The following is a 144,179-nucleotide window of genomic DNA, read 5'->3' on the forward strand; positions in this document are numbered from 1 at the left end:
TAGCCAGAAATAACTGGTGAGACAAGGCCATTCATACATCATTTCAAAGGGACTCCAGACTAGCTGTGAAGGGGTGTTTCTAACATGTAGCAGGGCTATGGAGAGAAGGGCAGTCCAGAGGAGGTGAGTCCCCTGAGATAGTTTCCTGAGGTCCCTTTTGATAGTAACATTTATCTTTACTACCTTTCCCAAGGATTATGGTCTCCAGGCACAATGAAGATGGTACTATATACTTAGTCCCTTTGAACACCCCTGGGTGACAGCCACCTTGAATGAGAGACCATTATTGCTCTGGAGGTACTTAGGAAGTCCAAAACAAGGAATAATTTCATTAATTAGTACATTTGTCACCTTAAAGACTTTCTCTGTCCGACATGGAAATGCTTCTACCCAGTTAGTGAAAGTGTCTATCCATACTAGAAAGTATGTATCCATGCAAAACATTTTTACCTGTATTTTTTTCTGCATACTCTTTGATCATATCTTGATTATCACCGGATTTTGTAATAAGTAACATTCACTTTCTAAAGAAAATGAGTTTCTTTTTTCTCTAGCATGTTCAATTCAATTTTTTTTTTTTTTTTTGAGATGGAGTTTCGCTCTTGTTACCCAGGCTGGAGTGCAATGGCACAATCTTGGCTCACCGCAACCTCCGCCTCCTGGGTTCAGGTAATTCTCCTGCCTCAGCCTCCTGGGTAGCTGGGATTACAGGTACATGCCACCGTGCCCAGCTATTTTTTTTTTTTGTATTTTTATTAGAGACGGGGTTTCACCATGTTGACCAGGATGGTCTTGATCTCTTAACCTCGTGATCCACCCGCCTCGGCCTCCCAGAGTGATGGGATTACAGGCGTGAGCCACCGCGTCCAGCCTCAATTCAATTTTTAAAAAATGTTAATGAAAGTCTGGAAGCAAAAATCATGCAAGTTTATACACAAATACAGAGGAACTTCTTATTTGTAGTACTTCTATAGAATTTGTCCTAGAAATACAAGAATTCTAATAAATTCTCATTTGTATAATTTCTATCATAAAAGAAAAAAGTAATACATTTATAGTTATAACTACTGCATAATTAAGAATTTTCCCAATAAAAGAAAACTTTCACTGAGACCAGACATCAGCAAAAACCAACCTGCACTTAAAACTTTGATAATGGAAAGACTCTTCCTCAGACTACCTAATGACTTTATAAATGTCTTTCATTGTTTTTAATGTACACATTATGCATTTTGATGGGTTTTGACCACTGTATACACCCTTATAAACCATCATTAAAAATAAGATATAGAACATTTGCATCACTCAAAAAACTTCCCTTACGCTACTTTCTAGTCAATAAACCCTATAGAAGCAACGTTTCCTTTGATTTTTAATCCCTATAGATTAATTCTTACTGTTCTATAACTTACAAAAGGGATCACACAGTGTGAGATTTTGTGTCAGGCTTCTCTTGCTTTTGAGATTCATCCATGTCTTTCGTGTGTATCATCAGTTTTCTTTCTTCTTACTGTTGAGTAATTTTCCATTGCATAACTATACCATAGTTTATTTCTCATTCTCCTTTTGATGGCCATTTGGGTTTTTCCAGTTTTTGGCCATTATGATTAAAGCATCTATAAGTATTTTGTACAAGTATTTTTCCTGATAGAGATTTTCATTTTTCTTAATTAAATTCCTGGGAGTGGTATTGGTAAAGCATAAGGTGGCTGTATTTTTAAATTTACTAGAATCTGCCAACAGTCCTCCAATGTGGTTGTGCTATTTTCCACTCTCACTAGAAATGTAGCTGATCCAGTTGTTCAACTGGATGTATTTTTACATTTTAGTCATTCCAGTGGGTGTGCTGTCTCTACACACTTCAAAACTTGTTTCTCTTCCACTGCACAAATATATCTGATGCTGGATGTCTGTAGGACCTGTTATCTGTGGTCTTATCTCTTTATGTAATGATTGGTCAAGTCAGCACTTAGAACACTGGGAATATTCCTGAAAGTCACTGCTAAATGAACCTGGCTAGCAATACCTTAACTATATCTGCAAGTAACTGCAAGCAACAAAAATGTATCCAGCTCAACACTAAATTTCTCTTAGTACTAACTGTTTTAACAAGGTTGCCCTAATGACCCTTGGTCACTTCAATGCATTCAACAGAAGAAAAAATATGACAGATGAGAAGGGGAAGTGGAAAGTGATAGATTTATTAAACAACCACAGGTAAAATATATTACTCTGCACACTTTACAAAAACAGATGACCAACTTGACATATGTTGTCCTGTAAATGGGCCTGCAAAAGAAAAGGATACTGAAGTTTAAGATTCTTTAGTGTCACAGTTAGGTTGCCACTGGGAAACTGAGTAAGAAGTTTCAGGGCCGGGCACGGTGGCTCACGCCTGTAATCCCAGCACTTTGGGAGGCCGAGGCAGGTGGATCATGAGGTCAAGAGATCGAGACCATCCTGGTCAACATGGTGAGACCCCATCTCTACTAAAAAAAAAAAAATACAAAAATTTAGCTGGGCATGGTGGTGCGTGCCTGTAATCCCAGCTACTCAGGAGGCTGAGACAGGAGAATTGCCTGAACCCAGGAGGCAGAGGTTGCGGTGAGCCGAGATTGCGCCATTGCACTCCAGCCTGGGTAACAAGAGTGAAACTCTGTCTCAAAAAAAAAAAAAAGGAAGTTTCAAAGAGTGGTTAAACCTGCAGGAAAAAACTCATGAGTTAACTTGGTATTTAAAACATCAGGACTGTCTATGGTCAATTAGGCAATGCTGAAAGCAAAACTTCAGACAAATTAAATTATATAGAATTTAATTGAGCAAAGAATAATTCATGAACAAGTAGTCCCCAGAACCAGAATGGGTTCAGAGTGACTCGGGCTGCCATGTGGTCAGAAAGACATTAAAAATGTTCAGCATGTTAGGTTTCGTAGTTTCACTTCCAAGAATGTCTCCCATAGAAAAACGTATGTACCCAAAGATGTTCCAGGACTTACTTTTTTCATATTGAAGTAGAAAATGATAAAATCAACACTAACCACACAGCAAGAAATAAATAATAAATATAGGGTCATGATGAAGTGACATTCAGCCCTTAAAAATTAATCATGTTTTGTTCTGAACATGATCTATAATTTTTAAATTGAGTTATAACATACAAATGCACAAATCTTAAATACAATATTCACTGTATTGAGTAACAATATTCTACAATTATTAATTATATCTTTTTAAATTATTTATTTATTATTTTTGAGATGTGGTCTTGCTGTGTTGCCCAGGCTGGAGGGTAGTGGCATAATCTTGGCTCACTGCAACCTCTACCTCCGGTTTTAATTGATTCTCATGCCTCAATCTACCAAGTAGCTGGTATTACAGGTGTGCACCACCACACCTGGCTGATATTTTTGTATTGTTAGTAGAGGTGGGGTATTGCCATGTTGGTCAAGCTGGTCTTGAACTCCTGGCCTTATGTGATCCACCTGCCTTAGCCTCCCAAAGTGCTGGGATTCCAGGCATGAGCCAGCATGCCCAGCTGAATTTTACATATTTTGTGCAGACACATCCATGAACCAATACCCCGATAGGACATTTCTAGTATATCAGAACACTCCTTATATCCCATCCCAGTGAATATCTCTCCCCAAAGGTAGCTATTCTAATTTTTATCACCATTGATTCGTTTTGCCTGTCTTTTAACTTTATGTAAATGAAATTGCACAGTAAATACTCTTTTGTGTCTGTCATGTATGTTGGTGTGATTATTATAGTTTATTCATTTTCATTGATGCATAGTAATCAATTTTATAAATATATCAAAATTTATTAATTCATCCCATTGGTGGCTGTTTGGATTGTTTCCAGTTTGGAGCTACTGTAAATAAAGTTTTATACATATAAGGAATGAATAATAAATATAGGGTCATGATGAAGTGACATCCAGCCCAAAAATTAATCATATGTTTTAGCACATCATCTATAATTTTCAAATTATATATATATAAATTTTAAGTTATGTTTTTGAAGGATAATAATATCTTTAAAATGCTAAAAATAAAATGTTAATTCTAAAAACCAGGGTACATAAATCTGATGAAATTTGGTACCAATTTTAAAAAATAACTTGTACAGAAAAAAGATAAGAAAGAAATACATGAAATAATTGACTGTGATGTATTCAGATGGCAGGGTTACAGACAAAATGGTGTGTGAAATGACGATAATGTTGAACTCTATTGCAGTTTTGATAAAATGACCCTAAAGTCTGGGTGTTATAGGTGGATTCAGGTGGGATATCCTCTTCACATTTTGGCTGCAAAACTATTCATGATGAAATGCCTTGGGAGGTTGGAAATAAGCAAGAGGATTTATCTGCAGAGAGGTACCTTGTGCTGCAGTGGATTGAGGAAAGATTTCCCCAAACCTCAAGCTTCATGAGAGATTGATAAATAATACTTGGAAAGCTTCACAAGTGTTACAGTGGTCTAATATCTGACACAAGCAAGCAAGGACATCATCAGAGTTCAACTGTGGTGTGATTTGGTGCTGCTCCTGTCTCATATCCTCCAAGCCTTGGTCCTTCAAAGATTCTGTAAACAAATGAATGCGTTTTAATAAACAGCTTTCCTGCTTAAGGTAAAATAGGCTTTTGTATTTGCAACTAAGAAGTAAGGGTACCTCAAAGTCCCTTCCCTCTTCTTCCCATAGAAATGGATGCATTGGGCTGGGCACAGTGGCTCACATCGGTAATCCCAGCACTTTGGGAGGCAGAGGTGGGTGGGTCATGAGGTCAGGAGATAGAGACCATCTTGGCCAACATGGTGAAACCCCATCTCTACTAAAAATACAAAAATTAGCTGGGCATGGTGGCACATGCTTGTAGCCCCAGCTACTTGGGAGGCTGAGGCAGGAGAATCGCTTGAACCCGGGAGGCAGAGGTTGCAATAAGCCGAGATTGTGCCACTGCACTCCAGCCTGGGTGACAGGGCAAGACTCTGTTTCCAGAAAAAAAAAAAAAGAAAGAAAAGAAAACAAAGAAATGGATGTATTGAAATTACTTGAGCCTGGTACCACCGACACATGTAATGAGCATCCCCTTGCTCAGGAAGCAGCCTCATGATGATCACTGTGTCTACAAGGAGGAAATGCGCAGAAAATGCTGGTGTATTCTAGACACTGAAAGAGTTGTACTTCTTATTCTTAATTCATGAATTATACTTCTAATTAGTGCACAAGTCTTTTGTGAGCTTACATTATTCTGAATTAATCCTAAGAGACAGACATATTTGCTATGTGCTGACAAAATCAAGTTGCTGAACTTAAAAGTTACCATCACAAACTGGGCCATGTCACATTGTTTTGAGTTAGTTGGGCCCTCATAAAGATACAGCTGGGACCACTTTTTGGTGACACTTTGATATTGCCATGAGATTTTCCTTTGAATATATACAGTTCTTACTGTAGGCTCAAGAAGTATTACCCATGTGACCATTTTGGATATGTTGAGTAGATTAATGAAATGTACTTTCTAAAAAAGATAAACTGCTTCGCCTTTAACAAAAATTTTTTTCTATCTAATGCTTTAAAGTTTTAATTTAATCCAGGTAATTGCTTTCTCTAGATTAGCCCATCCAACCTAAATAAAAAGTGAAAAGAATCAGCCTTTTTTAAAGTCAAATTCAGGCTTATAGCTTTACACGTAAAGTGAGGAAGAGAGGCAATGGAGATGACAAGACAGATTTGGACATAGACTAGAAAATCCCTCTCAGATAACAGAATAGATCTTTAATTTGCAGAATTCTTTTTACTGGAATGATTCCCCTTTAATGTTTAAACAATCCTATTGAGTGTGATGAGACTCTGTGAACCTGAGTTGCATACTCTCGTCTGGGCAATTCATTACAATTTCTTCTGTATTCTTCCAAGTAATTGAATCAACTTAAAAATTTGCCTTGGTGACCAAGTAAATAAGAAACTGCTTGTTAAGAAAGAGTGATTTAGATTGGATGATTGTGAGTCAGTTTCAAAAGGCACTTCTATAAGAAGCATAAAGTGAAAGTGTTCAAGTATACTTAAGGGAATTAATAGCAAAATTGAAAATGGCTTAAGAGGGAATAGAAAGTGCCAGAACCTAGAAAAAGCCCTAACAGTCATGTAGGAAGCATTAGAAGTAACGTTAGTGGTCAGAGTGAATGTTACCTTATGGAAGATTTGTTCTACAACAATGTTCAAAACCAGGCATTTTAGTCAATTAGTCTTAATTTAAGTTTTATGCAGCAATGTCAGTTGATTCAGGAATTTACGAATAGTTAGATGTGAATAACATAGCAATCACATTTGGAAAATGATAGGATGGTATCTATTAAAACTAAGTATACACATGACCTATGACCCAGCATATCTACTCCTAGATATATGTCCAAGAGAAATGAGTTCATACTCCCACAAAAATCCATGTGTAACAATGTTCATAGTGTATATATTCACAATAGCCCCAACTGGAAACAATAACCTAAATCTCCATCAGTTGGAATGGAAAAATAAATTGTGAAATATTCTTCTAATGGAACAGGGAAAAAAACAATAAGAAAAACTACAGCTACCCATAATGAAATGGATTAATTTCATAGACATAATATGCGAGTGAAAGAAGTCAGAAACAAAAGAGTACAAACTGTATGGTTATATTTTTATAAAGTTCAAGAGTAGGCAAAGCTACGTTATAGATTTATAAGTCAGAACATAATCACCCGTGAGTGAAGTATTGACTGGAAGGGGACATGTGGTAACTTCCTGGGGTTCTGGGAATGTTCTTCTCTATTTGACAGTGTAGTGGTTGCTCAGGTGTACATGCATGAAAGGTTCCTTGAGTTGTGCTCTTAAAACTAGTGCACTTTATTGCATGGTATACTTCAATAGAGCCAGTTTTAAAAACTCATGACAAAGTCAGCATTCAGAGAGGAAAATCCCATCATCCAATGCATAACAATGTTTTGGTTAATAATGGACCACATGTATAGTGGTCCTGTAAGATGATGGGAGAGCTGAGAGATTTCTATCACGTGGTGACAGAGTAGTGCAACTACTTTATCTTAAAAATAAATTCAGTGTAACCTGAGTGTACAGTGTTTATAATGTCTACAGTAGTGACAGGAACATGCTATGCCTTCATATTCACTCACAACTCACTCATTGACTCACCAGAGAAACTCTGGTCCTACAATATTCATTCATGGTAAGTGCTCCATATAGGCATGCACAATTTAAAAAATTTTTTACACTGTATTTTTCTGTACCGTTTCTAATGATACACAAATACCATTGTATTCCAAATACCTGCAATATTAAGTGCAGCAAATGTTATATAGATTTGCAGCTTCGAAGCAATAGGCTATACCATCTAGCTAGGTGTGTATTAGGTTATACCATCTAGGTTTATGTAAGTACAATATGAATATACTTGATTTCATGCCTCTTTCTTTCCCACTTCTCAGCTAGATACTTTCTGCTTAGTAAATAAATACTTACATTAATAAATGAAGATTATTAAATAGAACCTAAGGCTATGTGGCTGCAACTCAGCTGCTGGAGTATTGCTAGTCATAGTTAGGAATATCTCTTGTAATCCCTACATTTCTTATCCCTTAAAGCTGATGTTGCCTATAACCTTTCACATTATATAATCTGCCTCTCCTAGAATGGTATTTATCAGACTCAAAAACAACAGCAACCCTTTTCTGAAAGAAATCTTCCCATTAGTCTGACTAGCTATCATCATGGTTTCATGAGAATGTCACTCAGGTGCAAGCTCTGTGACTTTGTACATTCAAACAGATTAAAAAAAATATTTTATTGCATTTTAGGTTTTGGGGTACATGTGAAGAACATGTAGGATTGTTGCATAGGTACATACATGGCAATGTGGTTTGCTGCCTTCCTCCCCATCACCTATATCTGGCATTTCTCCCCATGTTATCCCTCCCCAAAACCCAACCCCACACTGTCCCTCCCCTGGTTCCCCCTCTACAGACTTCAGTTTGTGATGTTCCCTTCCCTGTGTCCATGTGCTTTCATTGTTCAACACCCGCCTATAAGTGAGAACATGTGGTGTTTGATTTTCTGTTCTTGTGTCATTTTGCTGAGAATGATGGTTTCCAGGTTCATCCATGTCCCTACAAAGCACACAAACTCATAATTTTTTATGGTTGCGTAGTATTCCATGGCATATATGTGCCACATTTTCCCTGTCCAGTCTATCATGGATTGGTATCTGGGTTGGTTCCAAGTCTTTGCTATTGTAAACAGTGCTGCAGTGAACATTTGTGTGCAGGTGTCCTAATAATAGAATGATTTATAATCCTTTGGATATATATTCAGTAAGGGGATTGCTGAGTCAAATGGAATTTCTATTTCTAGGTCCTTGAGGAATTGCCACACTGTCTTCCACAATGATTGAACTAATTTACACTCCCACCAACAGTGTAAAAGTGTTCCTATTTCTCCACATCCTCTCCAGCATCTGCTGTCTCCAGATTTTTTAATGGTCACCATTCTAACTGGCATGAGATGGTATTTCAATGTAGTTTTGATTTGCATTTCTGTATTAACCAGTGATGATGAGCATTTTTTCATATGATTGTTGGCCTCATAAATGTCTTCTTTTGAAAGTGTCTGTTCATATATCCTTTGCCCACTTTTGAATGGGCTTGTTTTTTTCTTGTAAATCTGTTTTAGTTCTTTGTAGATTCTGGATAAAAGTCCTTTGTCAGATGGGTAGGTAGTAAATTTTTTTCCCATTCTTTTGGTTGCCAGTTCATTCTAATGATTGTTTCTTTTTTCTGTTCAGAAGCTCTGGAGGTTAATTAGTCCCATTTATCTATTTTGGCTTTTGTTGCCAATGCTTTTGGTGTTTTAGTCACGAAGTCCTTGCCTATGCCTATGTCCTGAATGGTTTTGCCCAGATTTTCTTCTAGGGTTTTTATATAGTAGGTCTTATGTTTAAGTCTTTAATCCATCTGGAGTTAATCTGAGTGTAAGGTGTCAGTAAGTGGTCCAGTTTCTGCTTTCTGCACATGGCTAGCCAGTTTTCCCAACACCATTTATTAAACAGGGAATCCTTTCCCCATTGCTTGTTTCTGTCAGGTTTGTCAAAGGTCAGATGGTTGTAGATGTATGGTGTTGCCTCTGAGGCCTCTGTTCTGTTCCATTGGTCTATATCTCTGTTTTGGTACCAGTACCATGCTGTTTTGATTACTATAGTCTTGTACTATAGTTTTAAGTCAGGTAGTGTGATGCCTCCAGCCTTGTTCTTTTTGCTTAGAATTAACTTGGCTATGCAGGCTCTCTTTTAGTACCATATGAAGTTTAAGGTGATTTTTTCCAGATCTGTGAAGAGGTCATTGGTAGCTTGATGGGGATAGCATTGAATCTATAAATTACTTTGGGCAGTATGGCCATTTTCATAATATTGATTCTTCTTAACCATGAGCATGAAATGTTTCTCTACCTGTTTGTGTCCTCTCTTATTTTGTTGAGCACTGCTTTGTAGTTCTCCTTGAAGAGGTCCTTTACATTCTTTGTTAGTTGTATTCTTAGGTATTTTATTCTCTTTGTAGCAATTGTGAATGGTAGTTCCTTCTTGATTCGGCTCTCTTTCTTAATTTTTTTGGAGACAGAGTTTTACTCTTGTTTCCCAGGCTGGAGTGCAATGGCGCAATCTTGGCTCACTGCAACCTCTGCCTACTAGTTCAAGCAATTCTCCTGCCTCAGCCTCCCTAGTAGCTGGGATTACAGGTTACAGGTGCCTGCTGCCACACCCAGCTAATTTTTTGTATTTTTAGTAGAGCTAGGGTTTCACTGTGTTGACCAGACTGGTCTCAAACTCCTGACCTCAGGTGATCCACTTGCCTTAGCCTCCCAAAGTGCTGGGATTACAGGCATGAGCCACCACACCTGACTCAAGCAGATTCTTATTCTTATCTCTACTCAGAACTACTGTGCATTTAACTAACACAATTTAAAACTATTTCCAGTTGCATTAAACATGCAATGACACAGCATGAAGACCCTCACTAAATGCTGGCACCCTGTTCATGGATTTCCCAGCCTCCAGAACCATGAGCCAAATACATTTATTTGCTTTATTAAAAAAAAACAAAGCTGTGTATTTGATTTGAAGAATAAGTCAAGGAAAAAACAAAACCAACCATAGAAAAGCAAAAGATTAATATACGCTTCCAAACTAAATACAAAAGAAATAGTAGGCCAGGTGGGGTGGTTCATACTTAGAATCCCAGTGCTTTGGGGGGCCGGGGCAGGAGGATTGCTTGAGGCTGGGAGTTCTAAATATTGACCAGCCTAGTCAGTATAGTGAGACCCTGTCTTTTTAAAAAATAACAAAAAAAAAATTAGCTGAGTGTGGTGGTACATGCCTGTACTCCTAGTTACTCAGGAGTCTGAGGTGGGAGAATTGCTGGAGCCCAGGAGTTCAAAGCTATAGTGACCTATGATCATGCCACTGCACCCTAGCCTGGGAAACAGAGTGAAACACCATCTCCTTAAAAAAACCCTGAAAATAAACAAACACATTTTTAAAAAAAGTAGTAGCATAGTACCTAAAATGTGTGAATTAATTCAAATAGGCACTTGCCTGACATGTTGCTTTCATCACATGTAAGTCTGGACTCTGATGCTGAGAGATTCCCATCAACTAATTCAGGAACATGTGGAAATAAAACTTAAAGCTAAGACTTTAGTATCATTTCTTAAGGTACATATGCCTTTTGTATTGATGATATTAAGTGGAGTCTTATAATTTGTTAACCTGGGGTACATTTCTGCAAGAAAGAACTAAACTTGCATATGATCCTCAGAAATGCAAAATATGAAATCTGTAACTGGAATGTGATTGCAACTGACTATGGATGTGGTCCTTATTCTGAATGAAATAGAATATCAGTCTCTGGGGCCTGCTTGACCAGTTACTATCTTTATGACTTTGGAAAAATGAGTCTTTATATCAGATAAAAGAAGGGGAAACAGAATTTATAGCTAAATGTTCCAGATTATTAAACACATGCCCTCATTAACTTCTAACCCCCTCTAAGGCCCTCAGTATACATAGGGGATTGATTCCAGGACCCTCTTAGATGCTAGAATTTGAGGATGCTCAATTCCCTTCTATATAATGGTGTAGTATTTGCGTATAACTTATGCACATCCTCCTGTGTACTTAAACCGCCTCTAGGTTACTTATAATACCTAATGCAGTACCTACATGTTGTTTCATTCAAGTGGGTTCCACATAGTACTCAGGGTGTGGCAAATTCAAGTTTTGCATGTTAAATTTTGTAGATTTTCTTGCAAATATTTTTCATCCATAGTTGGTCAAATCCGCTGATGTGGAATCCTTGGGTACAGAGGGCCAACTGTATATATAAATAAATGAACAAAGCATAAACCCCCAAAGACAAATAAAATGTATGAAGCACAGCAGGATCAACGTGAAAGCAAATATCTAGAGAAAGAAAAGCATGTGATTGTGCAGTCTCTGACTGAGCAGTGTGGATGGGGCGCCAACAGGATGCAGGTACATGCTCATCCCACTGGAATTGGAATGATCAATTCCTGGAAGGTAAAGGTGAGTGGTGGTGCTAAGAACAGGGAAATCAGTTCAAAGTTGTATAAGGAGCAAGCAAATCTTTCTAAACCCATCCTACATGTCATGTAGTCAGTTAGCTACTACTCTTCCACCTAGAAGAAGAGGAGCAGCTTCTCTTCTGGAAAAATGTAACTGAGGGACATTCTAAAAATGCTCCATTCCTGGAGCATTAAGAACATTAAAGGGCAGGATCAAAGTGCTCAAAACCAAAGGATTATGTAAAAGTCTAAAACAGTCATCAAGTTTCTTACCAAGCCTCCCCTTCTGTGTTCCCAAGTGCTAGCTACCAAGTTTATAACCTTCAGTTTTTCTAGATTGGTCAAGGAGAAAAGATCAATAAATGTTGCCATTCAGATAGCTTACCCAAAACATACTGATTTCCCCCTAATCCATAAAGAAAGCAATAGTTAAACGTTTAGTGCCCCATTATTAAATATGAATGAAACAATATCCATCCCGGATATTTGAAGAAAGCTTCCAATATGAAAAAAACAAACAGAGAAAAATGAGAAGAACAACTAAAGTCATTTAAAACCCAGTCATAATACTCTTCTGAGAAAGTATTGTCTCCATTAATTGGGAAGAGAAAACTGTAAATTGGTACTGAAAATAGAAAGCTTTTAGAAAATTGAAAACAAAATATGATGGTATAAATTTCAAAGAGATTCATAAAAAAATGAAACACAGAATTTGATAAAGTCTCCTGGAAACTAGGGGTAAAGTACAAAGAGGTGGAAAGCAAGAGAGGGAAAACTGAGAGGGACGAGAAAGAAGGCACCATATCTGCCAAGCAGAATTTCCAAAAATAAGCAATAAATAAAATGGTGGTGGTTGGAGGTGGCTATGAAAGAGATAATATCAAACGTGACTTCAGATCAAAAGGCCCACTGTGTGTCCAGCACAATGAGAAAGAAAGAACTTCCATCATCATGTGATTTCCAAATAAAGCTAAGGAAAGGAAGGGAATCACAAATGATTGTGTGTTCAGAATGTGAATCAGATTAACACTAGACTTTTCGACAATACATTGAAAGCTAGAAAATAGTGAAATAATGTCTTCCAAATGTGGAGGAAAATTCCTTTCCAACCTGGGATTCTATATCTAGATAAGTTAGTGTAAATGTGGAGTAAATTCATTTTCATATAAGGAAGAGCTTCAAAAATTTTACCTCATCTTCACAGATTTTTTCTCCTCAAGCTGACAGAACCATTGCTCAATGAATACATTAATAAAAACAAAAAAACATAATCCATAAACAGAGGATTCTATGCAGGAGAAAGAAAAAAAGCTAATGACTAAAGGAAGTCATTCTAAAGACACCTGGTTATAAGGGAGAGAGAATAGCTGGCTTAGATAGCACATGTTGGATCAGGAGAACAAAGGCTCCAGGAAGAATTTCTAGGAAAAAAAAAATGGATATGTTAGTGTGTCAGTCCATTCGTGTTGCTATAATGGAATATCTGAGGCTTGGTAATTTATAAAGAAAAGAAGTTTATTTGGTTCACGGTTCTGCAGGCTGTACAAGAAGCATGCTGCTATTGCTTCTGATTCTAGTGAGGGACTCAGGTTGATTCTACTTGTGGAGCAAAGAAAAGGGGAGCCAATGTGTACAGAGATCATGTGGCAAGAGAGGAAGCAAGAAAGAGAGGAGGAGGTGCCAGACTCTTTTCAGCAACCAGCTCCCTAGGGAACTGAGAGTGAGAACACACTCACTCCCATAAGAATGGTACTGAGCCATTTGTGAGGGATTCACGCCCATGATCCAAACACCTCCCACCAGGCCCCACCTCCAACAATGTGCATCAAATTTCAACATGAGACTTGGCAGGGCCAAGCAAATCGCATCCAAAACATAGTAGTTAGATTTCCTGATGTGATGATTTTTACAGTTCTGTTGAATATCTGGGAAATAATTCATGATAGAAACACTGAAATTAAGCAAAAAATAAAATTAAAAAGAGAGAGAAGGTACAATCCATAATTTCCAGAAATATAAAACTATGTAAAAGAAAAGTGATGTTGCCATTGTATATTATGTATCTCAGCATAATATACAATATGGAAAATATTTACAAGGTAATAATGATGTAAACACTGAATACTGAGAAGAGGGAGAAAGGGAAATGTGGATGTACAAGTTGAACAAAGAGAGCCATGACAGGTGGTGTTTTTCCAAAGGTGGCCCTATCAATGCTTCCCATCTATATGCATTTTTCTGATGTGACCTCGTTCATCTCTCATCAAGAGATGGAGTCCAATTTTACTTCTGATGAATCTAGATTAAGCTTCTGCCCTAGTTGTTGCTGACGGAATTCAGTGGAAGTGACACGGAGTGACTATTGAGTCTAGGCTAACCAAGTCTTTGCAACATATGTCTGTTTCTCCTGGAACTCCTGCTTTTAGAGCCTCATAGGTCATGGAAGAAATTGGTTTACCCTGAGGCCACAGTGCAGAGAGACCATATATATGCCCACAGGTTTCAGCTGTTTCAGTCCTCAGTCATCTGAGTCACCACAGTCTAGGATTCAATGTGTGAATACAGAAGTCTTGAAAAAGATCCCAGACTCAGCCACTGTTTGACCGCTGTCACGTGAAGAACCCTGAGACAGCTAGACATGTCTAGCTGAACCTAGTCAAACCATACAACTGTGAGAAGTGGTAATAATTGATTGTTGTTTAAGCTTTTATGTTTTGGGGTCAATTTTTATAAAGCAATAGAGGAGCCAAACAAGTGATAATTCCTTATTTTTCATAATTTAAAGTCAAAACAACAGCAAACAAAGTAATCAAGAAATAGAAGAATAAGCACGTTAGTATAGAAACATAGTTGGAAATAATACAAGATATAAGAAAAAAACTCAAATGCTTAAAAGTGGTTGCTCCTAGAGAATAAGATTTCTAGAGTGAGCACAGGTGAGACAGAGGGTCACTGATCTTAGCTGTAACTCTTACAGCACTATTTAGCTTTCAAAGTTAAATACTCATATTTATTTGATAAAAATTAAACACAAAAAAATAGGGCTATCTACACTGGTCTAGGAACCACACATTGTGGGTTCAAGATTTCCCAGTGTTTATGAGCATGAAAGCACTTTGAAAACTCTAAAATACTATCAATATGTGGCATTTTACCTATCATTATTCTTTAATTTCCCATTCTGTTTTCAAGCTTATGCAACAAAAGTCTGAGAAAAATTTAGTTTAATTTATTATGAAAATACAGGTTATTGTACCAGTTTTAAACTACAATGTTCAAGCCCTTCATCCGAGCCTCAGTTTTCTTACTTATTAATAAAGAATTGAGTAGGAGTGGACATGACACTGAAGAAGTCACCTCCAAAATTTTATAATATTTAGCATCTATGGAACTCTACCTTAGAGCTCATTATTGCTAGGTTCTATGTTAGACTTAAAATGGTCTAAGACAAGAATTCTCAAAGTTTGGGTTTCAGGAGACCTATGCACTCTTTAAGTCATTGAGGACCCCAAATAGCTATTGTTTATGTGAGTTACAGCCTTTGATAATTACTTACTAGAAATTAAAAATAGAAAATTTAAAATACTTATTTTAAAACAATAAGCCCATTACATGTTAGAATATTTTTAATAAAGAATAATTGCTTTTCAAAATAAAACAATTTAATGAGAAGAGTGTGAATGTCTTACATTATTGCAAGTTAAAGTTGGCTTAACAGACAAGGGCTATATTATATTCACTTCTGTATTTAATCCATTGCAACATTACGTATTAGGTAACTGCTGAAAACTCCACTGCACATTTGGGACAGAATGAGAGTGAAAAGGGCAAATAATGGCTTACTATTACTATAAAACTGATTTGAATTTCAGGGACCCCATGAAAGGGCTTTCAGAGGACCCCACGTGTAAGACATTAGAACCCCGGGTTTACAACAATGAAATGCACTGACTTTGAAGAAACTGAAAGAGTGAGCTTCTAAAAAGTCAATCAGTCTTTAGAAAGTCAGTAGACATAGATCGGAGATTAACAATCTTTCTTTGTTTTAAAAGTATAGGTGTGAACAGGGTATCAATGAACTTAGGGCAGGAGCAGCCTGTGATGTTTAAGAGCCCTGCCTCTGGAATCAGTCATCAGGGGTTCAAATCCCGCCCCTATTATCAGCTGTGGCAACTAGGTCAAGTTACATAGTTCCTCTGTGCCTCCAGGGTTAGTTTCAAGGTTAAATGAGTAAATATCTTTACATATTTAGAATATTGAATGGTACAAAATTAATACTAACATATATTTGTGAAATAATATAAATTTCTTCCAGAAAAAAAAAAGTCAAATTCAGCTTATTATGTAAATACTGACCACAGACAGGTCCTGAGTTCCCTCCAGGCTTTACCACCAGTGAATCACATGGCCATGGGAATTATTCAAACATCTGGCCCCCAGTTTCTCTGAGCATCCATCCTTTATAAGGTAGGTGTGTGTCTCATCTGAGATGATAATTATGAAAGCTTTTAAGGAAAAGTTGAGTCCTATGTTGCTCTGCGATATTAAAAGGTTATTCTTGTTCATATTCTCACCTGTGTGATGATCGGCTTTCTGTGAATGTATTAAGATTTTTCTTAACTTCAAGTATTCCTGGTCCTCCTGGATTTCCTTTGGCTTCGGAAATCAGAAAGGCAATGCTTAGAATATTCTTTTCTCTGCCTTTTGGCATTTTGATTTCTGCTTTCTGGATAGTGTTCCCTTCCAAAATAACCTCATTAGGAAGCTTTTGGATGTGTGATTTAGTTTTCACATCATGTAACATTTGCTGTTTATCAGTCCCCTGAGGCTTCTGTAGGACAGAAGAGGAGAGAGTGACAAAAAGCTCTTAGAAATACCATTATTATTGTAATGATTCACTAAGGCAAAAGGTGGTTTTATCTTAGATTCAAAGCTTTGCTGGGAGGAGGGAAGAGAGAGGAGCACATTGGCCAGAGATGCTCTAACCATATTGGAAGGACAAGAGGTCACAGGAAATCTGGTCCCATTCCATCAACTTAGATCTGAGGGAGATGAAGTAGACATGGAAACCGAGCATTCAATCTAATAGAGCCAATGTCAGGCCCTCAAACTAGGCTAGTCATGGATTCAGCTTGAGCTGCAACCAGGAGCATAGATTCTTTCAGGACTCAGAGGCCTATAAAGTACAGTGCAAAACTTTTTACATAACAAAATCTGCCACACTTCCTACACCTCTATTCCCATCATGGAACTCTGTGGAGTTTCCAGAATCTGCTGTGCTCTCTGGCCACTTTTCCTTTGCTCATGCTGGGGCTTCTGTCTGATGTGTCAGCTTTTAGGCTTGGCAAACACTTATTTTTCTTTGAAGACTCAGGTCAGTTGCTAGCTTCTTTGGGACTCCCTAGGAAAACTTGGTACTTCTTTTTGGTCTACTAATAGCATCTCAACTTAACTTAAAGGTCCTAGGGAATTTATTCATAAATGTTTGGTTGACATAACTATTTCTACAATAGATATTGAAACAGGAGGGTTCCCTGACTCCCTTGTGAGATGTGCGACAGGAGTGTGGCATATTTATTTGGCCTCCATGTGCTCAAACCCCTATGGGAGGGGAGCATTCAGGGAAGCAAGTGCAGGAGCCAAGATGAGCACTTTTGGGCTCTGGCCCCTTGGCAGTGCCTAGAGGTGTTACAATGCTCTTTTAGCCCTGCTGTCTGGGGATGACTTAAGTGTTAAACAGCTCAGTGAAGAGTCAGTGTGATGGCCTTTTTGAGTTCCCTCACCTACTGAGTCCTGAATTCTTGTCTGGTGTTCAGGAAGAATTAGGTCACACAGACTTGAAGGACAGTGAATGTGGGAATTTTACTGAGCAATGGAGGTAGCTCTCAGTGAGATGGGGAGCTGGAGAGGGTATAGAGGGGAAAGATGATCTTCCCCTGGAGTTCAGCCATCCTGCCGCCAATCTCCTCTCTGACCATCCCCAGCTGAACTCCACTTGACGTTCAGATGCATCCTTTCTCTCATTCTCTGCCATTCCCTTCTGTTGCTCTGCCACTCTGTTACTCTTCTCATGGAGCCTGGGATTTGGAGTTTATGCAGGCACAAGACTCAGGGGGTGTGGTAGGCCAAAAGGCAAGATTTAGACATGAAAACAGGAATGCCCGTTCTCATTTAGGGCCACAGGTTTCCAGGCTCAAGGGTGGAATCTTTGCTGGGGAGCTGCCAGGTTCTACCTACTATTTCCCTTCTCCTATCCATATCAGTATTAAGATTTTTGTGGATAAGGACTCTCAGTGAAGTCTGCACATCTCTAAAAACTTAAGAGCATTCATAGTTCATGTAGGAATATTAATAAATATTTACAGAATGAATGCATAACAAACGCCAAGAATGCTACATGTCTGGAGTCTTAACTGTAGGGGAAAAATGTTGAATTACTGCGGGAAACTTCCCTCCTTGGATCCTGGTAACCAGGCTGCAGTGTGGCTAATAGCAGGAACACAGACAGGGAGATGGTGACGATGTGGGGGCTGTGTTGGTGAGGGTGAAGTTCAGTTCCTGCCGAGACTGCTGCGTAAGAGTGGGGGGTGGTACAAGGGGCTAGGCAGGGAATATTACAATTCAAAGCCTCCATCTACCCACTGTTTAGATTATTATTGTTAAAATATACCCCAGCTGACAGACCAAATGGACATCCTGTGGCTAAAATGAGACACACCAGAAATGAAATCAAATGGCCATAGCTAGGAGAAGGATCGGTCAGGTACCCCTATATTACCAGCTGCTATAAGGTCTTCTTTCCTGTAAGTGAACAAAAACTAGCTCTTAAAACAGCTACAATTGAGAGTTTCCCAACTGACCTGGGTGGACCACCCAACTCCAACCAACTAAATTGCCCCCACCCTGCCTTGTGGCCCCACTAGCAACTCCGAGTGGAGGGGAGACTGACCTTACAAACATTCTTGCCTGATAAACAGCCGCAGACTTCAACCCAGTTTCAGCTAGCTTATGGAGCATGTGCAAATGTCTTCATGCCCTATAATTCACCTTTTGACATAGAATTTCACCTTATTTTAATGTTAAAACTCTACCTAAAAATAAGCACATTTTTGTTATATATATGTTTGCCTAATGCCACAGGGCTTGACTTCCCTGGTAAATATTCATAGACATCCTCCAAACATGCTGAATACACATGCTAGATGGCCCCTGAAAGACATAAATTCTGGTTCTTCCTCTCCCCTCTGCAGAGTGCACTTCCATTTTATACCAAAGGTTGTGTCTTCCCAATCCTTAGATTTTTTTTTAAATAGAAAATAAAGCTCTCCCTTTTTCCTTCACAGATCTCATGGTCTTTTGTTAACATTATAAACATGTTGATTTCAGTCAGAATCCAAGCGGTAAGAAGGCGCTGTAGATGGAACTTGGCCTTTGGGCATCAAAGCCCACCGCTAAATGGGAGTCCAGTTTTGGACAATTTATGTAACTACATCTATTCTCAGCCTGCTAGTTTTAAAACAGACTGAAACTTTAAGTTAGTGAGGAATTTTAAAAATTAAAGAGGATAGATTTTGCAGAGCTCCATATACAAACTTCAGCTCAGGCACTGACTGAAGTCCTGGGACAGAATCAGTTTTCCCCTCTTTACACAGGAACAAAAATACTTTCTGGATGGTTATAAGCATTAAACCACTGAAAGCACAGAAAATGCTTTCTATAACGCCTGACATAAGAGCTTAAGAAGTGTAAGCTGGAATTTTTATTAAAAATTATGTAAAGGACTCAGCACACAGCAAAAACTCATCACATGTTAACTCCTTTACCCCTCAATATGTTGGACTCTGACCTAGAGGTCAATTGAGCTCATAAAGGTTGGATAAATGTAATGTATGGAAATGTGAGCTTCCTTCCTCCTTCTCTCCCTCCTTCCTTCCCTCTCTGCCTTCTTGGCTGATTAAAAGCATTTGAAACTGCACAGGATTTGGCCCTCCTAGAACACCTGTTGGGCTTTGCACAATCCGGGCAAATCACGTTCCTCTGGTGATAGATTTCCTGTGCAGCCTGAGGATAAAAATGCCAAGGGGAAGGCCTGCTTCCTCTATGTTAAATGAACGTGTATTTTCTTCCCAGAAAAACACATTCAAATCTTGTGATGAAGAAAGTGCGCTTGGGAAACTCATGTTCCTGCTCTCCTGTGACTCTGATGATAAATCACAAGCACCTCCACACTGATGTCTGGGAGAAAACCACATTGAAGCTGACAAAATACAGTTTAACTAAAAATAGAATCACAAGCTTTTAATCTATATTTTAAAAGTGTGTGACAGGAATGGTAGGGCCCTGGAGGAGGGAAGGAAAAGAAAAGAGGCAATATTACCAGTTGAGCTAGAGCTTCTGCTCCTTTTCTAAGGAGCACTTAAATGCTGAGCTGCTGACTGTGCCCTTGGCTGGGGACAGCCTTTTGTGGTGTTGGGGTTCAGGTGGATCCCTAGGCTTTCTAGACCTAAATGAACTCTTTTTCCCCTGGAGCCAGCAGGAAGCCAGAAAAGGACCTCACTTCTGTAGTGTGGGAGGGCTGCAGGGTTCAGGGGATTAGCAAGTGGAGCTGAAGCTGCTTCAGTGGGTTGGATCCAGGCAAGACAGTTAGAAATATCTCAGGGATGCCTGTCAGCTGTTCAGTGGCTTATGAGAATTGAGTGTGGGTAGCTGCTAAGTTCCTTTGGACACATTTTTTATAAGCCTACAAAAAGTCTACTTTTGGTTCTTGGCTATGCTATAGTTTCTTATGTGTTTACTCCAAAGTCCTAAAAACAATGATAGGGAATAATTGTCTAAATGTAAACAATTATAGCTATATTAAGATCTGTATTCATAAACACATTTTTATTTTGACAGTCTTATCCAATTTATCAGAAATGGGGCCATTACAAATGTTAAGATAGCCTCTGATACTGATAAACAATATTAAAGTATAAAGGCACAGATCTTTGCTCAGATGTAAACTGGTTGGGTGGTTTTACTAGTTCATTAAACATTGACTGCCGTCAAAGGCGTAGTTGCATTATCTGTTGAAAGTATTTATGTTGATAGTATTTATCATAGCAGGAAAAGACCTCTGCATTTAGGCAGAGTCATAAGTGTTTGTGCGGATAGGTATATGCTTCTAACAGGATAGTCCACCAATGCTTTGGAGAGTAAATACCCATAACTAGAGCAAATTAAGGATAAAGTACAATGCTGGCTTCTCCAGTGAGCAGGAGCTCTTCAGTGGGACTTTTCTTTTCATTTGCAGAGTAACTTTTAAATAATTTCTTTTATAGTTTGTCCAAAACAATTCTTATCTAAGATACTCTTGAAGTCACGGTCTGAGTCATAAAATTCCACCTTAACAATTTTAGATTCCCCTGGGTTCTTGAATCAGTTCTGTTGCTACCAGTGTAATCCTGTGCAGTCTCTTCCTCTCTTTGCATTTAGCTTCTTCAGTGTGAAAATAGGGTTGGATCCGGGCTGAGCTAGATGATTAATCAATTTCCTTTCAGCTCTAAAAATAAAAAAAAAATTATTTGTAAACAAGTTCATGCCACACTGAAGAGAATTTACCCCCCTAAATAATCCACAGACACCAGGAAAAAGTGATCTACTCATTCTATCCAATGTATGTATTCTCAAACTATTTTTGATTAAAGTAGACAATAGGGTGTTTTGTTGAATTTATATAAATCAGAATCACAGTCTCAATAGGAAATAGCTGGCATATTCAAATGGACACATTTAGAAGAACTTAGGTGGAATAACCATTTACATAGGTAGAATTGAAGAATATCAACTAGGTATGGTAAACATCCAAATAAACAATATTAGGAACTGTCACTTACCCTGGGACTGAGGTTAAGAGGACAGAGTGGATACCAGGACACAAAGGAAGACCCATAACATTAGCATAAGAAAGGGCCACTGGACAGGTGCCATGGCCTTGCGCAGGAGGGATGCAGTCATTGCTAACCCATGGCCCCACAGGAAGGGGCCATCTCCTTCCTCTCTCTGAGCTCCTTTCTGCATCTAAAGTCAGAGGAAAGAGAGCCTTTGAATATCGTCTGTATTATTCAGGATTCTTTAGAGAAACTGAGCCAATAGGGTGTGTGTGTGTGTGTGTGTGCATATATATATGTGCATGTATGTATGTATATGATTGTATATGTATGTATATATACTTATATATGCACATTTATATATATATATATGCACACACACACACACACACACACACACACCCAGAGAGAGAGAGAGAGTGAGAGATTCCAAGGAATAGCCTCACGTGATTGTGGGGACTGGCAAGTCTAAAGTCTGTAGGCTGTCAATCTGGAAATCCAAGGAAGAGTTGATGTTGCAGTCTTGAGTCTAAAGATAGTCTTAAGGCAGAATTCCTTCCTTCCTTCCTTCTTGGGATATAAAGATAGTCTTAAGGCAGAATTCCTTCCTTCTTGGGATATTCTGGTCTTTTCCCCTAAATCTTCACCTAATTGGATGAAGCCACCCACATTATGGAAGGTAATCTGTTTTGCTCAAAGTGTGCTATTTGAAATGTTAATCACATCTAAAAAACTACTCTCACCAATCGCAACATCCAGGTGGTATTTGAGGAAGCAACTGGCAACCATTCTTATCTGAGTTGATGCCTAAAATTAACCATGGCAATATTCATCCAGGTCAGCATTCAGGGGTAAGGAGGGTTGGAAAAGGTAGAGCGAGGATCAGAGGGAAGGGACACAAATAAAATATTCAGCAAACTCTGTATAGCAATTCCGTCAGAGTTTCTATTCTTTTTTGCTGTGCTTCCTGAGAAAAGGAAGTAGGAATATTTTGCACACCATTGGCTTCCAAGTGGCTAGTCCAATACCTGGCACATACTACAGTCGTTTCCTCCAAAGTAAGGGTTGAATTGACTTGAATATTTTAGAAGCAAGTTCTGAGAAATGAGTGTTTAGTGAATTTTCCCTGGAAAGTAGCAATATCTCAAGAGCAATTTGCAAGAAAAAGGTAAATGCCATCACAATTTTCTATCATCTTTTGAGCATAGTATGAAGCACCACATCAGATTAATCAGATGTGATCATCATATCTGCTAAGGCTTAAGACCAGATGACATTTCCAAGCTTCACTCTTTGCCTTATTAATATAATAAATTTAGTCATTGAACTGGATGATCTCCTATGCTAGCAAAGACTTTAAATTGCTCCCTCTGTAACCATGCAATTTTATAAAGGGCTGGTTATATTGCTAGGGTATGATGGAAGTCATTTATCAGGTACATAATCTTGAAAACAATCTAGTCTTAATGGTCCACACCTGCTAGGAATATGACATCAGATTTACTCCCAACAAAGAAATGGGCTGGGAATCAAAATGCATCTTATGTGCCTCGTGACAGTAAAGAAAGAATGAAAACAGACAAAGTTGAAAAGACTTGAATAAAGTGCGCCCTAGATTATTTGACACATTATTTTTGAGGTCTCTGACTGGTTGTGCAAGAAGCTACTGAAACATTGTCCCTTGAGAAGTTATGTTTTTGGGCCAGCTTATTTGGGCCATCCTGAAACCAAGAGCAGGGAAGGGTGAAAAGGAACAAAGGCAGTCACAGGTCATCTGATGGAGGAAGGGCATCTCCAGGGCCATCATGTCATTGAGGAGCATGGCAGCTAGTGATCAAAAGGCCAGTTTGGCTTTGTGCATCAGTTGGTCCTGATAAGCATCTGTTTCTTGTTTCTGTTGCTTTCCTGGTTTGCTCTCTAATGACCAAGTCCTTTATGTGGAAAATTAACAATTGGTTATCTGAGAAAAAAATGAAAAGAAATATGTAAATACTTCATGCAGACACATGAGGCTTGGGTGGTACTGCTTCTCCTGTGTTATGAAAAGAAATTGTCTTACGGGGACAGCCTGAGGCTAAATGTGTGAAGTGGCTAAAAGTTGTCACATTCTCTTTCTGCACCTGCCTCTGTTCCTCTTCAAAAGTCCTTGTCATCTCCCCAACATCCTCCCAACACAGGCACATCCACCCTCCCCCATCCCCCACTCCTGTAGCTGTCCTGGGTGTTATTCCTACAGAGTCTGGTGAAGCTATTTCTCCACCAAGCTGGGGCTGTTGAATTTGTCTCTGTGTCCCCAGGGCTTAGCCAAGCACCTGAAATCATGAAAGTGCTCAATAAATCTTTCATGAGTGAAGGAAGCTTCAATAAGATGTTAGATAAAAGCGGCTCACTCACTTCTGGAGGGAAAGGTCTTTATGATTCAATAAGACATTCTTAAAGCTCGAGTCTCTAACAGAATTTCTGGCAACAGGGTGGGTGGTGCATTGCATCAGGAACAGGAGCAACTGCCTTTATCTGATAATGAGGTAGTCATGTCCTATACTGCCTATTGTTTCTAAGCAGAAGGCAGTTCCTAGGGCTCTAAGTTCTATCTCAATCGGCGGCATCTAAGACACAGAAGGCTGCCACAGTTGGCACATGCTCTTCTCTGCTCCAGAGTAAACCAGGGGCAGACAGGGGGTGCCCCTCTTTCCAGTCCCATGAGGAAAGCATGTGCTAAGATGCTCAGCAGCAATCTGGCTCCTTGCTGATACCACCATGTGTGTCTAATCACCCTTCTTCTCCAGAGTAATTGGAACAGTGAAAAGGAGGCCTAGCATGACTAACTCTATTTCGCTCCTACCCGCCTCCCTCCAGCCTCCTGTGGTGGTCTCTTTTAGATTAGTTGCTTTTGCTGATTTCTGCATGTAGGCCAAGCTAACTATGGGAGGAATTTAGTTTGTAGTTTAAAGTTAGGGTAATAATAGTCCCTTCCCCAAGCTTGTTCCCAAGGAGATAAGGAAGATGTATACGCAAGTAACAACGTTACATTAAATGCTCTTTAGGAGCAATGTGACCTGATGGACAAGTTTCACAATGCCCCTGGCCCCTCACTGCTGCCCAGGTGCCTTTGGTCATTGGTCACCTCTTAACCTCAACCCTCTCCCTTATTCTACTTCCCCTAACCTAAAAGGAGCCTAAAGTTTATGTTAACTTAAGACAGTTCTTTAAGACACTCATCTGCCATCTTCTTGGTTTGCCGGCTCTTGAATAAAGTCACTTACCTAGCCTCAACACCTTGTCTCTTGACTTACTGGCTATGGTGTGGTGAGTGGTCTGAGCTTGGACACAGCTACGCAATCTGCTCTACCGGCTTGACTCCAGATCCATGATTAGACCGATACCTTTATTTCCCATCAGAACCTAGCAGTGTATCTTGCAGATAAAAGTTGTTAAATAAAAAGAATTTTTTTTTTTTACCTGACCAATGTCAATTTCCTGCTTAGAACTGTATACCTTTAAACCTCTGGTTTCCCTAAGGAGTTACTTTTGTATTTTCCAATGCTTTTTAAATTCTGGTTAAAACATTACATATGTAAATTCTTGATTAAAATATTCTCCAGCGGCTTCTTATTTTATCAGAGAGTTCTTTGCCAACCAATGTGCTAACGGCGGATGGCCAGTGTACTGAAATGCTGACCCTCGCCCCAGCCCCAGGCCCTACGGATAGGGCTCTAGGTAGTTCAAGTCCTTGGTCTAGTTGCCTCTGACCAGCAACAGAATCTCTGTTTAACTCAACTTGCTGTTCAAATGTTATGCCATGATGTGGGAGAAAAAAGCAGTTGGAAAGTATTGCTCTTCAGCAGGGGTTGGCATTTGTTTTTTCTGTAGAAAGCCAGATAGTAAAGATTTAGGTTTTGTGGGCCATATGGTCTCTGCCTCAACTAACCTCTGCCATTGTAGCATGAAAGTAGCAAAACACAATACCGGACTAATGGGCATGCTGTGTTCCAACAAAGCCATTTACAAAGATAGGTTGCAGAATGTGGATTTGGCCTGAAGGCCTTCGTTTGCTGACCTCTGCTTCACAGGATGAAATTCATTTCTTTGGTACAATTGATCTCCCCACGTTCTTGTTCGGGTCCCGAGTTCAGCCTCGTCTTTTCTACAGGCTCAAACGTCCCATGACCTGGGAAGCTGTCTCCCTTGTCTCCAGGTATGTGTCCTGTTTCTCTGCACTCACAGCATCACATTCACACATTTTCTCACTTTCATGTAATAACATGTTGGAGTGCCTGTCATCTCCGTCAGACTGCAGCGTCCTGGATGACTGGGGGACTGTATCGTGGTTATATCTGTGTCTATTAGACACAGCACAGTATCTGTCATATCACTGGTTCTCACTGTTGCATGAAGAAGAAGGCAGGAAGGATAGATAGAAGGAAGGAAGAGGGAAGGGAAGGAGGAACAGAGGAAGGAAATTAAGAAGCATTCTCTTTCTGGTTGAACATTGTATGTTTCGTTCTCTCTAAGGAATATGCGCGTCAGAGGAAGGTGTTGGGGACAAAGAAAGGCAAGTAAAGGTGGTAAAGAAAATGAGCAGGTGGTAGATTTAAGAAGGAGGTGGGGCCAATGACAGGAGGAAGTTGTCTGGATTCTGCAAAGTTCACTTGGTGCTGTTGAGCCTGCATTATGTCAGAATGACTTGATGTTATCCAAGACAAACCAGCATCGTAAAACATATGCCTTAAGCAGAGAAATAAAAGGTTACTGTGGCAAGAACCAATTCAGCAATGCATCTGCAGTACCTCTGGGACTCTAGAATTTATGAAAAGCAAATGAACCAGAAATAAATGAATCAAAAGCCATAATAAGCAAAGACTGCAAACTACAGTTCAGTTAATAATATACCTCAATTATGAAGCAAATCTAGAAACCTTATGAATTAATTTCTTCTTCTTTTTTTTTCTCTCTCCCCACTTTCCCTCTCAAATTATTTCCACACTTCCCTTGTGGTATAAATAATCATATAATGATATTTTCTGTATACCACAAGCTGGAGTGAAAATTTTCTCATCTTAAAGAAAAGTACAAAGTTTCAGGAGCTAACTATAAGTGTATCACCCTAAGTCATATTTCTTTAATCACCAGGCTTACCCTTCAAATATTTTTAGTAATGGGTAATACATAGTGAAATTTAAGGCATAGAATGTATAAATGTCAAAAATTATAATGTTATTCTTCTATTCATGCCATGATTTGTAACATAAACAATGTACTTCCACATGCATCATTTCAATTTGTCCTTAAGATCTGAATATTATATAGATACTGTGAACCCAGCAAATGAGTTATATTTATTAAGTAGTAATAATGACAGCTGACAAGCTGTCATACTACTCTAAGAATGTATTAGTTTTTCTTTCTGTGATGCCTGAGACTTTGAGAAAATCTGACTCAAATGTCTCAGTTTTGTATCAGCTGTATCATTAGGCACACAAGGGCAGGTCTGAAGAGATGCTTCTGCTAAATATTTGAAAAAGCATCAGGATCTCTGAGACCAGTGTGGAGGCAGCAGTGGGAAATAGTGAGAGCTTTCTAAGCATAGATGGGGCTTAGGACACAGTTGGGTCTCTCTAGTCCAGTGACCAACATCCATGCACAGATTGTTCTTTAGGTTCCAAATGTGATTCATAATAAAAAGAGCAATGGCTGCTTGGGCCAGGAGTAAAGTTTCCAAATTCATATCGTCTATTCCATGGGCTCCACATAGGAGTGAAGCAATTTGTACCAAATCTACACAAAGGTTGAAACAACATACTGGTCTATAACACAGCTTCTGGTCATTTTCAGCTTACGGTAATACTGCTTCTAATAATACTGAGCATATAACTGACAACACATAGGAGCAATAGTTTAAATTGTATTATGAGCAGATTAGTTTTTCTTCTCAGCTTCACTTGATTCCTCTAATATTTATTGTTACTCAAAACCATCCCAGTGTGCAATAATTTTTATAATTCCTAAATGCATACTATATTTATGGAAGTGAAACTGATTTAGTACATGAAAACAAAAAGAAACCCATTGTTCTAAAATCAGTTAACCCAGGACACTTCCATCATTGCCAAAGAAGATACAATTTCCCGCTGTCACTCATGCTTGAGGACAGCCTGTCATACCCACAATAAAACTTTTCCTCATGCTTTCCCCAAAGTGGGAGACTCGTTAAATAATTTATTACCAGGTAGAGCTTACATTAAGCTCAGCTTCTGCCAGAATGTTTGTTTGTTTCTGCTGTCGTTTATGCCCCTAGGATACGTTGGATTTGAGCAGAAGCATCATTTGGGGGCAGTTGGGTAGTAAATCTTCCTGGAGTTCTTTGAGAAAGCAGTATTTCACTGGCCAAGTGAGATTTGCCTTATTTAACCAGCAACACAATAAAAGCAAATGTTTTCAGCATCAGCATTTCCCTTGCCCTAATATATGTTTTCATGTTCTATAAACTTAAATGATTTTAATGGCCTTATGTTCAGTAAACAAAGCACATAAACAAAATGTGGAGGAAATTTTCCTTCAGTGTTTTGCTTTTCAATGCCTTGTTTGGGGAGAAAGAAATACAATTCCTCTATCTTGAAGAAAATATTCAATCCCCTCAAGTTATCCTTGGAAGACATCAAGGGATATTTTTGATTCATTATTAGTATCTAAGAACTAATACGTATTTAGCATTTACAATGTGATAAGATTTGTTTAAAATGTTTTGAATGTTTAAAAATGTTCTGAATTCTTAGGTAAAAGGCTCTATAAAGGAGGAGTTTTATTACTACTATCCCCATTTTATAGATGAAGAAATGTGGTAAAAAGAGGTTAAATAACTTGTTCAAGGCTCTACTATCATTTAGTAGCAGAGGAAGCTCAAACTTGGACTTTCTCTAGAACTTGTCCTCTTAACCACTAGGCTACCTTGCACTCTATCATCTACTGGGTAATGACAGGTGGCAGACTAGGCTACCCCAACTATGCCACTTCCAGATAGTGATTACTCTGAGCTGAGGATAAGTGAGAAGAATCAGTTGCAAGAAAAGCTCTCTGCCCTCCCTCATTTGCCTAAGAGCAGGACATACATTTGTAAAGATGTCCCCACTCTCCTCTCTATCAGGAAGGACAGAAGTGAATCACCAGAGACAAACTCTCAACCCTTATCAGATTAGAGGAATTTACTTGAAAGACTTTACTAATCAGCTTTACTAATCTTCTATTGGCTACTCTTATATATTTACCTTTCCATAATTTTGTACCCTAAACACTCAAAGTCCTTTACTTGTGTCTTGTCACTTCTCTGAAGTGTATTGTTCTTTTGCTAACGTGCTATGTAAGCCCAGGTTGTAACCGTCCCTTCAAGTTACTCATCATTGAGATCTCTCATGTGTACATGCAATGCACATGTTACACTCCATTTGTTTTTCTCTTATTCATCTGTATTTTGTCGATTTAATTGCATGGGGCCCTAGTGAATGACCTGAGATGTGTAGAGAATAAGAGGATATTTTTCCTCCCCCACTGTACTATGTACAGATGCTTTGTATGCAATTTTGCTAATATCTATCATGGCAATGAAGTAGGTATTATCATCTTCCATTTTATAGATGAGGGTTGTGAGGCTGATCATGACCAGAGAGCTTGCCAGAACTCACATAACTCATAAGTAGTAGATTTAGATTTGGAATGCGAATTCTGTTTTTATGATATTATAAGCATCATTAAACTCTGACTCAATTTAGTGCTACTAAAATGTTTAGTTTTCACTGTGCATGCTAAGATCTACTTTGGAAGGAGGAACAGTTTAAGAACTAATTCGAGAGCTTCCAAAGAAACTTCTCAAGGGGCTTTGTATTTCACAGCGGAAATTACTAATTAAATTTAGGAGTAGACTCCCAGGGTACCTGTAATAGTAAATTGTAACTCAAAGGCAAGCCCTGGGTTGCGGTCAGCCTGGACTGGATTGGTTTTCCCAAAAGGCCCCTGGGAATGTAAAAATGGATGGTGAAGCATTAGGAAAGTACGCAGAATCAGGTAGGGCCTGATGGAGGCCCGTTAACAGTTTTAGGAAATCAACTGAAAATGGGTCAGAAGCCATAAAGGCAACTAGGTAAAACTTGTCCAAGTAGATTCAACTGCATCTGATTTTGGGGTTAGACTTTAGGATGGTGAGTTATAAACAACAGCTAGTTTGTTCAATTGCAGCTGCCATACAAATCAAATGTGTTATGTTACTCTTGAAACATTCTTCTTTTCTAAAAAAGAAAAATAATCTTCTTTTCTAGAACCAGCAGAGCAAAACTTTTAAACTACCTTGGGGAACATGATGACGATGTGAGTGAAAATCAGGGGTTGTTGTATAAAAGCTGACAGTTATTCTATTCAGAGGTTATCATTTATTCAGATATTTTCACAGTGTTCTGCTTTAAGGCACAAGTAAAAGGGATAAAAAGACAAATGTTTAAAATGTCTAGTAGTGATGCTAAAAACAGCATGAAAATGCCTCACAATTAGTTAACTAAAGTTAAAAAAAATAGCTGAAACTTCCTATCCCAGCAGCATACCTCAGCTGATGATGACATTGCCCTCTGAGTGGCAGAAAGGGAGATGGGCTGAATGAGACTGGCAGAATGTTAACAAGCCTCTGAAGGTTCAGGCTTTCTATTTACTATGGTGACTCACCTTTGGTTCTGCAGAGGGGCAGAAATCCTCCAACTTGAAGGGCAGGGCTAGCCTTAGGCAAAATTGTGTAGTAGATGAAGCTGATGTTGGGTGTTCACCTTCTCTTGTTCACATTTCCCTCTCGCTCTCTAGGAGGCTCCTCCAGACATCTCTTTCCTTATAGAGTTAACTGTCTAATAAGATCTTTCACACTGAGTCAACAGTGACTTGAGTGTAATTCACCCTGGAACCTTTTTTAAAAGGCAGGATTGAAGGTGGAGGTGTGAACAATGGGAGAAGAAAGGACCACAAAACAGAGCCCATTTGCTGTAGTTTTTGAAGTGCTGATCATAATTAAGTAGTGGGCAAAGTATTGTTTCACAAAGCTTCTACTTTAGGTGTTACTGTTATGTATGTGTTTGTGTGTGTGTGTGTGTGTATGTGTGGGTGGGTGTGTGTATGTGTGTGTGTATGTGTATGTGTGTGTGTATGTGTGTGTAGGCGTGTGTGTATGTGTGTGCGTGTGTATGTGTGTGCGTGTGTATGTGTGTGTGTGGGGGTGTGTGTGTATGTGTGTGTATGTGTGGGTGTGTGTGGGTGTATGTGTGTGTGTGGGTGTGTGTATGTGTGGGTGTGTGTGGGTGTGTGTGTATGTGTGTGTATGTGTATATGTGTGTGTATGTGTGTGCGTGTATGTTTGTGTGTATGTGTGTGTGTGTGTGTGTGTGTGTATACTAAGTGGCAATGAGAAGTGTATCTCAAACTGTAGTTAAAGAACATTTGCAGTTTAAGTCTGTGTGGTTAACGATCTAAATTTGTTAGCCAGCATGCAATAGCTAAAACCCAGCTACGCAACTAACTTTTGTGACTTTAGGCAAGGTTTTTAAAAACCCATTTGTGACTTAATCTCCTAATCTTAAATAGATATAATTCAGGGCCTTTCTCATTCCATTTGCGATGCTATAAAAAATGCCATAGACTGGGAGGTTTATCAACAACAGAAATTAATTTCTCATGGTTCTGGACGCTGGGAAATCCAAAAAATCAAGGCACCAGCAGATTCAATGTCTGATGGGGGCCTGCTTTGTGGTAACAGAAAGACTCTCCCTCCAGGATTCTCTAATCCAGCAGGACCAAGACATTTCTGTCCTTTCCAGGTGAAAAGGTGAGAACCTGGGCTCAGAAATGCCTGTATCTATACCCCTCTACCCCATATGGAAAAACTACTCTGAGAAAAACAAGCTGAGCACAGAGAGACATAAATAACAGAAACTGGAAGACAGTTCTGAAACCAGTGTCACTCCTGTTCTTTTCAGTTTGGTTTCATACTCTCTCTTCTTTTTTTAAACGTGTTAGTTTGAATTGGTTTTCTGTCTCTTGTTAATGGGATATTTGTTTTAGACATCTTAGAACGAATGATTTTGCTGACCCTCCTCTTTCCCTCAAATGCAATCTATTGGCAAATTCTGATTCTGTTAGCTCTTCAGTGAGTATCCAGGATTCTACCACTTCCCACTATTTCGAGAATGACCACCATATTTCTAGTTACTATCACTTTCCCCTGGATTTTGCCTCTTACCTGATCTTGTGCTCACACCTCTGCCCTGCTGTAGCCTTCGGCCAACAGCTAGAACTCCCAACACTTCTAGAAACGGAAACAAATCTAGAACAGCTAGATCCTTTTACAGCAGTCACTTCTCCAGTTGAAACGCTCCGGTAACTTTTTGTCACACTTCGAATAAAATCCAGTGTCTCTATCATGGACTCAAAGGCCCTCTGTGATCTGACCCCTCTTGATCCCTCTGACCAATCTCAATGACTCTGTCCCTTTCCCACTGCATATTATCCATTCTGGCCTGTTGGATATTCTTGGAGCACACCACACACCCATGCATCTTAGGCCCTGAGCTTCCTTTGCAAGGAAGACTCCTCTCCCAGTCAGTTGCATTCCACCACCTACCTTCTTCAATAAGGTCTCTGCTCAAGCATCACCTTATCAGAGATGCCTGTGCTGTCCCAACTAAAACAGCTCCTGCCCCCATTTCAATCTCTATTTTCCTTACTCTGTCTCATTTTCTGATAACCCTTACCAATATCTGTCATATTTAAAATGTACTTTATTGTCTCTCCCATTAAGAAATTCCTAAGGGCAGGAATCTCAGCCATTGTGCTATATCATCAGCAGCTGGAACAGCTCCTGATACCTAGGAGGACTCTGAATATTTTCAGCATAATGCATGTATGCATGGGTGAGCAAATCACTGCGCTCTCTCCAGAGAGATATCAAGTTAAATGTACGTGGCTATGAAAGCAAGCAGGTGTAAACAGACATTGATCAGTTATTGTATATAGTACCTCAGATAAGCATTGGGAAACCAAGCCATTTGAGAACCGCATAAGCATTGCTGGTCTCAGTAAACACTTTCGCAGTCTCTCCTGTGAGGACAGTGGGCAGGACATCAGCCAGCCAGCCTAAGTGATGCTAATAACAGTGGTAACGACAATCATAAGTTCACATCCTTCAGTGAGCACTCACTCTACAGCCAGACACTGTTCTAAGTGCTTTGCATTTGTTATCTGATTCAACAACCACAGCAGCCCCATGAGAGTAGTCTTCTGGAGTTGGAATGCTTGTATCCCTGCAAAATCCTTATGTTGAAACGTAATCTCCAATGTGGTGGTATTAGGGGATGGGGCTTTTGGGAGGTGATTAAATCAAAAGGGTAGAGACCTCATGAATAGAATTGCGCCTTTATAAAGGAGGCCCTCTCCCATCCATTCTGCCATGTGAGGTTACAGCAAAAACATAGTCATTTTATGAACCAGGAAGCAGGCCCCTATCAGACCTCGAATCTGCTTATGCTTTGATCCTAGACTTCCCTGCCTCCAGAACTGTGAGAAATAAGTATTTGTTGTTTATAAACCTCCCAGTCTATGGTATTTTGTTAAAGCATTCCAAATAAAATAAGAAAGGCTCTGATTATATCTATTAAAGATTAGGAAATTAAGTCACAAATGGGCTTTAAAAAAAACTTTCCCCAAATCACAAAACTTGGTTGCATACCTGGGTTTTAACTATTACATGTTGGCTCTTACTGAGTGCATTCTAAGACAGCTCATCTCTGTCCATGGCCTCACTTTAGCCCTTGAAGTAAGAACACAGACCGGTTAAGAACCTGGAAACCATCACTCTCAGCAAACTGACACAAGAACAGAAAATCCAACACCACATGTTCTCACTCACAGGTGGGTGTTGAACAACGAGAACACATGGACTCAGGGAGGGGAGCATCACACACTGGGGTCCGTTGGGGGGGAAATAGGGGAGGGACAGCAAGGGGTGGGGAGTTGGGGAGAGAGAGTGTGGGAAGAAATGCCAGATATAGGTGATGAGAAGGAAGGCAGCAAATCAAACTGTCATGTGTGTACCTATGCAACAATCTTGCATGTTCTTCACATGTACCCCAAAACCTAAAATGCAATTTAAAAAAAGAAGCTACAGACTTGCTGCCTGACACTGTGTGAATTTGGGGGAATTTCTGCTATTTGGACTGGTTAAGAATGCAGACACTGATCTCTGGAGTGAGCTCAGTGATTTGCAGCAGTGGGCACTAGCTTTCCTTTTTAGTACTATAAATAGTCCAGGACAGGAAAAGAAATGAAAGTTTGCATTGAGAGGACTTGACAATCAGCAATTGAGGCTTCACAACTTAAACCATCCTCCCTGAGATTGGTAAGGACTTCTCTTGTTTTCGAAACCCTTTCATAGTTCACTTGTTGTCTACAATAGTCTCTGAAAACAAGTAAGGCAGGAAACTGGCTGCCACCTGCCTCCTCTCCCCTCACCAGTCCTAAATGTTTGGAGTGAAGGAAAAGAAGATTCAGAGAGAGTAAGTTATCAATCAAAGCCAGAAAGATATGAGATGCAAGAGCTTCAGGCTTGAGCTCCTCATTCTTCTTACCTGGATGCAGTGCTCTTCCAAATTGCATAGAAAAACAAATGTGACTATCTATATATTCTGTAAAGTAAAAATGTTGATAATTCAGTGATTTTTCTTCCTTAAGCAGCTTACCAGAATGTGAGATTTCTTTCTTTGACAAAAACAAACAAACAAAAAACAACCAAGCACCAGGCGAAGAAAAAGATATCAGACAACTCTCAGGCTGAGAAATGCAAATTGCTGCAAAAAAGTATTATAGAAATTATTTTAAGATACCCTGGACAACAGCATCAGCACCATAATTAATAAGGTTACCAGGAGAACTAAAGGCTCTGTAAAAAACCAAACCAAACCAACCAACGAATGAACCAAACAATAACAACAACAAGGACACCCCAAAGAACTCTATAATGAATGGAAAGGACAGGCATTTATTCCCTGATCTGAGCAGCCCCCTCTACAGAGCATGATGCCCGCAGCATTGCCTTTGGATGTCAAGGGCAGTGATCTGACCTGGTGAGACAGGTTAGTCATACAAACCAAATTTTTCATGAATGTTTTTGAAAATCTCATTCAATTTTGCTCAAGGCAATTTCTGAACTGACAGCAATGATAGACACGGCTTCTGGAGCTTTGTTTTTCTCCAGTCTAGACAAAATATATGCATTTTAAAAAATAGTACCATGCACAATTAATCTTCCTGTTGCAAATGGCTGTACAGTCCACAGACTGAGAATCTGATTCTTTATGAGTAAAGAAGCTCTGAAATTTGTCGATGTGAGCCATTTTCCTCAAGCCGTCATATTTCCTATCAGTTTGGCATTTGTTTCTTAATTCATTCATCCTTTCACTCCTCTCTCAGTTTAATTCACTAAACCATTTTGTGAGTGCCTCCTATGTACAAGGCTTAGGCTAGATTGGACAGGATTTCTGTCCTTGGGAAGTTCATAGTCTCATGGAGTATGACTATTGTTGGTGGGTGAATTCTGTGGCCAATGTTACTCATGTGGCAAGCCACTAAAATAAAACCTTTGCTATCAGCTTGGGTTGTAAACAACATACAAAATATGTTGTTAAGCAAATCAGTGTCAGCCTACCTCTAAAATCCAGCCTTCTCCTTTCTACCGTTTTCTTTTTTTTTTTTTGTAGTTCTCATTTCCTCTCCAATTATGAGAACAATTAGCTTGAAGTAGACATTTATCTATTGCAGGCAATTCCAAATAGACTTTGGGCTGATCTTTCATCTGCTGCTGACAAAGTCGGCCATTCAGGTGTGGATGCATTTGATGTAGATTTTACAGTCTCGTATTTATTTCTTTGGGTGAGGTGATAATTGTTCCCAAAGATTCATTTTAGAAGAATAAGGACTTCATTTCTATCTTGCCTTTTTTGCTTTCCCAAGGCTTTCAGACTAATTTTCTAATTTCATTGCAAGTTCTTAAAACCCATAAAACAATATTCACTGTTTGGAAGCTCTTTTTCAAAAAGAGGAAGGGCAGAAGTAATGGGAAATTTTTTTTATCTTAGATATTATGACTTCAAAAGTAAGCAAGAAAACTTAGGTGATGATATTCTACGGTTCTTTCTTAATTAGTGTCCATCTGACTTACAGAGTTTTCTCTTTGGAATTTTAAGAGTAGTCAGTATTCAACTACTGTGACATCTATGTAAACTGGAAAAGCCACATAATTTTTTGGCTGATTTGAAATAGTTCTGAGCCCAAAACCAACATTGTTTTTTTCTTCCTGAAGTGTAACTGGTGCATGAGCTAAAAGTTCGAAGTTTACATGGCATCTTTTATCATTTTCCTGCCTGGTTACCTTCATCCATACCATCAGCATTTATATCTTACCTACATAATTCAAGAAGTATAAAAAATTTTCACAAACTTCATATTTAAGATCAAGGATTGATTCTTTTGTCTTAAAAATAAGTAAATTGCCTGGAATTGCCATCACTCTTTTGACCCAGAAAGGATACCCATTGCTGCTACTTCATCAAAATGGTGTTTGCCATTAGGATAATTTCTCATTTCATATTTGGAACATGAATAATAACTGAAAAGTATCACATCCTTGAGGTTATATATCGTGGTAGTTTAGTGTTATGACTCTGTGGCCCCATTTGCCCATGTTGCAGGCATAACACTGGTCAGGATAGAATGTGTTTTTCTGATATATTGTCTCACTTGACATATTTAAGCAACCTCTCAATTTCAGCCTTATAATAAGCACATACTTTTTGTTACACCCTCAATTCCACTTTAAACTCCTTCTGCCATTGTTTCTTTCCCTTCCCCAGTTATAATTTGTGTTCACCTCCTCTGTAAATGTTGCTCTGTGACTCTGCTCCAACTGTGAACTCTAAGGGAAAATGGTGTCTACTGAAAAGCCCTGGGGTTCAAAAAAGAGAAACTTGGAACTAGTACATACAGTGATCCACTCTGTCAGTCTGTCAAGTAGAATGCCTTCACACAAGATAAGTGAATTTGAATTTAGAACTTAGGTAGATGTGCCTGGCTTTTCATATCAGATGTGGATGTGGGAACCAGAGACCCTGTGTTGTTTTACCTGGTAACAAGATAAATGGAATCTGAGTAACCTGGACAGTGGGCTTGTCCTCTCACAGATGAATGGCATCCATGAAGCTGCTGAAACACATTCACTGTATGTTGGTGGACACATCGACATTTAGGAATTGCTTTGAAGAACTTCGGGAAAAGTGTTCTTTTTCTCAGAGCTGTGGCTCTCAAGCACACTTCAAGATTCATATCTAAATGTGGAATATCTGTCAACAATTACCAACAACATACATTGTGATGCCAGGCAGAGCTGCATTTCCCTTGGTAATTCTCTACTGTTGTCTGTGACTGCGTCAATCTCACAAGGTTACATGGCACCATATTTCTGAGAAGCATTGAGGGCTATGTGTTTGAGATCCCTTTGAACCTGATTTATCCTCTATTATTATTCATGTTCCATACAAGGTGACAAATTCTACATAATATTTTGAAACTGAGGTTTGTTTATTGGGAGGAAATGTTTATTTGAAGCACATGGTAATAACACACATTTTAGGTATACTCAGGTGTAATATGTGTAATGTTTTCCTAGGAAAAATATTAAACATTATTTTTTCTTATGTACAGAATATCAAATGAAGAGTTTTAAGAATGCAGTGAGGTCTAAGACAAAACCTCATAAAGAGAGGGAAATATAATTGTGTGTGCATACCTAGATAAATTAGCTGCTGACGAGTTTAACTTCTCAGTTAAAAAAAAAAATGAGTTTTCTTTACCTTTTCTCTTCCATCTTTTCCCCAAATACAAGGGAAAAATCTTTAATATCTGTTTTTAAAAATGTTCCTCTGACAGTCTAGTTTGAAAAAAAAGTCAAACCTACAAAGACTTTGCAAAAATAGTACAATCAACACCCATATGTCATTTACTTAGATTTATCACTTGCTAACAATTTGCCACATTTGCTTTCTCTCTGTCTCTCTGATGACTTGATGAAACCTTTTAATGTTAGTTGCAGATAATCATGAAACTGTAGCCCTTAATATTTCAATAAATATCCTCTAAGAACAATAACTTTCTCCTACATATATTTAACATTATCAATATTGTTTAATTTATAGCCCATATTAACATTTATACATCAATCTCAATAATATTCAGAACAGTTTCTTTTTAATCCAAGATCCTATGAAACATCATACATTGCATTTAGTTGTCCTGTTCAATATGCTAGCTAAGGCATTAGAAGAAATAGCCTTTAAAAATACTTCTATTTGGTGGTGGCTTTATAAACAAATCTGCCAAGGAACCTCAATCCTTTCTAATAAAAAAATGATCACCAGGTCTGCACCAGTGCCCCTTTCTGTGCTGCTTGTTCTGTCTAGACCCTTCTGGTAGCTCTCTATCTCACTGCCAAGCAAATTAATCTTGCCATTAAGAAAAGGTACTTACTCCTGTGTTTTATTTGTATAGGACTATTATTTCTTCTGAGATGAGAAACATCGTATGTAAATCTAGACCAAAGTTTGGCAGACATTTTCTGTAAGGAATTAGAGAGTAAGCTAATTATAAGTGTAATTAAGGAATTATCCTGCTTGGAAAACTTAATTTTATGTTTTTATGTTAGCTGCAGCATTCTGGAGACAATCCTAATCCAGGTAAAAGTTTTTTCAGAATCTTGGAGAATATGTAGCTTGACTTAAATATGTTCACAAACACAAGTTTGAGAAATTATTAAGAAAGTCTCTGCAAAAATAAACCAGTCTTTATAATGACAGACTATTCAAAGATTTTTATCCACATACAAGAAACAACAAAATTGGAAAATTCAATTGGAATCTCAGACTGATATTGTAAAACTGCTATTTTGACCTACTGGTATTTATTTCAGGGATTGTAGCAAGTTATTGGAAAGTAGGCTTTACCAGGGTGGGCAGGGGTTTTCAGGAAACCCTAATGGTGCCAAAATACTGCCACATACTCTACACTGGAGACTGGTCTAGCTGGCCTGCCTGGATGCTCTCTCTCCACTTGTTCAAATATACAACGGAATAAAATGTGCAGATGGGGCTGACAGGTAACCCAGGGTTACCTTCTGATAAAGAAGAGCTATTTCAGTGCTTTCAAAAGCTGAATCTCATCCTTCTGTCCAATCTGCTTCTCTCATCCTTCTGTCCTAAACTTCTGCATTTGTGTATACTACCAAACAAACAAATAATATCACATTACTTCTAAGTACAATTCTTAAAACAAAATTTAGCATCCATATAGAAAACAAGTACAAATTATAAGTCGCACTTATCTCAGTTAATTCTTCCTAAGTAAACATACCTATGTAAGCACTACTGAGATCAGCAGATAAAGCATTACAAACACCCAGTAGCTTACTTCATCATCCATCCCAGTCAACCCTTCCACCAGAGGAGACCACTATGGTGACTTCTTTTCCATAGGTTACTTCTGCCTGTTTGTGAACTTAGATAGTTGTAATTATGTAGTGTTTATTTTTCGGTGTCTGGCCTCTTTATCTTGTGAGATTAAAACATTGCATAGCAGTAATTTATTGATCATTGCCATAGAATATTATCTTACATGCATATTTCACATTTCACTTATTTATTCTCTGTTGATGGAAATAGAGTTGTTTCTAGATGTTGGCTTACACAGTCAATGCTGCTGTGAAGTGCTCACTCATGTCTGTTGGTCTTTTGGAGCACATAGTACACCAGAAGTGGAATTGCTGAGTCGCAGGTTCTCTGTATATTCAGCTTTAATATATACTACCAGTTTTCCAAAGTAATTACACCAATTTATAACCCTCACCAGATGTATGAGAGTTCCAGTAGTCTTCTTGAAATTAGGCTATTTTTTTCTTATTGGCCTCTAGAAAGCCTTCTATATTTCAGAAACAAAATTTTAGGGTGTATATATTGCAAATACCTTCTCCCATTCTATGACTTGCCATTAGTACTCTGGTTAGGACCTCTAGTTCAACATTTAAAGGAACTGGAGATGGGGCATCTTCATCTCATTTCTGATCATTCAGGTGGAAAGATTTTAATATTTCATTATTAACCATGATGTTTGAAGAGAATTTTTATTAATTACCTTTATTGGGATGAAATAAAATTTCTTTTATTTCTAGTCTACTGAGAGTTTTTTTTAATTAAAAAAATGATCAATGTTAAATTTTAAAAGTTTGATAGTGTTTCTTTGCTTACATTGTTACATGGATAAATTATATAGTGAATTCTGAGATTTTAATGCACTGGTCACCTGAATAGAGTACTTTGTACCTAAACTGCAGACTTCTTTTATCCCTAGGCCTCAGTCATCCCCCATTTCTGAGTTTCTTAAATCCATTATAGCACTCTGTATGCCTTTGCCTACTTACCGCTTAGCTCTCACTTGTAAGTGAGACCATACAGTTCTGATTTTCCACTCCTGTGTGACTTCACTTAGAATAACTTACTAAATGTTTTTCCTGAAAGTATTGAGATGACCGTATGGTCTTTCTGCTCTATTCAATAAATTAAGGAGTTGAGTAACTGATTTTTAAATGTTGAAGCAACCTTGTATTCTTGTGAAAACATGAATTTTGTCATAACGTATTATATATTTTATGTATCACTGGATCCAATTAGCTAATATTACATTTAGAAATTTTGCATCTATATTAATATGAAAGACTGGCTTTATATTTTTATTTCTTGTAATGTCTTTACCAGGATTTTGTATCAAGGTTATGCTGGCCTCATAAAATTGGTTTTGAAGTATTTTCTCTTTTGTTCTACTCTGCAAGAGTTTCTTCTGTAAGATGCTGTGACTTCTCTCTTAAATGTCATAAATAATTTACTTTGGATGTCATCTGAGTCTGGAACATTATGTTGCAAGATTTTAAATAAAGAATTTTATGTGCATATGACACACACATATATAAGTATATATTTCTTGTGTCAGTTTTAATACTTGTAGTTTTTAAGACATTTTGTATACATTTTCAAATGTATTGTTATAATATTTATAGTACAATCTCCTTATATTTTTAATGTCCATAAGCTTTGTAATTACATGCCATTTCTATTACTAGTATTTATAATTTGTTTCTACTCTCTTTTTTCTTTATCCTGCGAGGATTTACCTATTTTATGATTCTTTCCAGGGACAAACTTTAAGTTTTGTTAATTGCTTTCTATCATACATTTGTTTCTCTTTTAGTTATTTCTACTCTTATCATTATTATTTTCTTCTACTTTCTTTAGATTTGCCATTTTTTAAATTGTTTGAGATAGATATTTATGTAACTTTCAGATTTTCTTCTTTTATAATATACGTATTTAAGGTTATACGTTTTCCTCTAAATATGGCTTTAGCTGCATCACATGAACTACGTTGTGTCATGATTTTCATTATTATTTAGGTAAAATATTATCTAATTTCCATTGTTACCATCTGCAACTCAAAAATAAGCTAATGTTTGGAGGGAAAATGTAGTGCCAAATGTAGGCTCACTTCCTTCGAGTTTATGTTTTCTCTTTTTTTTTGAGATGAAGAATCACTCGGTCACCCGGATTGGGGTGCAGTGGCATGATTTTGGCTCTCTGTAACCTCCACCTCCCAAGTTCAAATGATTCTCCTGCCTCCTGAGTAGCTGAGATTTCAGGTACACACCACCACACTCAGCTAATTTCTGTATTTTTAGTAGAGATGGGGTTTCACCAAGTTGGCCAGGCTGGTCTTGAACTCCTGACCCCAGATGTTTCACCCATCTGGGCCTCACAAAGTGCTGGGATTATAGGTGTGAGCCACCATGCCTGGCCTGTGGTTATATTTTCTTAAGGATCTTGGCTGCTCAAGTACTGAATACTTTTGTATTCTTAAACTTTCGACTTCCAAAAGCTAAAACCACCAGTTTCTTCTCAGCTTCTGACTATTGCACTGCATATAGAATCATCAAATACCCAGAAAGAAAAGTGTTGGGGCAAATTAGGCAACTCCATTGTAGTACTCTATATGCAACTCATATGTGTCTCCCTTCTTTCTAGGATCTGTCACTCTCAAATGTTGGCTACCTTAGTTGCTCTCCCATTTTTAAAACACTGATCATTTTTAAATATGCTATTCAATTTTTATAGATGTTCTTATTGGGAATGCTAATCTGACTCAGATATTCTGTCACACCAGAAGCACAAGTCACCTTCTCAAATAATTTATGAGCTGGGGAAAATTAATATTTCACCATTGGTGAAATGCTACAAATTACTTAGTGACAGAGAACTAGAATCTGTAATTCTTGATTCCTTATAAACCAAAATGTGTGTGGAAATGTGGTTCCAGGATTATAGACATGGCAATTGGGACTCATTCTTCTCCAGTCTTGGCCTTAGGGGCAATCATTTTCTAATCCTGTAACATCCCCCAAATGCTTCCACTCTGTGAATCAAAATTATAATACAAGAAAAAAATACATCCTCCTACTGTACTCCCAAACTGTCAACCTACAGATATTTTATGAAGCATATGCCACATATTAGGAAGTGTGCTAGTACTGCAGCTACAAAGATGAAAAGCACGAATTTTTTTTTCTCATGCAGCTAACAATAAAAAATGGGAAAGAGAAGTGCAAACAAACAACAAGAAATTGACTTTCATGAGTATACAGACAACATGCAATGAGTGCACTGCTGAAGGAGCAATGGACGGCCTGGGGAGTTGAGAAAGGCTTTCCTAAAAGGCAGGACTGAAATACAATTCCATGGTCAACAAATAAGAGAATGCAATTTTAGGAAAAGAAAACAGTATGTCCAAAGGAATAGAAATATAAAAGAGTATAATATGTTTTGGGAAATCCATAAGGCTTCTTTCTTCTCTTTTTGCTAAACTTTAAAGTGCAAGGTTGATAAAGAGACTAGCAGGTAGTTAGAGGCAAAGTCATGTAACAAATGGGTCAAATGATAGGAGATGATTTGGAGAATGGGTCTCAGACCCAGCAGTGGGAGAGTTTGGTTGACTGTGTCAATTTCTCCTTTAGAGTCCACTGAGCTAATAACTATAATGAGTTCAACGTGAAAGTTATTAATATCTTTAGCAAGGGGAATTGGGAAGAATTAGTTTCAATGCAAAAATCAAGTCTAAAGCCAAACTGCAATGGATTGAGATAGGTAGAAAGAGAAGATATGGAAATATTCAGCATAACTCTTTTTTTGCTTGGCTGTTAAAAAAGGAGTAGCTTTTAAATAAAAATACAACTAAGAAGGTCAATGTAAAACTAATTTAAATTCCATAAATAATATACATTCACATTCTACCCTGGATTTTCATAATTTAATATCATGTGAAAATTGAATTAGGCCTAATGATCCCTGAAAGAAATATCAAAAGTCACTTGTTAGAAATGGTTTGCGTATAAGGCAGTCTCCCTGAATGAGCCTCACTCTCTCACCTCCTCAGGTACTCCACACATATATTCATGAACAAGGAGGCGCTCTTCATTCTTTAAACATGATACAAGCATATGTTGAAGGTCAGGCCTCATGCCTGGTGCTGGGGATACAATGGGGACAAAACAGACCCAGATCATGTCCTCCTCCTATTTCTCTCACAGAATCACAATAATATTATTCTAAGGGCTGTAGGGAAAAGGCACAGAGTGCCATAAAGATAACAGAGATGCGAATTTATCTGAGGGGTGGGGAGAGTGGGTAGGAAAGACATTCCCAAGGATATATAGAGTATGACAATGATATGATTTGGCTCTGTGTCTTCACCCAAATCTCATCTTGTAGCTTTCATGATTCTCACATGTTGTGGGAGGGATCTGGTGGGAGATGATTGAATTATGGGGGCAGGTCTTTCCTGTGCTGTTCTCATGATAGAGAATGGGTCTCATGAGATCTGATGATTTTAAAATGGGAGTTGCCCTGCGCAACTGGTTGCCACCATGCACATAAGATGTGATTTACTTCTTGACTTCCACCATGACTGTGAGGCCTTCCCAGTCATGTGGAATTGTTAGTCCACTAAACCTCTTTCTTTTAAATTGCCCAGTCTTTGGTGTGTCTTTATCAGCAGTGTGAAAACAGACTAATACAGTAAATTGGTACCAGGAGTAGAGTGTTGCTGAAAAGATACCCAAAAATGTGGAAGCAACTTTGGAACTAGGTAACAGGCAAAGGTTAGAATAGTTTGGAGGCCTCAGAAGAAGAGAGGAAAATATGGGACACATAATTTCCATGTGTCATGGGAGAAATTAGTAAGAGGTGATTAAATTATGGGGGTGGGTCTTTCCTGTGCTGTTCTTATGATCTTGAATAGGTCTCAGGAGATCTGATGGTTTTAAAAATGGGAGTTTTCCTACACAAGCTCTCTTTTGCCTGCTGCCATCCTTGTAAGATGTGACTTGCTTTTCCTTCCCTTCCACCATGATTGTGAGGCCTCCCTGGTCATGTGGAACTATAAGTCCATTTAAACTTCTTTCTTTTGTAACTTCCCAGAGACTTCATAGTATATGAACAATAAGGTCCAGACTAAGGTGGTCTCAGATGGAGATGAGAAACTTGTTGGGAATTGGAGCAAAGGTGACGCTTGTTATGTTTTAGCAGAGAGACTGGCATTACTTTCCCCTGTCCTAGAGATTTGTGGAACTTTGAACTTGAGAGAGATGATTTAGAGTGTCTAGAAGAAGAAATTTCTACGCAACAAACATTCAAGGAGTGACTTGGGTGTGGCTAAAGGCATTCAGTTTTAAAAGGGAAGCAGAGCATTAAAGTTCTGAAAATTTGCAGCCTGACTATGTGATAAAAAAGAAAATCCCATTTTCTGAGGAGAAATTCAAGCTGGCTGAAAATATTGCATGAATAAGGAGGAGCTGAATGTTAATGCCCAAGGCAATGGTGAAAATGTCTCCAGGGTATGTCAGAGGTTTTCATGGCAGCCCCTCCCATTACAGGCCTGGAGATCTAGGAGGAAAAGATGGTATCATAGGACAGAGCCAAGGCACCCCTGCTCTGTGCAGCCTAGGGACTTTGTACCCTGAATTCCAGCCACTCCAACCATGGCTGAAAGGGGCCAAGGTTCAGCTTGTCCTGTTCAGAGGATGAACATGCTAAGCTTTGGCAGCTTCCCTGTGTTGTTGAGCTTGCAAGTGCACAGAAGTTGAGAATCAAGGCTTGGGAAACTCTACCTAGATTTCAGAAGATGTATGAAAATGCCTGGATGCCCAGGCAGAAGTTTACTGCAGGGGTGGGACCCTCATGGAGAACCGCTGCTAAGGCAGTGCAGAAGGGAAGTGTGGGGTCAGAGACCCCCACACAAAGTCCCTGCTCGGGTACTGCCTAGTGGAGCTGTGAGAAGAGAGCCACCATCTTCCAGACCACAGAATGGTATATCCACTGACAACTTGTACCATGTGCCTGGAAAAGGAAAGCATACTCAAATGCCAGAAAGGAAAGCAGATGTGAAGGAGGCTATACCCTGCAAAGCCACAGGGGTGAAGCTGCCCAAGACCACGGGAACCCACCTCTTGCATCAGCATGACCTGGATTTGAGACATGGAGTCAAAGGAAATCATTTTGGAGCTTTAAGATTTGACTGCCCTGCTGGATTTTGAACTTGCATGGGGTCTGTAGCCCCTTTGTTTTGGCCAATTTCTCCCTTTTGGAATGGTTGTATTTACTCAATGCCTGTACCTTCATTGTATTTAGAAAGTAACTAAATTGCTTTTGATTTTACAGGCTCGTAGGCAGAAGGGACTTGCCTTGTCTCAGGTGGACTTTGGACTGTGGACTTTGGAGTTAATGTAGAAATGAGTTGAGAGTTTGGAGGACTGTTGGGAAGGGATGATTGGTTTTGAACTATGAAAATATAAAATTTGGGAGAGGCCAGGGCAGAATAATATGGTTTGTCTCTGTCCCCACCCAAATCTCATTGTATAGCTCCCATAATTCCCATATTATAGCAGGGGTGGGGATCTGGTGGAAGATAATTGAATTATGGGGGTGGATCTTTCCTGTGCTGTTCTCATGATAGAGAATAGATCTTATGAGATCTGATGGTTTTAAATATGGGAATAGCCCTGCACAAGCTCTTTTTGTGTGCTGCCATCCACATAGGATATGATTTGCTCCTCCTTGCTTCTTGACTTCTACCATGATTGTAAGGCCTCCCCAGCCATTTGGAGTTATAAATCTAATAAACTTTCTTTTGTAAATTGCCAAGTCTCAGATGTCTTTATCAGCAGTGTGAAACCAGACTAATACAGACATGAAATCCAAAGGAAGAGTGGAAGTTAAGAAGGGAAAAGGGAAAAGTGTATTTGGGGCTGGAGGAGAAAGCATTCTAGCATAGATGGTGTCTGTGGTAGGAGTATTGAAGTTGACGACTGAGTTACCCAGACAGTAGTGAGAGCAAGAGTCTTGTGGCTTGTTTTCATGGCTTTGAAAAAACCATAGAAAGGGTTTCAGAAGAGGGATGGCATAACCAGATTATAACTTTAAAATATTCTAGCTGAAAGAAGGAAAGATTGGAGATGTGTGGTGGTGGTAGAGGAAGAAGAAAACAGTAAAGAAAATTTTAAAAATTGAGTGAAATAAACAAGATTGTGATAGATTAGTGAAGAAAAGGCATTAAGGATTGTAGTATATAATAAGCATAGAAGTCAAGAACATTAGAAATGTTTGAGAGAAACAAAATGAGCCACCAAGGATGTATTTACTAAATTTTTAGAATTGTGTTTCCATCCATTTATATTTCATAGGATAATGATGTTAAATCTAGCATAGTTACCTGATTGGGCATTTGGCTCAAAAGCAACCCCACAAAGTTAAGTGTGCAGGGTTCAGGTTGGAAATTCTGAAAAGGGTAAGGTCACCTCTAGAAAACAACACTCTAGGCTTTTTGTCCTCACCAGGATGGCTGGCCAGAATCAACAGAAGATGCTTCTTTTATGCTTTTCCTGCAAATGAGCTGGGTGCTACCTGCAGCTGATTTAGAGTAATATATTTAATTGGCCCAAGAATGTTAGGGCAGACAGATGTTCTCCCCCTTGCTAATTGTGAGTACTCATTCTCTAAGACTTTATTTGTAGGCCAAGTTTTGAACTTGTCTCCCTTATCATTTTAGATACATATTTCAAACAAATGATCTGTTTCACTTGGTTGAATCAGGTACTATAGAGAAATCTATACCTGCAATGGCAAGATATGTTTATTCTTATAGGCTGGTGTAGCACCAATTAGCACATTTGAGTAGTTATTGGTCAATTCATTTCTGTTCTATCAACACTGATTGAGCATCTAATGTACCAGGTACTGGGTTATGCCCTAGAGATTTATAAAGATCCATAATAGTCATTGTCTTCAAGGAATTTATAATATAGCAAGGCACAAAATATGAATAGGTAATTTTGTTCAAGTCACTCTCTTTATAGAGGACTTACTGTATCTGCTGCTCTCTTACTATGATGGTACTCAATAAGCCACTGACTTATGAGCTTAATCACACTAGAATGTGCATCTTCCTCTAGGATGCTTCATCAGAATACAGATAAGAGAATTGAGTTGATACTATGAAATTTTTTAATCAGTCCTATGATGACAGGAGTTCCAGATAGAGTTATTGAGGCTGCCACTAAAATGGTAGCCTTTAATTTTAGGCCTCACCTCCATTTTTTTCCTCTATTTTTAACTTTTTTAAAAAATTGTACTTTAGATTCTAGGGTACATGTGCAGATCATGCAAGATTGTTGCATAGGTACAGTCCTGGCAAGGTGGTTTGGTGCCACCATGCCCCCATCACCTATACCTGACATTTCTCCCAACATTCTCTTTCCTGCACCCTCCCTTCCACTATTCTTCCCATAGCCCCTGCAACAGATCCCAGTGTGTGATGCTCCCCTCTTTGTGTCCAAGTTTTCTCATTGTTCAACACCCACCTATGAGTGAGAACATGTGGTGTTTGATTTTCTGTTCTTGTGTTAGTTTGCTGAGAATGATGGTTTCCAGATTCATTCATGTCCCTACAAAGGACACAAACTCATTGCTTTTTATGGCTGCATAGTATTCCATGGTATATATGTGCCACATTTTCTTTGTCCAGTCTATCATTGATGGGCATTTGGGTTGGTTCCACATCTTTGCTATTGTAAACACTGCCACAATTAACATGTGTGTGCATGTGTCTTTATAATAGAATGATTTATAGTACTTTGGGTATATACCCAGTAATGGGATTGCTGGATCAAATGGAATTTCTATTTCTAGATCCTTGAGAAATCACTACACTGTCTTCCACAATGGTTGAACTAATTTACGCTCCCACCAGCAGTGTAAAAGTAATCCTATTTATCCACATTGTCTCCAGCATCTGTTGTCTCCAAATTTTTTAATGATTGCCATTCTAACTGGCATGAGATGGCATCTCAATGTGGTTTTAATTTGCATTTCTCTAATGACCAGTGATGATGAGCATTTTTTTCATATGTTTGTTGGCCTCATATATGTCTTCTTTTGAAAAGCGCCTGTTCATATTCTTCACCCACTTCTGAATGAGTTTTTTTTTCTTGTAAATCTGCTTTAGTTCTTTGTAGATTCTGAATATTAGCCCTTTGTCAGATAGGTAGATTCCAAAAATTTTTTCCCATTCTCTTAGTTGCCAATTTGCTCTGATGATTGTCTCTATTGCTGTACAGAAGCTCTGAAGTTTAATTAGATACCATTTGTCTATTTTGGCTTTTGTTGCCATTGCTTTTTGTGTTTTAGTCATGTAGTCCTTGCCTATCCCTATGTCCTGAATGGTTTTGCCTAGGTTTTCTTCTAGGGTTTTTATGATATTAGGTCTTATGTTTAAGTCCTTAATCCATCTGGAGTTAATTTTATTGTAAGGTGTCAGTTTCTGCTTTCTGCACATTGGTAACCAATTTTCCCAACACCATTTATTAAACAAGGGATCCTTTTCCCATTGCTTGTTTTAGTCAGATTTGTCAAAGATCAGTTGGTTGCAGATGTGTAGTGTTGCTCTAGAGGCTTCTGTTCTGTTCCACTGGTCTGTGTCTCTGTTTTGATACCAGTACCATGCTGTTTTGATTACTGTTGCCTTGTAGTATACCTAGAAGTCCGGCAGTGTGACACTGCCAGCTTTGTTCTTTTTGCTTAGGATTGTCTTGGCTATGTGGGATCTTTTTTGGTTCCATATGATGTTTAAAGTGTTTTCTTCCAGTTCTGTGAAGAAGGTCACTGGTAGTTGATGGGAAAACATTAAATCTATAAATTACTTTGGGCAGTATGACCATTTTCACAATATTGGTTCTTCCTAACCATGAGGATGAAATGCTTTTCCATCTGTTTGTGTCTTCTCTTATTTTCTTGAGCAGTGATTTGTAGTTCTCCTTGATGAGGTCCTTTACCTCCTTTGTTAGTTGTATTCCTAGGTATTTTATTCTGCTTGTAGCAATTGTGAAAGTGAGTTCACTCTTGATTTGGCTCTCTGTCTGTTACTGGTGTATAGAAATAGTTGTGATTTCTGCACATTGATATTGTATCCTGAGACTTTGCTAAAGTTGCTTATAAGCTTAAGGAGAGTTTGGGCCGAGATGAATGGGTCTTCTAAATATACAATCATGTTGTCTGCAAATAGAGACAATTTGACTTCCTCCTTTCCTAATTGAATACTCTTTATTTCTTTTTCTTGCCTGATTGCTCTGGCCAAAACTTCCCATACTATATTGAATAAGAGTGGAGAGAGAGGGCATCCTTCTCTAGTGCCAGAATTCAAAGGGAATGCTTCCAGTTTTCACCCATTCAATATTATATTGGCTGTGGGTTTGTCATAAACAGTTTTAATTACTTCGTGAAACAATCCATCAGTACCTAGTTTATTGAGAGTTTTTAGCATAAAGTGCTGTTGAATTTTGTTGAAGGCCTTCTTTGCATCTATTGAAATAATCATGTGGTTTTTGACTTTGGTTCTATTTACGTGGTGGATTACGTTTATGGACTTGCATATGTGGAACTAGACTTGCCTCCTGGGATGAAGCCTACTTGTTCATGATGGATAAGCTTTTTGATGTACTGTTGCAATCGGTTTGCCAGTATTTTATTGAAGATTTTTGTATCTATGTTCATCACGGATATTGGCCTGATGTTTTCTTTTTTTGTCCAGTGTCTGCTGGGTTTTGGTGTCAGGATGGTGTTGGTCTCATAAAATGAGTTGGGGAGGATTCCCTCTTTTTGGATTGTTTGGAATAGTTTCAGAAGGATTGGTCCCAGCTCCTCTTTGTACATCTGGTAAAATTCAACTGTGAACCCGTCTGGACCTGGACTTTTTTTAGTTGGTAGGCTGTTAATTGCTGCCTCAACCTCGGCCCTTGTTATTAGTCTATTCAGGGTTTCAACTTCTCCCTTGTTTATTTTTTGGGAGGGTGCAAGTGTCCATAAATTTATCCATTTCTTCCAGGCTTACTAATTTATGTGCATAGAATTGTTTGTAATGATCTCTGATGGTAGTTAGTATTTCTGTGGGATCAGTGGTGATATCCCCTTTATCATTTTTTGTTGCATCTATTTGATTCTTCTCTTTTCTTTTTTATTAGTCTGGTTAGTGGTCTATTTTGTTGATCTTTTTGAAAAACCAGCTCCTGGATTTACTAATTTTTTGAAGGGTTTTTGTGTCTCTACCTCCTTCAGTTCTACTCTGATCTTAGTTATTTCTTGTCTTCTGCTAGCTTTTGCGTTTTTTTGGTCTTGCTCCTCTAGCTCTTTCAATTTTGATGATAGGGTGTCAATTTTAGATCTTTCCTCATTTCTCATGTGGCATTTATTGCTGTAAATTTCCCTCTAGACACTGTTTTAAATGTGTCCCAGAGATTCTGGGACATTGTGTACTTGTTCTCATTGGTTCCAAAGAACATCTTTATTTCTGCCTTTATTTCATTGTTTATCCAGTCAATATTCAGGAGCCAGTTTCAGTTTCCATGAAGTTGTGTGGTTTTGAGTTACTTTCTTAATCCTGATATCTAATTTGATTGCACTGTGGTTTGAGAGACTGTTATGATTTCCATTCTTTTGCATTTGCTGAGGAGTGATTTATTTCCATTTATGTAGTCAATTTTAGAGTAAGTGTGATGTGCTGCTGAGAAGAATGTATATTCTGTAGTTGTGGGGTGGAGAGTTCTGTAAGTGTCTATTAGGTCTGCTTGTTCCAGTTCTGTGTTCAAGTCCTGGATATCCTTGTTGAGCCTCTTTGATCTGTTTAATATTAACAGTGGAGGGTTAAAGTCTCCCACTATTATTGTGCAGGAGTCTAAGTCTCTTTGTAGGTCATTAAGAGCTTGCTTTATGTATCTGGCTGCTCCTGTATTGGGAGCATATATATTTAGGATAGTTAGCTCTTCTTGTTTTACTGATTCTTTCACTATTATGTAGTGTCCTTCATTGTCTCTTTTGATCTTTGTTGGTTTAAAGTTGATTTTATCAGAGACTAAAATTGCAGCCCTTGTTATTTTTTTTTTTTTGCTTTCTGTTTGCTTGGTAGATCTTCTTCCATCCCTTTATTTTGAGTCTATATGTGTCTTTGCATGTGAGATGTGTCTCCTGAATACAGCACACCAATGGGTTTTGACTTTTTACCCAGTTTGCCAGTCTGTGTCTTTTGATTGGGGCATTTAGACCATTTACATTTAATGTTAGTATTGTTATGTGTGAATTTGATCCTGCCATTTTGTTACTGGTTGTTCGTTTTGCCCATCGGTCGATGCAGTTTCCTCATTGCACCATTGGTCTTTACCATTTGGTTCATTTTTGCAGTGGCTGGTACTAGATGTTTTCTTCTGTGTGTAGTGCTTCCTTCAGGAGCTCTTGTAGGGCAGGTCTGCTTGCAACAAAATATCTCAGTAATTGCTTGTCTGTAAAGGATTTTATTTTTCCTTCACTTATGAAACTTGGTTTGGCTGGAAATGAGATTATGGGTTGAAAGTTTTTTTCTTTAAGGATGTTGATATTGGCCCTCACTCTCTTCTGGCTTGTAGGGTTTCTGCCAAGAAATCCACTGTCAGTCTGATGGGCTTTCCTTTGTGGGTGACCCGATCTTTCTCTCTGGCTGCCCTTAGCAATTTTTCCTTCATTTCAACCCTAGTGAATCTGACGATTATGTGCCTTGGGGTTGCTCTTCTTGAGGAGTATCTCTGTAGTGTTCTTTGTGTTTTCTGTATTGGAATGTTGGCCTCCTTTGCTAGGTTGGGAAGTTTTCCTGGATAATATTTTGAAGAATGTTTTCTACCTTGGATTCATTTTTCCTGTCCTCTTCAAGTACACCCATCAGGCATAGATTAGGTCTTTTCACGTAATCCCATATTTCTTGGAGGCTTTGTTCATTTCTTTTCACTTGTTTTTCTCTTTTCTTGCCTTCTCTTTTATTTTGTTGAGTTGACCTTCGATCTCTGATATCCTTTCTTATGCTTTATCGATTTGGCTATTGAGACTTGTGTATGCTTCAAACATTTCTTGTGCTGTGTTTTTCAACTCCATCAAGTCATTTATGTTCTTCTCTAGCCTGGTTATTCTAGTTAGCATCTAATCTTTTTTCAAGGTTCTTAGTTTCTTTGCATTGAGTTAAAACATGTTCTTTTAGCTCAGGGAAGTTTGTTATTACCTATCTTCTGAAGCCTGCTTCTGTCAGTTCATCAAAATCATTTTCTGACCCGTTTTGTTTCCATGCTGGTGAATCTTTGTGATCTCTCTGGGGAGGAGAGGCATTCTGGACTTTACTGTTTTTGTCCTTTTTGCACTGGTTTCTTCCCATCTTCTCTGAATGGACGTCCTTTCTGTTAAAGTTGGGGTTATTTCTCCTGTATGAGGCTTTTTTCTTTTTAAACGCAGGTGTCAGTGTGGCACGTAAGAGAGTGTGTCCATTGTCTGCCTGTGGAAGCACTCCTGGGCTGCCTCTGTCTCAGCCAGGCTGCTGCTTATTCTTTGCCTGGTTTCTGTACTGTGGGGTTAGCCCTGCTTTTCCAATGGCAGGCTCTTTCCCTCTGCCAAGCCTGCTACTCCCAGATGGAGGATGTGTTAACTGTGAAACACTCCCAGGAGAGGGACTCTGGTTGCTGGATCTTGTGGGGGAGGGGCCTGCCTCGTTGTATCCCCCGCCCCCACTTTCAACATTCTCTTCTGTGGGATTAGCAGTTCCGTTTCACAAACTTTCTTGATATTAGTCCAAATTTTTGCTCTGGTCTGCACTGACAAGGCATTGGTCTGGCTGGGGCTGCCAGTCTGAACTGTCACCCGGGTCTGCAACCCCGGGCACTTCTCAGCAAGGCGGCGTTTTCCTGCTCTGTGTGCTGCTAAAGTCTCAGAGGGAATTGCTGTATCTGATTCAGAGAACCGAAGAGGTTATATACCCATCTTCCATGCGTGATACACTTTCCAGGTGGGGCAGTGCCCCACCTTGCCTCGGCTGGACTCTTTGGACTGCTTTCACTGCCTTTTTTGGGGGTTAATCCCACTGTTCAACCAGTCCCTTTAAAACAAAACTGGTACTTCGCTTAGAGACGTGGATTTTGTTCTAGTTCTGTGTCTCACTTGGTTGTAGTTGCACTCTGGAGAAGCTTCCTTTTGGCCATCTTCCCCACTTCCCTATCTTTAACTTTAAAAAATTTTTATAATATTTTACTTAAAAATATATAAAATATGCAATAGGTGAATATTTTATGAAATTCCTGAGATATTTTAGTACAGGAATGCAATAATCACCTCATGAAAAATGGAATATCCATCCCTTAAGATATTTATTCTTAGTTATTTAAAAATGTACAATTAAATTATTATTGACTATAGTTACCCCATTGTGCTATCAAATACTAGGCCTTATTCATTTATTCAGTTTTTTATACCAATCCCCATTCCCCCTCACCAACCACCCCCACCTTCCCAGACCTTCATTACCATCCTTCTACTCTCTACGGCCATGAGTTCAATTGTTTTGATTTTTAGATTCCACAAACAAGTGAGAACATGCAATATTTATCTTCTTGTGCCTGGCTTATTTCACTTAACATAATGATGTCTAGTTCCATCATGTTGCAGATTATGGGATTTTTTTTTTTTTTTTTTGAGACAGAGTTTTACTCTTGTTTCCCAGGCCAGAGTGCAATGGTGAGATCTTGGCTTACTGCACATTTTACCTCCCAGGTTCAAGTGAATCTCCTGGCTCAGCCTCCCAAGTAGCTGGGATTACAGGCATGTGCCACCATGCCTGGCTAATTTGTATTTTAAGTAGAGATGGGGTTTCTCCATGTTGCTCAAGCTGATCTCAAACTCCTGACCTCAGGGAATCCACCTGCCTCAGCCTCCCCAAGTGCTGGGATTATAGGTGTGAGCCTCATTCTTTTTTTACAGCTGAATAGTACTCCAATGCATATATGTCCACATTTTCTTTATCCATTCATCTGTTGATGGACTAGGGTGCTTTCAAATCTTAGCTAGTGTGAGATACTCCTAATACTCCTATTATTGCTGCAACAAACATAGGAGTGCAGATTTCTATTTACTATACTGACTTCCTTTCTTTTGGGTATATACCCAGCAGTGGAATTGCTAGATGGTATGATAGTTATAGTTTTAGTTTTCTGAGGAACATCCAAGCTATTCTCCATAGTGGTCGTACTACTTTACATTCCCACCAACAGTGTACAAGGGATCCCTTTTCTCCACATTCTTGCTAGCATTTGTTTTTTGCCTGTCTTTTGGATATAAGCCATTTTCACTGGGATAAGTTGATATCTCATTGTATTTTTGATTTGCATTTCTCTTATGATCAATGATGCTGAGTACCTTTTCATATGTTTCTTTGCCATTTTTATGTTTTCTTTTGAGAAATGTTCATTCTAATACTTTGCCCATTTTTAAGTCAGTTTATCAGATTTTTTACTATAGGGTTGTCTGAGTTCCTTATGTATTCTAGTCTTTAATCCCTTGTTATATGAATAGATTGCAAATATTTCCTCCCATTCTGTTGGTTGTCTCTTCACTTTGTTGATTGTTTTATTTGCTGTTAAGAAACTTTTTAACTCGAGGTGGTCCCATTTGTTCATTTTTACTTTGGTTTCCTATGCTTGTGGGGGAAGGGATTTCAAATATTTCCTGTTCAGTATGATACTCTCTGTGGGTCTGTCATACATATCTTTTATTGTGTTAAAGTATTTTCCTTTTATAACCAGTTTTTTGAAGGTATTTCATTATGAAGAATGTTAAATTTTTCAAATGCTTTTTCAGCATCAGTTGAAATGGCTGTATAAATTTTGTCTTTCATACTCTTGATATGATGTATTCTACCAATTTATTTTTGTATGTTAAACCATCTTTGCATCCCAGGAATAAATCCCACTTGATCTTGATGAATGATATATTTAATGCATTGTTGAATTCTATTTGCTAATATTTTATTGAAGATTTTCACATCAATATTCATCAAGGGTATTGACCTGTAGTTTTCGTTTTTGGATGTGTCTTTGTCTGGTTTAGGTATCAGGGTACTACTGGTCTCATAGAATGACTTTGGAAGTATTCCCTTCTTCTCTATTTCTTGAAATTATTTGTGTAGAATTGGTATTAATTCTTCTTTAAATGTTTGGTAGAATTCAGTAGTGAAGCCATCAGGTCCCAGGCATTACTTTACTGGAAGAATTTTTATTATAGTTTATTTGTTACTAATATGTTCAGGTTTTGGATTTCTTCCTGGTTTAATCTTGGTAGGTTGTATGTGTCTATGAATTTGTACATTTCTTCTAGATTTTCAAATTTGTTGGCATAGTAGTCACTAATGATCCTTTGAATTTTTACATTATCAGTTGTAATACCTCCTTTTTCTTTTTCTTTTCTTTTTGTATTATACTTTAAGTTTTGTGATACATATGCAGAACTTGCATGTTTGTTACATAGGTATACATGTACCTTGGTGGTTTGCTGCACTCATCAACTCATCATCAACGTTAGGCATTTCTCCTGATGCTATCTGTTCCCTAACCCCCACCCCAAGACAGGCCCTGGGGTGTGATGTTCCCTTCTCGGTGTCCATGTGTTTTCATTGTTCAACTCCCACTTATGAGTGAGAACATGGGTGTCTGTGTTTTCTGTTCCTGTGTTAGTTTGTTGAGAATGATGGCTTCCAGCTTCACCCATGTCCCTGCAAAGGACATGAACTCATCCTTTTTCATGGCCTGTATAGCATTTTATGGTGTTTGTGTGCCACATTTTCTTTATCATTAATGGGCATTTGGGTTGGTTCCAAGGCTTTACTACTGTGAACAATGCCACAACAAATATACATGTGCATGTGTCTTTATAGTAGAATGATTTATAATCCTTTGGGTATATACCCAGTAATGGGATTGCTGGGTGAGATTATATTTCTGGTTCTAAATCCTTGCAACATCACCACATTGTCTTCCACAATGGTTGAACTAATTTACATTCCCACCAACAGAGTAAAAGCATTCCTATTTCTCCACATTCTCTCCAGTATCTGTTGTTTCCTGACATTTTAATGATTGCCATTCTAACTGGCATGAGATGGTATCTCATTGTGGTTTTGATTTGCATTTCTCTAATATCAGTGATGATCAGCTTTTTTTCATATGTTTGTTGGCCGCATAAATGTCTTCTTGTAAGAAGTGTCTGTTCATATCCTTTGCCCACTTTTTGATGAGACTGTTTGTTTTTTTTCTTGTAAATTTGTTTGTTCTTTGTAGATTCTGGATATTAGCCCTTTGTCAGATGGAGAGATTGCAATGATTTTCTCCCATTCTGTAGATTGCCTGTTCATGCTGATGAAGTTTCTTTTGCTGTGCAGAAGCTCTTTAGTTTAATTAGATCCCATTTGTTAATTTTTGCTGTTGTTGCCATTGCTTTTCGTGTTTTAATCATGAAGTCTTTGCCCATGCTAGTTTTTCATCTCCAATTTTACATATTTGAATCTTCTGTCTTTTTTTTTTGTTGTTGTTCCAGCTAAAAGTTTGTTCATGTTTTTTAACTTTTAAAACAACCAACTTTGTGTTTCATTGGTCTTTTTATTGTTTCCTGTATTTTAATTTCACTTATTTCTGCTCTTATCTTTATTATTTTTTTTCTACTAATTTTGAGTTTGGTTGGCTCTTGCTTTTCCTATTCCTTTATATGCATTGTTAGGCTGTTTAGTTAAAGGATTTTTTTTTCATTTTTTGATGTGGGCACTTATAGGTATGCACTTCCCTCTTAGTACTACTTTCATTCTGTCCCATAGGCTTTTGGTATGTCATGTTTTTATTATAATTTGTTTCAAAAATTTTTTTTAACTTTCTTCTTAATTTCTTCATTGACTGACTATAATTCAATACCATATTGTTTAATTTCCATATATTTATATAGTTTCAAAAGTTCCTCTTTTTGATTTCTAAATTTTTTTCATTGTGGTCAGAGAATGCTTTACATTGTTTAATTTTTTTGAGTGGTAGGAGTTGTTTTGTGACCTAACATGTGGTCTAGCCTTGAGAATGATCCATGTGCTTAGAGAAAGAATGAGTTTTCAGTAGCCATTGAATGAAATGTTCTCTAAATCTTTACTAGATCCATTTGTACTCTAATACAGATTATGTGTAATGTTTCTTTGTTGATTTTTCTGTCTAGAAGAGCTGTCCAATGCTGAAAATGTGATGTTGAAATCTCCAGCCATTATTGTATTGAAGTCTGTATCTCCCTTTAGTTCTAATAATATTTGCTTTATATATTTGGGTGCTCCAGTGTTGGGTGCATATATATATATAGATATAGATATATAATATCCTCTTTCTAAATTGACTCTTTTTCATATATAGTGACCTTCTCTGTCTCTTCTTATGGTTCTTGTCTTGAAATCTATTTTGTCTGATATAAGCATAGCTACTCCTTCTTCTTTGGGTTTCCATTGTTGTGGAATATCTTTTCTCATCCTTTTATTTTCAGTCTATGTGTGTCTTTATAGGTGAAGTGTAGTGTGCTTCTTGTAAGCAATAGATTAATACTTTTTTTTTTTAAAGATACAGTCTTGTTCTGTTGTCAAGGCTGGAGTGCAGTGACACAATCTCAGCTCACTACAACCTCTGCCTCCCAGGTTCAAGTGAGTCTCCTACCTTAGCCTTCTGAGTAGCTGAGATTACAGGTGCCTGTCACCATGCCCAGCTAATTATTGTATTTTTAGTAGAGATAGGGTTTCACCATGTTGGCCAGACTTGTCTTGAACTCCTGACTTCAAGTGATCTGCCCACCTAGGCATGAGCCACTGTACTAAGCCCACTCTCTGTCTTTTGATTGGAGAGTTTATTTCTTTAAAATTAAATGTTATTATTGACAAGTAAGGACTTCCTCCTGCCATTTTCTTATTTTTTTTTTTCCTGGTTGTTTTATAGTTTTGTCTTCTTTCTTTCTTTTCATTCCTGTCTTTCTTTCAGTGAAGGTGGTTTTCTCTGGAGATATAATTTTTCCTGCTTTGTCTGTGCGTGTATATCTATTGCATGTTTTGTGGTTTGAGGTTACCCTGAGGTTTGTAAATACTATCTTGTAACCCTTTATTTTATGCAGATAACAACTTAAAACTGTTGGCACAAGCAAACAAACAAACAAGTAAGAAGAAAACTGATGAAGATTCTACACCTTCACTTCAATCTTCTGCTTTTTAACTCTTTGTTGTGACTATTTACATCTTGTTGTACCGTCTTGAAAAGTTGTTGTAGTTATTTTTAACTGGTTTATAGTTTAGTCTTTCTACTTAAGAATACTTTATATATGGCTATTACAACATTATAATATTCTGTGGTTTTCTGTGTACTTACTATTCCCAGTGAGTTTTGTACTTTCAGGTGATGATTTATTTCTCATTAACATCCTTTTCTTTCTGATTGCAGTACTTCCTTTAGCATTTCCTATAGGACAGGTCTGGTATTGATGAAATCCATAGGCTTTTGATTGTCTGGGATGGTCTTTGTTTCTCCTTAATGTTTGAATGATAGTTTCACTGAATATACTATTTTATGGTAAAAATTATTTTTTCCTTTAGTACTTTAAGTGGCCACTTCTTTCTTGCCTGTAAGATTTCCACTAAACAGTCTGCTGCCAAGCATATTGGAGCTCCATTGTATGGTATTTATTCCTTTTCTCTTGCTGGTTTTAAGATCCTTTTTTAAATTTTCACCTTTGGGAGTTTGATTATTAAATGCCTTGAGGAAGATTTTTTTTGTGGAGGGTAAGTCTGCTTGATGTTCTTTAACCTTCTTGTGTTTCGATGTTAATATCTTTCTCTAGGTTTGACAAGTTCTTTGTTGTTTTATTATCTTTCCTTTGAATAAACTTTCTACCCCAGTCTTATTTTCTACCTCCTCTTAAAGTTCAGTCACTCTTATTTGCCTTTTTGAGGCTATTTTCTAGATCCTTTAGGGGTACTCCATTGTTTTTGATCCTGTTTGCTTTTATCTTCTCTGACTGTATTTTTTTTAAATAGCCTGTCTTTAAGCTCACTAATTCTTTCTTCTGCCTAATTAATACTGCTATTAAAGAGTCTAATGCATTCTTCAGTATGCCAATTGCATTTTTCATCACTAGAATTTCCATTTGATTATTTTTAATTATTTCGATCTCTTTGTTAAATTGGTCTAATAGAATTCTGATTTTCTTTCCTGCGTTATCTTGAATTTTTTTGTGTTTCTTCAAAACATCTATTTTGAATTCTCTGTCTGAAAGGTCACATATATGTTTTTCCAGGATTGGTCCATTGTGCCTTATGCAGTTCATTTGGTGAGGTAATATTTTCTTGGATCATCTTGATATTTGTAGTCACTCGTCTATGTCTGGGTATTGAAGAGTTAGGTATTTATTGTAGTCTTCATAGTCTGGGCTTGTTTGTACCCATTCTTCTTCAGAAGGGTTTCCTGATATTTGAAAGGACTTGGATCTTGTGATCCAAGCTGTATCTGCTTTGGGGTCCCCAAGCCCATTAACACTGTGGTTCTTACAGACTGATAGAGGTACCACCTTGATGGCCCTAGGTAAGCTCCAGAAGACTCTCTGGATTACCAGGAAGAGACTCTTGTTCTTTTCCCTTGCTTTTCCCCAAACAAATGGAGTCTCTCTCTCTCTCCCTCTGTTCTGAGTCAGCTGGAACTGTGGATGGGGTAACACACGCACCCCTGTGGCCACCACCCTATGACTGCACTGGGTCAGATCTGAGGCCAGCATAGCACTGAGTCCTTAGACTAAATTTAAGGTTTATTTGTGGTCCCAGAACTTTTAATCTATGGTGGTGAGACTTGTGGGAAATCAAGTTCTCACTTCTGGGATTGTAAATTGTCTTCTGGTTAGGGCTGGTTTAAATGCTCACTCTCTGGGGAGACATCAGCTTAATTCGGCTTGGTTTTTCTTTTGCTATAACGGGTCAGCATTGAGTTCAATGACTCACAGTTGCTGTGCTCTCCCTCTCCCCACACAGAGAATTGCTCTCTGCACCATGACACTGCTGCCAAATGTTGGGGGAGGGGTGGCATTAGTGATTCAAGACTGTTTTTCCCACCTCTTCAGTGCCTCTCTCAGTGATATGAAGTTAAAACCAGGTAGCATGAGTGCTCATCTAATTTTTGGTTCTTATGAAGTTGCTTTTTTTATGTAGATAGTTGTTAAGTCTGTGTTCTTGTAGTGGGGGACAGCCAGTAAAGCTTTCTGTTCCGCCATCTTGCTCCACCCCTCTCCTTACTCCTATCTTTTACATGAAAAGTTTTGTCTTCATCTGCCAACAGGAAAAATACCTACAACCTCATTCTTTTTCATGGGATAGGAAAGAAAAGACTGTTCACAGAGGAACATCATAAACAAGGACATATGGGAAAAACAACACTTAAGTTTCTGCCATTCCAATGACAAATGAAGGGAGGGTCTTGCTTATGTTCATTGATACTTGCATGCTTTGATAACCATGTGATCAAGACATCATTTGGGCATGACTCTTGGGTGGGTATCAGAGATTCCAGCACTCTGAATCTATAATGACACTTGCTGCTGCTCCCTCACCCAAATACTTCTTCTGTTAGGTTTTCCCATAGCTTTCAGATAGTCTTAAAAATGTGTATTAGCTGAGAGGTGCCACAATGTAGTGATTTCTCATTAACATGGGATGTTTTTTGAAAAATGGCAGTTGGTCATGTGTTTTGTATACTTTTAAACTGCTGCTGGTTCCATGAGGATAAATTCCAAAATAATTTAGTCATTAATTATCTAGCTTTTGTTAACCTCACCAGCATCACCTTCCACCTCTTCTCTCCATACACTTTAGGTTCCTGAAACTTTCTGAACTTTGAATCTCTGAACTTTGAATCTCTGAACACATCAGGCCATGTCATATCTTTGTGCTTTTACACGGGTTTGTTTTGTCTGCCGAAAGTATTTTTCCCCCATAATCACTTTAGAAAGTAATTATGCTTCTTACCAATATTTTTGATTCCTTTGCCTTTCCAGGCATATACAAGACTGTACTTCCCTATTCCCTTAAACTTAGGTATGGCCATGTGACTTGGCCAATATAGTGTGAGAAGTTCACTGTTCCCTTCTGCTTAGAAACAGGTAAGAGCCTGTGTATGACTCTATATGTGCTTTTTTTCACCTTGCTGAATCAACTGAAGAGGCCGTGTGTTCAAGATGATGGAGCTACTGAGAGGTAAATCTTCCCTCAGCCATGGACCAGTGTGTCATCATAAAGGGAACAGTTGCCCAGGTGGGTGACCAGACCACACTACAGTAGAATTTGCATAAGTGAGAAATAAATCTCTGTTCTGTTAAGACCATAGGAGTTCGGAACATTTGTTGCCATAGCACAATCTACCCCATCTTGACTGATAACACATACCTAACTCCTCCAGGAAGATGTACCTGCTAACGCAGTATTCACACAGCATTTTACTAAATAAACATAAGCGTAAACATCTGTTTTGTGAATACCATGTTATTATTAAATTCTTTGTACATCAGTTTTCATAAGTAGCCTGTGAATTCCTCAACAATGAGGGCCATGTCTTATTAATTTCCATATCCCCCAAACTAAGCACAGTTTCTGGAATATAGATGCTCAATACATATTCATTGGGACTGAAGTTCTCACCCTGGCTCTGTTGAGAAATTCATTTGATATTTATATGCTTTTAGCTCCCTCTTGTGAAAATGTAGATGAGAATGACCAGATGCTCCCTCAAGGTCAAATAAGTTAGTAAGAGTGAGAACACATTGAAAAGTAAAAGGATATAAAACAATACATTATTTTTATGAGCTAGGGCCAGAATTGCTTGGGAAGGCAGCAGAACTGGAAGCTGTCTGCAAGATATTTTGGGAGAATGACTTTGCATTTCTCTTATTTACATGCAATTGTCAATGTTTTTCTTTCTTTTGTGGGACAGAGTTTTACATTCATTGTAGAAGACAAGAAGGTTAACAATTTCCAAATCCCCCAATCCTTTGACGGAATACCTACTCTTCCTTTTCTGTACTATCCAATCAGTGGCCTGCAAAAAATGATTTCTCCCAACCAGGAGTTGGACCCAGCCTGTTGTGGAGATGCTACTGTTCCTGGCCCATCTCTCCCTTGTGTTCATGTGTCTATGCTCAAGCACAACCTCTTACTGTGGCACCTCTGACTTTCTACTGCAGGAGTGTACTCAGTCTATATGAAATTCAGGTCCAAATTTCCTTGGTGCTAATATCCCTGGAGGCATCCCTCCACTGAGAGTAACATAGATGATGGTGGGTAAGTACCCCAGCTTCCTTGATTTTTAGATAGAAGAATGTTAAGCCATGTTTTGCAAAATGGCTTAGAGGATTCCTTGCAGTCAGAACCCTGGCTGCCCATAGTGGTGCCTGCTCTTTAACCCATTCATATTGGGATCTTTCCTAGCTCAGTTTTCTTTCCTGATTCTCTGCCAGTGATTCCTAGAATTACCCTGCAAATAAACTATTTCCACTCAAATCCTTGTCTCTGACTCTGCCTATGGAGAACTCAAATGTAAAATAATCCACTTTTCCCCAAAGTGTTTCTTATGTTTTAATACATAAATACATTAACACTCTTTAGAAGTCCAAGACAGAAGGATTTCTGGCTAATATAGCAACACCCAGTCTCCGTAAAAATATATATAATAAATATATATATATAATATAAATATATATATATATTAGTAAGCATACAATAAATATAATGAACACATAATTCAAAACATATCACCATAAAACAAATAAAATTAAATAATATGAAATAAAAGCTACTACTGATTGCTGCATGAATGGACATTCCTTGGATTTATAAAGATTATTTAGTGTAATATTTTATCAAAAGTACCAGTACATTAAACACTCTGTTCCAAGTACTATTCACCACTGGAAAATTGTTGCAAAAGTATTCTTCCCCTGCTTCCAATGAGGCCCTGCAGTCATTAGGGAAATCCTTGAGAGGGTGTGGGTTGGTGGAGGCCCTGGCTTTGATCTTCAAGAGGGTGCCAATTCGTCACACTTAAGTATGAGATTTATCACAAACGACACAGGTACCTTTGTCCTGAGCACTGAAGCCTCAGTCTATCTCTTTGTTAGAGTTTCCTTTCAGTCACTGGGGAAACAAAGTAGAGGATCAGCCCCTTGTCTTCTTCCTTCTTCTGACTTTGAAAGGGCTGATTATGAAGAGAGGCTGCCTTTTATCAGCATTCTGACAGCTGTGGCAGAATTGTTCTTCAAACCTTATTACCTTTTGATTTCTGGCTTCTTCCGCAATATTGTTTTCTACATTTCAGAGAATAAATTAGATACCATTTTCACTGTGGCTTGTGGATGTCAGAGTTAAAACTTGCCTGCTTACGAGTAAAGGAGGCCCAAGAGAAATAAGACATTACAGAAATGAGTTAGCTCCAGAACTATGGAAAGGAGAGGAAAAAAAATGCCATGGAGAATATATTCAAAATTCAAAATATTGCACTTACTTTAGCAAGCGGAATAAGTTCTTTCACATGAAATATCTCGGATTATAATAAAGGCTAATTAATAACAAAGAAGTTTTGAGAGGTACATTGAGAGGGAAAATATATGCGAACTTAGGTCAAGCATGTGTGTGTGTGTGTCCTGGCCATTTCGGCCACTTTCCCAATCAGCACTGATGGCAGAGTAATTCACATTGATTGCTAAACTGCTGAAGTGATTAAGTCTCTTGCTGTGCAGCAGTCCAGGCATTTGGGGTGAGAGTGCACTTGCTGTGTACAATGACCATTGGCAGGCTTTCAGAAACTCTGGCTAAATCTGAAAATGGGTTTGGGAACAATATCAATTTATGCCAAGCCAATTCAGTAATTGGTGGAAAAACTAGAAAGGAGCCTATTTTGGAAATAGAACATTTCCAAATTAGAGGGTTGACTTTCTCATATCATCCTCATTCTGGGATTCTTCTCCATTTGTGAATTGTTTATCTTATTGCATGATGCTGCACAATTAGTAGAGTCGTGGTAAATTTCTATTCAGACATTTCACATTTCATATGTCCGTTCATTTATTCTGTAACTCTTTATTAAGGACTTTCTACTTTTAAAGGTAGTATCTAAAGTTTGCCTAAGTAAAATTATTGAGGACGTGGACTACGTCATGCATAAAGTTACAACAAGCAATGGGCTGAACTGAATAAGGCTGGCAGGATCTGGGAAGCCGGGTGCATACCACATGTGCTGTGTGCTCTCTCTCTCCTTCACATACAAATATACATAAACACACACAGACACGCTTTCAGGATCCTGAGTGTTCAAGGTCAACGTGAAAGTAGCAAAACTGTAACAGTGGAAAAATGCTGCCATGATTTCCGCAAGTTAGGAGACCCAGGGGGCTAAGCCTGATTCTGCCAGTGACTATCAATTTGACCTTCAGAAAATAAATTCACCTCTCTCCACCTCAATATCCTAGGAAGGCAAGGACTTTCTCTGTTAGTTTTACTACTTTACCCTCAGCTCCTAGAATACAGCCCAGCACTGGTAGAGCTCAATAAATATCTCTTGAGAGAACAAATAAAATAGTTGGATCTCAAATGGCTAGGGTCTGGGCTAGGCCACAAATGAACTGCAAAGATACGTTGATAGCCTCAGCTTCCAGCAAACACTAAAAACAGCGTAGGGACATCCTTGCCCCTTCACCTTAGGCTCTACAGCTAATCGGATAGTCAAGCCTCTAGTCACTCTGTGATGAGGACTGGTGAGCATAAGGGTGAAAAAGAAGAGGCAGGAGGAGAATCTACCCCGATGCTTAGCACAGCACTGGTCTGCATGTAGGGTTCAGGAAGGGTGAAGTCAGGTGGGAACAGTGAGATGATTTTGGTGGTAGACAGATATACAGATATGAGTCCAAATTGTTTGTCAGGGTGTCACAGAATAAAAAAGAAGCACCAAATCAAAAATCCAATGATCTTTTCTAATTACTTTGGGCAATCTGAAGCGTTAATTTCTCTGTGATTCCATTGCCTCTCATACACACCTCTTTTATTGCCAAAGATGTAGTTCATTGTCAGTATTTGCTCGTGTATTACTCACAAGGTTCTGTGTTCACGGGGACTAGGATGCTCAGCACACAGCAGATGCTCAATAAATGTTTGTTTGAAGGATACACTGCCTTTCCTGGGCATGAACACTCACAGACACTGAGTTCTTGCTTCACTTCATGAACATTTGAAAAATTTAGTTTTATTTTTAATAACGTTTCTTGCCTGTCAGGAAATATTTTAATGCAACTTACTCTACAAAGTGGTGGGAGGGAAGATACTTTCCATAGCCCTCCTCTGAGGCCTGTCTCAATTTCATTTCTTCCCCAGAAATAATTAATCATTTCTCCTCTACCTTCCAGCAATTGATTCTTTAGGTCATCCACAAAATACACGTCATGACCTTTTGAAAACCTTGATGTAAACTTGCCACAAGGACTTTCTTTCTCTCTTCCCAAAAGGAAATTGGATAGTGTTCTTTTCCACTGTGACAGTATGCCATTTGCAATAAATAAAATCAGAATAAGGAAAGAAAACATTGTCTTTATTACAAAGACAATTTCTACATCGTCAGGAAGTAGTTATGATAATGGTTCATCAGAAAGTGTCACTGAACAACTTTTTTATGGGCAAGGAAACAAATCTGTCAAGCGCTGTCGCAACTGTCCACCTATCTGCCGGTCATCACAGAAATGGCCTTTTCATCCAGTACTTAAATTCACTGTAGACTGAGCTTTATTTAAATACATTTAAATATGCTATTTGGCATTATAAACAGGGAAGGGATCCCCAAGAACAGCCTGTTTGTTCATTCATTTGGCAGTGCACACTGTTGCTAGGTGATAATCAGCTCTAGTGTTACTGGAATATTTGATGCAGTAGGTTAAAATTTGATTTTTTTGCACAGATTCGATTTGGTGGGGAAGCATGGACCTAGGTGAAAATGCAGAGGCTCTCTGCTTCCTTGACAAAGGGATAAGTCTCCTAACTCTGCCTGGTTTATTTCAGCTCACTGAAGAGTCTCTAAATTAATTTTTTTACCTTAGTTCTCTTGACTCATTCAGTTGGGAAGTGCTGACTCCCCGAGTTTCACTCGTGGCATCACCAAGGGCAGCTCAGTAGGACTTCTCTTGTTAGTGGGCAGTGACCGGGGCTGACAGGATACAGGGAGTCTTGAGTCCTAGGGCTTTGAACTTGATTAAAATAACAATAAAAGAATTTTCCTTTAGGCTGGACAAATTTTAGACCAAGCATGAATATCTTGTTTTACCTCTTTATGTTAATGGGATTCATCAATTTAATGTAAACGGTCAAAGGTAGAATTAATGAACTTAGATATTTAGAAATCTGATGAGAGACAGAAGTGATTTTTCTGTTTCTTGTAATTCTATTTTCGTAAAGTTAGTAAAGGGGTAGTAATTAAAATGCTGGTAAAACGTTTGACTTATTCAACAAATTTGTATTGAAAGCCTAATATGAGCTAGATTCTGTGCTAGGCTCTTTCAATGCAAAGACTCTGTCCTGGGAGAACTCACAATCTATTGTAGGAAATATCAGCCAAAAAATACAGTACAGAGTAAGAAGTACAGTAGGGTGGGAGCATGAAAAGGGACCAACTCACTATCACCTGAGTTTCTAACCTGTGTCATGCTTTCCTGGATAGTTTACATATATCATCTCATTGCTGAAAGATCCTAACATAACCAAGAAATCATTGAGAATAACAATAACTATTTTTAAAATAATTAACACCTAATAAAGACATTGTCTTGCACTCACAAGAAATATGCATAAATAATTTAGTAATGGATGACTCAAGAATATATACTTGTTTTTGATCCAAGTGGATAAAGAATAACCAAATGAGAAGGTGAGTAGAGTAATACAGAGAGCTGGAGGCAAAGAACTTGAGAAAGTGGCTACTAAAAACTCAGATTAATGTAAGAGTAACAGCATTTCTATGTATCCATTTGTTCACTGGCCATGCGTGTGTGGAGTCCCTATATGATATCACTCATTTAAAAAGAAAGAGACTAAGCCAAAAGGAGAGTGGTTAGGAATTGCTTATTTTATATAAACATTTGGGAAGTTAGAATGAAGGAACCAGGTAAATTTGGGAGAACAACCTGTTTCAATGCTTACTGCCACAATCTACCATTTATTAGGCACCACATCTGTGAGAGACACTACAGCTAGATGTATCAAGTACACTAACACCCCTCCCAGCCAGGCACTGTTAATTCTTCTCAAAAATAAGTGTGCTGGGCCTCCCAGCATTCAATGATTTGTTTAGATTGACCTTTGGTGGCAGAGCTCGAATACAAACCCGGGTCTATCTGATTTCTCTAATTGTAGGTTCCCCCTAATTTAGCATTAGACAGTGGATGTAAAAGAATTTTCTAAAGCTGGGAATATATGGGCTAACACTTAAAGATGCCCTGAAGCGAATCAGAACAATATACTCAGCTGCATAAGTGAGGAGCTGAACAGTCAGGCCCAAGTTGCTCGTGTCTGCCGGTTTGCCTTCGCCTGCTCATTTACGGGTACAGAACGTACAGAATGGCGGGTTCTGCAACTGCAGATTCAACAAACCATAGATGGGAAATCTTTAAAAAAATTGCTTTGGCACTAAACATGTGCAGACCTTTTTCTTATTATTCCCTAAACAATTCATTATAACAACTACTTCATAGACTTTATATCAGTTATTAGTAGTAATATAAAGATGATTTAAAGTATATGGGAGAATGTATGCAGGTTATATGTGAAAACTATTCATGTATAAATATATATTTACATCAGAGACTTGAGCAGCTGAGGATTTTTATATCCACAGAAGGTCTTAAAGTTCTCCAGGGATACCAAGGGATGACTATATATATTTGATAATATAAAAACTATTCGTACTATAATATAGAGTTAATGAGAATGAAATTGCAAAGTCTATAAACAATTAGTTTTGTTTAAAAATAATATGTTAAAATACATAAGAAATAAAACAAAGTGGCAAATGCCTAAACCTAGCTTTTATACTAAGCAAAAGAAATGTATGTAATGTTCGACTGATAATAGCCAATGTGTCCTTTATCAATAATTGTGTAAATTTTTAAAATGCCATTTTTTTCTTCCCTTTCTTATCTTACAATGATTTTATAATCTCTTGAGTTGCTAGTTTGTCTAATCAGCTGGTGAAATAATTAGTAAACTTAGACACACAGTGAAACCCTTTAAAATTAAGAACTCTTGTCTCTTAGCAATGATGCTATGCAGTTCAGTCTTACACATTTTTCAAAATTGTTGGCATAGTAATAGTGTTTTTTGTAATCTTTATCAATAAAAGAACTATTGGCTAATTTTAAAAAAATATTTGATGTCCTTGAAGACCAATTATTTGCTCTGTGGGATATTTGTGAGACCCCTGCATGGTGTATAATTTCTGCTTTGTGTTATATATTCTTTCATTTTTCATTTGAAATTAATTTTCTTACAGACAGTCAAAAGTCTTGATCTTCAAGATTGTAGTATAACTTAAGGGTATCGTTTGACTCACTGTGGTGATGCAGTATCTGAGGAGGAAAACAGAAGAATAGAGATTTGCCTTCCTGTTTCAGAATTGGGACTTTTCAAACCTCAGGAAAATCCTTTTACTAGTTTGCTAAAATAGATAACTGGGCTTATTTTTTCAGATACCCTTGCCTTCAGATAATATGAATTATCAAAAAGACGGTTAGGATGGAGTCTTGCTGCCTAAATCAAATCTCTTTCTCCCTTTTTGGTCGGATTTATTTCAAAATGTCTTTCTCCCAGGATTCACTGTGTATATGATTTGCTAGGTACAGACCATTGAGAGATTGCTTGGCATTCAGCTTAAATTGAGATAGGCCTTGTGCTGTAACAACTGCTCTCTGAAAGGCTTAGAAAAGAATGTTAATGGCCATTTAATAAATACATGGGGAGATTAAGGGAAAGCAAGACTTTTGTTCAACCTCTGAACAAAGTAGGTAGAGAGGTTGGGGGATGGAACACCCGACATCACCCCACTCCTTGGAAAAAGGATACTGGCTCTGGAGTGGCAGTTGAGATACAGTGAATGTCTGACCTTATCTATGGCCAGAAGAGCATTCCAGCCCCTACAGGGCCCTGTGATGTGGGCAAATAGTTGGCATGTCCTGAGGTGAACTGCAAGGTCACTGAGGTGGTTGAATAGTGAATATTCGGGGCATCTTTCTGACATGAGCATTTCTTGAGCCATTAACTGAGTGCAAGACCATCAGATGGCACCCTTCTGTTCAGGTAGATGCTTTGTTGCCAAGAAGTGCTCTCTGAGAATAGCTCATGGGCTATACTGCTGTGTAAACTTCCAGAGACTCCAGTGGAGGTCATCATGGCATCCATTGCCACAGCTGTGAAGAAAACACCCAGGATGCATAAATTCTGCATTCAAGGATGGAAAGGTAATTCATTAAGGAATTTGGAATTCTGTAGAAATTCAGAGTTTTTATATGTATTAGAGATGAATGAGACACAGATTCACTCTCAAGATATCGGAACCTTAAAAAAAATTCTAACCACTTGCTTTTATAACATAAAACATAGGGACTGAGTAAAAAAATGGTAGTAGATATGTCACCAAAGAACCCAGCCGAAGACCAGTATCAAGAAGAGCAGGAGATGCCAATGAAGGCCACACTTAGCTCTGATTCCCCTGGGAATCAGGGATGGAGAAACTGGGTGTAGTAACTCTATGTCAACCAGAAGAGTAGAGACAGTAAGAGAGGAAGCGTAACAGTGTATTAAATATGAGCATCTTTCCAACACTTAATTCTGCAGTGGCATAGTAACCTAAGCAGCTTTAATTTCCACACATGGCCGTACAAGACATGAGGAAAACAATTTTTGAGATGCTCAAATTGGTGGGAACAGAGAGATTAAGAGTCATCTTGCTGAAAGCAGGGGACAGATTATATTTCCCTTATCTAATTTCTAGCCACTTGACTTTGCAATATTGATAAAAACAATCAACACCTGTTTAATGGCATAGTGGTAAAATGAATTGTATTCTGATTAATCAAATATGATGTCAATTAGAGACTGTATATTTAACAATCAGAGCTTATGATTTCTATACAAATATTTGTCAATGAATTATATGGACTATACCAACACAAACTGTATTTTATATATTTGGAAAATAGGTGTGTGTGTGTGTGCCTGTGTGTGTGCATGTGTATTTATTTGTATGTATGTGTCTTTTTTGATATGAATCTTGGAAGATAAATAACTGAGTTTTTCAAAAGGCAGGTAGGAATAGATGAGAAAAAGAAAGATGGAATGGTATAGCACTGTGAACCAGACTACTTTAACTTTTGATGCTAGTAAATATATTTGAAATATCTGGGAAACCCGCCAGATGAGAAATATTGAATACATTTTCAAGCTTTTTTTAAAGGTTAGATTGAGGCATATAACAAAACATCCTGATAGAATGGGAAAAATCAATCAATCCTATGTGTGTGGCACTTTCAGGATGCAAAGCATCTAGCTAAGATTGAATGACCAATTTCCACACTTCTTATCCTAACATTTTACCCAATATTTAGAATCGTACAGATACAGCTGAACTGATCAGCTTTGTAGGATTTAAACATAAATAAATGAAAGAAGAGATAATGTTTGTGAAAACATACTGTGAATTGCAAATGACCATATGGACATAAATTACTGTTTTTAATTAATGACTGTTAACAGCATTAACTATTAAGTCATAGGATAGAAGACAAATGGCAGTTTTCTTGGGAATTTTCTAATAAATTAGATTCCTTTCTTCTGTTCTTACCTGCTGGGCCCAGGCAAGTAGGGATGAGATGAGAAAGGACACTGAAAATAAGATTCTGAGGCTATTTCTTTCCTTGGTGATCTCTGCATTTCTTCAATTGTATTTTTGGCTACAATATTTCCTTTGTGATAAGTTTATTGAATAAATTTGAGCATAATAATTAAAAGCATAATTCAAGAGAATAAAATTTATTTATTTTGATGAGAAGTGAGATCTTGGGCAAGGTGTGTAATCCCTCTAAGCCTTATTTCCTCACCTGTCAAATGTGGGATAACAGTAGTTATTATAGTTTATTTTCTGTAGGGTATATGCTAGTACTTTCTTACACTAATGCTTACTCTTCAGTATTTATTTTAAGCAGTATTCTATAACAGCCTTAGCATCTAGTCAGCATATAGAGTCCCTTTATCCATATAATAATGATTGCATTAAAAAGTTGAAATCAATAATTATATTCAGTACATTTGCTGTTCCTTAAAATACAGCAAGTCATGCAATATATAATCAATATATTTTTGTTCTACTTTCACGCTCATCTTTTCAATCTGTTAGATTGAACCACAGTATCATAAAAGAAGCATTAAGTAAAGTGAGCAAAATCCATATGTCTAGTCCCTGCAGAGTGCCCACATGCAAGACAGCAAGACCTCAGTGTCTGGGAACTCTCTATATCTGTCATTCTGACCACATGCCACCTCTGCTGGCTGTCCTTGCATTCCTCAGTGCTCAGCCTCTTCACTTACACTGTTTCCATCCCATCTGCTTTCTCACCTCCTGCAGACTAGCTAGCTGCAGCTTGAAAATCACATCTCCCTCAACTATGCTTATTCTCTCTAAAAGAGGCCTTACATGACATCAGAAATACTTAATGATATAGTCTGAGTCATACACGTTTGGATTACTGTACCCTTGTTTTAGCCTCCCCAACAATACTTAATGAATATTCTCTTCATAATTATAACACTACGAGTGATTCTGGGCCCCTTCTAAAGAAAGAAGTCACGCTCTAACATGACTTGCCATCATAAATCTGCATCTAAGCTTTGCCATCACTTTTAATGCAAGTGTTTCGAGAAGGATGACAGGTAGATAAGTAGGCAGACAGAGAGATAGCTATAGACCCAGATCTGGACCTGTGCAGGCATAGATATATGGTACACATCCTAAATATAGTCCTGGTTAAAGATGGAGCTCTAGAGTATCTTCTGCCTCACCAGTCCCTGGCTACCAGTGGGGAAGAAGGCTGCTACATAAACCAAAGAAGGGCTGCAGGGGTGTTCCCTTTAACATGGCCCAGCAGTAGTAGTCTTCTGAACATAGGCACAGAAACTTATTTCCATCAGCTTAGACAGTTCTTTAGACTCAAGGAACTGAGTTTATTGTTAAGAATGCCAACTTATTGGTCTAATTGCAGCTAAACCTAGGAATGAGGGTGGAACAACCACGTGCAGAGGGCACATGAATGATCATAATACAAGTTCATGGTAAGAAAAACACACAGAGAATATTTGCCATAAAAATACTTGCACCAAATCAATATAGCCTGGGGTAATTTCCCTTTGTACTTTAAGGATAGTTATATCTAAAGGATATTTTGGTTCAACATGGGACAATTCTCATGGGTCATTGTAGCCGCAGGGCACCCAATGCGGTCAGACAAGGTTGTCAATGCACCTGCATCACAGCTCAAGATCTTCTCCTGCTCCACCTGGCTCTCCCATGAATGACAGCTTGCCCTTGTGTATTACATTTGCATTTCCTGTATACCTATCTTGGCTGCTTTTTTCACCACCTATTTATACCTATGCATTTTTTTCTTTTTTTTTTCCTGAAATTTTGTTCATTTGAAGACTGTTATTAAAATAAAGAATATCCAAATTCATCACTTAAAAAATCAATCTTTCTTCAGGTTTCATCATGGAATTTTGAAATCTATTCTGATTGCACTAGTTATCCTTTAGTGAAACTATTTTTGTTTCACAGACTTTGAGTCTCTCGAACTTGGTATGCAAATCTGGGCAAAAGCATTTGAATGTGTATTTTTCATTTTGATTCAGAAATGAGAGCACTTTGAAAATACATCCATGATACTGGCTACCCATAAAGAAAATGAACTAAATGTCAGTGGAACAGACAGAGAATCGGAAAACAAAAGAAAGTCAAGAGATTCATCCAAGGTCAGTGAGCACATTTGTTGTAGAGCTGAGAATAGATGTCACCTACTTCCTGGCCTGTGTCCTATCCAATAGATCCCTCTGGTCAATATTTCTTATCGTGTCATGAAGGGCAGTAGACAAACCTCTTTAGTATAACAAATGTGAGTCCTGGTGCCTTGGCTTTTTACTTGAATTTACTTCTATCCTTAAAATCTTCTATTCAACTCATTCTCAGGAGTACTGTAGTTTTAAGTTGTTTTTTTTTTTCTTCTATTTAAACGTTATATACACGTTTATTTAACTAGATTTATTTAAACATTATATATGTTTAAACATATTTAAACACTACATATATAAATATATAGTTTAAGAAAACTGAGACAGATAGATATAATTTTACAGATTCGTTACATGTATTAATATCAAAATTCATGCAATTTCTATCTTATCTCCAAGGTACATTCAAATACGGAACAATTTTTGGCATTCTTACTCCAACATACCAAAATTAATTATTCTGTCTCCTATAATCCCATATTTGTTATTATATTTATTTTAATTATCTGTGCCTTTATCTGGTTTCTTTGAATGCAGGTAATTTTTCTTATCTGTATTTGAATCTCTCATCCTTAGCAGTCTCTGGCATGTAGTATGATTTTAATAAATGCTAAGAGAAAATATGTTTATGTACACCTTCAGTGATTTTTTACCCCTAATTTCCATTGTACTTTCAAGAAGCATCATAGCAGATATGATAGAGACCCAACAATGTAACCCATAATAAATACCACACTGAGGGCTTTTCCAATGTTCACTTTATATGGCATTTTGGTCTTGTAATTGTGTAGTAAGGAAATAAAAAATCCCCTGGCTCTGTCATTGGTAGGGTAGGGCGAGTCAGGGAGCAGGCAGAGTGGGAGAAGCCTCTTCACCTTGACTGTTTCCTTATAATACATGGGTAGCATTACTGATTCATTTGCACTTCATTGTTACTGCTAAGAATGCAAGAAATCTGGTGGGGTTCAGAAAACAATATGGGAATGGATGGAGTAGAAAAGGTTCAGGTGACTATTAAAATTTCAGGATTAACATTTTCTAGAAGGAACAAAATGTGTTCAGGTTACTTCCAAGATTTGCAAGGTAAAGTCGAACCATGAGAATAATGTCGAGGGGTTCCTGGTGCTTCTGCAGATCTGAGAGCACTGCTAAACAGAGATAAATTGTGATTCATGCGTGATGACGGAGCTGATCAGTGGTCGGTGACTAGAATCTGATCTGAGAGCTGAATATAGGACTGAGAAAGGAAGAAAATAAACAGGTCAAAACCAGATTGACAGCCCTGCTCATGTGGATGAGAATAATTTAGAACTTAAGAGTGTGAACATGAACAAAGCTGGCTGCCTAATGTGTGTTGATGTGTGGATCTGTGTGGGTGTGGGCACACTTCATCAGGCTTAACATACATATGGGTGTATATGTTAGGAAGTTAACTACTGCAAGAGTAGACATTTGCACTCTGAAAAGCATGTTGTTTTATGCGTTTTGTGTTTTCTTTACACATTTAATTTGTTTGGGACTCCTTTACTTTTTAAAATAAAATTCCTCTGTAAAAATTCTTCTATTAATTATGCTAAGGGGAACACAGACATAAAATTTTGACTTGGAGAGTTTCAAGCTGGTGTTGTTGATTGATTGATCACTTGATATGTTGCTGGGTCCCACAGATTTGAAAAGGGAAACAGCAAAGTCTGATAAAGTTAATCACTGTTGAGCTACTGAGGAGGTAGGGTTGCAGATGGCCACATGTCTTCCCAAAGTGAAATTTCATTCCAGCTTGACCAGCCCTCAGATTCCCCACCTTTTACTGAAAACACAGGCTGGTCCCCTTGCAGGGATGAAATGTCAGTTTCATCAGTCTACTCTGTTCTGAATTCTTAAAAGGTTTTTGGAAAATTTCCAGAGTCATGGATCACAGTACATCTTCAGAGTGCTTGAACCCATCAGCCAACATTGTCTAGGCTGTGTGTCCTGACAACTGGCTAAGTCAAGTCACCCTGAATCACTAGTGCAGCACAGAGAGCCCATGCTCTGAGGCTTCCTCCTTTCTCCCACTCTCACTCACAGTGCCCCATCTCAGGACACCCTCTCAGGGTTTCATTCTTTAGGGGACATCAGTCTCAATTGATGAGATACCCTTTCCTGTTCAGGGCTTCTTTCACATCTCTGGAATCTCCCCATTTGAAAACAGGGTAGGACAGCTAGGAGCAGGGTTTTAAAGGAGGGTAGTGTGCTCTCCTAGGTCCTGGCTTGAGGGTGGAAGAGGAAATATCAGAGAAACCCCCAGCGAGACTCGCTAGGAGCTTGCCCCTCTGCCGGAGATATTCCTCTTATAGCCCTTCTTCACTAGAACTTTAAAAGGTATTCCATTTGTTTGTTTGATTGCTTTAACATGGAATGCTTTCCCCTCATAAAATTCTATTTTATAGAAATTAAAAGCTACCTTAGATGAAAAACAATTGCCTTGGACTTTATGCTTTCATTAAAATTCACCAAACATTTGGCCACGTCTGGCTTGAAAATGATGATGAAGTTGGAATTTTCCTCTTCTTGTCTTGGAAATCACACAAATAATATAAGGAGGATATGAAACAAAAGCACAAATTCCAAATGAAACCTGGAACTACAAAGTAAGTAAAGAGACTGCCAAAACAAGTGGAAATGGAGCAGGGAATGTGTGGGGAGGGAAACGGAGAGAGGGCTTCTATCTTAGAAAGTGCTGGTTCATTACATCTCTCTGAGGGAAAGAACACAGAGCAAACGCCAGGTCTGCAACAGCAGGAACAGACAGTCTGCGGTGGGAGCTCCCCTAAGGAGAAGAGGTATTTTCATGAGCAGAAGCCCTGTAGCTGTGGAGGAGAAGAGAGATATAAACACATTCCCACAGCAGTGTATCTTCATTAATTCCTAAACAATTTTACCTACAAACCCTGGGTGTTGAAGGGGTCTCCACGGCTTCTCCTTGACTTGATCCAGAACACTCTCTTCCGTGCATCTCCTATTGATCCTGCCCTCCCAAATTTATCAAATAGCTAATTTTTATTGCATTTGAAGGCTCTTCTTCCTTTTATTGTTTTTAAATGTTTAAACGAGATTAGATAGGATGGTGTCTAGCCTCCCCTTCTTTACTTTTGTCTTTCCCTGTAGTCTCCCTCTTTCAAAATGATTCAATTCCTTAGAGGCTACCCATTGGTTTTATTGTCTCCTGTTGCCACTTAATTTAATCTAATTTGGCTTAATTTTTGCTCAACCATAGGAGTTTCTGGCCTTAAAAATCAGTCTTGCACTTTGTTTGGCTGAAGTGGGTAGATTGCTTGAGCCTGTGAGTTCGAGACCACCCTGGGCAACATGATGAAATTCTGTCTCTACAAAAAAATACAGAAATTAGCCGGGTGTGGTGGTGCACACCTGTAGTCCCAGCTACTTGGGAGGCTGATGTGGGAACCTCAACCCTGATTGATTGAGCCCAAAAGGGTCAAGGCCACAGTGAGCTATGACTGTCATTGCACTCTAGCCTGGGTGACAGAGTGAGATCCTATCTCAAAAAAAAATCAGTCTTACATCTCAACCAAAAGCAGATCAATTCCTTAAAAACAATTCCTGAACCATCCACTGGTTGAATGACAACTGTTTGAATATACAAAAATAACTTTATATAACATTTTAAAAGAGAACAATTTTCTTAAATGTATATAATGGATAGGAATATATCCTTATGAATGTGTTAATGAATATATTTTATTGAATATATTCAATGAGAATATTATAGAAATACATTATACTTAGCAAAATTTTAAGGAATTTTTAATTTGTTAAAAGCTAAGGGTAGTTTAGCCTTATATATATATTCTTCCTTTAAATATATTCATGAAGCTATTTTTGAATATGTTAAACATATTCAAAAGAAATATCCCAAATTTTAGCTTGGGATGTCAAACATTGCCAAGCAAACATTTCCAAATTTGTTTTGAAGTTTTCAGTTTCAATCTATTCTTTTTTAAAATTCTTTTGAAATCACTTTTTGTCTTGTAAGTACTTTGTCATTTTTAGGGTTCAGGTTTTGGTGTGTGTGTAATGATCAAATTTATCAAATTAATAAAAAATAGTTTTTTTTAACTCTTTAAAAAGTACATAATTAGTATGACATGCAATATTTGTAATATTTTTCATGAATTTCTATATTTTTATTGCATATTGAAGTATAACATGATCACAGCGAAATGCACAAATGCTAAGGATATACTCTATGGATTTTAACGTATATATGTATGCCTGTTGAACCAGATCAAGATCTAGAATATTTTCAGCATCTGAAGACCCCCTCCCTTTCCAATCCTTAACTATCTCAGACCTCTATCTGACCTCGTCTTTCTAGAGTAGTTTGGTCTGCTCATAACAACTTTTTAAAGAATGTTCAATTTGCATCTGTTCAGACTCCCTGCTGCCTCAGTTATTGGAAACTGGGCAAAGCAAAGAAACTTCCTGCTGGTGAAAAGATGGAAGCTGCCTGTTGCAGAAAAGGAGGAGCCTTAGGGTAGAGGAGGGCTGTGGCAGAGAGACAGCCTGAGGGCTCTAAAACCCTGGAGCCATGGCTTCCCACAATTCTCCTAGACCCTGCCAGTAAAATTAATATTAAATATTCTAAGCAGTATAAATAATTAAAATGGCCAGTTGCAGTGACTCATGCCTGTAATTCCAGCACTTTGGGAGGCTGAGGAGGGTGGATCACCTGAGGTCAGGAGTTTGATACCAGCCTGGCCAACATGGTGAAACTCTTTCTCTACTAAAAATACAAAAAATTGGCCAGGCGTGTGGCAGATGCCTGTAATCCCAGCTACTCAGGAGGCTGAGGCAGGAGAATTGCTTGAACCCAGATGGTGAAGGTTGCAGTGAGCCAAGGTCATGCCATTGCACTCCAGCCTGGGCAACAAGAGTAAAACTCTGTCTCAAAAATAATAATAATAATCTATTGATTAGTAAATGTGGAAGATTGATTTTTTTTTTTTTTTGATAAACTGATCTTTGACTGCATTGCAGCTCAGTGAATTATTTACTAGATGCAGATTTGGGGTGAGACACTGTAGCCTCTCTTTCTTAAAACAGCCAAACTATCATACTGACTAAAGACTAATTTGAGAATTAGGAAGGAAGGAATGAATTAAATGAACAGGCTTGGAGGACTACAAGTTCGTACAGTTCTCAGTTGAGTTTCTTCATCCCTCCAGAGAGAATGGTAGCAGAAACAGACTCAGGCTCTTCAATGGAGAGAGAAACCTGTTAACTCCTGACCTACAAGGAAGTTGGGCAGGACTTCCCTGATAGACCCTGTCCTAAAACCTGTCCCAAGACAGTAACGTGAGGATGACCTCACATGACTCCAGGTAAAAAGTTACAGTCTGGCATCCGAATCCAGTTGTCACAATGACCCTTATTGTTGTCCCTGGGTAGAATTGACCAGACCTAATCATAGATTGCTTCTATGTGAGTGAGGGTGGGAGGGTGGGAACCAAGGTGAGGAGGAGAGCAAGAACAACACTGAGTTTTCAGGCTCAATCAACTGGGTGCGAGATAGTGTCATTTGCTAATTGGGAAGAGTAAAGATTTGCCGGCAAAATGGAGACCTCAGTTTTTATGAGATCACATTTTATTTTCTTACAACGTGGCAAACAGGCAGTTGGATTTACAAGCCTGGAGCCGAGAGGAGAGAGAAATTTAGGAATCTTCAGCCCATAGACGTTATTTAAAGTCACAAGAAAACAGTGTTTTTATAATTGTGAGTCACAATCCATTAGTGATATTACATCATTTTAGTGAGTTAAGACTAAAATTTTTCAAAAGTGTGTAGAAGTGAATATAGTACAGTGGAATAGAAAATATCAAAAAGAATTATATAGACACATAAACTATTACTGTGTGAAGCTGCTAATTTCAGTATATGTGTTTATACTATGTGAATTTCACACTGAATATGTGATATTCAGTATACACATATACTGAAATTAGCAACTTCATACAATAATAGTTGATGAGTCTATATAATTCTTTTTGATATTTTATATTCTACTATATGTATATATTTATAATTTCAGTATATGTTTATATGAGATATATGTGTATATACACATATACTGAAATATGTATGTGTATACATATACTAAAAGTTCATTATATATAATGTAAGCTATATGTTTCCAAGCATGTATATGTGTTTACATGTATTCACATGTATACATATACATATACATCTGTCATACACATGTTAGGGAGAGAGTGAATAAGAGGGCCCAGGACAATGAAAGAAAAGTAAAAACTTGAAATGCCAGTTCACTATGCCAAAAGAAAAACATTAAGCTGAAAGCTGAGTCATACAAGAAGTTGCCTTCCTTTTGTTCCTAGCTACAGATTAAAGGTGAATTATCTCCACTAAGTTCACCTTATCTTATGTTAAGTGCTGATTTACTGAGCATGAGATGAATACATAATTGTCTATTCCCTTACCTGCTCCTTTTCTCTTGCAACATGTGGGTTACCATTCCCTCCCTCTTTCCCTTCTACTGAAGCCGTCATAATTAGCTTTGGAGAAAGGCACACACTAAAGACTGTTTCTGTGACTCTGCATTTATTTCTTCTGGGTAACTTTGGCAAAATAAACTTTTAAAGTGATTGAGACCTGTCTCAGATACTTTTTGGTTTGTAGAACTAAGCTCTGAGTGATACTAACACCCATATATGAGGAACTGGTAACTTGAGTTGGAGTAGCTGGAGTGGTGTGATGTCTAAATCTATGTGTCAACTTAACTGGGCCACAGGGTACCAAGATAGTTGGTTAAACATTATTTTGGGTGTGTCTGTGTGGGTGTTTCTGGGTGAGATTAAATTTAAACCAGTACACTTAATAACACAGATTGTCATCTCCAGTGTAGGTGGGCCTCATCCAATTTGTTGGAGCCCTGAATAGAACAAAAGGCTGAGCAAGAGACAAGTCATTCTCTCTGCCTGGCTGTCTTGAAGTGAACACATTTGTCTTATCCTGCCTTTGAACTTAGACTACAATTTATATCACTGTCTCCCCTGATTCTCAGGCTCTCAGACACAGACTAGAATTATACCATGGGCTCTCCTCAGTTTCCTGCTTGCAGATCTTGAGACTTCTCAGTCTCCATAATCATGTGAACCAATTTCTAATAATTAATCCCTGTGACTCTCAATGTGTGTATATAAATCCTACTGGTTCTCTTTCTCTGTAGAACTCCGACTAATACACTTGGTATAAGGAAACCTGGAAACAGATGTGTCACAGAAGTCAAAAGAAACTGTTTCAAGTAGTAGAGAATGGTCCACTCTGTCTAGTAATGCAGGGAGGTAGGAGAGATGAGGCCAGAATTCTGTCTATTGGATTTGGTTTCCTGGAGATTATTGGTGGACCTTGCCAAAAATCCACTGTGTGGTTTAGTGGAGAAGAAGCTTGATTGGTGTGGGTTGATGAGAGAATGGGAGGGAACAAAGTGGAGACAGGTTGTATGTATATGTTTCTTACAAGAAGTTTGACTCTGGAGGGGTTAAAACTGAAGCGGGCAGGATAGTGCAAGTTGGTTATATTTTAAGTAGAATAATAATTTAGATAAAATTATTTTTATGAATGAGAGAATGTGGAATATATTTGTGCATCTACTCCGTTACTTGTAGATCTGATGTTGGTTTATTGGCTTGGATCAAGGATGGCAGCCTAGGTTGACTGGGAGTGATTGCCTGGATACCTGTGCTGAGAAGGATCGTGAGGCTGTGTTTGGTAGCAAAATTAGTTACCTTATCTTAGATGGAAGCATTGGAAAACCGGTAAATAAAAAAGTGATTTTAAAATAATAGTATTTAGTGGTTAGATTTTGCCCAACTAACTTTAAAAAAGAAAAGTTACATTCACTGAGCAAAAATATGTTGAATAACTGTATGTCAGAGAAAATAGTAGGCACTGTAAGAAGCAAAATAAAAGATGATATTATGTTATCAAGAAACTTATAATGCAGTTAGAAAGTTAAGGCATATACGCACAACCAAATAATAATTTAATGACTAACTGACTGGTATAGGATAGCTACAAACTAAATATGTATGACCCCCTCCAAATTCTTCTGCACAATGTGATGGTGTTCAAAGGTGAGGCCTTTGGGAAATGATTAGGTCAGGAGGGTGGAGATCTCATGAATGGAATTAGTGCCCTTATAAAAGAAATCCAAGGGAGCTTACTCACTCTTTCACCTTGTGAGAATACCGTGAGAAGATGGCCATCTATGAACTAGGAAGAGGGTCTACCTCAGACCTCAAATCTACCATCACCTTGATCTCGAACTTCTCATACTCCAGAACTGTGAGAAATTAATTTCTGTTGTTTTTAAGTGACCCAGACTACAGTATTCCATTATAGAAGTTGAAGTGGACTAAGATAAAACAAATATGGAGCATTGGTCATCACAAAGTATATTGGACAGATCTATATAATGCTTCCTTGCGAAGAACCTTCTTTTGAGATACTAGGTGAGCATGCATGCCTTTCATACTCAGAGGTATTTTTAACTGTAAATCTGATAAAAATTATTTTATGTTCACTAGAAAAGCCCATATAATCTCAAATCATTCTGTCATCAGCTTATCACATTCCTACAATTACTTTTCATTGCTTGGGCTTAAGCCCTTAATATAGCTAGATAAATTCCAAATACTCAAAAGAGGAATGAGAAAACTATCATAAAGGTATATTAAATGTTATTTTTTAGACAAGTAAAAAATGAAAGAGTATGACTCTTTTGAGAGAAGTGTCTGATATGATTTGGCTATGTTCCCACCCAAATGTCATCTTGAATTGTAGTTCCCACAATCCCCATGAGTCATGGGAGGACCTGGTGGGAGGTAACTGAATCATGGGGGTGGTTACCTCTATGCTGTTCTCGTGATAGTGAGTGAGTTCTTACAAAATCTGATGATTTCATAACGGGCTTTTCCTCCTTCTGCCCATTGTTCTCCTTGCTGCTGCCATGTGAAGAAGGACATGTTTGCTTCCCTTTCCACCATGACTGTAAGTTTCCTAAGGTCTTCCCAGCCATGTGAACTGTGAAACAATTAGACATCTCTCCTTTATAAATTACCCAGTCTCAGGTATGTCACTACTAGCAGCATGAGAATGAACTAATATAGTAAATTGGTATCAGAAGTGGGGTGCTACTGTAGATACCCGAAAATATGGAGCTGACTTTGAAACTGGGTAACAGGCAGAGGTTAGAAGAGTTTAGAGGGATCATAAGTCAGAAAATGTGAGAAAGTTTGGAAATTCCTAGAGTCTTGTTGAATGGCCTTGACAAAAATGCTCATAGTGATACAGATGATAAAGTCCAGGCTGAGGTGCTCTCAAATGGAGATGGGGAACTTTTTGGGAACTAGAGTAAAGGTCACTCTTGGTATGCAAAGGGACTGGCACCATTTTGCCCCTGTCCTAGAGATCTGTGGAACTTTGAACTTCAAAGAGATGATTTAGGGATCTGGCAGAAGAAAATTCTAAGTGGAAAAATATTCAAGAGGTGACAGAGTATAAAAGCTTGGATAATTTGCAGCCTTACAATGAAGTAGCAAAACAAAACTCATTTTCTGAGGAAAAATCCAAGCTGGCTGCAGAAATTTTCATAAGTAATGATGAGCCAAGTGTTACTCTCCAAGGCAATGGGGAAAATGTTGCTTGGACATATCAGAGACCTTCACAGCAGGTTTTCCCATGACAGGCCCAGAGGCCCAAGATGGAAAAATGGTTTAATTGGCCAGTTACAGGCCCCCCCGCTGCTGTGTGCAGCCTTGGAACCTGGTGCCCTGCATCTGAACAACTCCAGCGATGGCTAAAAGTGTCCAAGGTACAGCTTCAAAGTGTGCAAGCCCCAAGCCTTGGCAACTTCCATGTGGTGTTGGTTCTGTGGATGCACAGAAGACAAGAATTAAGGTTTGGGAATCTCTGTCTAGATTTCAGAGGATGTATGAAAATGACTGGATGTCTAAACATAGGTGTGCTGCAGGTGGGCATCATGGAGAACCTCTGCTAGGGCAGTGTTGAAGGGAAATGTGAAGTCAGAGTCCCCACACAGAGTCCCCACTGGAGAATTGCTTAGTGGAGCTGTGAGAATAGGGCATTGTCTTCCAGACCTCAGAATGGTAGCTCCACTGACAGCTTGCACTGTGCTACTGGAAAAGCCACAGGCACTCAATGCCAGCCCACAAAGGCAGCCAGGAGCAAGGCTGCACCCTGCAAAGCCATCTTGGCAGAGCTACCTGAGGCCATATGAGCTCATCTATTCCATCAGCATTACCTGAATGTGAGACACGGAGTCAAAGTAGATCATTTCAGAGCTTCAAGATTTGCCTGCCCTGCTGGATTTCAGACTTGCATGGGGCCTGTAGCCCCTTTGTTTTGGACAATTTATCACATTTGGAGCTAGTGTATTTACCCAAAGCTTATACCCCTATTGTATCTAGGAAGTAACCTAATAATCACCAAATAATTTTACAAGCTCATAGGCAGAAAATACTTGCTTTGTCTCAGATGAGACTTTGGACTTGGACATTTCAGTTAATACTGGACTGAGTTAAGACTTTGGGGGACTGTTGGGAAGGTATGATCGTGTTTTGAAATGTGAGAACATGAAATTTGGGAGGAGCTGGGAGCAGGCTGATATGGTTTAGCTGTTTCCCCACCTAAATCTCATCTTGAATTGTAGGTCCCATTATCCTCACAAGTCATAGAAGGGACCTGGTAGGAGACAATTGGATCATGGGGTCAGTTACCTCCATGCTGTTCTTATGATAGTGAGTGAGTTTTCCTGAGATATGATGGTTTTATAAGGAGCTTTCCACACTTTTGTTTATTCTTCTTCTTGATGCCATCATGTGAAGCAGTATGTGTTCGTTTCCTCTTCCACCATGATTATAAGTTTCCTGAGGCCTCCCCACCCATGCTGAACTATGAGTCAATTAAACCTCTTTCCCTTATAAATTACCAAGTCTTGGCTATGTCTTTATTAACAGTGTGAGAATGGACTAATACAGCCTCCTAAGAACCAACTTAAAGCATCTGTCAGAAGTAGATAGAGTTAATAAAATATGAAATGTAATTAAACAAAATTGTTTTCAAATTAGTTTGCAATTCTGTAGAAAGAAAATGGGACAACAAAACAGCCTACATCTTGGAAGGAAAATGAATGGTTCCAAAACCTCCATTTCTGATCAATAAATGGTTTAGAATAGAGGAAAGTGTTTATATACATTCATTCATTTAATCCTGTGAGGCAGTTTGTTGTTGTTTGTTTTTATTTTACAGCAGAGGAATGGGTGTATGAAGGGGTTCACTATAATTTGTTCAACATCATGTAGCTAGTAAACACTTTTGACTAATTACAATGTTCTTCTTATGTGCTTTAGCCACTTCTCTATGGAAACACAGGCATCTCAGGCATTTACTGGTTGAATGATGAACTGGATCAATCAATTGAATTTTGATTAATAAGCTATTATGGTTTACGGGTATTATCTTTTTACCATAGCTTGAAGGTGAGTGGCACTCAAATTTTGGTGTATGATCAACACTTGAGCAAAGTGGTAAAATTCAAGCATTTTATCCTATTAGTCTTGTCTGAATTTTACCAAATTAGTCCTATGTAAAATCTACTGTGGAACAGCTATCAGATTGTATTTGTTATTATCACCTAACAAGGCATAGTTCATATTTAGGAATTCCGCCATCTTTGCAGGCTGACCTCCTCCTACCCCACCAAATACCTTCAATCTCAAACCACCAAACATACTTCAAAATATAGAAAAACCGCATCCTTGGGGTACCAGAAATTTGGGCCGCTTGGTGGCATATTAAAACACCCTCACACTGCATAGCACCACAGGGAATGTGAGCAAAGCTGAGAACTAATGAAGCTGACCTGTATGCCAACTTTGGGTTTCTTTTTTTTTTTTTTAGATTTTTCAGGCAACATGATTTCACATTCTTAATGAGTTAGATTGCTGCCAGAAAAATATTTCGCTTCATTTTATATGGGAATACACTTCAGCTCATATGTAGATGATGTCATCTCACATGAGAGTTCTCTAATTATTAATACATATGTTCTCCCCATTTGTAAGCACTAATGGTGTGATAGTAAAAATCCTGCCAAAATTTTATTATGGCCGTGAGTAACTTTCCTTCCCAGATGTATTATGCATGGCAATATATTGGGAATTAATATTTCTAGTAGGTTTCAGCAATAAGAAGCCTGGATTTCATTCCTGGGAGGTTGGGAAAAGAACACTGTACAACTGGAATGTGTTACAGGTAATGTTTCCTGGATCTAAAAAAGACTGGATGAGGCAAGGAGGAGAAACTTTTTTTTCTTTAAAAAAATTATTTATACAATCCTATATCTTTAGTACCTATACCTAGGAGTTACCCAAAGTCAAAATCTTCTGTGAATTGGAAAAAAGACATTGAATATTTTATGCAGTTAGACTCAGAATTAGGGAGCATAGTGGGTGTTAGTTGTAGATTTCATAGTAGTGTATGATGCGAAATAGTGTTTTCTCAGTGCAGGATGTTACATTCTCATCAAGATATTTTTAAACCATCAACCATTCCTCTTCTGGCAGATTTTGTAGTTTACGTGTTTGCTTACCAGTGATAAAAATGCCATTAAAGGGATTTCTGTGTCAATGATATGGCCTTTCTTGTCATGTCAAATGAAACTAGTTTCTTCTCAATGTTTATGCCCATACATCAGTGTCTGGGAAGTTGCTCATTTATTGGTTCCAGGCAGAGAAAAAAAACTGAAAAGTGTTCTGATGACATAGAATAATTCTCCCCTGGGACCACCAATCTCAGGAGATACTTTTGATTCCTACTGATTGAGAGATTTGAGATTCTCTAACTTAAGCTTCTTTGCTTCTCATCCCAGTCGACTTGAAATGCCCAGTTTTAACAGTGACAACCATTCTTTCTTTTCTCCTTCTCAAGTTAGGCTTGTTTCCTTTTCTCTAAGGGTCTGTAATACACCTTCCTCTTGGCTGGGTCTCTCTCACTCCCTAATCTCTCTAGGTCATTTTCTTCTAACACATATCCATGCAGCATTTCTCTGCAGCTTTCTCTTTGACCCTCTTCTCTCTTTTCTTGCCCTTTCTAAGGATCTCTTATCTCTTGGTTTATCTCTTTACCTCACTTATGTTCAGGTGGCTTCCATAGGTATTGCTTTTGTTCAAGATATTCCTCTACATTTCCTCAAATAAAACCTGCTTAATAGAAAATTTCATATATATATATAAAGAATAATACCATGAATCTTCACATTCCTATCACCTAGCTTGTCAATATTTTGCCAGTTTTTTTACATATGCAAGATCCAAGTTCAACTATATTAAGAATGAATATATCTGTATTGAACACTACCTGTAGGGTAGTGCTGTGTATTTTCTAATGAGTCACATAATTAGGCACATAATAACTTGTGGTGTTATGTTATTAATGCTAATATTGATCGTTGGGTTCTGTTTACAACAATTTGATTTATTCATTGTCAAGTTCACCATCAACCTAATGATTTTGGCACTCTGATAATCTTTATTTAAATCCACTATTTCATTAGGGGTTAAAAACCCTTATTATATTATTTCATCTTTATGTATTTGGAATTTTATAAAAATTTTCCTTGATCAACCATTTAGTTACCATAAAATACAGTTGATACAAAAAAGACAGTATATATATTTGATTTGTTTCCTTTATTTTTGAATCTTCAGAATAATTAGTTGATGCCATAGCAAACTTTGATAGTAATGAGCGAAATTTTTAATTTTGTTTTATTTTCTGAAGGTGTCCAATTCACTACATTCTCATAATTCTTAAAAAATACAGCCATAAAAAACGATGAGTTTCTGTCCTTTGAAGAGACATGGATGAATCTGGAAACCATCATTCTCAGCAAATTGACACAAGAACAGAAAACCAAACACCGCATGTTTTCACTCATAGGTGGGTGATGAACAATGAGAACACTTGGGCACAGGAAAGAGAACAACACTCACTGGACTACGTGGTGTCAGTGGGGGCGGGGAGAGGAGGGACAGGGATGGAAGGGTGAGAAGGATGGGGAAGGATAACACCAGGAGAAATGCCTGATGTAGGCGACGGGGGTGATGGGGAATGGAGACAGCAAATCACCATGGCATGTGTGTACCTATGCAACAATCCTGCAGGATGCAGGATGTGCACATATACCCCAGAGCCGAAAGTATAAAAAAAAAAAAACCTCAAAAGAAATATATATCTGATATCCTTGATTTCTTTGCAGTCATTCTCACATTATGATCTCTAAATACCAATATCAACAGCATAAAGATTGATATTGTTGCAGATTAGACTGTGGGAGCCGCTAAAAATGGGCTTTTGTGCACCTTTGACATGATCCCATCTGTTTTTGCCAGCTTTCTAGCATGACGATATATGCTGAAAAAATCCTGTATATTTCCTCATCATACATGAAAGAAGAACTTATCAAGGAGTCCTGGTTTCTTTGAGTGAGAATTGGTATTTAGAGATCATAATGTGAGCTTTAGGAGTGATTCTTTCTACTGGGTCATTATTTATGACTTTTCAATGGAAAGAACTAGAAAATATCCTCCTTTTTTAAAAAAAGAATAAAATATAAGTTATGCTCTTTCCAATTTAAATATAAGATTACATGATTGCTACCCAATTTTTGGATTTTATGCTTTAATCTCTTATTCTAAAAATCCTGAATCCTAATAAAATAAATATCATTATTTTCTTTATCATGGAAAGTATCCATAATGATTTGAAAATAATTTCAAAATTTTGTTAACAAGTCTATAAAATCTTTCAAATTCTGCTGCAGTTCTTTGGTTCTTGGAATATATTCTTTAGAGATTTGCTGTTAAGGTACTATGTTTTAAAAACTCATAGAGTTATTTATTTATTCATTCATTTATTTATTTATTCATTTATTTGAGACAGAGTCTCACTCTGTTGCCCAGGCTGGAGTGCAGTGGTGGCGTGATCTCTGCTCACTGCAGCCTCTGTTTCCCAGGTTCAAGCAATTCTGCCTCAGCCTCCCTACTAGCCGGGACTACAGAGGCATGTGCCATGCTTGGCTAATTTTTGTGTGTGTAATTTTAGTAGAGACGAGGTTTTACCTTGTTGGCCTGGATGGTCTTGAGCTCCTGACCTCATAATCTACCTGCCTTGGCCTCCCAAAGTGCTAAAACCTGTAACGGTGTGAGCTACCATGCCCAACTGAAGTAATATATTTCTCTGTTTGATTGTGCTGCTAAGGTCATATGCACTAGGTTCATTTTCTTTGGTTTGGTTTTGATTTTTAAACATCACTTTTAAATTATTATTTAAATTGCATAAATTAAAAATATATATGGCTCCAAAGTCAGAATTATGTGTATAAATTCAGAAAAGTTTGCTTTAATTTTGTCTTATCCTCCTTTCATTCGTAAACATATCTTAGGCTTATTCTTTCATTAAATCATTGTAAAAATATTAAAAATTATGTACGAAAATTTGATTCTCTCTTTTTTTATACAAAAGTTAGCAAACCATTAATATTGTTCTTCACTTGCATTTTTCAATTAACAACATATTCTAGAAATTACCAGCATATAGATATCTTCCTTATTCCTTTTTACAGTTGCATAATACTCCCTTGAGTGAATGTAAGTAACATAGTTAATTTAACAAGATTGCTGTAAGACTGCTATTGCTGGACATCTGGCTCTTTCTCATCTTTTCCTATGAAGAACAATGCTTTTATGCATAGGTTACATATATAACATTTTCCCCCACTTAGTCTTTGAGATAGAGACCTAGAAGAGGGAATACTAGGTCAATGGAAAATAAATACACATGTAACCTGGCTATATTTGCTCAAATTTTCCTCTACCTGTGTTACATAATTTTGCATTTTTTATCAACAATACATGGCAATACTTGTTAATCCAGTCTTATCAATAAAAACTATGGAGTTTTTGCTAATTTGATCAGTGGAAAGTAGTTTCTTAGTGAGTCAACATTGTATCTGTCTTACCATGACTGAGGCTAAATATTTTTCCTATGTTTAAAAGCCAGTTGAATTAATTTTTCTGTAAATTGTCCATTTATATTTTACATCATGCTTCTAGTGTTGCTTTTTAAAAAGAAGTTATCAGTTTTTAAAAGTTCTGCATGTATTCAATGATACTAATCTTTTATCTGTAAGTTGCCAAAATATTATATTCAATCTTCCATTTGTCACGAGACTTCGTTTATGGTGTTTCTTGTCATTCAAAAGTCTTCATGTTTAGGTTGTCAGATTTATTATTATTTTAAGTTGCTCCTGGATTTTTAATTAACTATATTCCTTACCAGTATTGGTTTCATTTTGTTTTACATTGAGATCTCTGATTTCTTTCATTTCTGCATTTCTAATTCAAAATCAATATGCCAAAAATATAATTTCTTCTTTCCCTTCTCTGTAGACTTACTTTCTTCTTTTTGCTTTCTTATTTTTATTAATGTTTCCACCTGATCTTGTCATGTGGGTCTAAGATCTCCAAGTCATTATTGGTTTCTAGCATGCCCTTTTCATTCTCAAACAAATTTCTTAAAATCCTGTTTGTGATTGTCTCATCAGGTAGAGGAGAATTCCATTCAACATTGTTAAAATTATAGAAAAAAAAGCATAAAATGCAGACTGAATTGGCATTAGATACTGAGTCTATTTTGGCTTAAAACTACAACAAATCAAATACAGTAATTATTACTTAGTGATACCAGAAATATAATCTGGAAGAACATTTTGATTTTTCTTAAGTTTTATAAATTAATTGAACCAATAATTATTATTCTTCAACTTCTCTGAGTGGGTCTTAGAAAAAAATAAATCAATGGGAAATAACTGTCTTTTTAAAAACCAGCTTTAAGTAAGATGGACAACTCATGACTATGCCTGCTTCCAATGAGCAGTTAACTCCCAATGGGGCAACTGAGCAGTTATGTCTTGTTTGCGATAAGGCCAAACATCCCTGAGAAAAATGATTCAACAGTTACCAAATCACAGTTCAGAGAAGTCATCAGCATGAAATTGCTTAATAGATACATTATTTTGCAGAAGAACACCACTATCTTACACCAAGAATAAGTGAACAGAGGCTTGCTGATTGGCGCTGCTTCTTTATTTTCTCAGTGTCACCCAATAGATAGCCTTATTTAAAAAATTTGTTTGATGTTTTGAAGTCCAATGCGGGAGGCCTATGGCCCATTCACTATGCTATTGCTTAATTTGTAAATGAAATCTGGCTGTTCAATGTCATTTGGTAACTTTAATTTTCAAGGCAAAATAAAGCTTGCCGAGAACAGATATTAGGATGCTGTTAGTGGTTCCTGTATATGATAAAATTTGTTGTCAACAAGACCAGAATTTCCCTTTCATGAGTATTCAAGGTAATTCACACAGTTCTAGGGTTACTGATGCACTAATAATTATGAACAGACTTACCAGTGGGTTATCAAGGGAGTGTTAATTTTTTTTTTCATTTTGAAAGAGCAACTGAAAAAGAGTTTTAAATTTTAGTTTAGCATCTTCACATTTAAAAGAAATCCTTTAACAGTTGTCAGCAGTGGCTGAAAGTGAAGGTGGGTTTAAATAATGTAAAAACAAAATAAAAAAAAGAATAGTACTGATAAGACCAGATGGCAAACTGCTTGATCAGTGATGTGTAGAAATAAAGTTAAAAATTTTTAGATTAAAAAACTTTGTAATTTAAACTGGCCATTGATTCAGAAAACTTATAAAATAAAAAGATTATTCGTGCAATTTCATAAATAATATTAAAAAATAAATACCCCAAAATACAGGGACATAATGTTTTGTTTTGTTATTTTCCAGCTGTACTTTAAGTTCTTGGACACATGTGCAGAACGTGCAGGTTTGTTACACAGGTATACATGTGCCATGGTGGTTTGCTGTGCCCGTCAACCTGTCATCTACATTAGGTATTTCTCCTAATTCTATCCCTCCCCTAGCTCCCCACCCTCTGACAGACCCCAGTGTGTGATAATCCCCTCTTTGTGTCCATGTGTTCTCATTTTTCAACTCCCACTTATGAGTGAGGACATGCCATTTTTGGTTTTCGTTTCCCGTGTTTGTTTACTGAGAATGATGGTTTCCAGCGTCATCCATATCCCTGCAAAAGAAATGAACTCATCCTTTCTTGTGGCTGCACAATATTACATGGTGTATATGTGCCATGTTTTCTTTATCCAGTCTATCATTGATGGGCATTTGGGTTGGTTCCAAGTGTTTGCTATTGTGAACAGTGCTGCAATCAACATATGTGTGCATGTGTCTTTAGAGTAGAATGATTTACAATCCTTTGGATATATTCTCAGTAATGTGATTGTTGGATCAAATGGTATTTCTGGTTCTAGATCTTTGAGACATCACCACAATGTCTTCCACAATGGGGAACTATTTACACTCTCATCAACAGTGTAAAAGTGTACCTATTTCTTCACATCCTCTCCAGCATCTGTTGTTTCCTGACTTTTTAATGATCGTCATTCTAACTGGATTGAGATGGTATCTCAATGTGGTCTTCATTTGCATTTCTCTAATGACCAGTGATGATGAACTTTTTTCATGTTTTTGTTGGCTGCATAACTATCTTCTTTTGGGAAGTGTCTGTTCATATCCTTTGCCAACTTTTTGATGGGGTTGTTTGTTTTTTGCTTGTAAATTTGTTTAAGTTCTACCAGGACACAAAGTTAACCAAATTATATAAGCACACTATTGATAGCATCTGCCTAGCATTGCTTAACTCTCAATTTCTATCCAATAATTTTTGGCCAGTCAGTGCTGTAGTAATTTTCACATAATTTGGGGTTGCCAAACAGGTGATGTCCATAGAATCAATGTTAGACCTGGTACTACACGTGACTGATGAAGAATCAGGGATGCAGTTTTTTTCAGTTAGATACAGGGCTTTTTTTTAGTTGGCTATATTTTTCACTTTGTGTGTTATCGTCTATCAGACATCAGTTATACACATTATGCAATACAAATATAACCAGAGTAGGACATTCATGAGTTATATTATTCGAACTTACATAACAAAGCTTGTGAAACTTTTCCAATGAAGGAAAAACAGTCTGAAAATAAAACTAAAGTGTTTTTGTTCTCAGAAATTTCTTTTTCCATCAGTATAGCAAATTAGATACCTTGATGACTCTCCTGACTAAAACAAGTGAAATTCTGGATAAAATATGTTTTGAAAAGCTTTTTAAGCATACTGATGAAAAGGAAGAAATATGGAGAGGCAAAAACAGTTAAACGGAAATTCTGGGGGCCAAGCAAATGTTAATGCTGGCATTTACTCTGGGGTTACCTGCATTAAGACCTTGAACTTTCCTTTTGATGGCTGTACAAGCATGGGGATGGATATGAAGCCTCAAAAGTATGTATGGTGGAGAATCTAATAGCAAACTCATTTGAAGCTGATACCCTAGAGAATTACAGTCTTCACCTTCTTAGAAGGGGAAAGCAAAAAGACTTAACTATTTTTACTCTGATGTGAGCTGGAGGAAAAAATAATTTCACCTGAGAATTTATAACTAAATTTAGATTTCATGAAATTCACTATCTTGATTCATTCTATCTAAGTAGTCTAAAAAACTTCAAGCAGCAAATTTAGTGTGGTCCATGTTTGAAAGTGACCCAAAGGTAGGGACACGAGGAAATATAAGACCCCTCTGGAGAAACTTAAATTCAACCCAGGCCTCAAAGTGTTTTCACAGAAAGAATTCAAAATAAAATGAAGAGGCTTATGCTAGAAAATCACAAAGTACACAAGGTCCTGTGAGAATAGGTGAAACAATACACTAAAACAGCCTGCAAGTACTTCTGGTATCATCAGAAATGGAATTATAAATGAAACATGAAATGTGGAACTATAGAATATGCCTAAATAAACTGAAAATCAGCTTGCACATTTGGGCAAACAAGAGATAATAAAAAATAACCTAACAAGTTGGAAAAAATAATCAAATAGAACATTCAAAAATATACAAACAAAATTTAAAATTTTATGGATGAATTAAATAGCAGATTGTATATACTGAGGAGAACCGGAATATAGGTCTGAAAAAAATTAGTATACAGATCAAAAAAGGCAAGATGAAAGAAGTGAAGGCAGATTACCTCCTATGTTTATGGAGGATAGGAGTGGCTCATATATTCTATATATGAATCTATGTAAAATACATAAATCTATATGTAGCTATCATCTATCTATCTATCTATCTATCTATCTATCTATCTATCTATCTATCATCTGTCTATCATCCAGAAGTAATTACAAGAAATAAAATGGAGGAGGCAATATGTAGGAGATAGTGGATGATAATTTACCACAATTGTTGAAAAGTACAAAGGTACAATTCTCCAAATGCAGGGAACCCAACGAATTACTAACAGAAACAAGAAATCAACACATAGACACACCATCATGAAATAGCTGAATATAAAAAAAAATATATCTTTAAGGCAGGCAGAGAAAACTACAGACCTCCTACAGAGGAACAAAAATTACACTGATTTCTGACTTCTCAAAGGAAACAATGGAAGCCAGAAGAAAGCAGAATAACATCTTCAACAGGACAAGAGAAAAATCACCGCCAATTTAGTATTATATCCCCAGGAAAGCTTGCTTTCATTAATGAGGATAAAATAAGGACTTTTCAGAGCCAAACAAAGGCTGGTGAATTTGCCATCAGAGGAAATTCTCAAGGATGACTTCAACAAGAAGGAAGATATTTCTAGGTTGAGTGTTTAAAATAAATGTATGAAAGATGAATAAATATATTAATGCATATGTGGGTAGGCATAAACCAACATGAAATAAAATGTATTATAGCAATGATAATATTGATATTTAATAGGTAAAATACTGGGCCATAATAACATAAGTTCTTTGTATATCTAACATTATTTTAAATAACAATCTTATTTAAAACAATAACTAGGAGATGTATAGCAAGACAGTCAAATAGAACTCTCTGGTGATCATCCCCCACCCATAGAAACACCAAATTTAACAACTATCCACACAAGAAAGCATCTTCATAGGAAGCCAGAATCAGGTGAGCAATCACAGTACCTGGTTTTAAGCTTATGTCAAGGGATGAGGAACTGATGAGGGTAGGAAACACTGTCCTGAATTGCTGACACCACCCCTCCCTCATCCCCTGGCAATGCAATATGGCATAGAGAGAGAATCTGTGTGCTTGGAGAAGGGAAAGCAAAGTTACTGTGAGACTTTGCAGTGGAACTCAGTGCTGCTCTGTCACAGCGCAAAGCAACACAGGGCCAAATTTGGCCTGTGCCCATGGAGGAAGCATTTAGACCAGTCCTAACCAGAGGGGAGTCATTCATCCCTGTGGTTGGAACCTAAATTCTGGCTAGCCTCATTACTAAGGGCTAAAGCACTGTAAAGTCCTAAATTACATGCAATGACAGTCCAGCCACAAGTTCTGAAATTCTTAAACAAGTCCTGGTGCTGTGTGTATTCAAAGCCAGTGGACTTGGAGTACATGCAAGCCAGTGAGACACTTGCTGGGGTGGCCACCCCTCCCCCAGCTCCAGACAGCACAGCTCTGGGGCGAGAGGGAAGGGTAAACAGGACTTTGTCTTGATGGGTAAAAAGGACTTTGGTGGATACCAGCTCAGCCACCATAAAATAAAGTACCAAGCAGAGTCTTGAAGCCCCTTCCAGGTCAGAGCTTCCAGATGATATTTCTAGACCCACTCTTGGCCAGACGGGAACCCACTGCACTGAAGGGAAGAACCTAGTCCCTGACAGAATTCACCAACTGCTGACGAAAGAGTGCTTGGGCCTTGAATAAACATCAGCAGAACCCAAGTAGCAGTGGCCATGGGCAGTTGTGTAAGACTCAGTACCATGCTGGCTTCAGGTGTGATCCAGCACATTCCCAGCTGTGATGGCCATGGGGAGAGACTCTTTCTGCTTGAAGAAAGAAGAAAAAGAAAAGAGGAGTTTATCGTGCAACCTGGATACCATCTTAGTTCCAGTAAAATAAAGCAGCAAGTAGATTCCTAAAGCCCACAGTGCCAGGCCCTAGCTCCTGGGTGGCATTTCTAGACACACCCTGGACCAGAAGGGAACCTGCCGCAATGAAGGGAAAGACCAGTCCTGGCAGGATTCATCACCTGCTGACTAAGAAGCTTTTGGGCCTTGAATTAGCATTATCAATAGCAAGGAAACAGTTGCCACTGGCCTTGGGTGAGAACCAATACTGAGCTGGCTTCAGATGTGACCCAGTACATGCCAGCAGTGATAGCCATGGGAGTGATTGTGTATCTTTCCACCAACTCCAGGCAGCTCAGCACAGAAAGACAGATTTCAGTCAGGTGCAGTAACCCACACCTGTAATCCCAGAACTTCAGGAGGCAGAGGCAGGCAGATCACCTGAGGTCCGGAGTTCGAAACCAGCATGACCAACATGGAATCAAAAATTACCTGGGCATGGTGGCACATGCCTGTAATCCCAGCTACTTGGGAGGCTGAGGCAGGAGAATCGCTTGAACCTGGGAGGCAGAGATTGTGGTGAACCGAGATTACACCATTGCACTCCAGCCTGGACAACAAGAGGGAAAATCCATCTCAAAAAAAAAGAAGAAGAGAAAGAAAAGAGATAAAGATCCCATTTGATCGGGGGAAACCTGAGGAAAGCGAACAAGAGACCCTGACTGACAATCCAGGGAATTTCCCCGGATCTTACCCAAGACCACCAAGGCAGTACCTCTATGAGTGTGCAAGAGCCGCAGTGTTGCTGGGCTTGGGGTGATCCCTAATACAGGTAAGACTTCAGTGACCAAAAACTCAGACCACACAACACTCAATTCCTTTTGAATACTTGGAAAGGCTTCTCAAGATGGGTGGGTACAAACAAACCCAGACTGCAAAGATTAGAATAAATAACTCTTCAACGACCAGACATAGATGAGCATCCATATGCATCAGTATCATCCAAGAAACTTGACCTCAAAGCACAAACTGAATAAGGCATCATGACCATCTCTGAAGTGACAGAACTATGTGGCCTTTCAGACAAATAATTCAAAAATAGCTGTTTTGAGGAAGTGCAGCAAAATCCAAGATAACACAGAGAAGAGCTTCAAAATCCTAAGAGATAAATTTAACAAAGAGATTAAAATAATTTTCAAAAATCAAGCAGAAATTTTGGAGCTGAAAAATTTGATTGGCAAACTGAAGAATGAATGCATCAGAGTCTCTCAACAGCAGAACTTGTGATCAAGCAGAAGAAAGAACTAATGAGCTTCAAGACAGGCTATTTAAAAATATACAGTCCCAGCCAGGCGTGATGACTCACGCGTGTAATCCCAGCACTTTGGGAGGCTGAGGGGGGCAGATCACCTGAGGTCAGGAGTTGGAAACCAGCCTGACCAACATGGAGAAACACCATCTCTACTAAAAATACAAAAAATTAGCTGGGCATGGTGGCACATCCCTGTAAATCCCTGTAATCCCAGCTACTCGGGAGGCTGAGGGAGGAGGTTGCAGTGAGCCAAGATCGTGCCGCACTCCAGCCTGGGCAACAAGAGTAAAACTCCATGTCAAAGAAATATATATATATATATATATATATATATATATGTATATGCAGTCTTAAGAATCAAAAGAAAAAAAATAAAATAATGAAGAATAAAAAATAATGAATCATGCAAGATCCAGAAAATAGCTTCAAAGTGGCAAATCTAAGAGTTATTGGTCTTTAAGTTGAGGTAGAGAAAAAGATTGAGGTAGAAAGTTTATTAAAAGGGATAAAACAGGGAACTTTCCAAACCTAGAGGAAAATGTCAATATTTAAGCACAAGCAGATTTAACCCAGTTAAGACTACCTGCAGACATGTAGTAATCAAACTCCCAAAGATGGAGGATGAAGAAAAGATCCTAAAAGCAGCAAGATAAAATAAACAAATAACATACAATGAAGCTCAACACAATTGGCAGCAGACTTCTCAGTGGAAACCTTATATGCTAGGAGAGAGTGACTTGACATATTTAAAGTGCTGAAGGAAAAAAAGGTATACCCGAGAATAGCATATCTGGTGAAAATACCCTTTAAACATGAAGGAGAAATAAAGACTTCTCAGACAAACAAAAGCTGAGGGTTGTCACCAATACCAGACTTGACCTATGAGAAATACTAATGGAAGTCCTTCAGTCTAAAAAAAAAAAATAAATCCCAATGAGCAATGAGAAATTATCTGAAGATACAAAATTCACTGGTAACAGTAAGTGCACAGGCAAATACAGATGTAATAACACTGAAATTGTGGTGTGTAAACTACTCATATCTTGACTAGGAAGACTAAAAGACAAATTTATCAAAAATAAAAACTATAACAACTTTTTAAGACATGGACAGTATACTAAGATATAAATAGAAACGACAAAAAGGTTAAAAGCAGGGATGGAGATGATGTTACATTATAGAGTTTTTATAAGCTTTGTCTTTCCTTGTTCTGCATGCAGAATTATGTAAGTTGTCATGAGTTTCAAAAAAATGAGTTATGTTATTTGCAAGCCTCATGATATTCTCTAACAAAGAAAAAAACCTGTAACAGATACACAAAAATATAAAGCAAGAAATTAAAACATACCACCAGAGAAAGTCACTTTCAGAAAAAGGAAGAGAGGAAGAGAAAGAAAGAAAGAAAGAAAGAAAGAAAGAAAGAAAGAAAGAAAGAAAGAAAGAAGGAAAGAAAGAGAGAGAAAGAAAGAAAAAAGAAAGAAGAAAGAAAGAAAGAAAGAAAGAAAAAAAGAAAGAAAGAAAGAGAAGACTACAAAACAACCAGAGAAAATTGGAAACAAAACGGCAGGAGTTAAGTCCTTACTTATTAATAACAACATTGAATGCAAGTGGATTAAACTTTCCAATCAGAAGACATTGCTGAATGGATTTAAGAAACTGGACTCAATTATCTGATGCCTACAAAAAACACACTTCACTTATAAAAAACACACATAGAATGAAAATAAAGGAATTGAAAAGAGCATTTTATGCAAACAGAAATGAAAAATGAGCAGTAGTAATGTATATACCTCATAGAACAGATTTTAAGACAAAAATAATGAGACAAAGAATTTCACTATATAATGATAAAGTGATCAATTTAGCAAGAAGATGTAAAAATTGTAAATATATATGCACCCAACACTGGAGTCCCCAGACATATAAAGCAAATATTATTAGCACTAAAGAGAGAGATAAGACCCCAATACAAATATACTTGGGGATGTCAGCACTTCGTTTTCAGCATTGAACAGATTATCCAGACAGAACACTAACAAAGAAGTATTGGACCTAATATGTACTATAGTTGAAATGGACCTAATAAATAGTTACAGAACATTTCATCCAATGGCTACAGAATACATATTCTTCTCTTCAACAGGAGAATAACGGATCATTCTCAAGGACAGACTATATGTTAGGCCTTAAAAGAGATATTAAAAATCTCAAAACAATTGAAATAATATTAGGTATCCTCTCCGACCACAATGGAATAAAACTAGAAATCAATAACAATAATAATTTCAGAAACTATACAAACATATGGAAATTAAACAATATGCTCCTAAATGACCAGTAGGCCAATGAATAAATTAAAAAGGAAATTTAAATATTTCTTGAAATAAATGAAAATGGAAATACAACATGCCCAAACATATGGGAATCAGCAAAAGCAGTTATAAGAGGAAAGTTCATACCAATAAGTGCCTACATCAAAAACATAGAGAATGTCACCTAATGATACATTTTAAAGAACTAGAAAAACACTATTAGGTCAGTGAAGAAATTAAGAAGGCAATTGGAAAATTTCTTCAAACAAATGGTAATGCAAACACAATATACCAAAACTTATGAGATACAGCAAAACCAGTACTAAGGAAGAATTTCATAGCTATAAGTACCTACATCCAAAAAAAAAAGAAAAAACTAAATAAACAATCTAAAGATCCTTCCTTCCTTCCTTCCTTCCTTCCTTCCTTCCTTCCTTCCTTCCTTCCTTCCTTCTTCCTTTCTTTCTTTTTGATGACCTGGAGTGCAATGGCATGATCTTGACTCATCACAAACTCTGCCTCCTGGAATCAAGTGATTCTCTTACCTCAGCCTCCCGAGTAGCTGGGATTACAGGCATGTGCCACCATGCCCAGCTAATTTGTATTTTTAGTAGACATGGTGTTTCTCCATGTTGGTTAGGCTGATGTCAAACTCTCAACCTTAGGGGATCCTCCTGCCTCTGCCTCCCAAAGTGCTGGGATTACAGGCATGAACCACCAAGCCTGGCCAGATGCTTCTTAAAAAAAACTAGAAAACAGCAAACCAAATCCAAAATTAGTAGAGTAAATAAATAAAATTCAACATCCCTTCACAATAAAAACTGAGGATAGAAAAAATATGCCTCAATAAAAGCTATATAAGACAGACCCACAGCTGGTATCACACTGAACAAGGAAAAACTTATAGTCTTTCCCCTGAGATCTGGAACATAACAAGAATGCTGGCTTTCCACACTGTTACTCAATATAGTACTGGAAATCCTAGCTAGAACAACCAGACAAGAGAAAAATATAAAGGGCATTCAAAGTGGAAAGGAAGAAATAAAATTATTCTTGTTTTCAGATGATGTAGTCCCCTATTTGGAAAATCCTAAAGACTCTATAAAAAAGCTATTATAACTAATAAGCAAATTTAGTCAAGGTGCAGGATACACAATGAACATATAAAAATCAGTAGCATTTCTGCATGCCAACAGTGAGCAATTTGAGAAAGACATTTAAAAAGTAATCCCGTTTGCAATAGTTACATATAAAATTAAATACCTAGGAATTAACTTAGCCAAAGAAGTGAAATATTTCTCTAATAAATATGAAAAAACACTGAAAAGGACACAAATAAATGAAAATAACTTATGTTCACAGATTGGAACAATCAATATTGTTAAAATGTCTGTTCTACCCAGAGCAATCTACAGATTCAATGCAAGCCCTATCAAAATATCAATGACATTCTTCACAGAAATAGAATAAACACTTTTAAAATTTATATGTAACCACAAAAGGCAAAGAATATCCAGAGGTATACTAGCCCAAAAACAGACACATAGACCAATAGAACAGAACAGAGAACCCAGAAACAAATACACACACTTACATTGAACTCATTTTTGATGAAGGTGCCAAGGACATACACTGAGGAAAAAATGGTCTCTTCAATAAATGGTGTTGGGAAAATTAAGTATCCACATGCAGAAGAATGAAACTAGACCCCTATCTCTCACCATGTACAAAAATCAAATTAAAATGGATTAAAGGCTTAAATCTAAGACCTCAAACTATCAAACTACTACAAGAAAACATTGAGGAAATTCTCTAGGACATTGCCCTGGGCACAAATTTTTTGAGCAATACCCCACAAGCACAGATAATCAAAGCAAAAACAGACAAATGGGATTATATCAAGTTAAAAAGCTTCTGAACAGCAAAGGAAACAGTTGACAAAGTGAAGAGACAACCCATGAAATGGCAGAAAATACTTGCAAACTACCTCTCTGACAAACAATTCATAATCAGAATATATAAGGAACTCAAACAACTTTAAAGGAAAAACTAATAATCCAATTATAAACTGGGCAAAAAATTTAAACAGATATTTCTCAAAAGAAGACATACAATTAAATGACAGTCATATGAAAAATGCTTGACATCTCTGATAATCAGAGAAATGCAAATCAAAACTATAATGAAATATCATCTCACTCTGGTTAAAATGGCTCATATCCAAAGATAGACAATAACAAATGCTGACAAGGATATGGAGAAAGGGAATCCTTGTACACTGTAGGTGGGAATGTAAGTTAGTACAACCACTGTAGAGAACAGTTTGGAGGTTCCTCATAAAACTAAAATTAGAGCTACCATAAGATCCAGCAATTTCACTGATGGGCATATACCCCAAAGAGTGAAAATCAGTGTATCAAAAAGATAGCTGCACTCTTATGTTTGTTGCACCACTGCTCACAGTAACTATGATTTGGAAACACCCTACAAGACCATGAACAGATGAATGGATAAAGAAAATGTGGGGAGAGGACTCAAGATGGCGCTGTGAGAACAACCCAGGATTGGAGTTCTCGTGTCGGCGGAGAGGTGAGTCTGAGCTGCATTTCCAGACTGATCTTTGTTGCCCACGGAACGGGGAAATTCCCAAGTGAAGAGGAGACGCGGGACGCCAGGCAGATATTCCGCCTGGCAAAGCCGGCAGCCGGGGTGGCGGCGGCCGGCCCTACCCAGCGCTCCCCACAGGGCACGCTTGTCCGGGTGCCCCATTGAACCGGCAACCGGAGACGTAAGAGGGCTGGACTTGAGACTGAGCTAGACTAGGACAGTGGGCCAGCCCAGGGGATTGCAGGAACAGAGCGTTAGGATTGGCCCAGTGGGACGAACAAAACCCCGATTTCAAACAAGCCCCGGGAAGACTGCCCGAGACGCTCTGAGGGGGAGGGGCGGCCACCATTACCGAGGCAACCCGCCCCAACTGAGATACACGCCCATTGCTGACGCAGCCAGCCGTTGCCGAGGCAACCCGTCCCTATTGAGATACACGCCCACTGCTGACGCAGCCTGCCATTGCCGAGGCAACCTGTCCCTACTGAGATACACGCCCACTGCTGACGCAGCCTGCCATTGCCGAAGCAACCCGCTACAACAGAGAGACTCCGCCACAGGGCGTGGCGGAGAACAGCAGAACAGCTGAGCCAGGGTGAGCCTCACAACAGCAGGGCGGAGCCTCGGCAGGCAAACAGTGGCTAGTCTGCATCCTAGCTGGGCAGGACCTCAACGGACATCCAAAAATAAAGCCCAAACCCCTCAACACAGAGCATTTGAGAAAAAAAAGGGTTTTTTTTAATGAGCTCTGTTGCAGCAGAATCAAACATAGCAGCCTAACAGCCCTGAATGAACAACACAGCTCACAGCTCAGCAATTAAACCCCTATAAAGTACAAACTGTCTCCTCAAGCAGCTCCCTGACCCCTCTATATCCAAAAGACTGACATTAGGCAGGCACCATCCTGGGACAAAGAGAGCAGAAAAAGAAACTGGTAGCATCCCTCGCTGTGCCACAGCTGCTAGAGGTGCACCCCAGACAAGCAGGGTCTGGAGTGGACCTCAGCACTCGTACAGCGAAGGGGCTAGACCGGTAGAAGGAAAAACAAGCAACAGAAATACTTCATCATCAACATTCAGGGTGTCCACTCAGAGACCCAATCGAAAAGTCAGCAACTACGCAGACGACCAGCGGACAAATCCACAAAGATGGGAAGAAATCAGTGCAAAAAGGAGGAAAACACCCGAAACCAGAACACCTCGCCTCCTAGAAAGGACCAAAACTCCTCACCAGCAAGGGAACAAAGCTGGACGGAGAATGACTGCGACGAAATGACGGAATTAGACTTCAGAAGATGGATAATGAGAAACTTTGGTGAGCTAAAAGATCATGTATTAAATCAATGCAAAGAAACTAAGAACCTTGAGAAAAGATTTGAAAAAAGATTTGAGGAAATGATAACAAGAATGGATACCTTAGAGAGGAATATGAATGAATTAAAGGAGCTGAGAAACACAATACGAGAACTTCGCGAAGCATGCACAAGTTTCAATAGCCGAATTGACCAAGCAGAAGAAAGAATATCTGAAGTCGAAGACCAACTCAATGAAATAAAACGAGAAACCAAGATTAGAGAAAAAAGCGCAAAAAGGAATGAACAAAGTCTCCAAGAAATGTGGGACTATGTGAAGAGACCTAACCTACGTTTGATAGGTGTACCAGAAGGGGACGAAGAGAATGAATCCAAGCTGGAAAATACTCTTCAGGACATCATCCAGGAAAATTTCCCCAACCTAGCAAGACAGGCCAACACTCAATTGCAGGAAATTCAGAGAACACCACAAAGATATTCCGCAAGAAGAGCAACCCCAAGGCACATAACCGTCAGATTCAATAGGGTTGAAATAAAGGAGAGAATACTAAGGGCAGCCAGAGAGAAAGGTCGGGTCACCCACAAAGGGAAGCCCATCAGACTCACAGCAGATCTCTCGGCAGAAACACTACAAGCCAGAAGAGAGTGGGGGCCAATATTCAACATTCTTAAAGAAAAGAACTTTCAACCCAGAATTTCATATCCAGCCAAACTGAGCTTCAGAAGTGGAGGAAAAATAAAATCCTTTGCGAACAAGCAAGTACTCAGAGATTTTGTCACCACCAGGCCTGCTTTACAAGAGCTCCTAAAAGAGGCACTAGACATAGAAAGGATCAATCAGTACCAGCCATTCCAAAATCACACTGAATGCTAAAAAGCATCAACATAATGAAGAATCTACAACAACTAACAGGCAAAACAGCCACTTAGCATCAAAATGGCAGTATCAAATTCACACATAACAATATTAACCCTAAATGTAAATGGACTAAATGCACCAATCAAAAGACACAGACTGGAAAATTGGATAAAAAGCCAAAACCCATCAGTGTGCTGTATCCAGGAAACCCATCTCACATGCAAGGATACACAAAGGCTCAAAATAAAGGGATGGAGGAAGATTTACCAAGCTAATGAAAAGCAAAAAAAAGCAGGAGTTGCAATTCTCATCTCCGATAAAATAGACTTTAAAGCAACAAAGACCAAAAGAGACAAAGAAGGCCATTACATAATGGTAAAAGGATCGATACAACAAGAAGAGCTAACGATCCTAAACATATATGGACCCAATGCAGGAGCACCCAGATACACAAGGCAAGTTCTTAAGGACTTACAAAAGGACTTAGACTCCCACACAATAATAGTGGGAGACTTTAACACTCCACTGTCAATACTAGACAGATCTACCAGACAAAAAATCAACAAGGATATCCAGGGCTTGAACTCAGACCTGGAGCAAGCAAACCTGATAGACATTTACAGAACTCTCCACCCCAAATCCACAGAATACACATTCTTCTCAGCACCACATCACACCTACTCTAAAATTGACCACATAATTGGAAGTAAAGCACTGCTCAACAAATGCAAAACAACTGAAATCATAACAAACAGCCTCTCAGACCATAGTGCAATCAAGTTAGAACTCAGAATTCAGAAACCGACCCAGAACTGCACAGCTTCATGGAAACTGAACAACTTTCTCTTGAATGTTGACTGGGTAAACAACGAAATGAAGGCAGAAATAAAGAAGTTCTTCGAAACCAATGAGAACGAAGACACAACGTGCCAGAACCTCTGGGACACATTTAAAGCAGTCTCTAGAGGAAAGTATATAGCAATAAGTGCCCATATGAGGAGAATGGAGAGATCCAAAATTGACACCCTATCGTCAAAATTGAAAGAGCTAGAGGAGCAAGATCAAAAAAACTCAAAACCCAGCAGAAGACAAGAAATAACTAAGATCAGAGCTGAGCTGAAGGAGATTGAGACACGAAAAACCCTTCAAAAAATCAATAAATCCAAGAGCTGGTTTTTTGAAAAGATCAACAAAATAGACAGACCACTAGCCAGATTGATTAAAAAGAAAAGAGAGAACAACCAAATAGATGGAATAAAAAATGATAAAGGGGAAATCACCACAGATTCCACAGAAATTCAAACCACCATCAGAAAATATTACAAACAACTCTATGCGCATAAACTAGTAAACCTGGAAGAAATGGACAAATTCCTGGATTCCTGTGTCCTCCCAAGCCTAAACCAGGAGGAAGCTGAAACTATGAATAGACCAATAACAAGGTCTGAAGTTGAGGCAGCAATTAAGAGCCTACCACACAAAAAAAGCCCAGGTCCAGACGGGCTCACAGCCGAATTCTACCAGACACACAAGGAAGAGCTGGCACCATTTCTTCTAAAACTATTTCAAACAATCCAAAAAGAGGGAATCCTTCCCAAATCATTTTATGAGACCAACATCATCCTGATACCAAAACCCGGCAGAGACCCAACGAGAAAAGAAAACTTCAGGCCAATATCCATGATGAACATAGATGCAAAAATCTTCAATAAAATATTGGCAAGCCGATTGCAACAGCAAATCAAAAAACTTATTCATCATGGTCAAGTAGGATTCATCCCGGGGATGCAAGGCTGGTTCAACATACACAAGTCTAGCAACGTAATTCACCACATAAACAGAACCAAAAACAAAAACCACATGATTATCTCAATTGACGCAGAGAAGGCATTTGACAAAATTCAACAGCCCTTTATGCTAAAAACCCTCAATAAACTCGGTATCGATGGAACGTATCTCAAAGTAATAAAAGCTATTTATGACAAACCAACAGCCAATATCATACTGAATGGGCAAAAACTGGAAGCATTCCCTTTGAAATCTGGCACTAGACAAGGATGCCCTCTTTCACCACTCCTATTCAATATAGTACTGGAAGTTCTAGCCAGAGCAATCAGGCAAGAAAAAGAAATAAAGGGTATTCAAATAGGAAAGGTGGAAGCCAAATTGTCTCTATTTGCAGACGACATGATAGTATACCTAGAAGACCCCATTGCCTCAGCCAAAAAACTCCTGAAACTGATAAGCAACTTCAGCAAAGTCTCAGGATATAAAATCAATGTGCAAAAATCACAAGCATTCGTCTACACCAATAACAGACTTAAAGAAAGCCAAATCAAGAGCGAACTGCCATTCGCAATTGCTACAAAAAGAATAAAATACCTTGGAATACAACTCACAAGGAACGTAAGGGACCTCTTCAAGGAGAACTACAAACCACTGCTCAACAAAATCAGAGAGGACACAAACAGATGGAGAAACATTCCATGTTCATGGTTAGGAAGAATTAATATCGTGAAAATGGCTATACTGCCCAAAGTAATTTACAGAATCAACGCTATCCCCATCAAGCTACCATCGACTTTCTTCACAGAACTGGAAAAAACCACCATGAACTTCATATGGAACCAAAAGAGAGCCCGCATAGCCAAGTCAATTTTAAGCAAAAAGAACACAGCGGGGGGCATCACACTACCGGATTTCAAACTATACTACAAGGCTACAGTAATCAAAACAGCATGGTACTGGTACCAAAACAGAGATATAGACCAATGGAACAAAACAGAGGCACCGGAGGCAACACAACATACATACAACTATACAATCTTTGATAAACCTGACAAAAACAAGCAATGGGGAAAGGATTCCATGTTTACCAAATGGTGTTGGGAAAACTGGCTAGCCATGTGCAGAAAGCAGAAACTGGACCCCTTCCTGACACCTTACACTAAAATTAACTCCAGATGGATTAAAGACTTAAACATAAGACCTGGCACCATAAAAACCCTAGAAGAAAATCTAGGCAAAACTATCCAGGACATAGGAGTAGGCAAGGACTTCATGAACAAAACACCAAAAGCATTGGCAACAAAAGCCAAAATAGACAAATGGGACCTAATCAAACTCCACAGCTTCTGCACGGCAAAAGAAACAGTCACTAGAGTGGATCGGCAACCAACAGAATGGGAAAAAATTTTCGCAGTCTACCCATCTGACAAAGGGCTGATATCCAGAATTTACAAAGAACTCAAACAGATTTACAGGAAAAAAACAAGCCCATTCAAAAGTGGGCAAAGGATATGAACAGATGCTTTACGAAAGAAGACATATATGAGGCCAACAATCATATGAAAAAATGCTCATCGTCACTGGTCATCAGAGAGATGCAAATCAAAACCACATTGAGATACCATCTCACGCCAGTTAGAATGGCGATCATTAAAAAATCTGGAGACAACAGATGCTGGAGAGGATGTGGAGAAAAAGGAACACTTTTACACTGTTGGTGGGAGTGTAAATTAGTTCAACCATTGTGGAAGACAGTGTGGCGATTCCTCAAGGCCTTAGAAATAGAAATTCCATTTGACCCAGCAATCCCATTACTGGGTATATATCCAAAAGACTATAAATCGTTCTACTATAAGGACACATGTACACGAATGTTCATTGCAGCACTGTTTACAATAGCAAAGACCTGGAATCAACCCAAATGCCCATTGATAATAGACTGGATTGGAAAAATGTGGCACATATACACCATGGAATATTATGCAGCAATCAGAAATGATGAGTTTGTGTCGTTTGTAGGGACATGGATGAATCTGGAGAACATCATCCTCAGCAAACTGACACAAGAACAGAAAATGAAACACCGCATATTCTCACTCATAGGTGGGTGATGAAAAATGAGAACACATGGACACAGAAAGGGGAGTACTAAACACTGGGGTCTATTGGGGGGAAAAGGGGAGGGCCAGTGGGAGGGGGAGGTGGGGAGGGATAGCCTGGGGAGAAATGCCAAATGTGGATGAAGGGGAGAAGAAAAGAAAGCACACTGCCATGTGTGTACCTATGCAACTGTCTTGCATGCTCTGCTCATGTACCCCAAAACCTATAATCCAATAAAAAATTAAAAAAAAAAAAAAGAAAATGTGGTACACATATTTAGTGTGCTACTATTCAGCCATGGAAAAGAATGAGATTCTTTCATTTGCAAAAGCATGAATAGAACTAGAGATCATTATATTAAGTGAAATAAGCCAGGCACAGAAAAAACAAACATCACATAGTCTCATTTATTTATGGACACTAAAAATCAAAACAAGTGAACTCATAAAAATAGAAGTATAGGGACCAGAGCTGAGTAGGATAGTGGGAGATGGGGATAGTTAATGGGTATAAAAAAGTAGTTAGCGAGGAGTGGCTGGCAAGATGGCTGAATAGGAAAAATTTCAATCTGCAGCTCTCAGCAAGATCAACACAGAATGTGGGTGATTTTTGCATTTCCAACTAAGGTAGACAGCTCATCTCTCTTGGACTGTTTAGACAGTAGGTGCAGCCCACAGAAGGTGAGTTGAAGCAGTGTGGGGCATCCCCTCACCCAGGAAGCACAAAGGGTTAGGAAACTCCCTCCCTTAGCCAAAGGAAGATGTGAGGGACTGTGCCATGAGGAACAGTGCATTCTGACCCAGATACTATGCTTTTCCCATGGTCTTCGCAACCCACAGACCAAGAGATTCTCTTGGGGGCTTATACCACCATGGCCCTGGGTTCCAAGCAGAAAACTGGGGGGCCATTTGGGCAGACACCAAGCTAACTGCATTTTTTTTTCATACTCCAGTGGCACCTGGAATGCCAGTGAAACAGAACCCTTCACTCCATGGAAAGGAAGCTGAAGCCAGGGAGGCAAGTGGTCTAGCTCAGCAGATCCCACCCCCATGAGGCCCATCAAGTTAAGATCCACTGGATTGAAATTCTTGCTGCCAGCACAGCAGTCTGAAGTTGACCTGGGATGCTTGTGCTTGGTGGGGGAAAGGGCGTCCAGCATTACTGAAGCTTCATTTGGCAGTTTTCTCCCCACAGTGTAAACAAAGCCACCAGGAAGTTTGAACTGGGCAGAGCCCACTGCAGCTTGGCAAAGCTACTGTAGCCAGACTGCATCTCTAGATTCCGCCTCTCTGGGGAGGGCATCTCTGAAAGCAAGGCAGCAGCCCCAGTCAGGGGCTTATAGATAAAACTCCCATCTCCCTAGGACAGAGGACATGGGGGAATGGGTGGCTGTGGGTACAGCTTCAGCAGACTTGAATGTTCCTGCCTGCCAGCTCTGAAGAGAACAGCAGATCTCCCAGCACAGCACATAATACAGAGCAGCCAGATACATAAACCAAGCTAAGAGCTAAGTCTACAAAGAGACTTAAGACTCCCACACAATATAGTGGAAGACTTTAACACCCCACTGTCAATATTAGACAGATCAATGAGACAGAAAGTTAACAAGGATATTCAGGACTTGAACTCAGCTCTGGACCAAGAAGACCGAAGAGACATCTACAGAACTCTCCACCCAAAAATCTATCATTTCAGTCCAAAATCTCCTTAAGCTGATAAGCAACTTCAGCAAAGTCTCAGGATACAAAATCAATGTGCAAAAATTACAAGCATTCCTATACAACAATAAAAGACAAACAGAGAGCCAAATCATGAGTGAACTCCCATTCACTATTACTACAAACAGAATAAAATACCTGGGAATAAAAATTACAAGGGCTGTGAAGGACCTCTTCCAGGAGAACAACAAACCAGTGCTCAAGGATATAAGACACAAACAAATGGAAAAACATTCCATGCTATGGATAGGAATAATGAAAATGGCCTTACTGCCAAAAATAATTTATAGATTCAATGCTATCCCCATCAAGCAACCATTGACTTTCTTCACAGAATTAGAAAAAGTACTTCAAATTTCATATAGAACCAAAAAAGAGCCTGTATAGCAAAGACAAATATTAAGCAAAAAGAACAAAGCTGGAAGCATCATGCTACCTGACTTCAAATTATACTACAAGGCTGCAATAACCAAAAGAGCATAGCATTGATACCAAAACAGATATATAGACCCATGGAAGCCTCAGAAATATCACCACACATCTACAACCATCTGATCTTTGATAAATCCGACAAAATCAAGCAATAGGGAAAGGATTCCCTATTTAATAAACGGTGTTGGGAAAACTGGCTAGCCATATGCAGAAAACTAAAACTGGACCTTTTCCTTACACTTTATACAAAAGTTAACTCAAGATGGACTAAAGACTTAAATGTAAAACCTAATCCCATAAAAACCCTAGGAGAAAACCTAAGCAATACCATTAAGGAGATAGGCATGGGCAAAGACTTCATGACTAAAACACCAAAAGCAATGGCAATAAAAGCTAAAATAGGCAAATGGGATCTAATTAAACTAAAGAGCTTCTGCACAGCAAAAGAAACTATCATCAGAGTGAACAGGCCACCAAGAAAATGTGAGAAAATTTTTGCAATCTATCCATCTGACAAAGGAATAATTTCCAGAATCTGCAAGAAACTTAAACAAATTTACAAGAAAAAAAAAACAAACAACTCCATCAAAAAGTGGGTGAAGGATATGAAGTGACACTTTTCAAAAGAAGACATTTATGACCCCAACAAATATATGACAAAAAGTTCATTATCACTGCCCGTTTGAGAAATGCAAAACAAAACCACATTGAGATACCATCTCATGTCAGTTAGAATGGCAATCATTAAAAAGTTAGAAAACAATGAATGCTGGAGAGGATATGGAGAAATAGGAATGCTTGTACACTGTTGGTGGGAGTGTAAATTAGTTCAACCATTGTGGAAGACGATGTGGCAATTTCTCAAGGATCTAGAACCAGAAATATAATTTCACCCAGCAATCCCATTACTTGGTATATACTGAAAGGATTATAAATCATTGTACTATAAAGACACATGCACATGTATGTTTATTGCAGCACTGTTCACAATAGCAGTGACTTGGAACTAACCCAGATGCCTATCAATGATAGACTGGATAAAGAAAATGTGACACATATACACCATGGAATTCTATGCAGCCATAAAAAAGAATGAGTTCATGTCCTTTGCAGGGACATGGATGAAGCTGGAAACATTCTCAGGAAACTAACACAGGAGCAGAAAACGAAACACCTCATGTTCTCACTTATAAGTGGGAGTTGAACAATGAGAACACATGGACACAGAGAGGGGAACATCACACAATGGAGCCTGTCTGGAGGTGGGGGCTAAGGAATGGATAGCATTAGGAGAAACACCTAATGTAAATGATGGGTTGATGAGTGCAGCAAACCACTGTGGCATGTGTATACCTATGTAACAAACCTGCATGTTCTGCAGATGTATCCCAAAACATAAAGTATATTAAAAAGAAAGACCATTAGAAAGAATGAATAAGACCTACTATTTGATAAAACAACAGGGTGACTCTAGTCAATAATAACTTAATTGTATATTATGAAATAACTCAAAGAGTGTAATTGGTTTGTTTGTATCATGAAGGATAAATTTTTAAGGGGATGGATACCCCATTCTCCATGATGTGATCATTTCACATAGCATGCCTGCATTAAAACATTTCATGTAACCCATAAATATATACACCTACTATATGCTAAAAATTTTTTTAAAAACTAGAAAAGAGCAAACTAAACACAAAGTTAGTAGAAGGAAAGAAATAATAAAGGTCAGAGCATAAATACATAAAATTGAAATGAAAAAATATACCAAATATCAACAAAACAGAAGTTGGCTTTTTGAAAAGATAAACAAGTAAAAAAACCTTTAGTCAGATTAAGAAAAAAGAGAGACATCTCAAGTAAATAAAAATCCCAGATGAAAAAGGAGATATTACAACTGATACCATCAAAATTCAAGGAATCATTAGAGACTAACATGAGTAGTATGCCAACAAATAGAAACACTTAGAGAAATGGATATATCCTACACACCTACAACCTACAAAGATTGAACTATGGAAAAATTTAATATCTGAGTAGACCAATGACCAGTAATGAGATTGAAGCTGTAATAAAAAATGCTTCCAGCAAACAAAAGCCTAAGACCCAATGTCTTTACTGTTGAATTCTATCAAACATTTAAATAACTAATACCAATCTGACTTAATATGCTTCCAAACTCATTCTACAAGGTCAGTATTGCCCTGATACTAAAACCAGACAAGGACACATTAAACAAAGAAAACTACAGGCCAAACATTGATGCAAAAAACTGTCGACAAAATACTAGCAAACTGAATTTAACTGAATATTCAAAAGCTCATTCACTGTAACCAAGTGGGATTCATTCCAGATATGCAAGGACAGTTCAACAAATGCAAATCAATCAATTTGATACATCATATCAAGAGAATGTAGGACAAAAGTCATATGATCATTTCAATTGATGCTGAAAAAACATTTGATAAAATGTAATATCCCTTCATAAAAATCCTTAAAACATAAATAGGGATGAAACATATCTCAACTCAGTAAAAGCTATATGTGACAGACACACAGCTAGTATCATACTGAACAGGGAAAAACTGAAAGCTTTTCTTTTAAGATGTAGAAGAAGGCAAGGATGCCCACTTTTACCACTGTTATTTGACATAGTACTAGAAATCCTAGCTAGAACAACCAGACAAATGAAAGATATAAAGGGTATCCACACTGGAAAGGAATAAGTCCAATTATTCCTGTTTGCAGGTGATATAATCTTATATTTAGAGAGACTTAAAGACTGCACAAAAAAACTGTTTGAACTGATAAACCATTTCAGTTAACTTGCAGGATACAAAATAAACATACAAAATAAGGAGCATTTCTATATGCCAATAGCAAACAATCTGAAAAAGAAACTAAAAAAGTAATTCCATTTACAATAGCTACAAATAAAATTAAGTACCTAGGAAATAACTCAATAAAAGAAGTGAAAGATCTCTACAATTAAAGTTATGAATCATGAATGAAAGATATTAAAGAGGACACAAAAAAATGAAAAGATATTCCACATTAATGGATTGGAAATCAATACTGTTAAAATCCCTCTTCTATCCAAAGCAATCTAAAGATTCAATGTAATTCCTATCAAAATACCAATGACATTCTTCACATAAATAGAAAAAAATTAATCTAAAATTTATATGGAACTGCAAAAGAACAAGAATATCCAAAACCACCCTGAGAAAAACTGGAGCAATCACATTATTGGATTTCAAATTATACTACAGAGTTATAATAACCAAAACAACATGGTCTTAGCATTAAACACAAATGCATAGAACAGCAGAACAAAACAAAGAAGTCAGATATAAATCTATGCATCTAATATGAATGCATTTTTGACAAATGTACCAAGAACATTCATTGGAGGAAATGTCTCTTCAATGAATGGTGCTAGGAAAACTGGATATCCATATGCCTAAGAATGAAACTAGACTGCCATCTCTCGTTATGTATAAAAATAAAATGAAAATGGATTAAATACTTAAATCTAAGATCACAAACTACAAAACTACTAAAAGAAAACATTAGGAAAACTCTACAGGGCATTGACCTGCTTGAATATTTCTCAAGTAGTACCCTGACAGCACAGCCCAATCAAAGCAAAAGTGGATAAAAGGGCACCTCAAATTAAAAAGCTTCCAAATAGCAGAGAAAACAATTAATAAAATGAAGAGATAGCCCACAGAATAGAATAAAATATTTGCAATGTATCCATTGGAAAAGATTAATAACCATAATAGTTAAGGAGCTGAAACAAGTCTATAGGGAAAAAAAATCCAACAATCTAATTAAAAAATGGGCAAAATATTTGAATAGACATTTCTAAAAGAAGATATACAAATGGAAAACAGGCATACGAAAAGGTGCTTAACATCACTGATCATCAGAGAAATGCAAATCAAAACTACAATAACATATCATCTTACCCTAGTTAAAATGTCTTTTATCCAAAAGCCATGTAATTAAGAATGCTGGCAAGGATGTGGAGAAAGGGGAATACTCATAGGATGTTGGTAAAAATGTAAATTAGCACAGCTGCTTTGGAGAACAGTATGAAGGTTGCTTAAAAAAACTAAAATGGAACTGCCATATGATCCAGCCATCTCCCCACTGGATCCACCCAAAAGAAAGGAAATCAGTATGTTAAAGAAATATCTGCACTCTCATGTTTATTGTGGCACTATTCACAATAGCCAAGATTTGGAAGCAACCTAAGTGTCCATCAGCAGATGAATGAATAAAGACACAGTATTTCATTGTGCTACATATACACAAAAGAATACTGTTCAGCCATTAAAAAATAAGATCTTGTCATTTGCAACAGCATGGATGGAACTGGAGGACATTAGGTTAATTGAAATAAGTCAGGCACAGAAAGACAACTTCGCATGTTCTCACTTATTTGTGGAGCTAAAAATTAAAACAGTTGAATTCATGGAAATTGAGAGTAGAATGATGGGTACCAAAGCCTTGAAGGGGTAGTTGCAGGGGAGGATATGGAAAATAGGGATGCTTAATGCTATAAAAATATACTTCGATATAATGAATAAAATCTAGTATCTGATAGCACAACAGGTTGACTACAGTCAGAAGTAATTTGTTGTACATTTTAGAATAAATGAAATAGTAAAACTGGAATGTTTGTAGCACAAAGAAATAATAATTGCTTAAAGTGATTGAAACCCCATTTACCCTGATGTGATTATTACACACTGTATGCCTATATAAAAATATCTCATGTATCCTATAAATAAATATATATACATGCACATACTGTGTGCTGATAAAATTTAAAAATTTTTAATAAAAAAATAAAAAATAACCATGATAGCTACTAAAACAAAAATGAACAGCAAAGCACATTCAAACAAATAGGTAGGGAAAAGGTAGAACCAGAAATAGAAAAAAAAGTCCATTGAACCAGAAGAATGCACAAAACACACACAAACACACATGCATGCATTATATAAGCATGACTGACTACATCAGTGGCTACTGGTGATTAGTTTAGCCTCCAGCTTCTCTTCTTTCCCCAGATATTGAAAAGTGAGGCTGAAAATTTCAAACTTCTCTTTACAAGGTTGGCTCCCGGACAAGTCCTCATCAGGAGGCTATCCAGGAGCTCCCTGCTAGTCCCCCAGGATCTAATTTGTATATGGAAAGACACTAATCACTTCAGAGATTCTCAGGGCTTTAGGGGCTGTGTGTGAAAAGAGGGGGGGATGTAGAAATCAAATATATATTTCCTATTATATATTATAATATCACATATATTTCTTATTATATATCACAAAGTTTTATAGGGTTCATTTAAAACGTTTGACCTCAAGAATTTTAAGGTAACAAATCTGTTTTAAGATACTACATTTGTGGTAATTAGAGAAGCAATAGGGAACTAGAGCAGGTGTTTTATTACTTATAGCTGATAAACAACATGATGCTCAAGCTTATTAAGAAAAATTAAACTAAAATTATAACATGATACTATTCCATTACTATCAGTTTAGGCAAAAGTGAAAAATTAATAATGCCAGATTCATGGAAAGCATGTGGATTTATTAGAATTCTCACACCTGTAATCCCAGTATTTTGGGAGGCAGAGGCTGGTGGTTCAGCTGATGTCAGGAGTTTAAAACCAGCCTAACCAACATGATGAAACCCTATTTCTACTTAATGAAAAAATTAGCTAGGTGTGGTGGTATATGCATGTAATACCAGCTACTTGGGAGGCTGAGGCAGAAGAATCACTTGAAGGGATTCTTTTACTTGGGAGGCAGAGGTTGCAGCGAGCCGAGATTGAGCCACTGCACTCCAGCCTGGGTAACAAGAGCAAAATTCCATCTCAAAACATAAATAAATAAATAAATTTTAGGAAAATAGGCATTACCTGATATGTGAGTACATACATAACCTATGACCTAACTGTGCCTAGGAATATAGTTGAAAAAAACACCATTTCTCTACACACACTATACTTCTGATAGCAAAACCGTGCTTTCTTTCACATGAAGCAATTTTATATCTCTCTGGCTACCAGCTGCGTGTCTCACAGTTTAATCCAATTCTGACACTATTTACCTAGACTTAGCATCAGGTCACACAAGTTAAATGTTTCACTCCCACAAGACTGACCCCACTTTCAGTGCTAATTGCAAATCTGAGTCTCATGGACTTTTGACTGACTGGCTATAAATCAGAGGCTTCTACCACCATCTCCTTAGGTTTGATAATTTGCTAGAATAGCTCACAGAACTTGGGAAAACACTTTATTTCTATTCCATAGTTTGTTGTAAAAGACACAGCTGAGGAACAATAATATGGATATATGTTTCATAATATAAAAATTTTTAAATGATTTTATTTCAATGGAGAATAAATGTGAAAATTTTTTTTTGGTCAAATTATACATTAAAATATTAATGTTGTTCTTTTAGTCAAAATATATTTTGTGGTTCTTGAATTTGCAATTTAGAAAAATGTATCTTTAAAAACAATCAAAACTTTCTCATTCATTTGCTCTTTGAATGGATATTTATTGATACCTGTCCATCAAGTACTATAATTTTTCTATTTAGATTATTTGACTAAAAGATAAAGTCTTTGCTTTAGCTAACCAAGTACAATATTTTAGAAAGATTGTATGAATATGCATTGCCACAGATGCCTACATTTCTACCACAGATAATCAGAGAAAGACCAATTTGTTTGCAAAACAGGTCTAGTCTCATTAAATTTGGCCTGATTATTTACATAAGTGTAGCAAGAACAGTGATCAACCATATAGGCCCCATTAAGTCTGCTTTTAAAAAGGAATCTCTGATTAGACTTTTAAAAGTGTTCTCCATGCTAGAAAGCCAAAGACTTGCCATCAGAATTTGTCTGTAGTACCTATAAATTTAGGGAAATTCTTCTATTCTTAAGAACCCTGAAATATTTTTGAGATTCTTTGTCCTTCTTTCACGAGTCTTGGGAACCTTTAAAGTCAGATATCCGGCCAATTATTTCCAAGGGCCTTTATTGGCTCCATAAAGTCAATCTTAGTTTTTCAAAACTGTCTGATCCTATCTGATTCTATGCACATTCTCAAATATAACATTCCAGTCAAAGCTTTAATAATACTGTATAACCAAAGTTTCCAATTGTCTCCTATTACATGGCAAGCAAATTCTTATTGAACTTATCCAAATAATGATATTGCCATAAATTAAGAATACTCACAGATAGCTTTTAAATCCTAGAGGGATCAGGTAAAAAGAAAAAGTAATTGTTTCATCTTTTTTCACAGAGGCATACTTTAAGTTATAGATAGCTTAAGGGAAGAGAAAAAGGTTTCCTTAAAATCTGAAAAAGTAGAACATTAAAGAGCCAGCAATGTTTCAAACAAAAAGGCCATAACATTAATCATCTGTTTGTTCCATCCCATGTAATTAATTCTTGTTCTGCTTGATGTTGGGTTAGCAGTTTTAAGAACCAATCAGTTCCTTCGTTAGAGTCCTGGAAATTCTTTACCTAGTTCAATGGTGTGATCTTAAAGTTAGAAACTTGCATTTGTCAGAGTCTTTTTCAGGAATCTTCTTGAAGAGGAAAGATTTTAGAAGTACAGATGCTTGCAAAAGCTTTCAGAGCATTAGAGTAAAACAATTAACCATCTATGGACAACAATGCTTAAAATGGCAATGGTTAAAGATCTGATGAGAGAGTTCATTATATAAATGATGAAATTGACCAGGAAATGTAAATATTTCTATGGCATACAACATATTTTAACACAATACCCAAATTATGCCTGATAAAGTGTTAGGACACATCAAATTTTTAGAAATTTCAGGCTGGGCACTGTAGCTCATGCCCATAATCCCAGCACTTTGGGAGGCTGCAGTGGGTGGATCATGAGGTCAGGAGATGGAAACCATTCTGGCCAACATGGTGAAAACCTGTCTCTACTAAAATATAAACAACTAGCCAGGCATGGTGGTGTGAGCCTATAGTCCCAGCTACTCAGAAGTCTGAGGAAGGAGAATCAGTTAACCCAGGAGGTGGAGGTTGTAGTCACCTGTCACTCCAGCCAGGTGACAGATCAAGACTCTGTCTCAAAAAAAAAAAAAAAACCCAAGAAATTTTATATAATTTCTATGACACTCATATTCATATAATTCAAAGGTTAAACATTTTTTTATTTGACAATGTTTCCTGTGCAAATTTAACATATCAAATAAGTCTAATTAGTGTGATATCATTCCTTTTATAAAGAGAGAGAAAAAATTATTTTTATATATTCCAGAAATTCCTGGAAAGTCCCCAAATTAGCTCAACGTCAAAATATTTAATTTAGAATGTAATTTTGAAAAGTTTGCAAAAAAAAAAATAAAAGGTTTAAAACATTTTATTAAAAGAAAATCACAGGTCACTTTGAAACAATAGTCACTCATTTACCAGAGTGATAATTAAAAGACTTCAAAGATAAATACAGAAAGTTACATAGTTTTAGAGAAAAATCTCCCTTAGCTGTTTTAATAAAGATGACTAGGTCTTCAGTAAGACCTAGTAACATGAAGCACTGGAAATTATTTTGATAAAGCACAGAATATTTCTCCTAAGTGAGTTACTTAAAAGGCGAAGGAAAAACTTTCACAGTTTAAAAGAGAAGATCAAATTCTGGTTGTAATTCAGTGGACTTTTGATATTAAGGCTCATTATTATTATTATTATTATTATTATTAATTTTGAGACAGAGTTTCACTCCTGTTACCCAGGCTGGAGTGCAATGGCACTATCTCTGCTCACGGCAACCTCCGCCTCCTGGGTTCAGGCAATTCTCCTGCCTCAGCCTCCTGAGTAGCTGGGATTGCAGGCGCACGCCATCATGCCCAGCTAATTTTTTGTATTTTTAGTAGAGATGGGGTTTCACCATGTTGACCAGGATGGTCTCGATCTCTTGGCCTCGTGATCCACCCACCTTGGCCTCCCAAAGTGCTGGGATTACAGGTTTGAGCCACCGCGCCCGGCCAAGGCTCATTATTTTAAAAAATAACTTATAAACTAATTAATTCCAATCTTAGCCACCTTGACCACAGATAAAATTTCTTTCCCAAGATTATTTTTCCACAAACCTACAACTTTCTTATATCCATTCAGTTTTGGCCTATTCTTTTTCAATGAGGAACAGTACATGTTTACTAATAGACCCAAATATCTTTTTTTCTCCTGTAATAAGAAGCCGAGTGTAGAAAAACTTATGTTCCACAAATAATGTTTCAGTATTTATCTGATTTGGAAAGTAATTTAGATATTCAATAAATATTCATTATTTAACCGAGTAAACCTCCAAGGGAATAAGTAACCAAAGAAATTTTAAAACTGTTTTCAAGTAGACATAATATCAAACAAAGCTAGCCATCATCAAATTACTTCCTTATAGCTACTTTCACTGCATGTGCATGTTAGGCAGCCATCATGAAAGCAAGAATCCTAAAAAGTTAACTATACTTCTTTTTTTGTTTGTGCTTGAAATACATTTAGTAATGTATACTGCACGTCACTTACACATTTCCTTTATAATATTAAATATCTAGTAGAGATAAATGTATTTGACTAGGAAACCCAGGTAAAATAAAAATATTAAGCCCATATTGTACCTGAAATTGATAACTCAGAAGTTGCAGCTATTGTTTTGTTTTTGTTTTTGTTTTGTTTTGTTTCTTTAAGCCAGAGTCTCGCTCTGTCACCCAGGCTGGAGTGCAGTGGTGTGATCTTAGCTCACTGCAACCTCTGCCTCCTGGGTCCAAATGATTCTCCTGCCTCAGCCTCCCGAGTAGCTGGGATTGCAGGTGCACACGACCATGCCAGGCTAATTTTTGTATTTTTAGTAGAGACAGGGTTTCACTGTGTTGGCCGGGCTGGTCTCAAACTCCTGACTTAAAGCTATCAGCCTGCCTCAGCCTCTCAAAGTGCTGGGATTACAGGCATGAGCCATCGTGCCCCGCTGCAGCTCTTCTGAATAAATGAACAATATTAAACTAATCTTATTTACCAAAGATTTACCATGTTTCAAATTCTCATGAATTTGAAACACTTTATGGGTTAGTGTCTATAATTCCAAGAGTTTAAAGAAAAGTATTAATGTGCTGCAAAATGACATTTCAGTAAATGAGGGACTGTGTATAAGTGGTCTTATAAGATTATAACGGAGCTGAAAAAGTCCTGTTGCTTAATGGCTTTGTAGCATAATTTGTAGTGCAATGCATTACTGACACACTTATACTGGTAACATTTGCACAGTGACAAAATCATCTAATGGCTCGATTCTCAGAAGGTATCATATGCTCATTGTTAAGCAACACATGACTGTACTTAATTTATATAAGCTTTTAGTTTTCCTTAAGCCAATTAAATAAAGCTCTTTCATAAGTTAATTTTATCAAAACCATCTGGAGGTAGAGGAATACCACATATAGATTACATACATACATAGATGCGTGTAAGCACATAAACATAAGTAAATACAGATCATATAACTTCTGTATTCATCTGTTCTCACAATGTTATAAAGAACTACCTAAAACTAGGTAATTTATGAAGAAAAGAGGTTTGGCTGGGTGTGGTGGCTCATGTCTGTAATCCCAGCACTTTGGGAGGTCAAGCCAGGTGGATTACTTGAGGTTAGGAATTTGAGACCAGCCTGAGCAAGAAGGTGAAACCCTGTCTCTACTAAAAATACAAAAATTAGCTGCGCGTGCTGGTAGATGCCTGTAATTTCAGCTACCAGGGAGACTGAGGTAGGAGAATCGCTGGAACCCAGGAGGCAGAGGCTGTAGTGAGCTGATATTGCACTACTGCACTCCGGCCTGGTCAACAGAGTGAGTCTCCGTCTGAAAAAAAAAAAAAAAAAAAAAGAGGTTTAATCGGCTCACGGTTCTACAGGCTGTCCAGAAAGCATGGCTGCCGAGGACTCAGGAAATCTATAATCATGGTGGAAGGCAAAGGGGAAATGGGTACATTCCACATGCCTGGAGCAGGAGGATGAGAACAAAAAAGAAGGTGCTACACACTTTTAAATAACCAGATCTCATGAGAACTCACTCACTATCACAAGAACAGTTAAGTGGGAAATTGGCCCCCATGATCCAACAGCCGCCTTCCAGGCCCCTCCTCCAACATCAGAAATTATAATTAGATATGAGATTTGAGTGGGGACACAAATTCAAACCATATTAGCTTCTGTTTTAAAATTTGAGTCATGTACCATGTACAATAATAAAAAACTCATTAGCAGTTTGTAAAATAATACATGAATCAGAGTTTTATTCTGGCCATGAATAAAACGTTCTTCTCTGATAGCTGTCACTTTTTACTACTATTTGTAAAAAGAACTTTTAAGATTTTTTATTTGCCAGTTTCCAAATACAGTTGACCTTTGAACAACAGATTTGAATGGTGGAGGTCCACATATACACCAATATTTTTTCAAACAAATGCAGATAAAAAATACAGTATTCCTGGGATGCAAAACCCATGCCTATGGAGGGCTGACTTTTTGTACATGTGAGTTCCAGGTGTGGCTCTTAGGTAAGGCAAGGCAAAGAAATTATATCTCAAATACACAGAGTTTAAACATGTGCTTTAATACCATCATTTTCAGAAGCAAAGAATGGTGTAGGTAAAGGCCCACTTAGGATAAGATGGCCAAAAGAAGCAACTTAAACAAAGGTAAGGTTTGTTCAATAGATTGAAGCTGAGACCTCACCAGTGTAAGAGGTCCTAATGATTTAGCCTTTCTTTCCTTTCTTGTGAGAGAGAGATCCACACTTACAAATGGAGATTTTCTTTACAGATTGATTTTTTTTTCTAACAAAAGGATCTCACAATAACTAGCTCAAATAGTCCTTATGCCAGAAAGGCATATTTTGGAGACTAATTCAGGTACACAGGTTGCTTCTCAATCCAGCCTGTGTTTCCTTTTTTTTTTTTTTTGAGATGGAGTTTCACTCTTGTTACCCAGGCTGGAGTGCAATGGCACCATCTCGGCTCATGGCAACCTTCGCCTCCTGGGTTCAGGCAATTCTCCTGCTTCAGCCTCCCGAGTAGCCGGGACCACAGGCATGCACCACCATGCCCAGCTAATTTTTTGTATTTTTAGTAGAGACGGGGTTTCACCATGTTGACCAGGATGGTCTCAATCTCCTGACCTCGTGATCCACCCACCTTGGCCTCCCAAAGTGCTGGGATTACAGGCATGAGCCACTGTGCCCGGCCCCCAGTCTGTGTTTCTTTAACTAGGTTACTGAATTCAAGGTGGAGCTCATTAATAAGCAGGGCAAACAGAGCATTTTCTATGCCTGGACACAGCATGGATAGACCAAAATATTTTATAAATAATACTTCTAACCTTTACTTATAGTCAGAAACAGGCTCATCCTTTTTCTTTTCACAAGATTGAATGACCAATCAGTTAGGGTTTGTTTCGTTTTTTAGAAGTATTTTAGGCTTTAAGAGGTTGTTATTTTCTTAACCCTTTTCTTTGTCTATCTTGGAAGATTAAGTAATTGAATCTTTGATATATTTCTCAGTGCCTCCCATTTGGCTTCAGCCATCCATTTTTAGGGTTTATCAGGTCCCAGTATCATGTAAATATGAATTGTCAAAAATCACAGTGTTGGATTATATACTCCAATTAGAATTCTAAATTTCTTGGCAATTTTATGGAGGTTTCCTTTGGGACAGGAAAACCATTTCACTTTTTCTCTGCCCTCAAGATTCTGATCAACATGAACAGGTGGTTAAAGAAGCATACCGAGGTGGGAAGATGACAAGGTCAACAGATTGAGACCATCCTGGCCAACATAATGAAACCCCATCTCTACTAAAAATTCAAAAATCAGCTGGGCATGGTGGCCCATGCCTGTGGTCCCAGCTACACAGGAGGCTGAGGCAGGAGAATCACTTGATCCTTGGAGGCGGAGGTTGCAGTGAGCCAAGATCAGGCCACTGCACTCCAGCCTGGTGACAGAGCAAGATTCTATCTCCAAAAAAAAAAAAAAAAAGAAGCATGCCTGATTGTTCTGATGGCCTAACTTTGTAAGGCACTTATTTTATTTTTATCTTCAGGGTGAGAAGGTAACTAAACTAAAAGGTTTGTAGATTCAGAGTAGGCAGAGAAGAATAGAAAGAAAGTGTAGTTGGAGATAAATCAGTCCATATACTGTTAATTCTAATCAATTAATTGCTTACACTTTAGTCTTTTGTAAGCATTTTAGAGAATATATATTCTCATTTAGTCTTTCAGAAGCTCTGCATGCCAAACATACATGCTCCATTGTTTCTGTGCCATTTGTAATCCCTTCTTTTATTCTATCATACCTTACAAGTAAACAATTTGATCTAGTTTAAAACTTTCATGCCCTGGTGAATATGGCTCTAAGTTACCTTCAGTAAATGTCACCAATTTCTCTAGAAAAGCACATATTCTTGTTCTACAGTTCTTATATATGAAATTGGCTGGAGTTCCATTTGGAGGCGTTCTAGACTTCTTGGATCCAGATGAATCCATGATTCCCCATCTTCTTGTAATCTTATCTATCGGAAGCCTCCCTACTGCACCTAGCCAGTTTCTGTCTCACACAGTATGACATCTGAGCCCTCTCTGCTACACCCAGTTTAGTTTCTGTTGCATCTTACACACCTAGTCCAGGAAAAATATGCTCAAATAAACTTGGAATAATAGACACAAATTTTGGAGCTAGTTTTTAAGAGGGACCTACTGGTGGTTACCTTCAAATGTGCAGCAAGTGGTGAGTGAAAGGGGCTCAGCAGTGTACCTATGCCCATTTCCTTGTTGCTCCTAGATGTTATCTCTTGGAGGAGGTCTTCCTTGGATCCCACTTCTTTCACCACAACTTTTTATTTTATTTTTATTTTTGAGACAGTTCTGCTCTGTCACCCAGTCTGGAGTGCAGTAGCCAATCTTGGCTCACTGCAACCTCCACATCCCAGGTTCAAGCAGTTCTCTTGCCTCAGCCTCCTGAGTATCTGGAATTACAGGCACACACCACCATGCCCAGTTAATGTTTTTGTACTTTTAGTAGAGAAGGAGTTTTGCCATGTTGGCTGGGCTGGTCTTGAATTCTTGACCTCAGGTGATCTGCCTGCCTTGGCCTCTCAAAGTGCTGATATTACAGGCATGAGCCACTGCACCTGGCCTCTGCCATCAGAACTTTTAAAAGAAAAACTATAGAGAAAATAAGTTTAATGGAGTTTAAGCAAACAATTATTCATTAATCGGGCAGCACTCAGAACCAAAAGAGGTTCAGAGAATTCTGCTGCGGCAACATAGGCAGCAGGCTTTTTTAGGCTGACACAGAAGTAAGACAAATAAAATGTATTTGATTGCTTAGAGTGAGGGGACCCTAGGCAGAGGTTACTTGGTAGTTTCTGACTGGTAAGGTCTCTACTTTTATTTGACTGTTATGTTGGGCTTTAGTCTGCTTATATAGAAACTTAAATCTCTACAGTCATCCCAGCCTAGTGATCTCCCAATTAAAAAAAAATTTTAACATTGGAAAGTGATTATTTAACATATGTTTACCTTTTACATCTGTGCTTATTGCTTACTTTATTATTTTCCAAGTTGTAAGCACAATTAGAACAAAGTAAGGCCTGGGCGATGGAGTGAGATTCCATCTCAGAACAACAAGAACAACAAAACTTCAAAACATAAGTTAAAACTAACATTTTTCCCTGAGAGTCCTGGCCAGTAAGTGAGGAAGAAAGATACTGAGTTAAAACTCAATACATTTTATTAGCAATTCTCCAGTGCATGGAAATATATTTTGTTTTAATTTGTTCATCTATTCTCTGGATATAAAAGGCAGAATGGAAATTAAAAGCAAACCAAAGCTGATAAAAGGAAAGAACTAAATAAACACATAACAAAACAAGATCTAATTCTGCCATTGGAGAAACTAGGGTATTGTAGAAATTAATAAGGCAGCACTTTATGGATTGACTTGTTTTAGTAAACAGAGACCCCTCCAACTCTTTCATTCTAGAGAAGCAATGTAAACTAAGATCCGAAACTCTGTATCACACTACAAATAGCTATTCTAATCTGCACGTCAGAATAAAATCTACAAATTCATAGTAATTAGGCCACATGGATATTTAACAGAACATTTAAAAGACATTTTTATAGGCACTTTCTCTGAATAAGGAAGAACTCCTCTGTTTCAGCTGCCTTCTCTATATAGCTGAACTTATCTGTTAACAGGATTAATTTTAATAAGCAATTTCTAAGATCTAACAAAAATTTATTTTAAAGTAGTCATTGTCTTTCACACTAAATCTAGTAGGAAAATAATGGTTCCCAAATTTTATATACAGAAAACTGAAGTACAGAGAGAAATAATGTGCCCATCAATGAAGCTGGTAATGCAAAATGCATAATCAGTTTGTCAGCTCTTGGTATCTTTATAGCAGTTTAGGTCTGTTCTTGGTGGTTCCTCTGCCTGTGTGGAATTCACCTAAATTTTAGAGGGTTACAGGCCATGGAGGAGGGGATTTAAGAGAAGCCCATGAAGTACATAGAACTATCCACAGGCAGGTGTTCCCTGAGGAAATGAATTGGCTTCTAGGATCCACCCCTCTTTGCCAATTAGTAGAAACCATCCTTGAATATGGTGAATAGGTAATGGACTTCTGCTAGGAAGTTACTTGCACTTTATTTTCTTATCTAATGAAAGGGTTTCACAATAACTGGCTGAAAATAGTCCTCGTGCCAGAAAGACATATTTTGGAGACTAATTCAGCTATACAGGCTATTTCTCAATCCAGTCTGTGTTGAGAAGACTAAGTTTGTGGGTACGTAATCATCTACACACACACAGATCATTTAACTTGAGGGCACTGTGTTGTGTGCCATCAAGATAAATGGTTTTTGTGTGTAGATGATTAGCTTGAGTCAGAATTACCCCTTAAATACAGAGAAACTTAAGGTATATAGAGAATGTATCCACACTTGTTTCCACAGCAACAGGATGTTCCCCCCTGAGCTTAATCCCTAAATGTCAATTTGATGATTTCACTCTAAATTTTAAAATCTTATCTTAGCTAAATCTAATACCATTTATAACATTTCAGAATTCTAGCAGATATAAATAACCTCAGACCTCACTATAGAAAAAATAAATAATTAGCACTTCTTAGTCCATTTTGTAAGATGTAATAAACGATAAAAATATAGAGTTAAATGACATTTTATTGTTGTTTTTCCTTTTAAATCTGCTTTTTTTTCTCAGAGGTATAACAGAGTATTTAAATAAAAATATGACGGGGTAGTATTGTGCCTGAAACAGTACAATAATGAAGACTTTTTTGTGTGTTAGTAACTTACTAATTCTTGATGACTTTTGATCCAGTCACACACTTTTTTGGATGTGTAATTTCTAGTAAAATCTCAACTCTGATTCTGTACTGTGTCAAAAACTCCCTAAAAATACAAGTGTTAAAACACTCCCCCTTATTTAAAATTCATACTTGATACATTTTTAAATATTGAATTTTGGCCACACACTGTGCAGATAACAGTTTTTCATAGTTTTCCGGGAATTTTGCTGTCATCGATACTTGCTATTTACAACTTAAAAAAGTTTCTTTTAAACTTTACAAGATAATGGTGGTAAGGTGACAGTATCTTTCACACTAATCTCCTCTTGAGTCTCCAGAGAAGAACTGTAAGACTCTTGAAAAGCAAGAGAAAAAAGATATGCCACCCTTAATTGTACAAATACAGTCGTTTAACAGCATAATGACATTTTGGTTAGTGATGGAACACATATACATCAGTGGTTTCATAAGTGATAGTATTGTATTTTTACTGTACCTGTTTTAGGTTTAAATAGATTTTGATAGACGAATGTTTACCATTGTGTTTCAATTGCCTACACTCTTCAGTACACAACATGTACAGATTCGTAGCTGAGCAGTAATAGGTCCTGCTGTATAGCCTAGGTATATAGTAGGCTATGCCATCTAGGTTTAAGTTCACTCTATGAAGTACACTCTACAAGTATACTTTATAATGTTTACATAAGGATGAAATCACCTAATGATGCATTTCTCAGTATGCGATCTTCTCATTAAGCAACACATGACTGTACCAAACTGTCAAGGAAAGGGCCATATACAGTCTACACCTCTCCATAGGGATTTCTGTAAACACCGGAAATGCTGGACTATTGAGGCCTGCAGCTATGGAAACACTATGTAGCTAATGGCTCCATTTAAAGGAATTCTCACTTCTCTATTGTCCTTTTCATTAGTCACTGCCACTTTTCTGTTTTGCCAGTTTCATTTTTCCTCCATGCAAACATCCTGTAAGGCATTAAAAAGAAGGGTGGGAGACTAATTAGTGTGTCAAGGGGAACTAGAGGTATGGTGAGAAATACAGAATCTCATTTTCCTTTCCCCCCTTAAAATTGATTTTGCTGTCAGCATTTAAAAAATAACAAATGGAAGCGCTTCTGTTATTTGATGGAGATAAAGTGCTTTCTCCTCTCCAAGTATAATTTGCTGCAAATTCTATTAACCAAAAATATATTTCAGAAAAAAATTATTAAAAATTTGAATGTCTTAAATAGTCTTAGTATCTGACCATAAAATGGATTGATTGGTACTTGTTTATAAAGGTAATTAGGACAAATCCAAATAGAAGTGAAATAAAAGGTATATAATTACATTAGAGTACTTGCCAGAGAAGTGATGATTTTTTTAAAAAGCTATGTAGCTGGGAAAAATTTTGCAATCTGTTATTATAATTATTATATTTATATAGTTTGTTTAGCTGCAGATTGAATGAGAGGTAAGATTTCGTTGTTGCATTTTTCTTTTAAGCCACCTCTATACTTCTTTGCTTCTAGGTAGAAAGTTCTGTTTTGTAGTGTGGTTTGGGAATGTGGGCAGGAAGGTGTCACAGGTTAACTCTTACCAATGCTTTTCTTTTCTTTTTTGAGGAAAGGAGTGGACGGGCACCACTTCTGTCTATAAACTCCTTTTGTTTCACACTGAGAAGTAGGCAGGGTTTGATTGTTTCACATCGTTATCTTGTTTTGACTGATAGTCACATCCTTCCAGTTTGGGCATTAACGATATGGAAAAGTTAGACTTTTTTTGCCAGGGGTGTCATTTGTCTGAGTTATTAGGTATTGATGACCTGAATGCTCACCCTACACTGCAGTTCCACTAATTTGTAAGCTTTTCTGGTTTCTGCTCCTTCCTCTTGTCCTGTTTTCCAAGTGATCGATTTCTGTTAGGTTTGTTTGTTTTCAACTGGATTGCTTTTTTATACAGTTTGATTTAAAGATATTGATTGATTTCCCCTGTCCTTCCTCTGGAATCGTACCCATACTTATTTTATTTTATTATTTTATGTTTATTTATTTACTATAGTAATTTCATATCTTCTGTGTTCTGCCCTCAACCCCCCGACAGCTGTCTTGTTTTTAGTGATAAATTGTTTGTGCAAGTTGTTTTAGTGATAATACACTGTGGTTGGTTAACAAAAAATTTGCAGTGTACATAGAAGGAAGTGTTCTAGTTTTCTTTGTAAGAGGAACGTAGTCCCTCCCTCCTTTTCTTTCCCTTCCTTCCTCCCTCCCTCCCTCCCTCCCTCCCTTCCTTCCTTCCTTCCTTCCTTCCATTTCCCAGCTTTGCTACAGGAAACCACATTTCAGTTCTTTATAATAGGGCCAGTGAACGTGCCAGAAGGTGGGAGAGCACTGGGTTAGGATGCAGGTTGAATCCCCACACCCATAAACCTCAAAATGATCAGATAGGCATAAAGAAAATTTTAAAAATTGTCCTTTAAGGAATGGGTATAATTTTCTCTGACTCCTTTCAAGGTCTTGTTTTCAATATCATCTGTGGAGAGGTGGACAAACGAGTCATGTTCTTCTCAGTGGACTTTCGACAACTTGGTTAGAAACTAATAAACTTTTTTTTTTTTTTTTGAGATAGAGTCTTGCTCTGTTGCCAGGCCGGAGTTCAGTGGTGCGATCTTGGTTCACTGCAATCTTCGACTCCCTGGTTCAAGCAATTCTCCTGCCCCAGCCTTCCGAGTAGCTGGGATTACAAAGACATGCCACCATGCCCAACTGATTTTTGTATTTTTAGTAGAGATGGAGCTCCACCATGTTGGCCAGGATGGTCTCGATATCTTGACCTCGTGATCCTTCAACCTCAGCCTCCTAAAGTGCTGGGATTATAGGTGTGAGCTACCACACCTGGCCTAAACTTTTATCAGTTAAAAAATAATCACTTTCTCTTAGGTGAGAAGTTAAGGGAAGTTGTTAGGAGTTAGAAAATAGAAGAAAGATTGGGAAAGTACTAAGTGAGGAACGAGGGTACACTGAGGAGGAGAGGCCATGTGGCTGAGTCCTGGTGGGAAGCTCAGGGCTTTGCCGCTGGGTCAGCTTCATCTGTTGCCTTATCCTCACTGCACTACTTGGAGCACGTTTCCCAACCTTTCTGAGCCCCAGTTTCTTCATTTGGGAAGGAAAAATAACATCTATTCCCCAGGGTTACTGTGAGGATTAAAGAAGATAACATTACCTCTGAACTGTGTCTTCTTGAGGGCTGAGATTTTGTCATTTGCACCTTTCTATGCCTCAGAGTCCAGTACAGTGCCTGGCACACAGTAGGTGCTCAGTAAACATCTAGTTGAATGAAAGAGAGGACAAGGAATCTAACAGAGCCGGATATTAAAGAAGTAGCTCAGGAAGATAAGCAGGAAAACAGGAAGAAAAATGGAAAGATGAAGCATGGAGAGCTATTTGGACCTCCAGGTTAAAACTGATGCCACCTGGAGCTATAGCCTCCCCTTCTCATGTCTCCCAGGGAGGGCTCTGTTGCTGCCCTTTTCTAAAGCCATCAAAGTGTAAACTGGAAAACAGGCTAAAAGTAGGTAGTGGCCAGTCGCAGTGGCTCACACCTGTAATCTCAGCACTTTGGGAGGCCGAGGTGGGCAGATCATGAGGTCAAGATATCAAGACCATCCTGACCAACATGGTGAAACCCCATTTCTACTAAAAATACAAAAATTAGCTGGGTGTGGTAGTGCGTTCCTGTATACCAGCTACTCAGGAGGCTGAGGCAGGAGAATCGCTTAATAAAACCTGGGAGGCAGAGGTTGTGGTGAGCCAAGATCGCACCACTTCCCTCCAGCCTGGCAATAGAGTGAGACTCTGTCCCAAAACAAAACAAAACAAAACAAAACAAAACAACAACAAAAAGGTAGTGATAGCACACTGAAGGGAATATTTCTTTTTAAATGGGTGTATAAGCCAGACCCCACTTCCTCACCTTGTCTAATGCTCATGGTAATTCATTCAAGTATTCGCATTTCAACTCAGATTCATGAGAACTGCAAGGTCACTACCACTGCTCATACTGATTCACTTGTGGCCGCTGAAACTGTCCAGTATATCATTGTTTTATTTAGGCTAGCAAACATGGAGGAGTAATGGTTAGTCTTGTTCCTTATTTTCTCAGTGATTTTTATTAATCTTCATTTGACACTCTGAGAAATGTGTGTGGGTTGTAAATGGCCAGTTCAGAAAGGTCATCTAATGTCAGCTCAGCCCATGGTGCATTGCAAATGAATGCTGACTACAGTGCAGTGGCATTTGGGTGCCTTATTTATCATAAGTTTTGAATAGTTATCTCACACTTCACCCCTACAAATTATATCATGTCACTGTGGGTTTTGGAGAACACTCTTCTCTACTTACATCAAGATCAGAACTTGATCTTATCACAAAATTTTCTATGAAAATCTATTTTTGATGGTTATTGGTACCTCAAAACTTAAAATAATAAACCATAAATACTGATAAGAAAAAGAAGGCGTGGAAATGGTCATTTCATTAAATCATCAATATAAGAGATGGCATCTAATTAAAACACAACTAAACAACAAAATAGCAAATTTCTTGAAACAAAATCCAGGTACAGGCTGGGCATGGTAGCTCATGCCTGTTCTCTCAGCACTTTAGGAGGGCAAAGAAGGAGGATCGCTTGAGCCCAAGAGTTCAAGACCAGCCTGGGCATCATAGCAAGACCTCATCCCTACAAATTAAAAAAAAAATAGAAAGCATGGTGGCGCACATCTGTGGTCCCAGTTACTTGGGGAGATGAGGTGGGAGAATTGTTTGAGCCCCGGCAGTCGAAGCTGCAGTGAGTCTTGAGCATGCCGCTTCACTCCAGCCTGGGCAACAGAGTGAGATCCTGTCTGTGTTCGTGTCCTTCATAGGGACATGGATGAATCTGGAAAGCATCATTCTCAGCAAACTGACCCAAGAACAGAAAACAAAACACTGCATGTTATCACTCATAGGTGGGTGTTGAACAATTAGAACATGTGGACACAGGGAGGGGAGCATCACACACTGTGGATAGTTGCGGGGGCTAGATGATGGACAGTGGGGGGTGGGGAGGGATAACGAGGGGAGAAATACCAGATGTGGGTGATGGGGGATGAAGGCAGCAAACCACCTTGCCATGTGTGCACCTATGCAACAATCCTGCATGATCTACACATGTACCCCAGAACCTAAAGTACAATTAAAAAAAAAGAAAGAAAAATCCACAATATAAAAAACGAAAAGAAAAATAACAAAGTGTATATATTTTTAAAGCCAGTGTTTTGAACTAACTGAAAGATGTGCGCATTAGTTGAGAAGAGCATCGTTAACCAAGAAAAGAAGCTTTATATCTTGCCCAGAGGCACTTGCGACTTCTCTCTTTTGGGGTCATGATCACAGCAGGTTCCAAGTCCTCACGGATGCTGGATGGTCAGGAACTGTGACCTCAGAGCTCTGAGAAGCAAGGGAAGCTACACTGTTTTCCTGGTTGTTCTTTTGGATCCATGGAGTTCTTCCATGTAAGGTGGAAGCAACAGAGTGATGACGTACTCCAGTTTGCAGCTCTTCTTTCCATAACACAGATCATATCTAGGTTCAAATCTGTCAATTTCATACCCTTTGTACATATTAGATTCTCAGCTTTCTGGCATGTAAATTTTTTTTGAATGAGCAGCAAAATCAGATCCTTCAGAGTGGATATTCAACACAAAAAAAGTAGGCTAAAAAGAGTGGCAGAAGACAGGTTTGATATCAGTGAGTTTTAATTGAACACATACTATGTTCCAGCACTGTTCTAGGCATTTTAAAACAGAACAGGGAAATGGTAGCTACAGAGGGTTGACACATAGCTCTGTATCTTGGTTATTGTCAAGGGGAAGGTGAATTAGTCTTATGGTAAATTATATAGACATGGCACCTCAGACAGTGGGGCTTTTCTTACTTGTTTTCTGTCTTGTGCATTTTGTAGCCTCCCACAAATGACAGTGTGATGGTCTGACTTGCAGAATAATTCACTTAGTCTATTAAAGTGATAAGTGGTAAGCCTCGGCTAAAGCAGAGAGGCACATGATGCCATTGAAATTAAAATGACCTTGGCTTCTCTCATTACTCATATACTTGTGACACTGTGTTTCTTCTGCCTTATAAAATGGCCTTTTCTCGTGTTGCTGTAAGGGCTGAAAGGTCATACAGCATTTGGCTTATTGTTTAAAGCTCTCAAAGAAGAACTTACTACTTTTTAATTGCATTTCCTTTCTATTACATTAGAAGCATGTCAAATTGGAAAAATCAGGCTGGGATGGACTAAGGTGCTTCTTTTTGTTTTTAGATAGAGTCTTGCTCTTTCTCCAGGCGTCAGGCTGGAGTGCAGTGGAGCGATCTTAGCTCACTGCAACCTCGGCTTCCCAGATTTAAGCAATTCTCCTGCCTCGGCCTCCCGAGTAGCTGGGACTACAGACGCGCGCCACCATGCCCGGCGAATTTTTGTATTTTAGTAGATACGGGATTTCATTATGTTGGCCAGGATGGCCTCAATCTCTTGCCCTTGTGATCTGCCCACCTTGGCCTCCCAAAGTGCTGGGATTACAAGTGTGAGCCACTGCGCCCAGCCAAGGTGCTTCTTTTACCTGTGATGGCTACCACATTTTTTATACTAAAAATCTTGCAAAACTTGGTTTTTTACTCTTCAGAGTAAAATGTTTACTCTGAAGGACACTGTGTTCTCAAATATCCTTCTATTTGTCTTCACAACAGCCTGAGAGGTAGGAGAATGGAATAAATATTGCTGTCATCATCATATAAATGTGGCAACTGAGGCTCAAAAAGAGTACCTGTCTTATTTAAGGTTATTTAAGGATATACTTGATAAGTCTGTAAATATTTGTTAGTCGTAGAGTAATTGACAGGGGCAAAAACACAACTTGATTTTTTGGCTCCATGTCTTCCCACTACATTAGTTTTTCACTAACATAAACAACCAGATTCAACATGTTAATTTATCAGAATCATGATTGTGTTGGATCTCAAACACAAAAGTGTATAAAGTGGAAGAGAATCAGCCTGGATTCAGAAATTATCAGATATTGAAAGCCTGAGCCAGGGAAGACATAGCCCCTTGCTTTAGAAATCTGCTAAAATAAATTTTTGCAGTGATAGCTATTACTTCTCACATATGGAAATTAACAATAAAATTATAGCATATACCTGGCTTACAACAAACCTTTGTTCTTTTTCCCCCATTATTCTAGGTCTTTATTTCATTAATCTTAGAGAGATTTTCCTCTCAAGCTTTGTAGATGTCAGCTCATTACTTCTGACAGCAAGTGACTGGCTGACTAATCTCAACCTTGGTTCAACAGCAAAGCAAACTTTCTCACTGAAGATGGCCATTCTTGAAAGGCATATCTGGGTCAGTGAGTGCAGGTAGGTGTGCTGTGTTCAATTAACACAATGGCAGCATACCAAACTGAGATCCTTTTCCTCTCGTCTCTGATGTAAGCACCTGTTCATTAAATCTGTTCATTTCCCCTCACTTTTGGAAGTTAGCACAAGTGACTAGTAACAGAAAGACTTCATATTCATTTCAAGAACACTCCTGTTAGTGACCATGTTTAAAAACGTTGTTTGCTTTAAGGTTTCAATCATCTTGCTCTAGAGAGGACATTATTTTAGTAACTGTGCTCCTTTTGGCACCCTAATAGATGCTTCTATCCTGTGTGGACTGAGAAAGAGTAAAGGGAAAGGGAATTGGCCAGGAGAGAGAAAAGTAAAAAAATGCAAACACAGGAGATTTTAAGCAGTCAGTAAACATTTCTGTTGTCTTTTCAAATAAGTAGAAACTCATATTTACACAAGAAATTCTCATTTAGGAAGGATATTATTATTCTAATATGATTCCCTTTTTATTGATGGGATAACTGAGACTTGTCAATACGTAAACTGTCCTGATTCACCCAGCAGGTAAGTAATGCATAGAACCTCTACCTAGTTCTCTTTTCACAGCCAAGTTCTCCTCTACTCTCCTTGCCCTTTGAATTACCACTGGGGGCTCTTCAGGCCAAGGGCTGCATCTGCGACCTCCCTCCCGGCGTATTTGATCATCTTTGCACACAGTGGTAAATCAGTAAGTGCTGTCATCTGTCTGGTGGGTAATAGTCTTTTGTGAATTAGTGAAATGGTGTTTTTCTTTCTCAGTGTAGCGTAGCTGAGCGACCTCATCTGCTATCTCTGCTGCTTGCTGTCATCACAGCACTAGCCCCTGGCTATGGGGCCAATTTTGTTCAGAGCCATCTTTCAGTCTCCCAGATACATGCAGCTCTCAACAGAATTGCTGACTTTCAAGCATTTTAGAGGAAGACAAGATTTCATGTCTACAAAAACAAGACAGCAAGTACTCTGGCAAGCAGACGTCGTAATCTCGCTAAGTTTAGTCTCTTATGATGAATCATCTAGAGGCTGTTACTTGCTCTGGGTCTTTGGCTGTTTTATTTTTAGAAAATCTGAACTTCAGTGAAATCCATTTGCTCGTACATAATCGGAGTGGATCCAGTCCAAACGAGGTAATTATGGGTCAGCTGGAGGTGATTATCTGCATCCACGAGACAGCCCCAAGCTAGGAAGCTCTATGCCAGACTTTTAAAACAACATTTTCTTCCTCGTGACCAATTTTGTAGTTATGAAGCTTTTTAGGGGCTCTTCTTGCGTCATCTTAACATGGTTTGTTATCTTTCTGCCTTTTCTTGGAAAAAATAAATCTTCTCACCAAAATTTTATCTGAAACAGAAAAAACAGAATGTGATTGTGCTGAACTGATACTCACCGGCGTGTCTGCTGTAGTCAGGACACCTTCATGTGGATGTCCTTTTCTGAGATCATTTTACAAAGTTTTCCAGGGCAACTTCAACCCAACCTCCATGATGAGAGAAGAGATTTCACAGGGGTACTCTTTCTTTTTTAATTTGGTAGCTCTTAAATTTCCGAAGAAAGATTGGCAGTGCACTTCACTTTATAGCTATTAACAGGGGAAAGCAAATGCAACCTTTTTTTTTTTTTTTGAGATGGGATTTTCCTCTTGTTACCCAGGCTGGAGTGCAATGGCGCGATCTTGGCTCACTGCAACCTCCGCCTCCTGGGTTCAGGCAATTCTCCTGCCTCAGACTCCTAAGTAGCTGGGATTACAGGCACGCAGCACCGTGCCCAGCTATTTTTTTGTATTTTTAGTAGAGATGGGGTTTCACCATGTTGACCAGGATGGTCTCGATCTCTTGACCTCGTGATCCACCCGCCTCGGCCTCCCAAAGTGCTGGGATTACAGGCTTCAGCCACCGTGCCCAGCAACCGTTTTAAATGGGTTACGTCTGCTGGGCTGGTTTTGTCTCTAATGGGTGGGAGAATGCTTTGTGTGGCAATTAGAATTCCGTAGTTCCCAGCCTGTGCTTTTCCCTGTGTGTCAGTTGTTTGTCTACCGTTAAACAGTCAACATCTCCCTCATCTTGTTGTCTCTAAATTGGACTTCTGCTTCCCCTTCATCTTGCCTCACTGCCTTGAGATGGACTCCGAGAGATCCTAATAAATGTGTCACTAACATCACATGCTCAGATCTTTCAGTTTTCACCACTCACTTGGGGTCTTAGCAGGATAAAGCAGAAATGTCTATTATTTAGACTGTTTTGGAAATAAGTCCAACTTTTCCCAGTAGGGATTGTATGCTATTTCAGAAAAAAATTTTTGAAAACCCTTTTGATGACCAGTTTCAGCTCATCACTTTCCTCCCCCGATCACTGGCTGCAAACAATTTCTGGAAATACAGCTTTCATGTTCTCTTCTTCTATCTTTCACTCTTGCATCCAAATTTCAATAAATGGCATATGTTTGTGCTATGAAAAGCATCACCCTTTTGTGAAACAAGGTGAATTTGTTAGGTTTAAAAGAATAGGTTTCAACAAATAGAAGAACTGCCCATTGATTGAGTAATCCGGACATTTTAATGTCATCTTTCTGAGTCTCAGTTTCTTTATTTAGGTAATGGGATGATAATATGTACTCCACAAGATCATGGAAATCATCAGATATGGCTTATAGAGTGAGAAATATTCTCAAGTTAATAACTGTTAGTCTACTATCAATCAATGCATTCATATTGTCTATATATATGTGACAAAATTTGGCATTTTGTATCAGTATATGTCTTAGAGTCCCTAGGGTCTTGGAGCACAACATACGTGGCCATTTCAAATATCAGCAGAGTAAAAGCAGATAGCAATTTGATATATGCCGTCCAAGCATGGAGTGGATGAACTAATAACTGAGAAAAAGAAAACTAAATTAAAAGAAAAGCAAATTCATGACTTTCTAGAATCATATATCTGGAAAGAACCCTAAAGATGATGTAATGTTTATTGGTTTGTAAAAAAGTAAGATCCAAAAACGATATAGATACCGACAGATAGAAAACATTATGGTATCTGCTCAATCTCCCAGGCTATTTAGTTACCAACCTGGGCCTGGTCCCAAGCCTCTTGACCTGACCCCTCAGCCCTTATCCTGTCCTGCACATTGCCATTGTAAATGCCCTTTTTAAGGTCTACATGTAAGCACATGGAACAAATATAAAAGATTTCCAACTGGTAGAGAGGAATAACCTAGAATCTAAGGTTTTTTTGTCATATCAACAATATATAACAATGGAATTTATAGTGCCCCTCATTTCTGTCCTGCCCCTACCTCCCCACAATGAGAGAGGCTGGTTAGCTCACATTGCTTCTCGAATCTCTGCCTCTGTCTTTCTGAGATTTCAGATACATTCTTGATTCTGTGAGATGGAAATAAAAATTGGTGTTTTCCCGTTCCAGTGGGAAATGTATAACACTCAGATTTATAGTTCTGATTTTTATTCTAAAGATCTTGAACTCTGGTTTTTAAAATATACCCACACTTGACTTGATAAACTACAGTAAAGAGTCAATGAAGAGAGGACCAAATAACCTTCAAGACTGAAGTCAAATGGTTGACTTATTATTAATAAGAATGAAGTCTCTTCCGTTGTAACCAAATCTACTCTCCTTTGGAGAGACAAAACATTTCCCATGGTCTAAACCAATTCCCAAAACTTATTTTGGAGAGAGAAAAAGGTGCTGGCAAGTAAACAAATAGCAGTCTTTTGAGGCCTCAATTTCCTCAGAAAAACAGGGACGATAATCTACGAGCAGTGCTAAAGGAAGGAGCCAATGAGGTCATGCATTTAGTATACATAGCATAGTGCCTAACACATGGTAAATACTTAAAACAAATCTGTTATTTTTATTTTTAAAACTGGCAGAATTTGAAGATGGGAAAAAAATCTCACTTGGTAGTAAGAGAAAGAGGGTCAGTATTTGAAGATTATATTTGACAGGATGCAGGCATGAGTGTATTAACTATTTTGATTCTCTCTGTCAGAGGATATAGAGAATGAGCAGAGTTCAGCTCACCTGTCCCCCTCAAACTTGTGGGGTATTAACTCTAGATGTCTGAACTGTTCCAAACAGGAAGCAAGCTGCTCATGTAGATCATGTTTCACAGGTGTGAATATTATTAAAAACATTTTGATTCATTCAGTTTTTACTTTAAGTAATTTCTGAATTGATATTTAAATTTAGGTAATACAGCCTGAATCCAAATGCCTCTACCTCCTGTTCCTCGAGTAGCTAAGGTTCTTCTTTCTGAATTTTATTAACTGACTTCTGGGATGGTCTACTCAATGTAGTATTGGCGTTGGACAATGGCAAAAAGAACAAATATAAAAAGTCTAGACAGATACTCCATTTTGTTTGTTAGCATGTGTCCTACTCTTGTTTCAATTTTGACAAATAAGATATAGTTCTTCTATAAACATAACTGAATGGACATTTGAAAAGAACAAGTTGGAAATGACACACATTTTCATTATTTGTCAAATTTTTATAATCTGACTTTTCAAATTCATTATTTTATTCACATTACTATTTGACTTTTCAAATTCATTAAGTCACATTTTGTCTGACTTATTTTAAATTGGTAGGCGTATTATCTAAAAACAAAAACAAGAACCCAGACTCAGTTAAGGAATCTGAGTTCATAATTCTCTGAAAATAGTATGGAAATGAAAATACAATTTTAGTATAAAAAGAGTAACATAGACTTATAGTACCTCAAAAGATGACCGTTCTTTTAAGGTTATTTTAATTTGACCAGAGGGGAAAGAGATGTGATAACTTTGAACTTTTTAAATAGCCTGAAAAAGTTAGGAAATTGATTAATTTCTTCCCTCTTCCTCCATACATGGCTCCGCTTTCTCTCATGCAGGATCTCATTTTGCTGAAAATGCTCATTTCATGTTTTAAAATATTCCTTCCAGTTTCTGTTCTATTAATAAACAGCTGAATTTTTATGTTGGCTCATCATCTTGTCCAAGTATTTTATTCCTCATTTAAATTATAAATAATAGATAATCAACCATCTACTTACTCGGAAAAACGTATTAAGTTCTTGCTGTTTCCCTGTATTTTGAAGATATAAACTGGAGTGAGTTCTATCCCTGCACTCGAAGAGCTCACTTATCTCTAATCATTCGTTCTCTTCCAAGTCATTGGACACATCACCAGCACATTCAGAATGTCCCAATAATCACAATTTACAGCTTTGATAACTGTTCATATTCTTTTGTCTTCATCCCTAGGATCCTTGACTCTTACTGGTGACATTTTGGTGCCTTCTATCTAGTTACTTGACTCAAAATTAAATACTAAATAAGCCAGAGTTTTTAAAAACAAAGATTACACCCACTCAGTAACAATATGACAGGCATTATTTATCCAGAGATCAGGCTCTGGACACCTAACAGTTTCTCCTTGTTCTGCCATTAATTCTTTGTATAATCCCATCAATTTATTCCACTGCAAAATTCTACTTATATGTCTGTTCAGAGCTGTTTGCCAAAACTAAGATCAGCCATAAAATTTTCATTTTCCTCAAATCACTGATAACAAAAACCCAATTTTGCAAAAATTGAATAAATCACTCATCATTAACAAATAAAATACAAAAATATCTCATTTTTACATTCTGGACTGTTCTGAGTTTTATGTATGTATCTCCAGTTGCAAATAATTTATTTTCATTGTCATACACAGATAATATGCTTCTCGAAGGACAGACACAGTATGACAACCTTTCACCAACACATGGTATATGATGTGTTAATAAGCATTTGATTTTATTTGCTTTAAAAATAGACAATTTAAATGTTTTACCTTTTTTTCCGAGTACAAACTGTGTTCATGTAATTCTCCTATGATATCTTTTCAGTAAGGAAGTCAAATAGCTAAACGATTGAAATGAAATTTGCAAACTCATGTAGCACGGGGCATATGCCTAAATGGAATGCAGAATTCCCTCATCCTGGGGAGCCCTCACTGACTCTGGCTCTGAATATTTAAGCAGTCAATCTGGTTATGCCACTGCTTCATTTACTGGACAACACTAATTATATTAAAGCCACTGGAGATGTGATTTAATCAGTTTTCCCAGAGCAAATGTTCTAGAAAGAATGTGTAATTTCTTAAAAATGACTAAACTTCTAGAATTAGATTATTTAGCTAAACCTTCTACAAGGATCCTTTTCAAGTTAACTTTGAAAGATGGTCATCCAGCTACTGCTTGAGTATGTCAAGGAATGGGTGACCACAACTAGTTTAGGGAACATTCCATTCCAATGTTGGTTAGTGTGGTCTCTTACAAGCCTGCTTCCTCTTTCTCAAGGTTGCCATTTCATATTTAGAAAGAGCTATAGGGGTGGAACCAAGCTCCTGGTCTATTGCTACTATCTTCCTCTAGACTTTTCCAATATTTGGACCAGTGGTTCAGAAATGCCAACTAAGAAAGTTTAAATGACTTGGAGGTTTTCAGTCCAGTTTACAATGAGTTAAAGGCAAGGTGGAAGGCAAGAACTTTTGTAGCAGATCTGGTTGGTCATTTTGAAAGCAGGCAACTGGTTAAGGGTAGAAAGGCATGTGCCTAATAGAAGAGAGAATCTGGGAAGCCACAGATTAACACAGCAGAGCCAGAAAGCCCTGGCAGTAGTTGCTTCTGCAGCTCCCTGAATGTCCTGAGCCTTGACAAAGCACTGCTATGGATTTCACAGTTTCCATAAGAGAAAAGAAGTTAGTGGTAGTAAACCACGTTGGTGCTTTTCTCTAGATGTTTATGTCCCTCCAAATTCATATCTTGAATTCTTCATCCTCAAGTTGATGTTACTAGGAGATGGGGCCTTTGGGAGGTGATTAAGTCATGAGGTCAGAGACTTCATGAATGGGATTAGTGCCCCTATATAAAAGGAGCCTGAGAGAGACCCCTTGTCTCTTTTGCTAAGTGAGGTTAGAGTAAGAAAATGGCTGTATATGAGAAAGAAAGCCCTCACTGCCAGACACCAAATCCTCTGGTGCCTTTATCTTAAACTTCCCAGCTTCAGATCTGTGAGAAATAAATGTATGTTATTTATAAGCCATCCTACCTATGCTATTTTGTTATAACAGCTTGATCAACTGAGATCAATTGGGGAAATCCTGGGCTAAGGAATAAAAAACTAGTTTCTTTATAGCAGACCCTATCGGTCTATAACATACTGTGGTAGACTGTCATTCTCCAATAGAATATGCAGTATGCAGTGTTGCAAAACATCTTTAAACTTGAAATCCTTTTTTGCAAGCAAAAAAAGAATAGACCCCCAAATTGTGTCTATTCATTAATCTTCATTCTGAATGACCAGCTTCTCTGTGCTTAAGGGTCCTCAATAATTTCTCAAATAATTAAAATCATCTTTGGTTGAAAGGAGAATCAGAGGTATTCTATACCAGTTCCTTATTGGAATCATGAATTTCTATTATTTATAACAGTTGTTATCCAAACTAGCTGCACATCAGAATTACCAAGGGTACTATTCAATAAAATATCTGGACCCCAACCCATAATCAGAATATCCAAAACAGAGATTCTGGAATCTGTGTATCTACATGACTTCTATTTAGCCATGTGACCACTATTGCTTACTATCACTGTGTGGCCTTAGATAAACATTTTCACCTTTTCTAAACCTAAACTTCTTCATCTTCATAATGATCATTTTAATAATACTTTCTTCACAGTGTTTTTCTGAGGATGCAATTTTTTTTTTTTTTTTTGAGATGGAGTTTCACTCTTTTTGCTGAAGTTAGATTGCAATGTCACAATCTCAGCTCACTGCAACCTCTGCCTCCCGGTTCAAGTGATTCTCCGGCCTCACCCTCCCCAGTAGCTGGGATTACTGGCACCTGCCACCATGCCTGGCTAATTTTTGTATTTTTAGTAGAGATGAGGTTTTACCATGTTGGCCAGTTCTTGTCTTGAACTCCCGATCTCAGGTGACCCATCCGTCTCAGCCTCCCAAAGTGCTGGGATTACAGGTGTGAGCTACCGCCCCCATCTGAAGATACAATTTTTTAAAAGCTATGTAAAATACTCATGGTACATTCAAAGCTCTCATTCAATACTTGAGAGCTGTTGTTGTTAGTATTTTTACAACTATGGAATAATTAATTAGATGAAGCTGAAGATAATAAGTTGCTTAACGTAACTTTGCAGTGCCTTTAGTTAAAAGCAAGGTAGGCCTGAAAGCCAGGTTCCTCCTTTTGTAAAGGGTAACATGTGCAGCTCAAAATAGGATACGGTAAAAAATGTTCCAGACAGTTGACTCCAGGCTTCGTTTCCTTTCCTTTAGAAGTTAGGCTTTGACTCTGGCAGTGGTACAGGTCTGGCGGTGGTACAATTTGAAAAACTTCTGTATATTATGGGATGTGTCATTTGACAAAAACTAAAAAGTGTATTTATTAATGTGTTTCAATGGTCCCATCTAAAGGCCTTCTTTGCCAGAGATTCTGATTTGAGTTTTAGAACTCTGCCCAAGTTTAAGTGTTCACTCGATTTCTTTCCATGGTACAAATGGCTAGAAGCTCACCAACTCACCGGTTGCATGGTACAAAGGGCAGCTGGGAAGCATCCGCTGAGAGAAAAGTCTGTCTTTCATTGGGAAGCCTGGGTAGCTACGGCTCTGGAGGAGTTTTCTTCCACCAGAGCAGAGACAAACTTCTCTCTGAATTAATGGGCAGAGTTTTCTCTAGCCACATTTTAATTGAGGATGTATCTTTTCCAGGAGTCTGCTTTATGCAAGGAGTCCCGTCAAATTCCCTGGCTCTTTGGAGCCCAAGATCTTAAATTTCATGACCATCTCAATGTTAAAGCCGTTGGCTGTCAAGCCCAATTTCTGGGTCTAATGCTCCTATTCTATTCTCTCTCCAGCTTATCTCAACTCCACCTGAGCTTGCATTCTTTTCCTTTTCATTTCTGGCCCATGGAGAGTTTTCTTTCTTCTTACAGGACCATTTATGTTTAACTTGCTTTTTAGTTATGTTTTATGTCAAATTTCTAGTTGTTTATAAGAGTGACTTGCTATCTCCATTTTCAATGTAAGAATTGAGAGTGAAAGAATGTCTGCTGTATTGAACATGGGCCTCACACTATAATTTTTACCTGCTGGTCTTTCTTCTCTATTATGACATCACCAAAAAGGTCCAGTGGAGAGAGATCATGATTGCCATTCTTTAGATGATCCTCAGTTTTTCAATTAGCTTAAAGCCATAGGCTCAAAGCCTAACATCCCAGGTTGTTTCAACCAATGTAAACTTTTGCTAGATGATCGCCTCTTCTCTGAATCCTGTTCTTCTAGTAATGCAATCTGTGATTATACAGGCACCTTTTGACAGCCTTAGAAGCTGTTGACCCAGATTAAATTTAGTTGAATAAAGTTCTACGTGCTGTTGTAATACAGAATAGAATTGAAGTTTAATTTTGTCCACTGGTTTCAGTCTGTTCAAATAGATTGAAGATGCATGTTAATTATAATGGTTTTTGTTATCTATTTGAAGTGTTCTGGTTGGATTATGGAAAACCAAAATATCCACAAGTGAAATCTTTGAAACAAATTAAAAGACAACATAATAAAAGCAAAGAAAGGCAAAACTTTGCTAAAACATATTCAACATGTGGCTGACTTGGCCTTTTCACTCTTATTGGCTCAATTTATAGATTTTTTCCAAAGGTCAGTGTTCTGTATTCTCTATTACAGTTCTTCTTTTGATTTTTTTCTTTGTCATTGGCTTTATGACTATACCCTTAATTTAACACACAAGGTGTCCAACCCACATTTTTTCTCCAATTTTTTTCTTTCACCAATAAAAATTTAACCCTACAAAATACTTAGCGATAAATTTGATGTAATTCAGCAGGTTGTTGCCATTCTTTACAAAAAAAAAAAAAAAAATAGGTGGTGCATTTACTGCCACCTGGTGGAATCTTTGAGAGGAGAGAGAGAAACACAAACTAGATTTGTGTAAAAAAAAATTAAAAATACCTAATGAGGTAAAATTTCTTCACTGAGTCAGTATATTAGTTTATCTGGAGCCATGTAAAATTAATCTGGGCCCATATGTAACTTAAATTAATCTGAACCAAAGAAAAACATGGGCTTAAATTGTATTTTCTTTGTCTAGTTATTAATTATCGTACCAACATAGGAGACTGCTAATCTGATGGTAACTCACATTTGATTGTTTAGACATGAAGGCAAACGTCAGAAAAAACTAAAAAAGTAGAAAGTTTTGGGCTTAGATTTTCTTCATCTTTGATTCTCTGCATTAATGTTTGTTTGTATCCCTTAGTGAATCAGCCTGAGTTTGGCTTGATTCCTCCTCTCATCTGTGCTCTGCAGTTTGGTCTGTCTAACGTTCCATCAAAGCGGGACAAACCAGGTTAAATGTCCTTGCTGTTCCTCACCCCAGCTTCACTTTTTTCCAAAGTATTCTTGGTTAGTTTTCTTCTTTGTTTATGAACAAATTG

General features: G+C 38.0%; 1 long non-coding RNA gene across 2 annotated transcripts; it reads right to left on the reverse strand.

The window, feature by feature from the left end:
* Positions 1-19,275: 19,275 nt before the first annotated feature.
* On the reverse strand, positions 19,276-67,721 carry LOC118152712 (uncharacterized). Of its 2 annotated transcripts, none has more exons than XR_008480871.2 (3): positions 66,216-67,721; positions 21,513-21,696; positions 19,276-21,178 (listed from the first exon to the last, which is right to left on the reverse strand). It is a non-coding gene; the product is annotated as an uncharacterized LOC118152712 (long non-coding RNA). The 2 variants fall into 2 exon arrangements; XR_004741443.3 differs by lacking the exon at positions 66,216-67,721 and adding an exon at positions 21,953-42,926.
* Between the last annotated feature and the right edge of the window lie 76,458 nt (positions 67,722-144,179).

This window comes from Callithrix jacchus, chromosome 4, assembly GCF_049354715.1.
Source record: "Callithrix jacchus isolate 240 chromosome 4, calJac240_pri, whole genome shotgun sequence".
Classification (NCBI taxonomy): Eukaryota; Metazoa; Chordata; class Mammalia; order Primates; family Cebidae; genus Callithrix; species Callithrix jacchus.